Genomic DNA, 132500 nt, shown 5'->3' with positions numbered 1-132500 from the left:
CAGGCGGTGGTGGAGAACCTAGTCCAGTACATAGGAGCAGAGCTGGGGGAGGAGCAGCGCTATGAGGACGTCATCGAGGAAAACATAGTGGGCATCAGGTTTGTGACTATCCTTTGCAATTTTACATGTCATTACGTTTTAGTCAGAGTTACGCTATTATCTTACTGGCAGTGTATTGAAATAAGTTAGGTTAAAACAACCACATATCATAATCTGCTAAATGGGTACTTTGGAGTGTGATTCATTTAGATTCATTTAGATTCATCAGATGTGATTCATTTAGATTCATTTAGATTCATCAGATGTGGTTACTTTAGATTCATTTAGATTCATCAGATGTGGTTCATTTAGATTCATTTAGATTCATCAGATGTGATTCATTTAGATTCATTTAGATTCATCAGATGTGGTTCATTTAGATTCATTTAGATTCATCAGATGTGGTTCATTTAGATTCATTTAGATTCATCAGATGTGGTTCATTTAGATTCATTTAGATTCATCAGATGTGGTTCATTTAGATTCATTTAGATTCATCAGATGTGATTCATTTAGATTCATTTAGATTCATCAGATGTGGTTCATTTAGATTCATTTAGATTCATCAGATGTGGTTCATTTAGATTCATTTAGATTCATCAGATGTGGTTCATTTAGATTCATTTAGATTCATCAGATGTAGTTCATTTAGATTCATTTAGATTCATCAGATGTGATTCATTTAGATTCATTTAGATTCATCAGATGTGGTTCATTTAGATTCATTTAGATTCATCAGATGTGGTTCATTTAGATTCATTTAGATTCATCAGATGTGGTTTATTTAGATTCATTTAGATGTGGTCATCAGGGAAGAGCACCAGAGCTTTAACGGGGTATTATGTCATTATGTTGTGTATTATGTCATTATGTCATCAGGGAGGAGCACCAGAGCTGTAACAGGGTATTATGTCATTATGTTGTGTATTATGTCATCAGGGAGGAGCACCAGAGCTGTAACGGTGTATTATGTCATTATGTTGTGTATTATGTAATCAGGGAGGAGCACCAGAGCTGTAACGATGTATTATGTCATTATGTTGTGTATTATGTCATCAGGGAGGAGCACCAGAGCTGTAACGGTGTATTATGTCATTATGTTGTGTATTATGTCATCAGGGAGGAGCACCAGAGCGGTGACAGTGTATTATGTCATTATGTTGTGTATTATGTAATCAGGGAGGAGCACCAGAGCTGTAACGATGTATTATGTCATTATGTCATCAGGGAAGAGCACCAGAGCTTTAACGGGGTATTATGTCATTATGTTGTGTATTATGTCATTATGTCATCAGGGAGGAGCACCAGAGCTGTAACAGGGTATTATGTCATTATGTTGTGTATTATGTCATTATGTCATCAGGGAGGAGCACCAGAGCTGTAACGGTGTATTATGTCATTATGTTGTGTATTATGTAATCAGGGAGGAGCACCAGAGCTGTAACGATGTATTATGTCATTATGTTGTGTATTATGTCATCAGGGAGGAGCACCAGAGCTGTAACGATGTATTATGTCATTATGTCATCAGGGAAGAGCACCAGAGCTTTAACGGGGTATTATGTCATTATGTTGTGTATTATGTCATTATGTCATCAGGGAGGAGCACCAGAGCTGTAACAGGGTATTATGTCATTATGTTGTGTATTATGTCATTATGTCATCAGGGAGGATCAGCAGAGCTGTAACGGTGTATTATGTCATTATGTTGTGTATTATGTCATCAGGGAGGAGCAGCAGAGCTGTAACGGTGTATTATGTCATTATGTCGTGTATTATGTCATCAGGGAGGAGCAGCAGAGCTGTAACGGTGTATTATGTCATTATGTTGTGTATTATGTCATCAGGGAGGAGCAGCAGAGCTGTAACGGTGTATTATGTCATTATGTCGTGTATTATGTCATCAGGGAGGAGCAGCAGAGCTGTAACGGTGTATTATGTCATTATGTTGTGTATTATGTCATCCGGGAGGAGGAGCAGAGCTGTAACGGTGTATTATGTCATTATGTCGTGTATTATGTCATCAGGGAGGAGCAGCAGAGCTGTAACGGTGTATTATGTCATTATGTTGTGTATTATGTCATCAGGGAGGAGCAGCAGAGCTGTAACGATGTATTATGTCATTCTGTTGTGTATTATGTCATTATGTTGTGTATTATGTCATTATGTTGTGTATTATGTCATCAGGGAGGAGCAGCAGAGCTGTGACAGTATATTATGTCATTATGTCGTGTATTATGTCATTATGTTGTGTATTATGTCATTATGTTGTGTATTATGTCATCAGGGAGGAGCAGCAGAGCTGTGACGGTGTATTATGTCATTATGTCATCAGGGAGGAGCAGCAGAGCTGTAACGGTGTAGTCCAGAAGGTGATGGAGGATCTGGAGGGACAGCTGGAAGGAGATGTACTGGAGGCTCTGACTGGGATACGGAAGTAAGTACATGGATGAAACCAGTTAGTTATTCATCTCAATCTGTCATTCTATTATTATAATAAATCCATTAATGTAATGTTTGTATGAGACTTAAACACCCAAAAGAGCAAACATAGGGCAAGGAAAAACCTTGACACAGCCATCCTCCTCCGGCCTGCCACTGAGAGATCCATTCCATAGACTGGACAGGCAGCCAGAGAGGAACAGAGACATTCACATACTGTATTAGTGTGATCTAATCTGCTGAGAGACAGGAACTCCTCCCGGCTCATTGATTAGTTTATACAGAGCTCTATTAACAGTCACCTTGGCAACCACTGTTTTCCCCCAGTCCATTAACGAGCCCCTTATTGACTTAGACTCCCTGTTCTTCCCAGACATTCACAACCCTACTGTGTCCTCATCAGAACCAAGATGTGGCCTGGGTCTGAGTGACGTATTTACCTTGATTACCATCAAGGCCTCTCTGTGGTTTAATTACTGTAATAAATCCTGTGTCCTCATCAGAACCCGTTGTCCTACGTCAAACAACGTGCATTCATCTGTACTATGTACACCACCATTTCCCTCTTTACCATGTGTTTTACAAACTTTCTCTACGTTTCCTGACTCCTCTCCTTCTCACCCTCCTACTCTTCCCTCCCTCCTACTCTTCTTCCCTCCCTCCGACTCTTCTATCCTCCCTCTTGCACTTCTTCCCTCCCTCCTACTCTTCTATCCTCCCTCCTACTCTTCTTCCCTACTTCCTACTCTTCTTCCCTCCCTCTTACTCTTCTTCCCTGTCTCCTCTTCTTCCCTCCCTCCTACCCTTCTTCCCTCCCTCCAACTCTTCTTCCCTCCTCCCTACTCTTCTTCCCTCCCTCCAACTCTTCATCCCTCCCTCCTACCCTTCTTCCCTCCCTCCAACTCTTCTTCCCTCCTCCCTACTCTTCTTCTCTCCTTCCTACTCTTCTCTCCTCCCTACTGCTCTTCTTCTCTCCTTCCTACTCTTCTTCTCTCCCTCCTCCTCTTCTTCTCTCCCTCCTACTCTTCTTCTCTCCCTCCTATCCTTCTTCTCTCCCTCCTACTCTTCTTCTCTCCCTGCTACTCTTCTTCTCTCCTTCCTACTCTTCTTCTCTCCTTCCTACTCTTCTCTCCTCCCTACTGCTCTTCTTCTCTCCTTCCTACTCTTCTTCTCTCCCTCCTACTCTTCTTCTCTCCCTCCTACTCTTCTTCTCTCCCTCCTACTCTTCTTCTCTCCCTGATACTCTTCTTCTCTCCCTCCTACTCTTCTTCTCTCCCTCCTACTCTTCTTCTCTCCCTGCTACTCTTCTTCTCTCCTTCCTACTCTTCTTCTCTCCTTCCTACTCTTCTTACCTCCTTCCTACTCTTCTTCTCACCCTCCTACTCTTCTCCTACCCTTCTTCTCTCCCTCCTACTCTTCTTCACTCCCTCCTACTCTTCTTCTCTCCTCCCTACTGCTCTTCTTCTCTCCTTCCTACTCTTCTCTCCTCCCCCTACTCTTCTTCTCTCCTTCCTACCCTTCTTCTCTCCTTCCTACTCTTCTCTCCTCCCTCCTACTCTTCTCTCCTCCCCCTACTATTCTTACCTCCCTCCTACTCTTCTTCTCTCCTTCCTACCCTTCTTCTCTCCGTCCTACTCTTCTCTCCTCTCTCCTACTCTTCTCTCCTCCCCTTACTATTCTTACCTCCCTCCTACTCTTCTTCTCTCCCTCCTACTCTTCTCTCCTCCTACTCTTTTTCTCTCCTTCCTACTCTTCTCTCCTCCCTCCTACTCTTCTCTCCTCCCTCCTACTCTTCTCTCCTCCATCCTACTCTTCTCTCCTCCCTCCTACTCTTCTTCTCTCCCTCTTGTTGACACTGTGTTTGTCTTGTCTCCTTGCACGGCAGAATCAAAGAGGTGTCCCTGCCTAACCTCTCCTCCATTCATACCGCTTTCCCTCTTTTATCTCCCTCTCTCCATCCTCTGCCCTCTCTCTCCCTCCCTCCTTCACTCCCTCCCTCCATCCTCCCCTCTCTCCCTGCTAACCCTGTTTGTCTAGTCTCATTTCATGACAGAATCAAAGAGGTGTCCCTGCCTAACCTCTCCTCCATTCATACCGCTTTCCCTCTTTTATCTCCCTCTCTCCATCCTCTGCCCTCTCTCTCCCTCCCTCCTTCACTCCCTCCCTCCATCCTCCCCTCTCTCCCTGCTAACCCTGTTTGTCTAGTCTCATTTCATGACAGAATCAAAGAGGAGTCCCTGCCTAACCTCCTCTTCTCCATTCCTACCACCTTTTCTCTCTGTCTTTGAGCTGACACTCCTCTCCCCGCTGACACTGTCTATTTAACTTGTCTCCTTTCATGACAGAATCAAAGAGGAGTCCCTGGCGTTCGAGGGCCTCTTCCAGGCAGCAGCAGACATCGCCATGAGGCTGGATACCTTGTCTCAGACCCTCCACACCTCCTTCACCAAACAGCTCAAAGACTCTCTCAAAACGTTACGTCGCTAAGGAGATTGTCTGGTCTCAGAACTGTTTGTGCGGTCTCTCCAGTTCCTATGGTCTTTGCTGTGACTCTTTTGTAGCCTGGTCTCAGATATGTGTGTACAAGAGAGCACAAACAGCTATTGGACCAGGCAACTAAGGCCTAGATTAAATCAGATCAAGTGTAAAGCGGCAATAGCTGACACCCACATAGCTGATGCTTTGGCGGAGGTGTAACTGCTTAGGAGCTTGTCAAAAATTTGTTGAGCAGCAGCTCATGTGATCATTGTCATGAAGTTCAGAACAAGAAAGTATAGGTCATATAGAAATAATTACACTGAAACTAAAAAAAAATCATTCAATTAAGTAATGAAGATTTTATTAGCCTTATCGAGGTGTAGATTACATCTCAAACGCCAGTGTTCAAAATTTCTCTGAGTGCGACTCCTCTGCAGCCAATTGCAATGTCCACTTTAGGTATAAATCTGGGAGCCGCTTGTGGATTTGACAGTTCTAATGCATTCCACCTCTGCCGCTGCCAAAACAACCGCTATGCAGATGTCTGCTAGCGCAGATCTGATGGAATCTAGCCCTAAGGAGAACTCTCTACTCTTCATCTCTCCCTCCTACTTCTTCCTTCCTGCTCTTCTTCTCTCCCTCCTACTCTTCACTAGGCAAGTCAGTTAAGAACAAATTCTTATTTTCAATGACGGCCTAGGAAAAGTGGGTTAACTGCCTGTTTAGGGGCAGAACGACACATTTGTACCTTGTCAGCTCAGGGATTTGAACTTGCAACCTTCGGGTTATTATTCCAAAGCTCTAACCACTAGGCTACTCTGTCGCATTCCTACTCTTTTTCTCTCTCTCCTACTTCCTTCCTACTCTTCTTCCCTCCCTCCTACTCTTCTTCTCTCCCTCCTACTTCCTTCCTACTCTTCTTCCCTCCCTCCTACTCTTTTTCTCTCTCTCCTACTTCCTTCCTACTCTTCTTCCCTCCCCCCTACTCTTCTTCTCTCCCTCCTACTTCCTTCCTACTCTTCTTCCCTCCCTCCTACTCTTTTTCTCTCCCTCCTACTCTTCTTCCCTCCCTCCTACTCTTCTTCCCTCCCTCCTACGCTTCTCCTTCCCTCCTTCAGGCTACTAATACAACCTTCAGCATCTGTGTCTCTCATCAAAACCTAGAGGTGTGTAGTTTCTCTACTAAACAGATGCTCTGACAGGAATGTTCTTTCTGCTCAGTGTACTTTAAGTGAACCGTGAGTGTGCTGACAGCTATGGAATAAATGGTAGAGGATTTATGCTGAGATTTTGGACCTCAGATTTGTAATGAACAGTCACTGTACTGTACTGTAGCTGTTTAATACAGTAGCAATCATGTGTGACCAAACGCTGTCAAAGACAAAATGCCAAGTCAGTACTTTTTCTGTTTACAAATATTCCAAAAAACATTAAGTTGTTCATACTGAGCAGTTCAGCATATAATTATATCATAGTATGTCATGTATTTCAAAACAGATTTTCCATCCAGTAAATTGCTATTATTACTGCATTTAAAAAAACATAAACAAATATGTCAGTCGGAAGTTTTGAAACCAAATATATTTGGCTACGACCCAAACTGCATTTTATTCCCTGTTTGGTGCACTACTGTTGACCAAAGCCCTATTCAGAAGGGCACTATATCAGGAATAGGGTGGAATTTGTGACACAAACTCTATTTCTGTCATAGTAGTACCAGCAGCTCTGGTTAGCCTGAGTATTATGGGACATCTTTATTGGTCTGTCTAGGTACCAGGGTAGTATGGTCTGTCTGTATTGGTCTGTCTACGTACCAGGGTAGTATGGTCTGTCTGTATTGGTCTGTCTAGGTACCAGGGTAGTATGGTCTGTCTAGGTACCAGGGTAGTATGGTCTGTCTGTATTGGTCTGTCTAGGTACCAGGGTAGTATGGTCTATCTGTATTGGTCTGTCTATGTACCAGGGTAGTATGGTCTGTCTAGGTACCAGGGTAGTATGGTCTGTCTGTATTGGTCTGTCTAGGTACCAGGGTAGTATGGTCTGTCTGTATTGGTCTGTCTAGGTACCAGGGTAGTATGGTCTGTCTGTATTGGTCTGGGTAAGGGTGGAGACCAGAACAAGTTCAGGGCAGATGCTTGAAGGGAGGTTCCCCTCTCTTGTTCTATGAAAGTGGAACCCTGGAATACACACGGATCAACATTATGTTTCTCTGTTGTGTATCAGTGAAAATACACAAATGCAATTAGAGTGATATTCAGCTCAATTTCCAGGCTTGAAAACCAAAGGGTTTATTTGCAAATAAAGGGAATTGTATACAAGTACAATGAAGCTTGGTCTAGCTGGGTTATATTTGAGATGGGGTATGTTATGCTGTGAGGGAAATATGTTTTTCAGAGACATACTGTATGTATTGTATGCAGTGAGTTGGTGAGGAAAGGGGCAGCCAGGCCGGGGTGATTGTGACTTTGACCCCCATTCCTTGTCAGAGTTCAAACGACAACCCCATGCTGTCGAATGGGTTGGAAACATAGGGTACATCCTAAATGTCAGCCTAGTCTCTATATAGTGCACTACTTTGGACCTGGGCCCAAGTATAGAGTGCTATTTGGTATGGACCTATACACAGCCCTGATCTGAAGTATACAAAACAAATTAGGCGTTATATAGATGGGTTCCACTGGGGTAATGTTGTGTAAGGTTACAGGGGGTAATGCCGTGTAAGGTTACAGGGGGTAATGCTGTGTATGGTTACAGGGGGTTAATGCCGTGTAAGGTTACAGGGGGTAATGTTGTGTATGATTACAAGGAGTAATGTTGTGTATGGTTACAGGGGATAATGTTGTGTAAGGTTCTCGAGGGTACTGTTGTGTATGGTTAAAGGGGGTAATGATGTGTATGGTTACAGGGCATAATGTTGTGTATGGTTACAGCGGGTAATGTTGTGTATGATTGCAGGGGGTAATGCCGTGTAAGGTTACAGGGGATAATGTTGTGTAAGGTTATTGAGGGTACTGCTGTGTATGGTTACAGGGGGTAATGCTGTGTATGGTTAGAGGGGGTAATGCTGTGTATGGTTAGCGGGGGTCATGTTGTATGGTTACAGGGGGTAATGATGTGTATGGTTACAGGGGGTAATGTTGTATGGTTACAGGGGGTAATGCTGTGTATGGTTACAGGGGGTAATGTTGTATGGTTACAGGGGGTAATGATGCGTATGGTTACAGGGGGTAATGCTGTATGGTTACAGGGGGTAATGTTGTATGGTTACAGGGGGTAATGTTGTGTATGGTTACAGGGGGTAATGTTGTATGGTTACAGGGGGTAATGATGTGTATGGTTACAGGGTGTAATGTTGTATGGTTACAGGGGATAATGCTGTATGGTTACAGGGGGTAATGCTGTATGGTTACAGGGGGTAATGCTGTGTATGGTTACAGGGGGTAATGATGTGTATGGTTACAGGGGGTAATGTTGTATGGTTACAGGGGGTAATGTTGTAAAGGAAACATAGTACTACCACGAGATGGTGGGGAGGCCATGCTGGTTATTGCCTGAGTTACTTTGACCCCCGTCCCTTTAAAAGGTCAAACAACGACATGAGATAATTAATCTCCTAGTCCGGCTCAGTGGGAGTTTCAACTTTAGTGTATATCAGTTTCTGTTCTGTCCCTAGTTCTCTTTCTGTTGTAGAAAGATGTATGTACTTGTTGTTGCAGTCTTTTATGGGAGATGTTGTTGCAGTCTTTTATGGGAGATGTTGTTGCAGTCTTTTATGGGAGATGTTGTTGCAGTCTTTTATGGGAGATGTTGTTGCAGTCTTTTATGGGAGATGTTGTTGCAGTCTTTTATGGGAGATGTTGTTGCAGTCTTTTATGGGAGATGTTGTTGCAGTCTTTTATGGGAGATGTTGTTGCAGTCTTTTATGGGAGATGTTGTTGCAGTCTTTTATGGGAGATGTTGTTGCAGTCTTTTATGGGAGATGTTGTTGCAGTCTTTTATGGGAGATGTTGTTGCAGTCTTTTATGGGAGATGTTGTTGCAGTCTTTTATGGGAGATGTTGTTGCAGTCTTTTATGGGAGATGTTGTTGCAGTCTTTTATGGGAGATGTTGTTGCAGTCTTTTATGGGAGATGTTGTTGCAGTCTTTTATGGGAGATGTTGTTGCAGTCTTTTATGGGAGATGTTGTTGCAGTCTTTTATGGGAGATGTTGTTGCAGTCTTTTATGGGAGATGTTGTTGCAGTCTTTTATGGGAGATGTTGTTGCAGTCTTTTATGGGAGATGTTGTTGCAGTCTTTTATGGGAGATGTTGTTGCAGTCTTTTATGGGAGATGTTGTTGCAGTCTTTTATGGGAGATGTTGTTGCAGTCTTTTATGGGAGATGTTGTTGCAGTCTTTTATGGGAGATGTTGTTGCAGTCTTTTATGGGAGATGTTGTTGCAGTCTTTTATGGGAGATGTTGTTGCAGTCTTTTATGGGAGATGTTGTTGCAGTCTTTTATGGGAGATGTTGTTGCAGTCTTTTATGGGAGATGTTGTTGCAGTCTTTTATGGGAGATGTTGTTGCAGTCTTTTATGGGAGATGTTGTTGCAGTCTTTTATGGGAGATGTTGTTGCAGTCTTTTATGGGAGATGTTGTTGCAGTCTTTTATGGGAGATGTTGTTGCAGTCTTTTATGGGAGATGTTGTTGCAGTCTTTTATGGGAGATGTTGTTGCAGTCTTTTATGGGAGATGTTGTTGCAGTCTTTTATGGGAGATGTTGTTGCAGTCTTTTATGGGAGATGTTGTTGCAGTCTTTTATGGGAGATGTTGTTGCAGTCTTTTATGGGAGATGTTGTTGCAGTCTTTTATGGGAGATGTTGTTGCAGTCTTTTATGGGAGATGTTGTTGCAGTCTTTTATGGGAGATGTTGTTGCAGTCTTTTATGGGAGATGTTGTTGCAGTCTTTTATGGGAGATGTTGTTGCAGTCTTTTATGGGAGATGTTGTTGCAGTCTTTTATGGGAGATGTTGTTGCAGTCTTTTATGGGAGATGTTGTTGCAGTCTTTTATGGGAGATGTTGTTGCAGTCTTTTATGGGAGATGTTGTTGCAGTCTTTTATGGGAGATGTTGTTGCAGTCTTTTATGGGAGATGTTGTTGCAGTCTTTTATGGGAGATGTTGTTGCAGTCTTTTATGGGAGATGTTGTTGCAGTCTTTTATGGGAGATGTTGTTGCAGTCTTTTATGGGAGATGTTGTTGCAGTCTTTTATGGGAGATGTTGTTGCAGTCTTTTATGGGAGATGTTGTTGCAGTCTTTTATGGGAGATGTTGTTGCAGTCTTTTATGGGAGATGTTGTTGCAGTCTTTTATGGGAGATGTTGTTGCAGTCTTTTATGGGAGATGTTGTTGCAGTCTTTTATGGGAGATGTTGTTGCAGTCTTTTATGGGAGATGTTGTTGCAGTCTTTTATGGGAGATGTTGTTGCAGTCTTTTATGGGAGATGTTGTTGCAGTCTTTTATGGGAGATGTTGTTGCAGTCTTTTATGGGAGATGTTGTTGCAGTCTTTTATGGGAGATGTTGTTGCAGTCTTTTATGGGAGATGTTGTTGCAGTCTTTTATGGGAGATGTTGTTGCAGTCTTTTATGGGAGATGTTGTTGCAGTCTTTTATGGGAGATGTTGTTGCAGTCTTTTATGGGAGATGTTGTTGCAGTCTTTTATGGGAGATGTTGTTGCAGTCTTTTATGGGAGATGTTGTTGCAGTCTTTTATGGGAGATGCCATCACCCTTTCTTTTTTAAGATGTTTTTAACGTTGTAATCATGAAACGATAAAGATAAAACATGTTATGTCAAAATGCAGTAAAAATTTTAACTAAATGTAATCGAAAATGTAATCTACGTAATCCCCAAAAGTAATTATTTATCATGAGAGGGCCATAAATATTAACTAGTGATGCTGCATATTCGTAGAAAGGTTAAAATCTCACCTTTTTGGTAAAAATGGTTATAAATTGCTGAGTTGTAGTCACTTTTGAGGACACAAGCTCAAGTGTACAGTACAAATATGATAAATATTTTATACGACGTATTTCCTTTTCAACAAAACTATATGAATAAGTCTTGAAATGACTTATATGCTTTGCAAATATATTATAATCAAATTATGAAACAACTAAGTATAAGATTTCACCTTCCTTATAACTGTAAAATACAATTATTTTAGATGAACGGCTATAAATCAATCTCTGACGAAACCACTCTCTCCTGCTGTGCTACGATGTCAGGGTTTCCGGAATGTGTTAGGTCAGTTGTTTGTGACGTAGGGTTCAGCCGGGAGTGGATGGACAGTCGGAAGAGCGAATTAAAATGGTGGGAGGGACATCCCAGCGTCAAGTGGTTTCAGATTTCACATCCTACGTCACACAGGCTCAGACAATATACTACTGTGTCCGTTGGAACAAGGACTGTCGTTCACAGCAAGCCATTTCCAATTCAATTCAATTCAATTCAATTCAAGGGCTTTATTGGCATGGGAAACATGTGTTAACATTGCCAAAGCAAGTGAGGTAGATAATATAGAAAGTGAATACATAAAGTGAAATAAACGATAAAAATTACCAGTAAACATTACACATACAGAAGTTTCAAAACAATAAAGACATTACAAATGTCATATTGTATATATACAGTGTTTTAACAATGTACAAATGGTTAAAGGACACAAGATAAAATAAATAAGCATAAATATGGGTTGTATTTATCTTCACTGGTTGCCGTTTTCTTGTGGCAACAGGTCACAAATCTTGCTGCTGTGATGGCACACTGTGGAATTTCACCCAGTAGATATGGGAGTTCCATCTAAGTTGTCTACAGATCGATTTATAAGCAAAAATGTTGGTTGGAACCGGTCCCAGGACAATGCATTTCCCCCAAACAGGGGACTTTACATCAGTATAGGCCATATATTTATGTTACTGTTGTTTTATTTAATCCAGATGAAAATAAAGTTGTATCTAAAATACGTTTTTTTTTTGTTGTTGTGTAAAATGTTTTTCTCAATCCGCTCATTCACCTGTGCTGCCCTCTAGCTGTCTTTTACAATAACATCAACTAACTCATAGTCATAAGCACTTCTTCAGCTGTGTCCCAAACTCTTTTCCTATCAGTGGTCCATCCATCATCCAGTCATTAAGAAGTTAGTCTTTGGTTCTAGAGACTCTTGAATAGAGCATATCATACCTGCATAGCTCAGCACTACACATTCAAGTAACACTGCGCAAAATAAGTACAAAAACCTTATTATTTTTTGTATATTCACACAGAAAAAAAGCAAATTAACTTTTATTTAAATGAAAGTTATACCTAGTCTGCGATGACATTTTTAGTTGCCTACTGTTTCATTATTTTTTTTACTCGTTCTTTGAAAGTACACAACTGTTTAATGTTGACATGGCCATGTCGAGGCTTTAAGGAGACTCAATCTAGTTCTCCTGTGTCTCTTACCATATATGGGCAGCGGGGGAGAGAGTCCGGGAAGGAGGGAGAGTAGACTCGGTCAGTCAATGCCACGGTGTCTCACATTTCTTATTCCCAGAGGAGCTCGTGAGGTTTGTCGTGGTGAATCAGGAGGAGGAAAAAAATGCTCAAAATGGAAATTACAATAGAATTGCACTTCTGGATACCTTAACCCTTATGTAGACGTGAGAATGGAGACCAAATATTTGTATCTGCTTGGAAATGTGTTTAATAGCTGTTCCCTGGATAATTGTCTCCATCCGTGCATAAATGACATGAGCGTGCTTGTGAGAAAGTGTGTAATTACCAACCAAAAGTCCAAACTTCGGATACTGTTGTTAAAACATCTCGAGATATGGTAATATCATAAAACAGCGCAGGCGCTCATTTATTCACGGAGCGTTTTGGCGCGTCCCTATTTGTATTTCAGCGGCGGCACGGGATGGGGCAGCGCTCCGTTTTTACGCATTTGGATACATACAGCTGCTAAACGGAAACGTTGACGAGGACAGAGACGGAGAGTTGTGGAAACGACGGAGTTAAAAGTTATTCAATCAGTTTAATTAATTATCATCTCCAAAGAGCACACCACTAGAAGTGGCGTTAACGTCACTCTCGCCCGCCTATCAAGCGCCTAGTATGCGATATCTGAAGTGAGGCACGGCGTCCGCTTGTCCTGATATGCCTCATACGCGAAGATGACAGGACGAGAGCGCATCTCAAGAATTGACACGGAAGCCGACTTTCTCCCCCACGTCATCATTGTTTCAAGATAACCTTTCCGGAGAGAATATCATCATATAACAAAGTCCAAGGTTTTTGATTGAAGAGAGATTTAGATAGAAACTAGATGCTTTTCAGGGAAGTAGAAAGATAGAAAGTGACCGGGGGTGAAATATGGAGCGTGGATTATTCAACCACCTGTTCTCAGCTAGGACCACTGCGTTCTGTTGTTTCTTCTTATGTGAGTCAAGTAAGTTCGTTTTATTATTGATTTGGGCTTAGACTTATCTCCTGACATTTATTGCGTTTTTTTTCCCGTTTTTTTTCTGTACCGAGGTGTGTGAATGCCATTGCTATGCCATTCAATGATGCAGCCGTTTAAAGCTACCGTGTCAGTTCCTTCATTGACAATGTGCCTAAGTCGATTTCACCATAAATAAGAAATGACGTACCATGTTCTCTCGTTCTGTGGTTCCATCGTTCCAAAACTCTCAGAATTCTCAGAAAACTCTCAGAATTCTCCCGCCTTTTCAATAATTTCCTCTTGTTTAAATCGAGTGCTACAGCAGATGCGCTGTTGTCTGGGGTCTAAACCAACCTGCTCATCGCCTTCTCTTTACTTTCTAAATGAACCTGAGCACTGTACGCCACTCTTGATTTCTCATTAATTAAATTGCTTATTTCTCATTAAAGCTTCGGGCTAACACAACAGTTGAATACCCACACATAACTCTAAATGTGGCAGCCGCAGACACATTGACGGGAGTTGTGCAGTTGGCTACCGAGGCTTATGCACTTCGAAGTGGAATGGAGAGGATTTTCAGACAATTTCTCCCAAGAGCACGTTTGGCCCGAGAAGTTGCTGACTCGTTCAAAGGGAGCCACTCTAGGGTACACTCTGAAACAACACACACACACACACACACACACACACACACACACACACACACACACACACACACACACACACACACACACACACACACACACACACACACACAACACTCTCATGTGCTGCCCAAGGGGCTACACGCCCTGCCGAAACAATTTGATCAGTGTCCAAGATCCCAAAGATCCAAGCGCTAGGCATGGAACTGAGGTGTCATCTCTTCTTCTTCTTTTCTCACTCCGTTGACAGGCGGGGCTTTGATCTGCGGTGTTCGATGGCTTTCTGTCAAACCCGGAACATCTGGTCTCCGATAGTCTCTGCAGCGTGCTGGTCTTATTCCAGACGGAAGGACAGATGCGTAGTCACAGCGGAGCTTCAAGTACGCGCATAATTGAAGTATGGTGTGATGCAAAGAAGATGCCTTGCCAGAATTAGAACACGTGCATTTTCGTAAGACTGTGGTAGACCAAATATATATTTTTTTGCAACGTATCCTATCTACAGGTTACAAAAATAGTGTCATTGCAGTTTGTACACGTTCCTGATCTCCAACCTACCTCAGCTAGGTAATTGGTTCATAACGACATGAATCACTTTAATAGACTCTAATAGTATTACATTCAGCCCACAGGTCACGATTAGAGCTTTGAATTGCCACAACCTCCCTTCAATGTCATTTAGTCCTTTCCCATCTAAACTCTCCTGGTGCTTGCCTTCTTCCACAGACCTGGCTGACTGACTGACTGGTTGGCTGGCTGACTGAATGACTGGCTGACAATGACTGGCTGGTTGGCCAGCTGACTGAATGACTGGCTGGCTGAATGACTGGCTGGTTGGCTAGCTGACTAAATGACTGGCTGGTTGGCTGGCTGACTGAATGACTGGCTGGTTGGCTGACTGACTGAATGACTGGCTGGTTGGCTGACTGACTGAAAGACTGACTGGTTGGTTGGCTGGCTGGCTGACTGAATGACTGGCTGACTGAATGACTGGCTGGTTGGCTGGCTGACTGAATGACTGAATGACTGGCTGGTTGGCTAGCTGACTGAATGACTGGCTGGTTGGCTAGCTGGCTGGCTGACTGAATTACTGGCTGGTTGGCTAGCTGGCTGGCTGACTGAATGACTGGCTGGTTGGCTGTCTGACTGAATGACTGACTGACTGCTTGGTTGGCTGGCTGGCTGACTGAATGACTGGCTGGTTGGCTGGCTGACTGAATGACTGGCTGGTTGGCTGGCTGACTGAATGACTGGCTGGTTGGCTAGCTGACTGAATGACTGGCTGGTTGGCTAGCTGGCTGGCTGACTGAGTGACTGGCTGGTTGGCTGGCTGGCTGACTGACTGATTGGCTGGATTGACTGACTTGCTGGTTTGACTGACTGACTGGTTCTCTGTCTGACTGACTGATTTACTGTCTGACTGGCAGGCTGGCTGTTTTGCTGACTGACTGGCTGGCCGACTGGCTTGCTGGTTGGTTGGTTGACTTGCTGGCTTTGGCTGGCTGGTTGGCAGGCTGACTGACTGTTTGGCTGACTGGACCTGATTTGCTGCCTCGCAGGGTTGTTGGCCCTGGCCTTCCTCCACTGGCTGGCTGGCTGGTTGTCTGACTCGCTGACTGGCTCTCTGGCTGGCTGACTGATTAACTTGCAAACTGCCTGACTGGGTGGGTTGTTGTCTGGCTGGCTGCTTGGCTACTTTAGACAAGGCGATAATAATGACATGCTGTTGTGGTCCAGAGGAGGATGACTTACAGGTTGGTAATGGTGGTGGCACGCACGCACGCACGCACGCACGCACGCACGCACGCACGCACGCACGCACGCACGCACGCACGCACGCACGCACGCACGCACGCACGCACGCACGCACACACACACACACACACACACACACACACACACACACACACACACACACACACACACACAGGTGCAAGTGACAAAGTGACTTGTCCGGGTGTAATATGATGGACACTTTGTCAAAAATACATATCAACAACTTTCAAAATATTCATCATGCACCTACGAACATGAGAGCACAAAACGTATGGGCCAAAAAGGAGAAACTCTGTCAGGGGAAAGGGTTTGTACCAGTTATAAACTGGCAGAGAAACAGGAAAGGGTTTGTACCAGTTATAAACTGGCAGGTAAACAGGAAAGGGTTTGTACCAGTTATAAACTGGCAGGTAAACAGGAAAGGGTTTGTACCAGTTATAAACTGGCAGGTAAACAGGAAAGGGTTTGTACCAGTTATAAACTGGCAGGGAAACAGGAAAGGGTTTGTACCAGTTATAAACTGGCAGAGAAACAGGAAAGGGTTTGTACCAGTTATAAACTGGCAGGTAAACAGGAAAGGGTTTGTACCAGTTATAAACTGGCAGGGAAACAGGAAAGGGTTTGTACCAGTTAAAGTTGACTGCTGATATATGTTTCAGGCAGGTGTCACGCAGTAAACAGACAGGTGTCACGCAGTAAACAGACAGGTGTCACGCAGTAAACAGTCAGGTGTCACGCAGTAAACTGGCAGGTGCCACGTAGTAAACAGTCAGGTGTCACGCAGTAAACTGGCAGGTGCCACGCAGTAAACTGGCAGGTGTCACGCAGTAAACAGTCAGGTGTCACGCAGCAAACTGGCAGGTGTCACGCACTAAACTGGCAGGTCATGAGGATATTCGTTCACATATAATTCACATTGAATTGAATAGAGAACAGAAATTGTTTATTTTTTGGTGTCAGTGTCATCCTGAATGACAGCTTACTGGCAGCTCAACAATAGGTTGTGTTTGTATGAGGTTGACCCCACAACACCTTCTGACTGAGACGGATGGATTAGCTCCCAGCTCATCCCCGGTGTGTGTCCTAAATGGTAGCCTGTATTCCCCGTAGTGCACTACTGTTGATCAGAGCCCTATGGGAATGGCACTATAAAGGGAATAAGGTACCATTTGGTAAACATACCCTACACTGTTAGCTGCTGGAAGTAATGATGCGTGTAATTTACTGTGATTACGTTGATGAAGGGACCAGTGGGAATCCCTTAGAATGAGATGGGGGGGGGGGGGGGGGGGTGAGAAGGAGTTCTTCCTTGTGTTGTTTGTTTTATTTTTTTGCTCAACCCTTTGCGGCACCCAGACTGAACCGTCCCCCTTGTCCAGACTGAACCGTCCCCCCTGTCCAGACTGAACCGTCCCCCCTGTCCAGACTGAACCGTCCCTCCTGTCCAGACTGAACCGTCCCCCCTGTCCAGACTGAACCGTCCCTCCTGTCCAGAATGAACCGTCCACCCCTGCCCAGACTGAACCGTCCCCCTTGTCCATACTGAACTGTCCCCCCCTGCCCAGACTGAACCGTCCCCCCTGTCCAGACTGAACCGTCCCCCCTGTCCAGACTGAACCGTCCCCCTTGTCCAGACTGAACCGTCCCCTCCTGCCCAGACTGAACCGTCCCCCCTGCCCAGACTGAACCGCCCCGCTTGCCCAGACTGAACTGTCCCCCCTGCCCAGACTGAACCGTCCCCCCTGCCCAGACTGAACCGTCCCCCCTGTCCAGACTGAACCGTCCCTCCTGTCCAGACTGAACCGTCCCCCCTGTCCAGACTGAACCGTCCCTCCTGTCCAGAATGAACCGTCCACCCCTGCCCAGACTGAACCGTCCCCCTTGTCCATACTGAACTGTCCCCCCCTGCCCAGACTGAACCGTCCCCCCTGTCCAGACTGAACCGTCCCCCCTGTCCAGACTGAACCGTCCCCCTTGTCCAGACTGAACCGTCCCCTCCTGCCCAGACTGAACCGTCCCCCCTGCCCAGACTGAACCGCCCCGCTTGCCCAGACTGAACTGTCCCCCCTGCCCAGACTGAACCGTCCCCCCTGCCCAGACTGAACCGTCCCCCCTGTCCAGACTGAACTGTCCCTCCTGTCCAGACTGAACCGTCCCCCCTGTCCAGACTGAACCGTCCCTCCTGTCCAGAATGAACCGTCCACCCCTGCCCAGACTGAACCGTCCCCCTTGTCCATACTGAACTGTCCCCCCCCTGCCCAGACTGAACCGTCCCCCCTGTCCAGACTGAACCGTCCCCCCTGTCCAGACTGAACCGTCCCCCTTGTCCAGACTGAACCGTCCCCTCCTGCCCAGACTGAACCGTCCCCCCTGCCCAGACTGAACCGCCCCGCTTGCCCAGACTGAACTGTCCCCCCTGCCCAGACTGAACCGTCCCCCCTGCCCAGACTGAACCATCCCCCTTGCCCAGACTGAACCGTCCCCCCTGCCCAGACTGAACCATCCCCCTTGCCCAGACTGAACCATCCCCCCTGCCCAGACTGAACCGTCTCCCCTGCCCAGACTGAACCGTCCCCCTTACCCAGACTGAACCGCCTGCCCAGACTGAACTGTCCTCCTTGCCCAGACTGAACCGTTTCCCCTGCCCAAACTGAACCGCCTGCCCAGACTGAACTGTCCCCCTTGTCCAGACTGAACCGTCCCCCCTGCCCAGACTAAACCTTCCCCCTGCCCAAACTGAACCACCTGCCCAGACTGAACCGCCCCCCTTACCCAGACTGAACCACTTGCCCAGACTGAACTGTCCCCCTTGCCCAGACTGAACCGTCCCCTCCTGCCCAGACTGAACCGTCCCCCTTGCCCAGACTTAAACGCCCCGCTTGCCCAGACTGAACTGTCCCCCCTGCCCAGACTGAACCGTCCCCCCTGCCCAGACTGAACTGTCCCCCCTGCCCAGACTGAACCGTCCCCCCTGCCCAGACTGAACCATCCCCCTTGCCCAGACTGAACCGCCTGCCCAGACTGAACTGTCCTCCTTGCCCAGACTGAACCGTTCCCCCTGCCCAAACTGAACCGCCTGCCCAGACTGAACTGTCCCCCTTGTCCAGACTGAACCGTCCCCCCTGCCCAGACTAAACCGTCCCCCTGCCCAAACTGAACCACCTGCCCAGACTGAACCGTCCCCCTTACCCAGACTGAACCACTTGCCCAGACTGAACTGTCCCCCTTGCCCAGACTGAACCGTCCCCCTTGCCCAGACGAACCGCCTGCCCAAACTGAACTGCCCCCCTTGCCCAGACTGAACCGTTCCCCCTGCCCAAACTGAACCGCCTGCCCAGACTGAACTGTCCCCCTTGTCCAGACTGAACCGTCCCCCCTGCCCAGACTAAACCGTCCCCCTGCCCAAACTGAACCACCTGCCCAGACTGAACCGTCCCCCTTACCCAGACTGAACCACTTGCCCAGACTGAACTGTCCCCCTTGCCCAGACTGAACCGTCCCCCTTGCCCAGACGAACCGCCTGCCCAAACTGAACTGCCCCCCTTGCCTAGACTGAACCGTCCCCCCTGCCCAGACTGAACTGTCCCCCCTGCCCAGACCGAACCGCCTGCCCAGACTGAACCGTCCCCCCTGCCTAGAGTGAACTGTCCCCCTTGCCCAGACTGAACCGTCCCCCCTTGCCCAGACTGAACCATCCCCCTTGCCCAGACTGAACCGCCTGCCCAGACTGAACTGCCCCCATTGCCTAGACTGAACCGTCCCCCCTGCCCAGACTGAACCATCCCCCTTGCCCAGACTGAACCGCCTGCCCAGACTGAACTGCCCCCCTTGCCCAGACTGAACCGTCCCCCCTGCCCAGACTGAACCATCCCCCTTGCCCAGACTGAACCGCCTGCCCAGACTGAACTGCCCCCCTTGCCCAGACTGAACCGTCCCCCCTTGCCCAGACTGAACTGTCCCCCCTGCCCAGACTGAACCGTCCCCCTTGTCCAGACTGAACCGTCCCCCCCTGCCCAGACTGAACCGTCCCCCCTTTCCAGACTGAACCGTCCCCCCTGTCCAGACTGAACCGTCCCCCTTGCCCAGACTGAAACGCCCCGCTTGCCCAGACTGAACTGTCCCCCCTGCCCAGACTGAACCGTCCCCCCTGCCCAGACTGAACCATCCCCCTTGCCCAGACTGAACCGTCCCCCCTGCCCAGACTGAACCGTCCCCCCTGCCCAGACTGAACCGTCCCCCTTACCCAGACTGAACCTCCTGCCCAGACTGAACTGTCCCCCTTGCCCAGACTGAACCGTTCCCCCTGCCCAAACTGAAACGCCTGCCCAGACTGAACTGTCCCCCTTGTCCAGACTGAACCGTCCCCCCTGCCCAGACTAAACCGTCCCCCCTGCCCAAACTGAACCACCTGCCCAGACTGAACCGTCCCCCTTACCCAGACTGAACCGCCTGCCCAGACTGAACTGTCCCCCTTGCCCAGACTGAACCATCCCCCTTGCCCAGACGAACCGCCTGCCCAAACTGAACTGCCCCCCTTGCCTAGACTGAACCGTCCCCCCTGCCCAGACTGAACTGTCCCCCTTGCCTAGACTGAACCGTCCCCCCTGCCCAGACCGAACCGCCTGCCCAGACTGAACCGTCCCCCCTGCCTAGACTGAACTGTCCCCCTTGCCCAGACTGAACCGTCCCCCCTTGCCCAGACTGAACCATCCCCCTTGCCCAGACTGAACCGCCTGCCCAGACTGAACTGCCCCCCTTACCCAGACTGAACCGTCCCCCCAGCCCAGACTGAACCATCCCCTTTGCCCAGACTGAACCGCCTGCCCAGACTGAACTGATCCACAGATGATGCAATCTCTATTGCACTCCACACTGCCCTTTCCCACCTGGACAAAAGGAACACCTATGTGAGAATGCTATTCATTGACTACAGCTCAGCGTTCAACACCATAGTGCCCTCAAAGCTAATCATATCAAATCAAATCAAATGTATTTATATAGCCCTTCGTACATCAGCTGATATCTCAAAGTGCTGTACAGAAACCCAGCCTAAAACCCCAAACAGCAAGCAATGCAGGTGTAGAGGCACAGTGGCTAGGAAAAACTCCCTAGAAAGGCCAAAACCTGGGAAGAAACCTAGAGAGGAAAGAGGCTATGTGGGGTGGCCAGTCCTCTTCTGGCTGTGCCGGGTGGAGATTATAACAGAACATGGCCAAAATGTTAAAATGTTCATAAATGACCAGCATGGTCAAATAATAATAAGGCAGAACAGTTGAAACTGGAGCAGCAGCACGGTCAGGTGGACTGGGGACAGCAAGGAGTCATCATGTCAGGTAGTCCTGGGGCATGGTCCTAGAGCTCAGGTCAGTTGAAACTGGAGCAGTAGCACGGCCAGGTGGACTGGGGACAGCAAGGAGTCATCATGTCAGGTAGTCCTGGGGCATGGTCCTAGGGCTCAGGTCCTCCGAGAGAGAGAAAGAAAGAGAGAAGGAGAGAATTAGAGAACGCACACTTAGATTCACACAGGACACCGAATAGGACAGGAGAAGTACTCCAGATATAACAAACTGACCCTAGCCCCCCGACACATAAACTACTGCAGCATAAATACTGGAGGCTGAGACAGGAGGGGTCAGGAGACACTGTGGCCCCATCCGAGGACACCCCCGGACAGGGCCAAACAGGAAGGATATAACCCCACCCACTTTGCCAAAGCACAGCCCCCACACCACTAGAGGGATATCTTCAACCACCAACTTACCATCCTGAGACAAGGCTGAGTATAGCCCACAAAGATCTCCGCCATGGCACAACCCAAGGGGGGGCCTAATCACCTAATCTAATCACCTAATCACCTAATCACTAAGCTAAGGACCCTTGGACTAAACACCTCCCTCTGCAACTGGATCCTAGACTTCCTGACGGGCCGCCCCCAAGTGATAAAAGATGAAAAGATTTGGCATGGGTCCTCAGATCCTCAAAAGGTTTTACAGCTGCACCATTGAGAGCATTGCGGGTTGCATCACTGCCTGGTATGGCAACTGCTCGGCCTCCGAACGCAAGGCACTACAGAGGGTAGTGCGAACGGTCCAGTACATCACCGGGGCCAAGCTTCCTGCTACCCAGGACCTCTATGCCAGGCGATGTCAGAGGAAGGCCCTAAAAATGTCAAAGACTCCAGCGACCCAAGTCATAGACTGTTCTCTCTGCTGCTGCACGGCAAGCGGTACCGGAGCGCCAAGTCTAGATCCAATATGCTTCTAAACAGCTTCTATCCTCAAGCCATAAGGCTCCTGAACAGCTAATCAAATGGCGACCCAGACTATTTGCACCCTCTTCTACGCTGCTGCTACTCTCTGTTAACACAGCCACTTTAATAACTCTACCTACATGCACATATTACCTAAATGACCTCGACACCGTTGCCCCCACACATTGACTCTGTACCGGTACTCCCTGTATACAGCCTCCATATTGACTCTGTACCGGTACCCCCTGTATATAGCCTCCACATTGACTCTGTACCAGTACCCCCTGTTTCTAGCCTCCACATTGACTCTGTACCGGTGCCACCACACATTGACTCTGTACCGGTACCCTCTGTATATAGCCTCCACATTGACTCTGTACCGGTGCCTGCACACATTGACTCTGTACCCATACTCCCTGTGTATAGCCTCCACATTGACTCTGTACCCTAACACCCTGTGTATAGCCTCCACATTGACTCTGTACCGTAACACCCTGTATATAGCCTCCACATTGACTCTGTACCGTAATACCCTGTATATAGCTTCCACATTGACTCTGTACCGTAACACCCTGTATATAGCCTCCACATTGACTCTGTACCGTAACACCCTGTATAAAGCTTCCACATTGACTCTGTACCGTAACACCCTGTATATAGCCTCCACATTGACTCTGTACCGTAACACCCTGTATATAGTCTCCACATTGACTCTGTACAGGTACCCCCTGTATATAGCTTCCACATTGACTCTGTACCGGTACCCCCTGTATATAGCTTCCACATTGACTCTGTACCGGTACCCCCTGTATATAGCTTCCACATTGACTCTGTACCGGTACCCCCTGTATATAGCTTCCACATTGACTCTGTACCGGTACCCCCTGTATATAGCTTCCACATTGACTCTGTACCGGTACCCCCTGTATATAGCTTCCACATTGACTCTGTACCTGTTGTATTCAGCATTTCACTGTAAGGTCTACTACACCTGTTGTATTCAGCATTTCACTGTAAGGTCTACTACACCTGTTGTATTCAGCATTTCACTGTCAGGTCTACTACACCTGTAGTATTCAGCATTTCACTGTAAGGTCTACTACACCTGTTGTATTCAGCATTTCACTGTAAGGTCTACTACACCTGTAGTATTCAGCATTTCACTGTAAGGTCTACTACACCTGTTGTATTTGGCACATGTGACAAATACAATTTGATTTGATGTCTTGGATACAACAACAGGTTTGTTATAAAACTCTGAGCGCCGTGTCTCTTGTGGCCCCTGTAGTTTTCTGTCTTGAGAAAGCCCATTCACATGCGGAGGACGAGCTGTTCAAGAAGCTCTTCATCGGGTACAACAAGTGGTCCAGACCCGTACCCAACATCTCAGACGTGGTCATCGTCAAGTTCGGACTCTCCATAGCACAGCTTATCGATGTGGTAAGTTATATTATGATTATAATAATAATATAATGCTAATAATATAATAATAGTATAATAATAATAATAATATAGGCCCTTTGGCAGTCATTTTCATCCAAAGTGAATAAGGATGTATATACATTTTCGTATGGGTGGGCCCAGTGGGAACTGAACCCAAGCGTCATGCTCTACCAGTCCAAATGAACCTCACAGGATCGCAGCAGTGTTGACTGACAGCTTGTTGCAAAAAATATGAATTTATGTAAATTATATTCATTGAATATTCTCTCATTGTTCCCCAATGAGTTTATCGTTGGGAATAAGCAGTTAGTTAAGTGTAATTGGCAAGATCTGTTTATGAAATTGAAAAACAGGTGTTACTAAATGAACTCTCACAGCAAACTGAAACAAATCCTTCAATCTCCATCAGTCGCCTCACAGGGGCTTTGAAGCAGAGTAAAGGTGTGGAAAACAACGTAATCAAACAACCCTTCAGTCAATAACTACAGAGAAGTATTGCACACAAGCATGGCCGCAATTTAAATTGAGAGTGGCAGGGGTTTTGAATATACTGTACATTGTTACACAAACCTTCTCGCACACTCTCCGTCTCCCGTTCTCTCTGTCTCTCTTCCTCTCTAGTTCTCTCTGTCTCTCTTCCTCTCTAGTTCTCTCTATCTCTTTTCCTCTCTAGTTCTCTCTATCTCTCTTCCTCTGTCTAGTTCTCTCCATCTCTCTTCCTCTGTCTAGTTCTCTCTGTCTCTCTTTCTGTCTCTAGTTATCTCTGTCTCTCTTCCTCTCTCTAGTTCTCTCTGTCTAGTTCTCTCTGTCTCTCTTCCTCTGTCTAGTTCTCTCTGTCTCTCTTCCTCTCTCTGTCTCTCTTCCTCTCTAGTTCTCTCTGTCTCTCTTCCTCTCTAGTTCTCTCCATCTCTCTTCCTCTGTCTAGTTCTCTCTGTCTCTAATTCTCTCGTTCTCTCTTCCTCTCTCTAGTTCTCTCGTTCTCTCTTCCTCTGTCTCTAGTTCTCTCGTTCTCTCTTCCTCTGTCTCTAGTTCTCTCTATCTCTCTATCTCTCCGTCGCTCATTCTCTCTCTCTTCCTCTGTCTAGTTTTCTCCATGTCTCGTTCTCTAGATCTCTCCGTCTCTCGTTCTGTCTCTAGTTCTCTCCATCTCTCATTCTCTCTGTCTAGTTTCCTCTGTCTCTTGTTCTCTCCATCTCTCATTCTCTCTCTCTTCCTATGTCTCGTTCTCTAGATCTCTCCGTCTCTCGTTCTGTCTCTAGTTCTCTCCATGTCTCGTTCTCTCTGTCTCTTGTTCTCTCCATCTCTCATTCTCTCTCTCTTCCTCTGTCTAGTTCTCACCATGTCTCGTTCTCTAGATCTCTCCGTCTCTCGTTCTGTCTCTAGTTCTCTCCATGTCTCGTTCTCTGATCTCAGTCTCTCGTTCTGTCTCTAGTTTTCTCCATGTCTCGTTCTCTAGATCTCTCCCTCTCTCGTTCTATTTCTTGTTTTCTCCATGTCTTGTTTTCTCTATCTTCCTCTCTCTTGTTCTCTCCATCTCTCCATCTCATTCTCTCATCTCTTGTTTTTTCTCTCTCTTCCTCTGTCTTTAGTTCTCTCCATCTCTCATTCTCTCTCTGTCTTACTCGTTCTCTCTTCATGTCTCTAGTTCTCTCCTTCTCTCGTTCTCTGTCGCTCTTCCTCTCTCTTCCTCTGCCCCTAGTTCTCTCCATCATTCGTTCTGTCTCTAGTTCTCTCCATCGCCCGTTCTGTCTCTGTCTCTAGTTCTCTCCATCTGTTATTCTCTCTCTCTTCCTCTGTCTCTAGTTCTCTCCAACTCTCGTTCTCTCTTCCTCTGTCCCTATCTCTATCTCTGTCCCTAGTTCTCTCCATTGCCCGTTCTTTCTCTCCATCTCTCGTTCTCTGTCTCTCTTTCCTCTGTCTCTAGTTCTCTCCAACTCTCGTTCTCTCTTCCTCTGTCCCTATCTCTTCCTCTGTCCCTAGTTCTCTCCATTGCCCGTTCTGTCTCTGTCTCTAGTTCTCTCCATCGCCCGTTCTGTCTCTGTCTCTAGTTCTCTCCATCTCTCATTCTCTCTGTCTCTCTTTCCTCTGTCTCTAGTTCTCTATCTCTCTGTCTCTCTTCCTCTGTCCCTAGTTCTCTCCATTGCCCGTTCTGTCTCTGTCTCTAGTTCTCTCCATCGCCCATTCTGTCTCTGTCTCTAGTTCTCTCCATCTGTTATTCTCTCTGTCTCTCTTCCTCTGTCTCTAGTTCTCTCCAACTCTCGTTCTCTCTTCCCCTGTCCCTAGTTCTCTCCATCTGTCATTCTCTCTCTCTCTCTTCCTCTGTCCCTAGTTCTCTCCATCTCTCGTTCTCTCTTCCTCTGTCTCTAGTTCTCTCCATCTGTCATTCTCTCTCTTCCTCTGTCTAGATCTCTCCATCTCCAATTCTCTCTCTCTTTCTCTCTCTCTAGTTCTCTCATCTCTCGTTCCCTGTCTCTCTCTCTAGTTCTCTTAATTTCTCTGTCTCTGTCTCTAGTTCTCTCATCTCTCGTTCTCTCTCTCTCTGTGTCTAGTTCTCTCCATCTCTTGTTTTCTCTTTCTCTCTGTCTCTAGTTCTCTCCATCTCTCGCTCTCTCTCTCTCTCTCTCTCTTCCCCTCTCTAGTTCTCTCCATCTCTCATTTCTCTCTCTCTCTGTCTAGTTTTCTCCATATCCCATTCTATCTGTCTTTCTCTCTCGTTTTCTCCATCTCTCTTTCTCTCTGTCTCTAGTTCTCTCTGTCACTCTTCCTCTGTCTCTAATTATTGTCCTCGTGCTGTCTCTATTTGTACATTTATAAGGTGTAAGGTTTAACAACCTTTCCTATTGCATCATGGTTCCTCTGTGAATACTGCAGCCATCTTACATTTTAAGAAATATATTTAGTATTTTGAAAATAGACCTGCAAAAACAAACCTTGTTTAAACCAGATTTAGTTAACCTATGACCTAGAGATCTTCACATGTCTAAAATGTTGGACTTGTTCTGAAATGGACTTGGGGCTTTCCCACCAGGACCCGATATGCATAAATCATATTTGGGCTTTCCCACCCCTCTCTCCCTCCCTCTCTCTCTCTCTTTCTGCTTCTCTCTCTCTCTTTCTGCTTCTCTCTCTCTCTCTCTTTCTCCCCTCTCTCCCACCCTCTCTCTCTTTCTGCTGCTCTCTCTCTCTCTCTCTCTCTCTCTCTTTATCCCCTCTCTCCCACCCTCTCTCTCTCTTTCTGCTTCTCTCTCTATCTCTCTTTCTCCCCTCTCTCCCACCCTCTCGCTCTTTCTGCTTCTCTCTCTCTCTCTTTCTCCCCTCTCTCCCACCCTCTCTCTCTCTTTCTGCTTCTCTCTCTCTCTCTCTTTCTCCACTCTCTCCCACCCTATCTCTCTCTTTCTGCTTCTCTCTCTCTCTCTCTCTTTCTCCCCTCTCTCCCACCCCCTCTCTCTCTTTCTGCTGCTCTCTCTCTCTCTCTCTCTCTTTCTCCCCTCTCTCCCACCCTCTCTCTCTCTTTCTGCTTCTCTCTCTCTCTCTCTTTCTCCCCTCTCTCCCACCCTCTCTCTCTTTCTGATTCTCTCTCTCTCTCTCTCTCTCTTTCTCCCCTCTCCCCCACCCTCTCTCTCTCTTTCTGCTTCTCTCTCTCTCTCTCTTTCTCGACTCTCTCCCACCCTCTCTCTCTCTTTCTGCTTCTCTCTCTCTCTCTCTCTTTCTCCCCTCTCTCCCACCCCCTCTCTCTCTTTCTGCTTCTCTCTCTCTCTCTCTCTGTCCTTCTTCTTCTCTCTCTGTCTGAATTTTTATCTTGATGTCTCTCTATTTTTCATTCACCTATTTTTGTATTTTCCTTTCTGCAGGACGAGAAGAATCAGATGATGACCACCAACGTCTGGCTGAAACAGGTGATTCAGTACATTCAGAATATATAGCATGTGTGTTTCAGTACATTCGGTATATATAGCATGTGTTTTAGTACTTTCAGTATATATAGCATGTGTTTTTCAGTCCATTCAGTATATAAAGCATGTGTTTTAGTACTTTCAGTATATATAGCATGTGTGTGAGACTGAGGTGTTTCAATGTGAATTAATTACGATTATTAGTTTGTTATGGATTAATAGGCCTTTAATTAACTCTGTCTGATAAGACCTGTGGCGCTGAATGTCCTCTCGTCTCTCTGTGTGTGTGTGTGTGTGTGTGTGTGTGTGTTCTCCTCTTAGGAGTGGAATGACTACAAGCTACGCTGGAAGCCGTCTGACTACGACAACGTCACGTCCATCAGAGTCCCGTCTGAACTCATCTGGGTCCCAGACATCGTCCTCTACAACAAGTGAGTGACAGCGAAGTCGAGTTCAGGAGACTCCACATCTATTTAAATGGGTACGCGGCACTGTCTACTGGGTTCATGAATCATTCAGCTTCACATCGACAAGTGTTTCCCGAGGAAGATAATTCCCACAACAATGAGCTGACGACTGTGGTTCCTTTCTACATGTTCCGGAGCATGACAACACTGACGATTACCATAGATTACATTTTTATGTCCAACAGTGAGGCATGAATCTCTGTACCTGTTGTTGTTGGGGTTTGAATGATTAAAAAGCAGCTGTAGGTCTACTCTCCCTCCCCCAGTAACATGCTGCCATGTTATCCTGATCCTAGCCCTCCTCCAGTAATATACTGCCATGCTATCCTGATCCTAGCCCTCCCAGTAATATACTGCCGTGCTATCCTGATCCAACCCTCCCCCAGTAATATACTGCCTTGTTAACCTGATCCTAGCCCTCCCAGTAATATACTGTTGTGTTATCCTGATCCTAGCCCTCCCAGTAATATACTGCCGTGCTATCCTGATCCAACCCTCCCCCAGTAATATACTGCCTTGTTAACCTGATCCTAGCCCTCCCAGTAATATACTGTCGTGCTATTCTGATCCTATCCCTCCCCATTAATATACTGTTGTTTTAACCTGATTCTAGCCCTCCCCAGTAATATACTGTTGTGTTATCCTGATCCTAGCCCCCCCCCCAGTAATATACTGCCATGTTAACCTGATCCTAGCCCTCCCCAGTAATATTCTGCCATGTTAACCTGATCCTAGCCCTCCCAAGTAATATACTGCCTTGTTAACCTGATCCTAGCCCTCGCCCAGTAATATACTGCCGTGCTATCCTGATCCTAGCCCTCCAAAGTAATATACTAGCCCTCCGTATAGTTTCCTCCTCATCTAAATTAATTATAGTTTCACGGCCAAAAGTGTCAGATTAAAACTCAAGATTATTTAATGACCGTTCCACTTTCTCAAGCTCTCCTGTGAGATCGTGATCAGTTATTGAAATTAAAAAGGTGTGTGTGTGTGTGTGTGTGTGTGTGTGTGTGTGTGTGTGTGTGTGTGTGTGTGTGTGTGTGTGTGTGTGTGTGTGTGTGTGTGTGTGTGTGAATGGAGGAAGATGTAATGATAGACTTATTCACATTATGTCTCTAGCCACAGCTATTAGTGGCATGTATTAAAGCCGTGATCAGGGGATTTGTAGCGCTTGAGGGGAGGAGATCAATTAGACTGCCGTGTAAGAGATGGTTCCTGGAGGATCGTAAGTCTTTACCAAAAAAAATGGCTTCTAATATGTCTCCGGAGTCCTGTTGTGTGTAAATAAAAAATCTGTGAAGTGTTGATGAGGTTCCTGTCATATTTAAATGTAAAATGTGGTCTTAACACAGATAATATATAGTGTTTTGGAGGCAACGTGATTGTTTCTTGGGCTTCAGGAATGTGACTGATCAAAGTGCCTCAGGCCTTCAAAAATACATTATTGAACTGATTGAAAATAAAGGGATATCGGTGAACAAATGTTTTGGTCAAGGCTACGACGGCACCAGTGCAATGAGTAGAGTTTACTCAGATGCTTTTTTAAAAGCGCATGTCAGACCGAGAGCATAATGCTTCGTTCTTAGGTAGTTCTTTATGAGTTTTAGTTTTTTTTTATATCTCCCTCAGAAGCTACAGTTACAGGGATGGTTATTGAAAACAGCTTGGTTGTTGTAGCAACATCAGGGAACCTGGGAAGAAGGGAGTTGTGCTTCGAATTCAGCAGTTCAACACGTTATGGAAGGAGATGAACTGTATAGGAAGCTCTGGGGACAGGTCATCTGGATACTGGACAGACACGGTACAGGAAGAGATTAACTGTATAGGAAGCTCTGGGGACAGGTCGTCTGGATACTGGACAGACATGGTACAGGAAGAGATTAACTGTACAGGAAGCTCTGGGGACAGGTTGTCTGAATACTGGACAGACACGGTACAGGAAGAGATGAACTGTATAGGAAGCTCTGGGGACAGGTCGTCTGGATACTGGACAGACACGGTACAGGAAGCTCTGGGGACAGGTCGTCTGGATACTGGACAGACACGGTACAGGAAGAGATGAACTGTACAGGAAGCTCTGGGGACAGGTCGTCTGGATACTGGACAGACACGGTACAGGAAGAGATGAACTGTACAGGAAGCTCTGGGGACAGGTCGTCTGGATACTGGACAGACACGGTACAGGAAGAGATGAACTGTATAGGAAGCTCTGGGGACAGGTCGTCTGGATACTGGACAGACACGGTACAGGAAGAGATGAACTGTACAGGAAGCTCTGGGGACAGGTTGTCTGAATACTGGACAGACACGGTACAGGAAGCTCTGGGGACAGGTCGTCTGGATACTGGACAGACATGGTACAGGAAGAGATGAACTGTATAGGAAGCTCTGGGGACAGGTCGTCTGGATACTGGACAGACACGGTACAGGAAGAGATGAACTGTACAAGAAGCTCTGGGGACAGGTCGTCTGGATACTGGACAGACACGGTACAGGAAGAGATGAACTGTATAGGAAGCTCTGGGGACAGGTCGTCTGGATACTGGACAGACACGGTACAGGAAGAGATGAACTGTACAGGAAGCTCTGGGGACAGGTTGTCTGAATACTGGACAGACACGGTACAGGAAGAGATGAACTGTATAGGAAGCTCTGGGGACAGGTCGTCTGGATACTGGACAGACACGGTACAGGAAGAGATGAACTGTACAGGAAGCTCTGGGGACAGGTTGTCTGAATACTGGACAGACACGGTACAGGAAGAGATGAACTGTACAGGAAGCTCTGGGGACAGGTCGTCTGGATACTGGACAGACACGGTACAGGAAGAGATGAACTGTACAGGAAGCTCTGGGGACAGGTTGTCTGAATACTGGACAGACAATACATTGACGAATGCAAACAGATCATCATCTTTTGTGGACAACAGTTCTTGACTGTTAAAAAAAAAAGCAGTTTGCGATTTTCTACTTCTTCTTCTTCTTTCTTCATACTGGTGAACCAGTGTTTGGGTTGTCAACCAATGTCAAAGTATAACTTTAGATCGTCCCCTCGCCCATACCCGGGCGCGAACCAGGGACCCTCTGCACACATCAACAACAGTCACCCACGAAGCATCGTTACCCATCGCTCCACAAAAGCCACGGCCCTTGCAGAGCAAGGGGAACCACTACTTCAAGGTCTCAGAGCGAGTGACGTCACCGATTGAAACGCAATTTAGCGAGCACCACCGCTAACTAGCTAGCTATTTCACATCCGTTACACTCACCCCCCTTTTGACCTCCTCCTTTTCCGCAGCAACCAGTGATCCGGGTCAACAGCATCAATGTAACAGTATAACTTTAGACCGTCCCCTCGCCCATACCCGGGCGCGAACCAGGGACCCCAGGCACACATTAACAACAGTCACCCACGAAGCATCGTTACCAATCGCTCCACAAAAGACGCGGCAATATCAACTGTTCCTTATCTCTGGTGCATCTTTGCACGCATCATTCAAGACTTAATTTAAATTGTGTGCAATGGACACATAATTCATAATGTCTCAGAAGGACTTCAGCACACCAGGGGAGTCTCTCAAGCTGAATTTCAATTAATTTACCTTGATTTTACAGGCCATTTGTGCATGCTATTAGCCAGAAAACCTGATGAGTTCAACAATAAATAGTGGTTAAATGTATCCTCTAGCCGACTACTTTTCATTTCATTGTTAGGCTATGTGCAATTTTCATAAATTGCAGTTAAATATCAGCTAGATACGATATGTAGAGCTATAGATGGTTGGCTGCACTGCATGAAGAAACATTCCCTACTAAGCTAGTGTTTTGAGGGTGGACTGACTGTATAATTTGGAATTAATAGACTGGTTTTACGGACAACAATTTTCTTTCCAAGCTGTGAGAGAGCGCTAGAATGGATAATGTCATGCAGGTTCTGGTAGGCTATACAGTAGTATTTTTTTAATCAATTGGTTTCTATGCTGTTGTATCATGTCCACTGGGCCCGAGTGGGACCAGGAGGAGGAAGACGACCTGTGCCGGGAAACGAGCCATCGTCAGAGGAGGACCTCAGGCACCCCTTTATGGACGTGGAGACCCTAGATGGGCCATCCGACATGAAAATCCTCAAGGGCCAGTTTGAGACGGCCCAGTTAAAGACCCCAACCTCCAGAACGCGAGGGGCCAGGTGATTGTGGTGGACATGATTGCGCTGTTACCTGGGGTAAGTGAGTGGCGCTACCCACACTTCGCCATCAAGCATAATTTACTGTATAAGGTTGTAAACCGCAATTGGGAGACAAAATAATTGTTACTCCTACCCACCCAGTATGTTAGTACTGTCTTGCAGCTCGCCCACACGCACCTGCTCTGGGCATACCTAGAGATGGAGAAAACCAGGTTGGGGATTGGGAATCGGATCCTCTGGCCCGGAGTCAAGCGCGCCATGGAGGACTAGTGCTGTACCTGCCCGGAGTGCCAGATCACAGCCCCGAGGGCAGATTATAGAGACCCTTTGGTTCCCCTGCCATGATAGGGATGCCGTTTAAGCAGGTGGCGATGGATCTGGTGGGTCCGTTGGTGAAGACAGCGAGGGGACACCAAATACACCAATGTTACGCACGGCCGCAGCAAAAGGTATCGTGTAGAAGCGCTTCCATTTATTGAGCCGGGTGGGTATCCCACGGGAAATCCTGACGGACCAGGGCATCGCATTCATGTCTCGTGTAATGAAACATGTCTGCAATCAAACAGATGAGGATCAGCGTGTACCATCCACAAATGGACAGGCTAGTCGAACGCTTCAATAAGAACCTAAAGCAGATGCTGAAGAAGGTCATTGAGTGAGATGGGAGGAACTGGGATCAGCTGCTGCCTCACTTGATGTTCTCAGTGCGCGATGTACCCCAAGCGTTCACTGGGTTCTCCACCTTTGAGCTCCTGTATGGTCGTCAGTCCCCCGGACTACTGGACCTAGCCAAGGAGGTCTGGGAGGACCAACCGACCCCCTTTCTCGTCATGGTGAAACATGTGGAGGAGATGAGAGAGAGGATTGAAGGCGATTTGGCCAGCCCCGAGGGCACATTATAGAGACCCTTTGGTTCCCTTGCCCATGAAGGGGAGCACATGGCCCAAGCGCAACACGCTCAGGAGCGAGTATACACCCGGGGGGCCCAACCACGAGAGTTCCACCCAGGTGAGAAGGCCTTGGTGCTGATCCCCAAAACAGAGAGCAAATTCCTGGCTACGTGGCATGGGCCCTATGACATCGTCAAGAGGGTAGGCGACGTCAATTACAAGGTCTGCCAACCCCTCCAGCTTTACCATGTGAACATACTGAAGAGATGGCATGCACAAGAGGCGCTGTGTGCAACATGAACCCGGCCACAGTAGAACCCGATTATATCATCCAAATATGCAGCAGCAGTAGAACCTGCTGCTGCATTTTTGGATGATATAATCGTGCACAGTGACAGTTGGGAGTCGCATCTCTGTAGGCTACAGGCGGTGGTGGAAGCACCAAGCGATGCGGGGCTGACCTCGAAACCCCACAAGTGCAAGCTGGGCAATGTCGAGGTAGAGTACCTGGGCTATAGAATCGGGAAACGTGAAGCCCCAAGAAGAAGAACAAATTGCCGTCATCAGGGAATGGCCAGTCCCCCAAACCAAGAAGCAGGTGAAGTCGTTCCTGGGGTTATCAGGCTACTACAGTCAATTTGTACCTAACTTTGCCACAATAGTTTCTCCTCTCACAGACTTGACAAAGGCACGCCTACCCCAGACGGTACAATGGACGGAGGACACAGAGGTGGCGTTACAGGCCCTGATCGACGCGCTATGTTCACATCTGGTACTCATTACCCCGGACTTCTCAAATCACCTCCTGGAACAGACAGACGCGTCTGACACAGAGGTGGGGCAGTCTTGTCCCAAGAGCAGGAAGGTGAGGAACACCCAATCATGTATGTCAGCAGGAAGCTCCTCCCAAGGTAGAAGAAATACTTGATTGTCAAGAAGGAGTGCCTCGCCATGAAGTGGGCACTGCACACCCTCAAGTATTACCTCCTCTGGAAGAAGTAAACCCTGATCACTGACCATGCCCCCCTCGTGTGGATGGCAAGAGGTACGGACACAAATGACCACATCTCCTGCTGGTTCCTGATGCCCTCTCCAGGAGGGATGCAAACCTAGCCCTGAGTACGCTTCCCTCTCGGTCAGGGTGGTATCCCGGGAGGTCGACCCTGGTTGTTGGTGATAAAGGGGAGGGACGTGACACAACATTGTCTCCCTCGGGCTGGGCAACCTGACACTGATGGCACCAATTAGGGGAGAGTGCCAACCATCCGTGCAACCCACATAAATGGAGCACCGTGGCACACCGCGGGGGAGAAAAAGAGAGAGGCAAGGAGTAATTCTACAGAGGGGAACGAGCTACCGAAGGCACAGTGTCACGTCCTGACCTTAGTTCCTTTTTTATGTGTCTGTTTTAGTTTGGATAGGGCGTGAGTTGGGGTGGGCATTCTATGTTGTGTTTTCTAGGCTTTCTATTTCTATGTGTTTGGCCTGGTATGGTTCCCAATCAGAGGCAGCTGTCAATCAGGCTCTGATTGAGAACCATACTTAGGCAGCCTGTTTTTCCACTATGATTTGTGGGTAGTTGTTTTCTGTGTCTGTGTTGTACCATACAGAACTGTTTCGGTTTTCATTTATTTCTCTTGTTCTTTTGTTTTCAGTGTTCAGCTTAATAAATATATTATAGACACTTACCTGCGCATTGGTCTGATATTTCCTACTCCTCCTCAGAAGAGGAGGAAAACCGTTACACACAGAGCCGAATATGTGAAGGACCGAGCCAACCCTAACTTATTTTGTTTATTTTTTGTTGCCTTGTAAAGTCGTGTTTTCTGACTAGAACCTCCCTGTCTCTGTGTCCATCTCTGTGTGCTCAACCCAACAACCAACAGTTTACCACAACTGATTATTAAGACAGTTTGGGTCGAAGACTTGATGATGAAGTTCCTCTCTTGGATATTAACCACATATATGAATCTCTATCGCTCTCTGGAGCTAGGCCTTAGCTTCTCGTCCTTTATATGAATCTTTCTCTATCGCTCTCTGGAGCAAGGCCTTAGCTTCTCGTCCTTTATATGAATGTCTATCTCTCTCTGGGGCTAGGCCTTAGCTTCTCGTCCTTTATATGAATCTTTCTCTATCGCTCTCTGGAGCAAGGCCTTAGCTTCTCGTCCTTTATATGAATCTCTATCTCTCTCTGGGGCAAGGCCTTAGCTTCTCTTCCTTTATATGAATTTCTCTCTCTCTCTGGGGCTAGGCCTTAGCTTCTCATCCTTAATATGAATATTTCTCTATCTCTCTCTGGAGCAAGGCCTTAGCTTCTTGTCCTTTATATGAATGTCTATCTCTCTCTGGGGCAAGGCCTTAGCTTCTCGTCCTTTATACGAATGTCTATCTCTCTCTGGGGCAAGGCCTTAGCTTCTCGTCCTTTATATGAATGTCTATCTCCCTCTGGGGCTAGGCCTTAGCTTCTCGTCCTTTATATGAATCTTTCTCTATCTCTCTCTGGGGCCAGGCCTTAGCTTCTCATCCTTTATATGAATGTCTATCTCTCTCTGGGGCAAGGCCTTAGCTTCTCGTCCTTTATATGAATGTCTATCTCTCTCTGGGGCAAGGCCTTAGCTTCTCGTCCTTTATATGAATGTCTATCTCTCTCTGGGGCAAGGCCTTAGCTTCTCGTCCTTTATATGAATGTCTATCTCTCTCTGGGGCAAGGCCTTAGCTTCTCGTCCTTTATATGAATGTCTATCTCTCTCTGGGGCAAGGCCTTAGCTTCTCGTCCTTTATATGAATGTCTATCTCTCTCTGGGACAAGGCCTTAGCTTCTCGTCCTTTATATGAATGTCTATCTCTCTCTGGGGCTAGGCCTTAGCTTCTCGTCCTTTATATGAATATTTCTCTATCTCTCTCTGGGGCTAGGCCTTAGCTTCTCATCCTTTATATGAATGTCTATCTCTCTCTGGGGCAAGGCCTTAGCTTCTCATCCTTTATATGAATGTCTATCTCTCTCTGGGGCAAGGCCTTAGCTTCTCATCCTTTATATGAATGTCTATCTCTCTCTGGGGAAAGGCCTTAGCTTCTCGTCCTTTATATGAATGTCTATCTCTCTCTGGGGCAAGGCCTTAGTTTCTCATCCTTTATATGAATGTCTATCTCTCTCTGGGGCTAGGCCTTAGCTTCTCTTCCTTTATATGAATCTTTCTCTATCTCTCTCTGGGGCAAGGCCTTAGCTTCTCGTCCTTTATATGAATGTCTATCTCTCTCTGGGGCTAGGCCTTAGCTTCTCGTCCTTTATATGAATGTCTATCTCTCTCTGGGGCTAGGCCTTAGCTTCTCGTCCTTTATATGAATCTTTCTCTATCTCTCTCTGGGGCAAGGCCTTAGCTTCTCTTCCTTTATATGAATGTCTATCTCTCTCTGGGGCAAGGCCTTAGCTTCTCGTCCTTTATATGAATGTCTATCTCTCTCTGGGGCAAGGCCTTAGCTTCTCATCCTTTATATGAATCTCTATCTCTCTCTGGGGCAAGGCCTTAGCTTCTCATCCTTTATATGAATTTCTATCTCTCTCTGGGGCTAGGCCTTAGCTTCTCGTCCTTTATATGAATCTCTATCTCTCTCTGGGGCAAGGCCTTAGCTTCTCGTCCTTTATATGAATGTCTATCTCTCTCTGGGGCAAGGCCTTAGCTTCTCGTCCTTTATATGAATGTCTATCTCTCTCTGGGGCAAGGCCTTAGCTTCTCGTCCTTTATATGAATGTCTATCTTCCTCTGGGGCTAGGCCTTAGCTTCTCGTCCTTTATATGAATCTTTCTCTATCTCTCTCTGGGGCTAGGCCTTAGCTTCTCATCCTTTATATGAATGTCTATCTCTCTCTGGGGCAAGGCCTTAGCTTCTCGTCCTTTATATGAATGTCTATCTCTCTCTGGGGCAAGGCCTTAGCTTCTCTTCCTTTATATGAATGTCTATCTCTCTCTGGGGCTAGGCCTTAGCTTCTCGTCCTTTATATGAATACTTCTCTATCTCTCTCTGGAGCAAGGCCTTAGCTTCTCGTCCTTTATATGAATGTCTATCTCTCTCTGGGGCAAGGCCTTAGCTTCTCGTCCTTTATATGAATGTCTATCTCTCTCTGGGGCAAGGCCTTAGCTTCTCGTCCTTTATATGAATCTTTCTCTATCTCTCTCTGGGGCAAGGCCTTAGCTTCTCGTCCTTTATATGAATGTCTATCTCTCTCTGGGGCAAGGCCTTAGCTTCTCGTCCTTTATATGAATGTCTATCTCTCTCTGGGGCTAGGCCTTAGCTTCTCGTCCTTTATATGAATGTCTATCTCTCTCTGGGGCTAGGCCTTAGCTTCTCGTCCTTTATATGAATGTCTATCTCTCTCTGGGGCAAGGCCTTAGCTTCTCGTCCTTTATATGAATCTCTATCTCTCTCTGGGGCTAGGCCTTAGCTTCTCGTCCTTTATATGAATCTTTCTCTATCTCTCTCTGGGGCTAGGCCTTAGCTTCTCATCCTTTATATGAATTTCTATCTCTCTCTGGGGCAAGGCCTTAGCTTCTCGTCCTTTATATGAATGTCTATCTCTCTCTGGGGCAAGGCCTTAGCTTCTCGTCCTTTATATGAATGTCTATCTCTCTCTGGGGCAAGGCCTTAGCTTCTCGTCCTTTATATGAATCTTTCTCTATCTCTCTCTGGGGCAAGGCCTTAGCTTCTCGTCCTTTATATGAATGTCTATCTCTCTCTGGGGCAAGGCCTTAGCTTCTCGTCCTTTATATGAATGTCTATCTCTCTCTGGGGCTAGGCCTTAGCTTCTCGTCCTTTATATGAATGTCTATCTCTCTCTGGGGCAAGGCCTTAGCTTCTCTTCCTTTATATGAATCTCTATCTCTCTCTGGGGCAAGGCCTTAGCTTCTCATCCTTAATATGAATATTTCTCTATCTCTCTCTGGAGCAAGGCCTTAGCTTCTCGTCCTTTATATGAATGTCTATCTCTCTCTGGGGCTAGGCCTTAGCTTCTCTTCCTTTTTAGATTAATTTCATATTAATATCATACAGTGGACTCCTAAGTCTATAGGTCTATGCATGCAATGCCCTGATACATTTAGTGCTCAAATCTCTTGACAGCTGAACCGTGAGGTGGACAATTATTGTTTTCGTAACGGGAAAAAAAACAATAAAAACAATTAGATATAAAGTTGTGCATATGCTACACATCGAAACACGAGGAAAAGTGTTTTGTAATTTTTTTATAGGCTGTTTTTAAGGAGACGTAAATGTTGCTGATTTGGCCGACATCCCTGGTTGGCCGACATCCCCGCTCAGCCATGCCATAAGGCCTACTCTACACCACCAGGCGCTCAGCCATGTCAGAAGGCCTACTCTACACCACCAGGTGCTCAGCCATGTCATAAGGCCTACTCTACACCACCAGGCGCTCAGCCATGTCATAAGGCCTACTCTACACCACCAGGTGCTCAGCCATGTATTGAACACTGCTGTCTTTTTTTTGTTGCCAACAGTGATTGAGTGTTATATAATTAGCCTACATTATGACTATCCCATTAGGAATAGTAGATATCATACATGAGTCTGTAAATGGAATGACAGATGCATGGAATACTCTAATATAAAGGTGTATTTAGCTTCACCAAACCTGGAAACTCACATGTCGCCTATGGGAGAGGGACAGAGATTGGAGAGAGCCGACTCAACTCCAAACGAAACTGTCTATCGTACAGCAGAGCGTGTCCAACGACAAAACGGTCACAGCTGAATAGACAAGAGCCTATCGTGAACGTACCGCTTGCAAAACAGATGTGTTTTTTCTTCTCTCCCTTACCCCAATACCGTGATCATTTTGCCTGGCAACTATGCCAATGATATACGGGTATTCGGCTATTGACTCGTACGTACGACTGCAGCACAGCCGTGCTATAGGACGCCGACTCACGTGTACAATTACTTCAGTAACCTATTTTCTGTTGTGTTGTGTTCTGCTCTCCTCTCCTCCCTCCAGTGCGGACGGTGAGTTCGCCGTAACCCACATGACCAAGGCCCACCTGTTCCACAATGGGAAGGTGCGCTGGGTTCCCCCGGCCATCTATAAGTCCTCCTGCTCTATAGACGTTACCTTCTTCCCCTTCGACCAGCAGAACTGCAAGATGAAGTTTGGTTCCTGGACTTACGACAAGGCTAAGATTGACCTGGAACGAATCGAGGTATGGAGTTTTATTTTGTTATTATTATATTATATATATATTTTTAAAACCTTTATATAACCAGGAAGGGCTCATTGAGATCTGAAATCTCTTTTTCAAGAGCGTCCTGGCCAAGATAGGCAGCACCAAGTCATTACAAAAATTAGAGACAGACAACATGAAAAACTACAAGTAATCTAGTAAAAACCATTGAATTCACAGGAGTATAAAACAGCAAATTAAAAACAATGACAGGTCAGGGAATCAGCCTCAAAATCCTTCATCAGTGATTTAATAACACCAATCGGGACAAGTTCTTCCAGTTTAAAAGTATTTTGTAAGGCGTTCCAAGACGATGGCGCAGAGTACATAAAAGCCCTTTTACCAAATTCAGTTGGGACATTTGGAACAGTTAGCAGGATAAAGTCCAGCGAACGAAGAGACAACCCACCACATTTCTGAACAATAAAAATGCCCAAATAAAAAGGTAGTAAACCCAAAATGGCTTTGTAAATAAAAGTATACCAGTGACTGAGCCTACGGGTGACTAGAGAAGGCCAGCCAACCCTGGTATACAAAGTGCAGTGGTGCGTAAGGGTTTTGCAGTTTAAAATAAATCTCAAAGTGCCATGGTAAAGGGTGTCAATTGATCTCAAACACTGAGCGGAAGCATTCATATATAAAATATCCCCATAGTCTAGTAAAGGCATAAATGTAGCTGACATTAGCCTCCTTCTGGCTTCAAAAGAAAAACAGGCCGTATTCCTAAAATAAAATCCCAATTTCAGCTTCAATTTTTTTGTGCAATTTAAAACATAGGCCGTCATCAATTAAAATTCCAAGATATTTATATGAGGTTACAACCTCAATCTCCTTGCCCTGACAGGTAGTAATAGGTGAAAGGTTCAGAGGTCTATTTCTTGCTTTAGAAAACACCCTTAGTTTAGTTTTGTCAGTATTGAGGATAAGCTTCAATTGACACAAGGTACCATTGTATAAAAAGCAGTTTGCAAGTTCTGGGAAGCTTTTGTGAGAGATGAGGCACAACAGTAAATAACAGTATCATCAGCATAAAAGTGAAGTTTGTGCATATTGCACATTTTTGTCTAAATGATTTATTGTATCAGTCAGTCAGTCAGTCAGCCAGTCAGCCAGTCAGTCAGCCAGTCAGTCAGTCAGTCAGTCAGTCAGTCAGTCAGTCAGCCAGTCAGTCAGTCAGCCAGTCAGTCAGCCAGTCAGTCAGCCAGTCAGTCAGTCAGTCAGCCAGTCAGTCAGTCAGTCAGCCAGTCAGTCAGCCAGTCAGTCAGCCAGTCAGCCAGTCAGTCAGCCAGTCAGTCAGTCAGTCAGCCAGCCAGTCAGCCAGTCAGCCAGTCAGCCAGTCAGCCAGTCAGCCAGCCAGTCAGCCAGTCAGTCAGTCAATAGTGGTAATGTTATACAAGTGTTGTACAAGGTGTGTATGATATAGGTAACATATTGTCTATGTGTCTATGTGTTTATGTTTTTTACATTAGCACTAGCCTGGTCCCAGATCTGTTTGTGTTCTTGCTAACTCCATTGTTGTCATCGTCAAGCCCACTAGCCTGATCCCAGATCTGTTTGTGCTCTTGCTAACTCCATTGTTGTCATTGTCAAGCCACACTGAGAGCCAATCAGAGCCAGCAGTGTGTGACAATTTTCCTCTAAGGGACATTAAAGTGTATCTCTGTCCCCTAGAAAACAGTAGACCTGAACAACTATATCTACACAGTGCTTATGAAGTTTTATGTATGCCATATGAAGCCTTTATAGAGCGGGACGGTTGATCTTTATCCCCTAGAACACTGTGGATCTGAACAACTACTGGGAGAGTGGAGAGTGGGCCATCATCAACGCAGTGGGAACATACAACACCAAGAAGTACGACTGCTGTCATGAGATCTACCCTGATATCACCTACTTCTTCATCATCAGAAGGCTGCCTCTCTTCTACACCATAAACCTGATCATCCCCTGTCTGCTCATCTCCTGTCTCACCGTCCTGGTCTTCTATCTTCCCTCAGGTAGGTCCTAGTCTTCTATCTTCCCTCAGGTAGATTCCTAGTCTTCTATCTTCCCTCAGGTAGATTCCTAGTCTTCTATCTCCCCTCAGGTAGATTCCTAGTCTTCTATCTCCCCTCAGGTAGGTCCTAGTCTTCTATCTCTCCTCAGGTAAGTAGGCTAACAGAGGGAATCTCTGAATTTTTCTTAAAGTAACAGTGTGACACAGCTAGCTTGTTAAGGGGGACTCTAGTAGCATTTCAGTCAGTGACTTCACTCGCTCAGACCTTTTGAAGCAGTCGTTATTTCACTTGCTCTCCAAGATGCTTGGCTTTTGTGGACCGATAGGTAACGATGCTTCATGGGTGACTGTTGTCGATGTGTTCAGAGGGTCCCTGGTTCGAGCCTTGGTTGGGGCAAAGAGAGAGATGGGAGAAATACTTGAAGAATTCAGAATGTGGCCAACATCCCCATCTAGTGGAGGTTTTGGAACATTACAGGTTGTTACAACTAAGATTTTTGACGTACATATTGCCTACGTATTAGTTTATGTTAGTAACAGTTACAAAAATTCAGTAACAAATATTGAAAGAGCATTAAGCTTATTTTAAATCTGCTTCAGTAAAAAAGTATTTAATAAAAAAAAAAAAGGAATTTCTCTTATGCTGACTTGATTCACAAATTAAAAGCCAAACGTGTCTTTCATCAACCAAATATGGCTTAATAAATGCCTTTATCTATAATACATGCAAGAAGAAAAAGGGCATATGTAAAAAAAAAAGTGTTTTTTATTACATCTTACAAAACACTATGCACTGTTATAAGGTGCCTAACGAAAGTCTACACACCCCTTGCACAGTCTTCACATTTTGATGCCTTTAAATTACATCCAACAATCCATTAAATTGGATTTCTTTCCCTGGTGATCTACTCTACTCCACATTTTCAAAGTGAAAAGAAATGTCTAGAAAATGTTCCCTAATGAATTACAGATAAAAACCAAGATGTCTTGGTTGCGTATGTCCTCACACCTCCAGAGTTGTTTTGTGTTCTTATTCTTTCTCGCAAAAGTTTGGATCCTTTCTATTCTCATTGATTCTACAGATTGTAAATTAGAGATAACAATTTAGCTAAGAGTATTATTATATTATTAATCGATTCACTATGATTTTTTAAATCACCCAGCAGTGCTATCTGCAGAGTTAGCTCCAGGTAAATGTTGCAATTCTTCATCCATTCCTGAACTTCTGACCAAAAACAAGCTACATATGGACAATACCAAAATAAAATATCCTATCACAGCAAAATCTGCAAAGCCGGGAAGGTTGTATTCCCCATATATACATAACATTCTTTTGGTTGCAAGAATTCGGAATAATAATTTAAATTAAAAAAACTCAAAGTTTGGAATCCAGCATCGTTTTGTGTATTAGTTCATATAAACCATTAACCATCGAAAATCTCTTCCCAACTATTTTGCAATCTATATGGCACAGCTGTCAATGTTTTGGTCCTTAAATTAATCTGGTGTACCTTTTCAAACATCACAATTTTCTTTAACCAATTTTGGTCTTTAATTAATTAAGTTCCTTACTTTCTCGCCCATTCTACTTGCCTCTTCCATTTTTGCGGTAATGCTGCAATTAGTTGTTGGTTGTAATTTTGGGTAGAGCAGACATTTCCATATGTTTTTGTTAGCTGCATGTGACATAACCACCAGTCCTATTTATGATATCAGTTACAAATATTATACTTTTATTCCCCAAAATAGTTTTAAAAAATACATATATTTGTATATTTGAATTAAACCATAATATTTATTCTGTATTTTCTGGTAGATTAAATTGCAACCAACTTTCTATGGCTTGTTTTAAAGATAGGGAAATACTTATTTCCCTCATTAAAATGCTAATAAATTTATAACATTTTTGACAAGCATTTTTCTGGATTTGTGTTGTTGTTATTCTGTCTCTCACTGTTCAAATAAACCATTAAAATTATAGACGGATCATTTCTTTGTCAGTGGGCAAACGTACAAAATCAGCAGGGGATCAAATAGTTATTTCCCTCACTGTATCTGTAATGTTAGTTCCTCTATTTCCTTTTGTTAATATGAACTCTTTTAACTTAAATTACTTCTGTTTTAAAGATGAGTGTTGAATTCCATGGCCTCTAAAAAGGAACATTTAAAAGTGTCCCATACAATAAGGGGATCTGCTGTACCTCTGTTATGTCGGAACAATTCAGTTATAAATGATTCTGTCCTGGTTAAAGAACAAGTTGTCATCCAATAGGCTTTGATTAAATTTCCAATATCCTCGCCCACGTGGAAATTCTGTAAGAGTAATGTATGTGCCAAATTATTTGATGTTCCGACCGCATTCTGTCCCCTATCAACTCTTTTTTTTTGTTACGATGAGCGAAGGGGGGGTAACCCAAGAGCGGACTTAGAAGAGGAAGCCGGGATGAATGCACAAAATTTTTTATTTAACACAGAGAAATGGGGAGTGCAGAAACCGGGGTAGCTCAGATGACTTGCAAAAACCAGGAGTGTAGAGTGAGGTTGGAGCTTCTATCTCAAGGCCATCAGACTGTTAAACAGCCACCACTAACATTGAGTGGCTGCTGTCGACACACTGACTCAACTCCAGCCACTTTAATACGTAATGGGAATTGATGGAAATTGATGTAAAATATATCACTAGCCACTTTAAACAATGCTACTTAATATAATGTTTACATACCCTACATTACTCATCTCATATGTATATGTACAGTGGGGCAAAAAAGTATTTAGTCAGCCACCAATTGTGCAAGTTCTCCCACTTAAAAAGATGAGAGAGGCCTGTAATTTTCATCATAGCTACACTTAAACTATGACAGACAAAATGACGGGAAAAAAATCCAGAAAATCACATTGTAGGATTTTTTATGAATTTATTTGCAAATTATGGTGGAAAATAAGTATTTGGTCACCTACAAACAAGCAACATTTCTGGCTCTCACAGACCTGTAACTTCTTCTTTAAGAGGCTCCTCTGTCCTCCACTCGTTACCTGTATTAATGGCACCTGTTTGAACTTGTTATCAGTATAAAAGACACCTGTCCACAACCTCAAACAGTCACACTCCAAACTCCACTATGGCCAAGACCAAAGAGCTGTCAAAGGACACCAGAAACAATCACAGAGAGAGAGAGGGAGAGAGAGAACAGGGAAAGAACTGTAGGTCAAGGAGACACCGGATGACCACCAGAGGGCGTAGCAGGAGCAGATGTGACATTTTCTTTTTTTACTTTTGATGCCAGCGAGGATGACATAAGTTGTCAAGACGACTTGCTTGATTGAGCCTCCCCCATGTATTTCTCACTAGGTCAGGATATTTAAGCCTCCATATATATTTCCATATATCTCCACACCTCAGAGTTAATAATTGGGGGAAGCACCTTACAGCCGTGAATCATTTACGATGAAGATTCTGCCAACTTTGCACAACACTTAGGGCAACATATCCATTGTTTTTGTCAAAACTGCTCAAACTCAGTAAATGTGGTTGGGAATCATTGATGGACAGGCATATTAAACCATTGTCTCTGATTTTTTTTCAAGCCCATTTTAGTCAGGAATGAAGATTGACCACTCAGGAATAGTTAACACCTCTTGGCATTAATATTTGTGTAATTGTCTTGTTGAAAAATACAACTCTACCAAAGGGTTGGGTTTTCAGAAGACTGAGGCGGATTTTCATTTTTAAAAAAATAAAAAAAATTGTGGGCTTTGCTCCTTTTATGTTTATTTGGATCCTGACAAACTCACCAGTCCGATGACAAACATACCCATAACATGATGCTTCCAAAATACTTAAAAATGCAGAGGGTTTCACTCTGTGTTGCGTTGTATTGGAACTGCTTTGCCCTGTTGTCTTGCAGTATTACTTAACAGCCTTGTTGCAAACAGATTTTTTAATTAACACAGTTTTCCTTCTTTTCACTTTGTCATACAGTAATGTGGAGTGAATGCAATGTTGTCAATCCTTTCTGTATTTTTAAATATTGTGGTGGCAGCATCATGTTATGGGTATGCTTGTCACCAGCAGGGACTGGTCAATTCGTTAGGATCTAGATAATAAAATGAATCTAAAAGAAAATCTAACCCTGGCATAAAGTTGTAATTTTCTGCGGGACAATTACACAAATGTTAATTCCTAAGACACACTGTGAAAAACACACCCACAAATGTTAATTCCTAAGACACACTGTGAAAAACACACCCACAAATGTTAATTCCTAAGACACACTGTGAAGAACACACCCACAAATGTTAATTCCTAAGACACACTGTGAAAAACACACCCACACATGTTAATTCCTAAGACACACTGAGAAAAACACACCCACAGATGTTAATTCCTAAGACACACTGTGAAAAACACACCCACACATGTTAATTCCTAAGACACACTGAGAAAAACACACCCACAGATGTTAATTCCTAAGACACACTGTGAAAAACACACCCACAAATGTTAATTCCTAAGACACACTGTGAAAAACACACCCACAAATGTTAATTCCTAAGACACACTGTGAAAAACACACCCACAAATGTTAATTCCTAAGACACACTGTGAAAAACACACCCACAAATCTAGGGCCTAGATTCAATCAGATTCAAGCATTAAACGACGATAGCAGATCCCCCAGCATATAGCAGATGTTTTGGCGGTGTTGGAGGTGGAACCGTGTAGGACAGTGAGCAGCTGCTTATTGTGATCATGAAGCCACATCCGCCCGACTCACGTTAGAAGTTCAGAACAAGAACGTGTAGGCTACATATAATTTTTTTACACTCAAATTTAAAAATATCATTCAACAAAATAATAAGGCTTTCAGTCATCCTAATTGAGGTGTAGATTACATCTCAAATTCCACTGTTCTAATTTGTAAACAAGGCTGAATGGGATTATGTTAATGAGACTCCGTGCAGCCAATGGCAATGTCCGCTTTAGGTATAATGCAGGGAACCACTATGCGGATGTCAGCTAAAGCGGATCTGATTGAATAGAACCCATCATTTAGAATTTTTCTTTTCACTTTGAAAATGTAGACTAGGTTGTGTTGATCTGTAAGGGAAAAAGAAAATCGAACTTAACCCTTTTGTTTTTCAATATAATTTTAAAGCAGAGAAATGTAAAAATATATATATATATATATATATATATATATATGTGCAAAGGGGTGTGTTCACTAGCGACCGTAGATGAACATCAATTGTAAAAACATTTATATCCTCTTTTACTCGATCAATAAGAGAACAAAACTACAGCACACATAAGGGACCATGACAGAATGGTATTTTGCATCACAGAGGGACGTTGGTCACATTAGAAGATGGGTGAATACCAGCGGTGGCTGGTGGCACTTATAAATGGGAGGATGGGCTTATAGTAATGTCCGGAACGGAATCAATGGAATGGCATCAAACCCGTGGTATCCACGTTGACACCATTCCATTTCAGACGTTATTACGGGCCGACCTCCCCTCACCAGCCTCGTCTGGAACACAGACAACTAACAATTAGTCAAATAGTATCATTTTAGTGGATAAAGGGACAAACCGTGAAAATACTTATGTACTCTCACAGTTAAATGCTGATTCTCAATAATTGACTATCTATGATGAGTACAATGTTATTGTGGGACTAGCATGACTACCACCACTAGAGGGTGCTAACCTCTCTGAAATGAACAGTAATCCCATTACATGTCGGACACTGCATTGTTGTTGTGTAAAATAAAATAAAACTCCAACCACCAGGGGGACACCGAGGGACACTGATGGACTCAAAACTACAGTAAAAAGTACAAATTCAACATTTATAGTCACTTCCCATTTGGAAACAGTTTCTATTTCTACAGTGTGCTAGCGTGGCAGATTGATTACTTGTTGATGAAATGGGAAATAACTATGATAATGTCTACCTGAGAATGTTGTGTGGAAGTCAAGGAAGGTCTTCACTTCTCTCCTCTCAGTCTACTGACACCTCCACTTCCTGTTGTTGTCCTCCCTCTGGAGAGTCACAGTCAGAAAGCCCGTGGTTACACCTTGCATTAACATGTAGTTGTCGTCATCGGATCAACATGATCCGATCACTGTTTGATCAAGATTTTCTCAGTACACTGCGTCCGTATTGTGGCCAGATTCCCTAGACTGTGCAAAGCTGTCATCAAGGCAAAGGCTGGCTACTTTGAAGAATCTAAAAAATCTAAAATATATTTTGATTTGTTTAACACTTTTTTAGTTACTACATATGTGTTATTTCATAGTTTGGATGTCTTCACTATTATTCTACAATGTAGAAAAAAGTACAAATGAAGAAAAACCTTTGAATGAGCAGGTGTTCTAAAACTTTTGACTGGTACTGTACATGTGAAATTAGTTTTGATTTAGAATGGACCATTATCATGCACCTGTCTGGAAACAGGGTCAGCGTGAAAAAATACACGTCATCTATGCAGTTAAATAGTGAATGGTTGATTTTGGTTGATTTTCATTTGGGTTGATTTTCATGCCAGCCAGGTAGGCTATACTCCTGTTGTAAATATAAGCAATGTGCTTTATATTAGGAAAGTTGAGAAATAAATATAGTAGGCCTGGCCTATAGAAAGCTGATGGGATCCTCCTCTTTTTAATAGAGGCCATCACTCGTGCAATTGCTTAGCCTATAGAAATGTTGTGCAACATGAGCTCATGGGCTCGCATGAAATGTTTGATTAGATTTTCGATTACATTTGTATTAATATCAGAGTGATTCGAGGGACAATAGAGTGCTGAGTACCAGGCAGTTGGCAAGTTTGGTAGGCCACTAATGACCATCAGTAGCATCAGAGCTTGGAGAAGCCTAATTACCATGACTAAATGGTGACGAGGAATTTGACTGCCTTCATGCCTCGTGACCGTCGGTGTGGCGGTAATACAGTCACCGCAACAGCCCTAGTATAGACTATCTTTGCCATGGTAACAAAGCTGTATGTTGTTTAGTTACAAAAACAAAAAAAACGTGGGAAATTACTCTGTTCCTTTTGTTGAGATTCTGTGGTGAAACTGAAAGACAACTTACAACCATTTCCCTCTCTGCCATCGCCCCAGAAAAACAGAAGTGGTCTGAGCTGAAGGACCAGTGTTGCTGACATATGTGTGTGAATGTGTGTGTGAATGTGTGTGTGAATGTGTGTGTGAATGTGTGTGTGTGAATGTGTGTGCGTGTTGTTTCTGTAGGCCGGTAGTGACCTATTCCTCAATACCCAGAACCAGCTACTGTCCAGCTACTCAATTTGGTTCTGGAAACAGTTTAGTTTTGGTAGAACACTGGTGTGTAAATAGAATTTCTGACATTTTAGCTAATACCCCCATTGCTTACCAGCTAACGTCCCCAGCTCTGATGGGAAAACCTGGTGTAGAGTGAGGTGTCATCCTAAATACCCTCTCCTGCTATTGTGCCCTTGAGTAAGGCACCTAACAACTGTTCCAGGGATATTGCATTGTAGCTTACTCGTTGCTGCCAACCTCTTGGGGTGTGCGTGTGTGTGTGTGTGTGCGTGCGTGTGTGTGTGTGTGTGCGTGCGTGCATGCGTGTGTGTGTGTTTTGGGGGGTTGGGTTGTGTGTAAAAATACATTTCCGTTCTCTGCAAGATGGACCAAAAAGTATTTTTCCCATCCCCTTCCTCCTCTCCCTCCTGTTCCTCCTCCTCGTCTTCCCCCTCCTCCTCTTCTTCCTCTTCCCCCTCTCCTTACTCCTCCCCCTCCTGTTCCTCCTCTCCCTCCTGTTCCTCCTCCTCGTCTTCCCCCACATCCTCTCCTTCCTCCTCCCCCTCCTGTTCCTCCTCTCCCTCCTCCTCGTCTTCCCCCACATCCTCTTCTTCCTCTTTCCCCTCCTGTTCCTCCTCTTCCTCTTCCCCCTCCTCTCCGTCCTCATCTTCCTTCTCTCCCCCCTCCTCTTGAACCTCCTCCTCCCCCTCGTCCTCTTCCTACTCGTTCTTCTCCTCTCCTTCCTTGTCCTCCTCCTCCCCCTCTTCCTCCTTCTTGTTCCAGACTGTGGGGAGAAGATCACTCTGTGTATCTCCGTCCTCCTCTCCCTTACCGTCTTCCTGCTCCTCATCACGGAGATCATCCCTTCCACCTCCCTGGTCATCCCTCTGATTGGAGAGTATCTCCTCTTCACCATGATCTTCGTCACTCTCTCCATCGTCATCACCGTGTTTGTCCTCAACGTCCACCACCGCTCCCCGGGGACCCATAAGATGCCTCGCTGGGTCCACTCTGTCTTCCTGGACCTGATCCCCAGGTGGCTGTTCATGAGGCGGCCCGCGCCGGACGGACGGAGACGCAGGTTGTTGTTGCTCCAGCAGGGGGCAGCAGTGGCACGGCACCAGGGACGGACCACCACCACAAGACTACCAGGTGGTAATAACAGGACCATGAACAACACGTTGGTAGACTGTGATTTTTAGGTCCGGTTTCCAGGACAACAGGTAAAGCCTGGTTCCAGAACTATTAACCATTCTTTAATGGTGATTTTCTACTGAAAGTGCTTCTTAGTCCTAAACCAGGCACAAACATGTGTCCGGGAAACTGGCCCTCTATATATGTTTTGTTGTCCCATGACCGAGGCAACTTTATATGTAGTTTAAATGTATCAAATCCAATGATCAATTAATGAATGAATTCCTTCATTCAGGCCTAGTCCGTCCTCCCTGCCTCAGCACCTCAGCCAGCTGGCTTCGGGATGGAGGAGGTGGGACCACGGAGGATCCCCAGAGACGGACGCCCTGTTATGAGGACCTGGAGCTGGGGGCTTTGACCTCGTACTTCTCCTTCCGCCCTCCGTCACCCAGACCCCCGGGCTCCACTCCTCCACCCCAGCAGAACCACCCACCCCCAGGGGCAGGGCAGCCCCAGAACCGCCTGGACAGGGGAGGAGGAGGAAGAGGGGTGAATAGAAGGGTTAACTCCACCCAGCGACCGGATAAGATAGATAACTTGGTGTCAGAGTCTAGAGGGGTAGAGTTCCCTCTGTCTCCCAGCGTTATACGGGCTCTGGAGGGGCTGCACTACATCGCAGACCATCTGAGGGCAGAGGACGCTGACTTTAGTGTGAGTGGTTATGACAACTAAACAGTCAACACGAGTAACAGTCATATTGCAGATAGCTGCTATTTCCGTATGTTAGGTTAGGTTGTTTCACCTTCTTTAGTTGACTAAAAAGTTTTTAAAAAGTGTGTCTCTCCATTTAGGTGAAGGAAGACTGGAAGTACGTTGCCATGGTGATCGACCGTATCTTCCTGTGGATGTTTATCATCGTGTGTCTGCTGGGTACCATCGGTCTCTTCCTTCCTCCCTGGTTGGCCGGCATGATCTAGGACCTTGGGGTGTCTGTGATACCCGCCCACGGAGCGGAGTACCATGGGACTGGCATTACAATGACAGGCCGGTGGTAGGAGAGGAGACAGATGAAGGACTGTCACTAAGTTAGTAGGATGACTACCGATAAGGGAGCTGCATTAAGTCCCCCGGACGTGGCGTGGTGAGAGAGGAGCGCCGTCCCACAGTAACCTGCGCCGCTCAGTCATGTTGTCAACAAGGCAGCACGGTGCATCGTCCAGGAAACATATCTTTCACATAAAATATGTTTGAATTTTCAAACTAGTTTTCATTGGGAAGGCTGATGTAAAGCCTTTTTGTTATTAAAAGAAATCCCGTTTGCATGTGAAAACACAGACTCCTACAACACGTGCTGAACCCACGGAACTTCTGTTTTGTTTTGAGCCCGGGAGGCAGCCATGTTCCACATGGTTCCATCAACGCTAACCCGGCTCAACCCGGCTCAACCCGGGTCATTAATAGAATCCCCTAAATGCCCTGCTTCATATTGGAGAAGCAATGACTTGTGGGTAAATTCTATCCAATAAGATTTACTTGGCTGTTTTCAAGGAAGTAAGGGGCAGAAAGAAGACTAACTTCTGAGTGTGAACTCTGAATCAGTTTGTACTACTTCTCTCACACTCACTCACTCACTCACTCACTCACTCACTCACTCAGCCATAACATTATAAAGCATATTCTTTAACAATGTGTAGCTGTGTAGTAAAGACTGTATAAATAGAAACGGCTGTTTTGGGGGAATGAATAGGAATAAACATGGCTTTCATAAACGTTCCTACATCCTGTATAATTGCACAGAAAGCATATGCTTTCCTTTCCAAAGTACAACACTATATCACAGTTGAAATTAATCTACAATAAAACCGGTTATAAAAATTGTGATTTGAAAAAAAAAAGGTAATGAGAAGTAGTAGTACATCTATCAAGTCAAACGTCTAGAAACAAATTCACACATTCCATAAAATAAAAAATACACTAAATATAAAAAAGAATTGGTCACACTAAAACAATTTTCTTGATCTGGCCAGCATTACTGGGAAGAACCGCAGGAAGATAACCTGCAAGTCAATTCTCCGTTATACCTAAGCAGACAGAGAGAATGGGACTATTTAAAAAAAAAAAGGATTTTCTTAAAGAGATTGACCGATACGATCCTATACGTTTTAGCCAGTAGTTCTGAAGTAGCGCTTTACGAGCCTAAAGTGGTCCCTGTAAATTGCGTTCTCTCTCTCTCTCTCTTCTCTCTCTCTCAGCAGGCGTCTTGCTAGCTGTCAGTAAAATGCGAGGGACTAGCTCATTGGCTAGAACTGTTGCTAGGGGGCTGGCCCGCGTGTTGGGAAATGTAGGCAAAATGACAGCGGCACAGCTTCAAGGAAACAGTCGCTTTCAAACGAGGGATTTCGTGGCTAATTGACGTTAAACAGTAATTCATAGATGATGCATGTATGAACTACACATTGACACATCCAGCCCAAAGAGGGAGATTTAAAAAAAACACTTAGTCGTGGCCAAAGTTCCAGAGCATGTCTTTAATTTAAAGCACTGAGATGATAAACAAATATCACACAAGGAAGTCCTCTTTTCTGTCCATTTGAATCCTGACATTACATTTTTAGTCACACTGATGCCAGTCATATTGATGCCAGTCATATTGATGCCAGTCATATTGATGCCAGTCATATTGATGCCAGTCATATTGATGCCAGTTATCTCGACTATTGTACCTGCAAGTCACTGATGTCTATTCTGACCTGTCCTCCAATGAAGACAAAACAAAAAAACAACACACTTGTAAATCATCCATCCAGAGGGGGGGGGGGGGGGGGGGGGGGCTGTGGGTATTTACCCCACTATGGAGTCTCCCGGTTTGGGCTTGGCCAGGTTGCCCCTGACCCTGGCCTGGTCCACAGCATCCAGAAGGTTCTTCCCATCCATGGCCAGGTTGTGTGCTGCAGTCAGCATCTGTTTCTTACACTCTTCCTTCAGCGAGGTGATGGCGTTCTGCTGGGCCAGACGCATCTTACTGATCAACTCTGACATGTCGTTGTTCAACAGCTTCTGGGTGCCCTCGATCTGACCAGGGTGGGAGGAGAGAGAGAGTTAAGGTAATGGTAGTCTGTGTACTAGTCTGTTTTCTCTTTTAGTCATCTCCTTTCTCATGGTTTCTAAAGCCAACATCTCAGTAGAACAAGAGAATAGAGTGATTGAGAGACTGAGGATGTGCCGTTGAGGGCCTGGGGATATCGGCAGGGTAAGCCTAGTGGTCAGAGCGTTGGACTAGTAACCGAAAGGTTGCAAAATCGAATCCCCGAGCTGACAAGGTACAAATCTGTCGTTCTGCCCCTGAACAGGCAGTCATTGTAAATAATAATAATAATTTGTTCTTAGTTTTTGGAGAGAAGGTGTGAGATAAGAGGGTTGTTACTGTACCTCTGTCCTGATGGATTCATGCAGGGTAGGTAGAATATCATCCACACTGTGGATCAGACTCCGCAAGGTCAACCCTACAGACTAGGGAGAGAGAGAGTCATTAAATCAATAAAATATGTCCCGGCAAGTCAAGTCGAGCTGTTGCTACGGATACAAGCCCCGCCCCTCCGGAAACCTCTTTCTTAAAGCTAAGGATCCGGGTCACGTTCTGCCCATGTGTTATTTTACACACATTCATTAGCTGCCCCCGCCCTTCATGATGTAACCTATGTCTCTGCCTCATGTTTCTGAACAGATTAAATAAAAACCCTGCGGGATTTGAACCGACGTTCCAAAAAACAGCTATGACTTTTAACTCTCTGTCTGTCTGTCTCTGTCTGCCTGTCTCTGTCTGCCTGTCTGTCAGTCTCTGTCTGCCTGTCTCTGTCTGCCTGTCTGTCTGTCTCTGTCTGCCTGTCTGCCTATCTGTCTGTCTGTCTGTCTGTCTGTCTCTCTCTCTGTCTGTTTGTCTGTCTGTCTGTCTGTCTCTGTTGTAATGGATATAGTGCAGTTGCACAAGCAAGATGCCTGTTTGTGTCGTGCTTTATGTTTGCAATACTGACAACAATAGCAGGTACAATAACAACATGTCGATTATGATTTTGTGGAAAAATCAGCTCAATAGTTTGAACAGTTCTGTGTACAACATTGACGGCTACACCAGTGACAGGACAAAGGTGATCGAGGAGGGTACTCAGCACACCAGCTACGTAGGTAACGGACTGGGTACTCAGCACGGCAGCTACATAGGTAACGGACTGGGTACTCAGCACGGCAGCTACATAGGTAACGGACTGGGTACTCAGCACAGCAGCTACATAGGTAACGGACTGGGTACTCAGAACAGCAGCTACATAGGTAACGGACTGGGTACTCAGCACAGCAGCTACATAGGTAACGGACTGGGTACTCAGAACAGCAGCTACATAGGTAACGGACTGGGTACTCAGAACAGCAGCTACATAGGTAACGGACTGGGTACTCAGCACAGCAGCTACATAGGTAACGGACTGGGTACTCAGCACAGCAGCTACATAGGTAACGGACTGGGTACTCAGCACGGCAGCTACACAGGTAACGGACTGGGTACTCAGCACAGCAGCTACATAGGTAACGGACTGGGTACTCAGCACAGCAGCTACATAGGTAACGGACTGGGTACTCAGCACGGCAGCTACATAGGTAACGGACTGGGTACTCAGAACAGCAGCTACATAGGTAACGGACTGGGTACTCAGAACAGCAGCTACATAGGTAACGGACTGGGTACTCAGAACAGCAGCTACATAGGTAACGGACTGGGTACTCAGAACAGCAGCTACATAGGTAACGGACTGGGTACTCAGAACAGCAGCTACATAGGTAACGGACTGGGTACTCAGAACAGCAGCTACATAGGTAACGGACTGGGTACTCAGAACAGCAGCTACATAGGTAACGGACTGGGTACTCAGAACAGCAGCTACATAGGTAACGGACTGGGTACTCAGCACGGCAGCTACATAGGTAACGGACTGGGTACTCAGAACAGCAGCTACATAGGTAACGGACTGGGTACTCAGCACAGCAGCTACATAGGTAACGGACTGGGTACTCAGAACAGCAGCTACATAGGTAACGGACTGGGTACTCAGCACAGCAGCTACATAGGTAACGGACTGGGTACTCAGCACAGCAGCTACATAGGTAACGGACTGGGTACTCAGAACAGCAGCTACATAGGTAATGGACTGGGTACTCAGCACAGCAGCTACATAGGTAAAGGACTGGGTACTCAGCACGGCAGCTACATAGGTAACGGACTGGGTACACAGAACAGCAGCTACATAGGTAACGGACTGGGTACTCAGAACAGCAGCTACATAGGTAACGGACTGGGTACTCAGAACAGCAGCTACATAGGTAACGGACTGGGTACTCAGAACAGCAGCTACATAGGTAACGGACTGGTTACTCAGAACAGCAGCTACGTAGGTAACGGACTGGGTACTCAGAACAGCAGCTACATAGGTAACAGACTGGGTACTCAGAACAGCAGCTACATAGGTAACGGACTCGTAACTCCAAGCTGAAGTGTCTGATTCAGGTTCGTCCTACTGCTCGAGTACCTCCACCTTCCATGTCTTTACCTTCACTATGTTGATGTATTGTTCAGGCTGTAGTGTGTTGACATCGTTCTTCAACTGCACCACCACCTTGACCAGCTCCATGACCGCCTGGTACACCTGGTCACCTGACCGGTCCAGCTCTGCTGTGGGGGCGGCCTGGGCTGTGGGGGCGGCCTGGGCTGTGGGGGCCGTGAGACGTGGGGGCTTGTCTGGCGCGGCTGGGGTATTCAGAGAGGAGAATAGAAGGGGAGAAAGGAGGGGTGTATGAGAAGGACTGGAGGATGTTTATGATACTTTTGTTTCTCTTCATCAAATTCCATTTCATACGACTAGATATTGTGAAGGACCACTCACTCACCATGTCCAGTCTCAGCTTCAGGTGACTATAGACGGAGAGAAAAGCAGAATAACTATAGAAACCTGACAGACTAATCATCATACCTACTACAACTCCATATCGCACAGCAGGAAAGTCAGCTGGGGATTTGTTACCAATTCATTGTGATCTCATGTATAGACAGACGAGTAAATGAACAGACAGAATAGTAAACAAACAGACAGAAGAGTAAACGAACAGACAGAAGAGTAAACGAACAGACAGAAGAGTAAACGAACAGACAGACGAGTAAATGAACAGACAGAATAGTAAAAGAACAGACAGATGAGTAAATGAACAGACAGAATAGTAAACAAACAGACAGACGAGTAAACGAACAGACAGAATAGTAACGAACAGACAGAATAGTAAACGAACAGACAGAATAGTAAACGAACAGACAGAATAGTAAACGAACAGACAGAATAGTAAACAAACAGACAGAATAGTAAACAAACAGACAGAATAGTAAACAAACAGACAGAATAGTAAACGAACAGACAGAATAGTAAACGAACAGACAGACGAGTAAACGAACAGACAGAATAGTAAACAAACAGACAGAATAGTAAACGAACAGACAGAATAGTAAACGAACAGACAGAATAGTAAACGAACAGACAGAATAGTAAACGAACAGACAGAATAGTAAACAAACAGACAGACGAGTAAACAAACAGACAGAATAGTAAACAAACAGACAGAATAGTAAACGAACAGACAAAATAGTAAACGAACAGACAGAATAGTAAACGAACAGACAGAATAGTAAACAAACAGACAGAATAGTAAACGAACAGACAGAATAGTAAACAAACAGACAGAATAGTAAACGAACAGACAGAATAGTAAACGAACAGACAGAATAGTAAACGAACAGACAGAATAGTAAACAAACAGGCAGAATAGTAAATTACAGACCAGAAAAACACAGGCTGCGGTAACACTTTACCTGAAGCCTGCAGGTAGAAGTCTTTAGAACATGTTATATTCATGTATGAACTTTTACACAAACACATACCAGTGGGCTGGTGGCATCCTCCTGTCTCATAGGATCCTGTAAAGGAACAAGTAGGTTCAGGTTCATTTGACATTATATGGACGTGGACCCTCGATTGGCCACGGACCTTATAGTCCCCAGAGGAACAGTTATATTAAACACAGACCCACTGAGAGGGAGAGTTACGGGGCTGGTGTTTAGATGGAAAAGGGGGTTGGTTGACAGGGTAGACCGAAGGTAGTTATGGCGGACAGGGTCGTACAGAGCGCTAGATGTTAGGGCGGGTTTGCTAGGTCTATGGGGGTAAAGGTCGAAGCTATATTCCCCACCAGGAATCGTTACTCCTTGGTCAGCCACTTGTTGTTAGGGTGGTTGCTAGGGCGGGTTGCTAGGTCTAGAAGGGTAAAGGTCAAAGGTGTATTCCCCACCAGGAATCATTACTCCTTGGTCAGCCACTTGTTGTTAAGGTGGTTGCTAGGGTGGGTTGCTAGGTCTAAGGGGGGGGGGGGGTAAAGGTCAAAGGTATATTCCCCACCAGGAGTCTCTCCTTGGTCAGCCACTTGTTGCTAGGGTGGTCGCTAGGGCGTGTTGCTAGGTCTATGGGGGTAAAGGTCAAAGGTGTATTCCCCACCAGGAGTCTCTCCTTGGTCAGCCACTTGTTGCTAGGGTGGTCGCTAGGGCGTGTTGCTAGGTCTATGGGGGTAAAGGTCAAAGGTGTATTCCCCACCAGGAGTCTCTCCTTGGTCAGCCACTTGTTGCTAGGGTGGTCGCTAGGGCGTGTTGCTAGGTCTATGGGGGTAAAGGTCAAAGGTGTATTCCCCACCAGGAGTCTCTCCTTGGTCAGCCACTTGTTGCTAGGGTGGTCGCTAGGGCGTGTTGCTAGGTCTATGGGGGTAAAGGTCAAAGGTGTATTCCCCACCAGGAGTCTCTCCTTGGTCAGCCACTTGTTGGTAGGGTGGTCGCTAGGGCGTGTTGCTAGGTCTATGGGGGTAAAGGTCAAAGGTGTATTCCCCACCAGGAGTCTCTCCTCCTTGGTCAGCCACTTGTTGTCCTCCATCATCTGTTGTTTCTGTTGTCTCATCGTCTCCTGCATACGCTCTCTCTCCATCTGCCACAACCGCTGGGCGTCCTCCTTACTGGACGGCTCCACAATGAACTCACCCTCCTATTGGACATGAAGACACACATTCATATAGTAAAGAGCTAGTAATACAGTAGCCTTGCATGTTGACCTTATAGCAGTAACACAGGGATTTAACACAAGCACGGGACACATGACCTGGATCGTCATCGAGACCGAACGTAGAAGGAGTAAATGAAAGGGAAACTTGGTTGAAGATACTGTATCCCTGAAAACCAGATGCTTACGGTACCTTAAACCCAGCTGAGGGTGGAAATAGAGTAACCCGAGTCTAGAAGGAAGTGGACTAGAACTAGAGAATTAGAGTCTAGAAGGAAGTAGACTAGAACTAGAGAACTAGAGTCTAGAAGGATGTAGACTAGAACTAGAGAACTAGAGTCTAGAAGGAAGTAGACTAGAACTAGAGAACTAGAGTCTAGAAGGAAGTAGACTAGAACTAGAGAACTAGAGTCTAGAGGGAAATAGACTAGAACTAGAGAACTAGAGTCTAGAAGGAAGTGGACTAGAACTAGAGAATTAGAGTCTAGAAGGAAGTAGACTAGAACTAGAGAATTAGAGTCTAGAAGGAAGTAGACTAGAGCTAGAGAACTAGAGTCTAGAAGGATGTAGACTAGAACTAGAGAACTAGAGTCTAGAAGTAGGTAGACTAGAACTAGAGAACTAGAGTCTAGAAGGAAGTAGACTAGAACTAGAGAACTAGAGTCTAGAAGGAAGTAGACTAGAACTAGAGACCTAGAGTCTAGAAGGAAGTAGACTAGAACTAGAGACCTAGAGTCTAGAAGGAAGTAGACTAGAACTAGAGAACTAGAGTCTAGAAGGAAGTAGACTAGAACTAGAGAACTAGAGTCTAGAAGGAAGTAGACTAGAACTAGAGAACTAGAGTCTAGAAGGAAGTAGACTAGAACTAGAGACCTAGAGTCTAGAAGGAAGTAGACTAGAACTAGAGAACTAGAGTCTAGAAGGAAGTAGACTAGAACTAGAGACCTAGAGTCTAGAAGGAAGTAGACTAGAACTAGAGACCTAGAGTCTAGAAGGAAGTAGACTAGAACTAGAGACCTAGAGTCTAGAAGGAAGTAGACTAGAACTAGAGACCTAGAGTCTAGAAGGAAGTAGACTAGAACTAGAGAACTAGAGTCTCACCCCCATGCTGCATCGTCGTGGAGACATCGTGGGCACGACCACTATGTTGCTCCTTGAGTCTACAACAGTGGTGTATTCACAGGGACTGACCAGGTCTGGAGAGCTGGCACACAGGGCCTCATTCAGCTGAACGTGCAGGCCAATATTGTTACCAAAACGACCCCCAGGTTTCATCCTGGAGGGCTAGAAACACAGGGACAGAAACGTTGAGTAACTTATATGCTAATTCTAACAACGCCATGACAAAAAACAATGATGCTGAAGGTGTGTGTGTGTGTGTGTGTGTGTGTGTGTGTGTGTGTGTGTGTGTGTGTGTGTGTGTGTGGACGTGTTTAACAAACAAAAATTTGACCAACTGGGGATATTTTATTAGTCCCTAAGAGGTCAACTGCTATTTCTAGGGGGTTTAGGGTTACGGTTAGAATTAGTGTTATAATTAGAATTACATTAAGGGTTAGGATCTAGGGTTAGGAACTAGGGTTAGGGTTAGAATTACGTTAAGGGTTAGAGTTAGGATCTAGGGTTAGGAGCTAGGTTTAGTTTTAGGGTTAAGAGCTCAGGTTAGGATTAAGGTGAAGGTTAGGTTTTTGGTTAAGGTTAGGGGTTAGTGATTATAGGATTTTGAATGGGACTGAATTGTGTCCCCACAAGGCTAACTGTGTGTGTGTGTGTGTGTGTGTGTGTGTGTGTGTGTGTGTGTGTGTGTGTGTGTGTGTGTGTGTGTGTGTGTGTGTGTAGGATACTACCTTAGGAGGAGGCTCGTTGAATTTGAACTTGGTGTCAAAGAACATGATGGGGCGTTTTCTGTCCCTCTCTCGCTCTGCCTCCTGCTCCTTCTCCATCTGATGGACGTCACTGTGAAAAGAAAAAGTTCATATTGGCAAGTTGTTTGTGGTTTAATAACAACCACGACCATATTCAAATCAGATGTCAGAACATAGCCAAGCCAGGCCAATGGCAGTCAGTACCTGATCTTAACGACCAGCTCTGTGAAAGAGGGTCTCTCGCGGGGGTTGTAGGACCAGCAGCGTGTCATGAGGGAGTAGAGGGCAGGAGGGCAGTCGTCAGGTTTGGGTAGTCTGATGCCTTGCTCCAGCTGGATGATGACGTCACGGTTCTCCAACCAGAAGAAAGGCTGCTGCCCTCGACTCAGGATCTCCCACATACACACCGCTATGGAGAGGGAGGGAGAGAGAGAGTGAGAGTGAGAGTGAGAGTGAGAGTGAGAGTGTGAGAGAGAGAGAGAGAGAGAGAGAGAGAGAGAGAGAGAGAGAGAGAGAGAGAGAGGGAGAGACTGAGAGAGAGAGAGAGAGAGAGAGAGAGGGAGAGAGAGAGACACACAGAGAGAGAGAGAGAGACACACAGAGAGAGAGAGAGAGAGAGAGAGAGAGAGAGAGAGAGACAGAGAGAGAGAGAGAGACAGAGAGAGAGAGAGAGAGAGAGAGAGAGAGAGAGAGCAGCTGGTAAAAATTATGAGCTCCTAATATCTAGTATTTTCTATCATATTTCAAATGATTTAGAGGAAGACTCCATGGATGGAAACCAGTTCTGGGAGAAATGGAATGTTCTAGATGGAAAACAGAGGAAGGTCGAGAGCCATGTGTCAGAGTTGTGTGTATAGGTGGCAGGGAAGTCAGGCGCAGGAGAGTCAAACGGAGTGTAAATGGAGTCTTAATGAATGTCCACGTATCATGCTCCATAACACTAAATAAGAACAGATATAAACAAACATGGGTACGAGGACACCGTCGCACACCTATACAATAAACACAACACTGACAATAAACAATCTCTGACAAAGACATGAGGGGAAACAGAGGGTTAAATACACAACAGGTAATGAATGGGATTGAAAACAGGTGTGTGGGAAGACAAGACAAAACCAATGGAAAATGAAAAATGGATCAATGATGGCTAGAAGACCGGTGACGTCGACCTCCGAGCACCGCCCGAACAAGGAGAGGCAACGACTTCGGCAGAAGTCGTGACACCATGAGTCCTCCAAAACATGACCCGCACTGCTTCTAGACACAATGCCGCTTAACCCGGAAGCCAGCCACACCAATGTGTCAGAGGAAATACCGTACTATTCAACCGATCACTGCCCGCACCTGCTCGCCCGTCCAGCATCACTACTCTGGACGGCTCTGACTTAGAATACATGGACAACTACAAATACCTAGGTGTCTGGTTAGACTGTAAACTCTCCTTCCAGACTCACATTAAGCATCTCCAATCCAAAATTAAATCTAGAATCAGATTCCTATATCGCAACAAAGCATCCTTCACTCATGCTGCCAAACATACCCTCGTAAAACTGACCATCCTACCGATCCTCGACTTCGGCGATAGAATCTATAAAATAGCCTCCAACACTCTACTCAACAAACTGGATGCAGTCTATCACAGCGCCATCCGTTTTATCACCAAAGCCCCATACACTACCCACCATTGTGACCTGTACGCTCTCGTTAGCTGGCCCTCGCTTCATACTCGTCGCCAAACCCACTGGCTACAGGTTATCTACAAGTATCTGCTAGGTAAAGCCCCGCCTTATCTCAGCTCACTGGTCACCATAGCAGCACCCACTCGTAGCACACGCTCCAGCAGGCATATCTCACTGGTCAACCCCAAAGTCAATTCCTCCTTTGGTCGTCTTTCCTTCCAGTTCTCTGCTGCCAATGACTGGAACGAACTGCAAAAATCACTGAAGCTGGAGACTCATATCTCCCTCACTAGCTTTAAGCGCCAGCTGTCAGAGCAGCTCACAGATCACTGCACCTGTACATAGCCCATCTTTAAAATAACCAATCCAAACTACCTCATCCCCATGCTGTATTTATTTATTTATCTTGCTCCTTTGCACCCCAGTATCTCTACTTGCACATTCATATTCTGCACATCTACAATTCCAATGTGTAATTGCTATATTGTAATAACTTCGCCACCATGGCCTATTTATTTCCTTATCTTACCTCATTTGCACCCACTGTATATAGACTTTTTGTTTTCTTTTGTTCTACTGTATTATTGACTGTATGTTTTGTTTATTCCATTTGTAACTCTGTGTTGTTGTATGTGCCAAGCGGAACTCGGAAGATTCCCTTTAAATTCTAAATATTTGAAATTAAGCCCCAAAACATCCTTACAATTCAAAAGCACTGGAATCCCAAGAGCTGAACCCTGAAAAGAGTCCCCAATGTCAGCTGTTTACAACACTAAACAACTCTGATTTCCCTGTGTGTTTGGATAATAATCAAATTGTTACAGAAATGAAAACCTCCTACTTGACAAACTGGGAAAATGAAACCAACACAGAATAAACTAAATTGCTATTTGGCTTCAAAATATAATACTCTGTCTCTACTCTGTCAGAGATACAAAACAGAGATAGATCCTGACCCTAGGCTCAGCGATCACTAGTGAAAGAGAGAGAGAGAGAAATTGAGAGTAAGAGAAAGAGAGATCTAGAGAGTAAAAGAGAGAGAAAGAAAGAGATGGAGAGAGTAAAAAAGAGAGAGAGAGTAAGAGAGATGGAGGGGAAGAGAGAGAGAGAAAGAAAGAGATGGAGAGAGTAAAAGAGAGATTAAGAGATGGAGGGGGAAGAGAGAGAGGGAGAGAGATGGGGAGAGTAAGAGAGAGAGAGTAAGAGAGATGGAGGGGAAGAAAGAGAGGGAGAGAGATGGGGAGAGTAAAAGAGAGAGAGAGTAAGAGAGATGGAGGGGGAAGAGAGAGAGGGAGAGAGATGGGGAGAGTAAAAGAGAGAGAGTAAGAGAGATGGAGGGGGAAGAGAGAGAGGGAGAGAGATGGGGAGAGTAAAAGAGAGAGAGTAAGAGAGATGGAGGGGGAAGAGAGAGGGAGAGAGTAAAATAGAAAGAGAGAAAGAGAGATGGAGGGGGAAGAGAGAGAGGGAGAGAGATGGGGAGAGTAAAAGAGAGAGAGAGTAAGAGAGATGGAGGGGGAAGAGAGAGAGGGAGAGAGAGAGTAAGAGAGATGGAGGGGGAAGAGAGAGAGTAAGAGATGGGGAGAGTAAAAGAGAGCGAGAGAGTAAGAGAGAGATGGAGGGGGAAGAGAGAGAGGGAGAGAGTAAAAGAGAGATGGAGTGGGAAGAGAGAGGGAGAGAGTAAGATAGATGGAGGAGGAAGAGAGCGAGAGAGAGAGAGATACTGTTATTCACATGCACACACACAGAAATACTGCAAGAGCAAAGTATCCCCCAAAACATGTCAACAGACTTACCAAACATCCAGACATCACTAGCCGTTGTGAAGCGTCTGAAGTTAATGGATTCTGGAGCCATCCATTTTATAGGTAATCGGCTCACTGAGGCTGTGGAAGTGACGCAGAAAGACAGTGAAAATGTTTTGTATATACACGTATTTAGCCAGTGTGAGGCCAGTATTTAAGAGAACACAGACAGACCACAACATAGGAGAATCTCAATGTAATTTCCTTGATTCCTTGCATCCTCTCGCCTCCTTCTCAAAACCCAATTGGATGAGCAGGTCAGAAGTCCCTCCCATCCAATGGGTTTTAACAATGAGGTGTGGTGAGAGGACGTGAGGAATCAAGGAAAGGACATTGAGATTCTCCCCATACCCTTGTAATACTCTTCTTCCTCGATGTATCTGGACAGACCAAAGTCTCCCAGCCTAACACAGTCTGCTGTGGCCACCAGCACGTTCCTCACCGCTATGTCCCTGTTGGGACACAGTAAACAGGTTAGTTGAAACAGGGAGGTACTACCTGACGTTGTCCAATAAGAACACGGGTTTTTCGTCATCTGTTGTAAGATGTTTTGCTACGGTGTGCTCTAATGAACAAGACCCTGTTCTCCGGGTTAGAGGAATTATGGGTGTCAACGTGGCTGTCAAAACCTGTGCTTTGTCTCTGTGGGGACACAACATGTTGTGGGGTTACCATGTTGTTGTCATGCTGTGTTGCTAACATGTTGTGTTGTCATGCTGCGTTGCTACCATGTTGTGTTGTCATGCTGTGTTTCTACCATGCTGTGTTGTTGTGCTGTTGTCATGTTGTGTTGCTACCGTTGTGTTGCTACCATGTTGTGTTACTACCATGATGTTGTTGTCATGTTGTGTTGCTACCATGATGTTGTTGTCATGTTGTGTTGCTACCATGATGTTGTTGTCATGTTGTGTTGATACCATGATGTTGTTGTCATGTTGTGTTGATACCATGATGTTGTTGTCATGTTGTGTTGCTACCATGATGTGTTGTTGTCATGCTGTGTTGTCATGTTGTGTTGCTACCATGATGTGTTGTTGTCATGCTGTGCTGTCATGTTGTGTTGCTACCATGCTGTGTTTATCATGTGTTGCTGCCATGTTGTGTTGTAGTCTTAGGTCTCTCTTCATGTAGTGCTGTGGTATCTCTCTTGTCCTGATGTGTGTTTTGTCCCACACCTTCAATCCGAGCCCCCGTCCCCACAGGAAGGGCTTTTTGCCTCTTGGTAGGTCGTCATTGTAACTAAGAATTACGTTCTTAATTGACTTGCCTAGTTAAACAAAGGTTCACTAAATATAAACAACATGGGGCAGCAATACTACTTTACATCGTGGACATCGACACCGAGTAAACAAAACATTGACACCTGCTCTTTCCATGACACAGACTGACCAGGTGAATCCAGGTGAAACCTATGATCCCTTATTGACGTCACCTGTTAAATCCACTTCAAATCAGTGTAGATGAAAAGGGAGGAGACCTGGTTAAATGATTTTTAAGCCTCGGAGATAATTGAGACATGGATTGTGTATGTGTGCCATTCAGAGGGTGAAGGGGTAAGATATAGAGATATACAGTAAATGCCTGTGAAAGGGGTATGTTAGTAGGAGCCAGGCACATCCCACTCGTTTCCTGTGTGTATCAATAATGGTCCACCACCCAAAGGACATCCAGCCAACTGGACACAACTATGGGAAGCGTTGGAGTCAACATGGGGCCAGCATCCCTGTGGAAGGCTTTCCACACCTTGTAGGTTGGTGCAACTCAATATTAGAAAGGTGTTCTTAATGTTTTGTACACTCTGTGTATGTATTATTACATGTCTAAGAGTGTGATGAAGCGTTTTCTGAAGAGAAATACGGTGGCCGACATGGAATATGGGTGTCAAGATGGCCGCCAAATTGATGACGTATGAGAGTCAAGCTGAGATGATTCGGTTCAGTTCAGTCGTCAGTGATGAGCCCTTCCCAGCTAGCTTGTTTATGCTGACTAGCTGGCAACAACAGCATCATTGCGCTAGTTAATACTCACTAAAAGAAAGGGATGTTTATTTTGATGGGTGAGGGAGGGAGGGAGAAATGACTTGTAAGTATTGGTCACCTTCTGGGTGCCAATTAGCTAACGCAACGATAAGCCGGTGTGCATGACCAGTACAACAGCGTTGTGTCAACGTACTTCCCACTGGACTAACTAACGTAGCCAAATTGATACGTCCCACTTGATTATATTCTGAGTAGGATAGCAGCCTACACAATAAATAACTTTGTAATATTGGTAGTAACCATCTGGATGTCACTGATGCCTACTGATCAGTGGCGAGACTTTGTGCTGCAAACCAGTAACAGAACAACGTGGCACACAATGTGTCCTTTGTTGCTGCTTGCCGACTAATACTGAGCACTGCTGTCCTGCAGTAAGGACAGGGAAGTAGTTAGAAGGTGACGCTAATATCAGGCCAGTATGGAGAGGGAAGTAGTTAGAAGGTGACGCTAATATCAGGCCAGTATGGAGAGGGAAGTAGTTAGAAGGAGAAGCTAATATCAGGCCAGTATGGAGAGGGAAGTAGTTATAAGGTGAAGCTAATATCAGGCCAGTAAGGACAGGGAAGTAGTTAGAAGGTGACGCTAATATCAGGCCAGTAAGGACAGGGAAGTAGTTAGAAGGAGAAGCTAATATCAGGCCAGTATGGAGAGGGAAGTAGTTAGAAGGAGAAGCTAATATCAGGCCAGTATGGAGAGGGAAGTAGTTAGAAGGTGACGCTAATATCAGGCCAGTATGTAGAGGGAAGTAGTTAGAAGGTGACGCTAATATCAGGCCAGTATGGAGAGGGAAGTAGTTAGAAGGTGACGCTAATATCAGGCCAGTATGGAGAGGGAAGTAGTTAGAAGGTGACGCTAATATCAGGCCAGTATGGAGAGGGAAGTAGTTAGAAGGTGACGCTAATATCAGGCCAGTATGGAGAGGGAAGTAGTTAGAAGGTGACGCTAATATCAGGCCAGTAAGGACAGGGAAGTAGTTATAAGGTGAAGCTAATATCAGGCCAGTAAGGACAGGGAAGTAGTTAGAAGGTGACGCTAATATCAGGCCAGTATGGAGAGGGAAGTAGTTAGAAGGTGACGCTAATATCAGGCCAGTATGGAGAGGGAAGTAGTTAGAAGGTGACGCTAATATCAGGCCAGTATGGAGAGGGAAGTAGTTAGAAGGTGACGCTAATATCAGGCCAGTATGGAGAGGGAAGTAGTTAGAAGGTGACGCTAATATCAGGCCAGTATGGAGAGGGAAGTAGTTAGAAGGTGAAGCTAATATCAGGCCAGTATGGAGAGGGAAGTAGTTAGAAGGTGACGCTAATATCAGGCCAGTATGGACAGGGAAGTAGTTATAAGGTGTAGCTAATATCAGGCCAGTATGGAGAGGGAAGTAGTTAGAAGGTGTAGCTAATATCAGGCCAGTATGGAGAGGGAAGTAGTTAGAAGGTGACGATAATATCAGGCCAGTATGGAGAGGGAAGTAGTTAGAAGGAGAAGCTAATATCAGGCCAGTATGGAGAGGGAAGTAGTTAGAAGGAGAAGCTAATATCAGGCCAGTATGGACAGGGAAGTAGTTAGAAGGTGACGCTAATATCAGGCCAGTATGGAGAGGGAAGTAGCTTTAGAAGGTGACGCTAATATCAGGCCAGGGTGACAGCTAAAGCACATTTATTGTAGTAATTTTCACCGAAAATGTAAAACTACGGTATTAACATCTACATAAAAAAATGACTCCAGTGAAAAGGGAATGATTCTGTACATTCTCCCAACTTCGACAGACAACTTTCAAATTCTTGTTGAAGATTCTAGCCACAAGCATGAACTAGCTAGCTGGGATGACTGACTCGACTGAATCAGTTTATCCCCACTCTGCTCTCGCTGCGTGACACACGTCATCAATTTCGGGACCCCAGGCGTGTCCGTATAGCCTCCTCCTACCTGTGCACCATGTTGATTCCTTCCAGGTAGACCAGAGCTTTACAGATCTGCAGGCTGAAGAGGACCAGCGTTATGTTGGTCAGCTTGTGCTTGTTCTCTTCTAGGTATTTGCCCAGCTGGAAGACAGATGGAACAGAATGATAGGGCAGCTACCAGCTAGCAGGCAGGAGAATCTGGTAGAGAAGCGCCTGGAGAGTCACTGGTTTGAATCCCAGGTCTGACAGGAGAAATTGTGCTATAAGTCAAGTGTATCTGTGTTTCCAAGTTCATTTTGGCTACTGTTGTCTCACTTAGCCATAATGGTAAAGCTCCATGACGATTCACGCATCATGGCTAAAATCATAGCATTATGGCTAACAACATAGCATTATGGCTAACAACATAGCGTCATGGCTAAAAACATAGCGTCATGGCTAACAACATAACATCATGGCTAACAACATAACATCATGGCTAACAATATAACGTCATGGCTAACAACATAGCGCCATGGCTAACAACATAGCGTCATGGCTAACAACATAGCGTCATGGCTAACAACATAACGTCATGGCTAAAAACATAACATCATGGCTAACAACATAACGTCATGGCTAACAACATAACGTCATGACTAACAACATATCGTCATGGCTAACAACATAACATCATGGCTAACAACATAACATCATGGCTAACAACATAACATCATGGCTAACAACATAACATTATGGCTAACAACATAACATCATGGCTAACAACATAACATCATGGCTAACAACATAACATTATGGCTAACAACATAGCATCATGGCTAAAAACATAACGTCATGGCTAACAACATAACATCATGGCTAACAACATAGCGTCATGGCTAACAACATAGCGTCATGGCTAACAACATAGCGTCATGGCTAACAACATAGCGTCATGGCTAACAACATAGGATGCATTCGTTAATTCACACTGGAGTGCCAGAGAGCTTTTCGCTCTAGGAGCGTTCAGAGGGCACACTGGACGCTCTGGCCCGAGGAGTAGGGTTGATCTGAGCATTCTGACCTCACAATTGCAGTCAAGCACCCAAGCTAACAGGCTAAAGTTAGCTAGCTTGTTGGCTACTTCCAGACATAAATGAAAGAACACCTCACTCTGACCATTTTACTCGCCCTAGCAGAGCTGGTTAGGCTGTTTTCATGTTATCCAGAGCGTTGGTGACTGTAACTGTGCTGCTGGCAACAATTTAATTACACTTTTTTTGCCAACTTTTACTCACACCGGCCATACTCAACGGGTTTGAGCGTTTGTAAATTCATAACTTATTTCAGCAATCTGGCACACTCAGAAATCGGATTAGATAGCCAGAGCAAATTTACAAACGCACCCATGTGTCATGGCTAACAACATAGTATGGCTGTGGTTCTCACCTCTCCATACTGGTATAACTCCATGACAATCCACACTGGGTCTTCCTCTATGACACCGATCAGACTGACGATGTGGGGGTGTTTCAGGTTCTTCATGATCACTGGAGAATGGACAGGTTTAACCATACAACTTTTCCTTACATTTTGTATGGGGGGGGGGCTCCGCCTCGTCCCGGTGCATTGTCCATTATTTCCAAGGTAATGTACAGAATGGGGACAGGACACTAGTCTGTCTCCTGTTTCTGTAGAGAGACAGCTTGATGTACCAGGACACCCCCTGGACAGGACACTAGTCTATCGCAGGGCCACACCCCCAATCTCTCCTTAATGCTGAGTGCCAAGAAGTGGGTATACTCTAATTTTGCCAAAACAAATTCCCATATTGCTTGAAGTGGGTATACTCTAATTTTGCCAAAACAAACTCCCATATTGCTTAAAACAAATTCCCATATTGCCTAAAACAAATTCCCATATTGCCTAAAACAAATTCCCATATTGCCTAAAACAAATTCCCATATTGCCTAAAACAAATTCCCATATTGCTTGAAGTGGGTATATACTCTAATTTTGCCAAAACAAACTCCCATATTGCTTAAAACAAATTCACATATTGCCTAAAACAAATTCCCATATTGCTTAAAACAAACTCCCATATTGCTTAAAACAAATTCACATATTGCCTAAAACAAATTCCCATATTGCCTAAAACAAACTCCCATATTGCTTAAAACAAACTCCCATATTGCTTAAAACAAATTCACATATTGCCTAAAACAAATTCCCATATTGCCTAAAACAAATTCCCATATTACCTAAAACAAATTCCCATATTGCCTAAAAAATTTATAAAATATTGAATTGGGCCTTTACTACTACAGCCTATAAAATCTCATTGAATAACACATTCATTAATGACAATAAAAGACTGTCAAGGAATAAGGTTTTGAAGTCTCTGTCCTATATCTTGGACATGTAAGAAAGATCAGGAAATATTTAATGTTTTTTGGAAACATATTTAACCCCTTATTTTTGTTGGCACAAAACTACCTCCATATAATTCCATTTATTTGTATGAGTTACCGTGGTTACCGGTAACACTTGTGGGAGTCGTAGAGAAAAATGGAGAACACCATGGTGTTCGTGAGAATCTCATCTTTCCACATGAGTTTGTAGGCCAAACTGTTCGGATGCTACAGACGTGTTCGTGAGAATCTCCTCTTTCCACATCAGTTTGTAGGGCCAAACTGTTCGGATGCTACAGAAGATTTTTCAGGATGTCTCCTGGTCTGACAAACATCGTTGTAGCTCGGCCACCTTCCACCAGATGAGGAAGGACGACATAGGAGGATGCAGTGGATTGAGATGCTGACCATACGTTTATTTTATTTTTAATTCAGATATTGATTGGGATTTTTTAAATTATGTTACTTAGATTGACGCACAGGTACGTCAAACTATTTTTAAACCACATCAGGAGACCACTTTTGAGGTCTGCAAAAAATGTAATAAATTACACCACTGGTGCCAAGCAGGGTCCCATTTTTACAGTCTTTGGTATGACTTGGCCGGGGATCCCAACTTTTCAATCTCAGGGCGGACACTCGAACCACAAGGCTAGTGAGTTGGTGAAGTGTGATCAGTATTTGCTCTGTACCTGCTTCACTCATGAACTTCTCCATGATGTCAGGTGAACAGTCTTTACAGGTCTTCACCGCCACACTTAGCCTCTCGCCATTCTGGTTCACAAACACAGAGACCAGACACACACACCACACAAACAGTGAGATCAATATTGTGTTTAGTTAGACCCATTTGAGGTGTTAGAATTGACTGTGTGAGTAGGGTGTCAGGAGATAGACTTGCCGATTTCTTGTACATTCCTTCATAGACCTCCCCGAAAAAACCCTCGCCAAGGATCCGTCCCAAAACAATGTCATCTCTGTCGATTCCATACTTCACCACTGGAACCAAGCATACAACAACACCATGAGTAGCTGTCATGGAACTTACAACTTAGACTATACAGTAGATCATAGAACATACAGTAGATCATAGAACATACAGCAGATCATAGAACATACAGTAGAACATACAGTAGATCATATAACATACAGTAGATCATATAACATACAGTAGATCATAGAACATACAGTAGATCATAGATCATACAGTAGATCATAGAACATACAGTAGATCATAGAACATACAGGAGAACATGCAGTAGATCATAGAACATACAGTAGATCATAGAACATACAGTAGATCATAGAACATACAGGAGAACATACAGTAGATCATAGAACATACAGGAGAACATACAGTAGATCATAGAACATACAGTAGATCATAGAACATACAGGAGAACATACAGTAGATCATAGAACATACAGTAGATCATAGAACATACAGGAGAACATACAGTAGATCATAGAACATACAGTAGATCATAGAACATACAGTAGATCATAGAACATACAGGAGAACATACAGTAGATCATAGAACATACAGTAGAACATAAGGCAGATCATAGAACATACAGTAGATCATAGAACATACAGTAGACCATAGAACATACAGTAGACCATAGAAGGCAAATCTGAGGAAAACGCTAACAAAGTTCTATCAACACATTGCCTGTAGTCCTCGAGCATCAAAAATTCTCGACCATTGTTACTCTCCCTTCCGGGATGGCTACAAGGCCCTCCCCCGCCCTCCCTTCGGCAAATCAGATCACGACTCAATCCTGCTCCTCCCTTCCTATTGGCAGAAACTCAAACAGGAAGTACCCGTGCTAAGGTCTATTCAACACAGGTCTGAACAATCGGAATCCATGCTTCCAAAGACTGTAGCCGACGTGAGTAAATCCTTTAAGCGCGTTAACCCTCGCAAGGCTGCCGGCACAGACGGCATCCCAAGCCGCGTCCTCAAAGCATGCGCAGACCAGCTGGCTGAAGTGTTCACGGACACATTCTATCTCTCCCAATCTCAGTCTGCTTTCCTCACTTGCTTCAAGATGTCCACCATTGTTCCTGTACCCAAGAAAGCAAAGGTAAATTAACTAAATGAATATCATGAAGTGCTTTGAGAGGCTAGTTAATCACATCACCTCACCTTTTACCAGCCACACTAGACACACTTCAATTTGCATACCGCCCCAATAGATCCGCAGACGATGCAATCATCATCGCACTGCACACTGCCCTATCCCATCTGGACAAGAGGAATACCTATGTGAGAATGCTGTTCATTGACTACAGCTCAGCGTTCAACACCTTAGTACCCTCCCAGCTCCTTTTGAAGCTCGGGGCTCTGGATCTGAACCCCACCCTGTGCAACTGGGTCCAGGACTTCCTGACGACTGGGTCCTGGACTTCCTGACGGGCCCCCCACCCCCGGTGGTGAAGGTAGGAAACAACACCTCCACTACGCTGATCCTCAACACAGGGGGCCCCACAAGGGTGCATGCTAAGCCCCCTCCTGTACTCCCTGTTCACCCATGACTGCGAGGCCACGCACGCCTCCAACTCAATCATCAAGTTTGCAGACGACACAACAGTAGTGGGCTTGATTACCAACAATGACGAGACAGGCTACAGGGAGGAGGTGAGGGCACTGGCGGAGAGGTGACAGGAAAATAACCTCAACGTCAACAAAACGAAGGAGCTGATCATGGACTTCAGGAAACGTACTACTTACCAGACCTCGGTCGTTCATCAATCTCAGCGTAGATTTCAGATCCTGACCGATAGGATATTTGATGATGTCAGTTTGTGGTCAAAAACAGATGGGTCAACTTGAGACACATTGCCCCACCCCCCATAGCCACTGTACTGATTTGAACAAAGAGTAATGAATGATAATGAATCGTGATACTCGTCAAACAAAGATGAAAGCAGTCTTGGTAGATAATAACTCACCCATGCTATATCTGAAGCAACCTGTGTTTTCCATTTGACTACAGAGTGGGAGGAGAGACAGCCAGAGTAGAAGGAGAGACAGCCAGAGGAGGAGAGGAGAGACAGCCAGAGTAGAAGGAGAGACAGCAAGAGGAGGAGAGGAGAGACAGCCAGAGTAGAAGGAGAGACAGCAAGAGGAGGAGAGGAGAGACAGCCATAGGAGCCGAGGAGAGACAGCCAGAGGAGAAGGAGAGACAGCCAGAGGAGAGGAGAGACAGCCAGAGTAGAAGGAGAGACAGCCAGAGGAGGAGAGGAGAGACAGCCAGAGGAGGAGAGGAGAGACAGCCAGAGGAGAGGAGAGACAGCCAGAGTAGAAGGAGAGACAGCCAGAGGAGGAGAGGAGAGACAGCCAGAGGAGGAGAGGAGAGACAGACAGAGGAGGCGAGGAGAGACAGCCAGAGTAGAAGGAGAGACAGCCAGAGTAGAAGGAGAGACAGCAAGAGGAGAAGGAGAGACAGCCAGAGGAGGAGAGGAGAGACAGCCAGAGTAGAAGGAGAGACAGCCAGAGGAGGAGAGGAGAGACAGCCAGAGGAGGCGAGGAGAGACAGCCAGAGTAGAAGGAGAGACAGCCAGAGTAGAAGGAGAGACAGCCAGAGGAGGAGAGGAGAGACAGCCAGAGGAGGCGAGGAGAGACAGCCAGAGGAGGCGAGGAGAGACAGCCAGAGGAGGAGGAGAGGAGAGACAGCCAGAGGAGGAGGAGAGGAGAGACAGCCAGAGGAGGAGGAGAGGAGAGACAGCCAGAGGAGGTGAGGAGAGACAGCCAGAGGAGGCGAGGAGAGACAGCCAGAGGAGGCGAGGAGAGACAGCCAGAGGAGGAGAGGATCATCAATCCAGGGTTTATAGTTCCTCAATGCACCAGGCACACTGTTACAATAACACTTCCTGTCTCGTTGATAAAACACTCCGAAAGACTCACTTTTCACTTGAGCTTACATCCGATGTTCCAACAACTACTCTTCAATATGTACAGTTCAGTTTCAGCATAGTGATTTTTTACAGAAATGACACACAAAAAAGCCCCAAATATTAAGCTTTGTTCAATCCACTCACTTTGTGGGCAGATCTGGAAGGGAACATCGTAGATTGGCGTCTATGGGGTCACGACAAAAACATGGTGTTACTTCACATTGGTTCAATTGGACGAGAAAGGAGAAAACGAGGAAACCCAAGTTGTGATGCACTCTTTCAGTGTTTCCCCTAACCATTATATAGACGGGGTGAACTTCCTGATTCCCCCCTTTTACCTTTGTCAGGTCTGACGATGAACGACTCGTCAGTGGCGTGCTCCAAACGACAGTAACCGTCAATAAGATCCACCATGTTCTCTGCCATCGCAAACTTAGTCACGTTGATAGACAGAGGCTGACGAAGAAGATACAAACCATTCACATTACTGACCATTACAAATCACATTACAAAACACTAGAATGTCAAAGGGGTCATAGACCTATTGGCCTTTCAGGGCAGAATATTACTTAAGATGCAGGCATTTTACTCAACTATCACGTCAATAAAAATGTTGTGTGTTTTTTGTTGTTGTTGTTGTTGATACACACACAGATCTCAAGTTATGACTCAGGGCACTTATTCACAAAGTCTCTCAGAGTAGATGTAATGATCCTAGATCAGGTTTAAATAACTATGTATTATGATCTAAAGGCAATACTGATCCTAGATCAGGTTTATATAACTATGTATTATGATCTAAAGGCAATACTGATCCCAGATCAGGTTTAAATAACTATGTATTATGATCTAAAGGCAATACTGATCCTAGATCAGTACTCTGAGACCATTAATGAATAATGGGTCCAGGCCTCACTGTGTCCTGATTTAAGCAGTGCTAATAAAGTTTTTTTCTATATTTTTCAATGTGTACCTGTCTGGCTCCGTCTATGTCAAGATTGAGGAGGGCTTTGTTGTCACTCTGAGATAAACACTTGATGCTCTTGATCTGTTTGAAGTTCGCTAGACACACGGGCTTGGGGGTATAAGAGAGTAACAATTAGCTGATACACTGATACACCTGTAGACACTGACCTTGGGTCAGTTTAACATTTTCCCCACTAATGGTTAGGGTAAGTATTGGGAGAGTGGAAGCTGATCCTAGATCTGTCCCTAAGGGAAACTTCACCCTGGAGCCCACACAGGCTGGGGATGGGACAGATGGGGATGAGGAAGAGATAGGGATGTATTACCTCTCCAAAGAGAGATACCCTTACAGCGGGCAGCAAGAGGTTGCAAGTTCAAATCCCCGAGCTGACAAGATACAAATCTGTCGTTCTGCCCCTGAACAGGCAGTTAACCCACTGTTCCTAGACCAGTTAACCCACTGTTCCTAGACCAGTTAACCCACTGTTCCTAGGCCAGTTAACCCACTGTTCCTAGACCAGTTAACCCACTGTTCCTAGGCTGTCATTGAAAATAAGAATTTGTTCTAAACTGACTTACCTAGTTAAATAAAGGTTAAAAAGAATGAGGAATGTTTTTTTTGTAGAAGGATATAAATGTGTAGGCTGAAAATACCCTCACATATATACACAGTTGAAGTCGTTAGTTTACATACACCTTAGCCAAATACATTTAAACTCAGTTTTTCACAATTCCTGACATTTAATCCGAGTAACAATTCTCTGTTTTAGGTCAGTTAGGAACACCACTTTATTTTAAGAATGTGAAATGTCAGAATAATAGTATAGAGAATGATTTATTTCAGATGTAATTTCTTTCATCACATTCTCAGTGGGTCAGAGGTTTACATACACTCAATTAGTATTTGGTAGCATTGCCTTTAAAATGTTTAACTTGGATCAAATGTTTTGGGTAGCCTTCCACAACCTTCCCACAATAAGTTGGGTGAATTTTGGCCCATTCCTCCTGACAGAGCTGGTGGAACTGAGTCAGGTTTGTAGGCTTCCTTGCTCACACACGCTTTTTCAGTTCTGCCCACACATGTTCTATAGGATTGAAGTCAGGGCTTTGTGATGGCCACTCCAATACCTTGACTTTGTTGTCCTTAAGCCATTTTGACACAACTTTGGAAGTATGCCTGGGGTCATTGTCCATTTGGAAGACCCATTTGCGACCAAGCTTTAACTTCCTTACTGATGTCTTGTTGCTTCAATATATCCACACAATTCCCCTCCTCATGATGTCCTCTGTTTTGTGAAGTGCACCAGTCCCTCCTGCCGCAAAGCACCCCCACAACATGAAGCTGCCACCCCCACAACATGATGCTGCCACCCCCACAACATGAGGCTGCCACCCCCACAACATGATGCTGCCACCCCTGTGCTTCACAGTTGGGATGGTGTTCTTCGGCTTGCAAGCCTCTCCCTTTTTTCTCCAAACATAACGATGGTCATTATGGCCAAACAGTTCTATTTTTGTTTCATCAGACCAGAGGACATTTCTCCAAAAAGTACGATCTTTGTCCCTATGTGCAGTTGCAAACTGTAGTCTGGCTTTTTAATGGCGGTTTTGGAGCAGTGGCTTCTTCCTTGCTGAGCGGCCTTTAAGGTTATATCGATATAGGACTCGTTTTACTGTGGATATAGATACTTTTGTACCTGTTTACAGCATATTTTGGAAATTGCTCCCAAGGATGAACCAGACTTGTAGAGGTCTACAATTTTATTTCTGAGGTCTTGGCTGATTTCTTTAGATTTTCTCATGATGTCAAGCAAAGAGGCACTGAGTTTGAAGGTAGGCCATGAAATACATCCATAGGTACACCTCCAATTGACTCAAATTATGTCAATTAGCCTATCAGAAATTTCTAAAGCCATGAAATAATTTTCTGGAATTTTCCAAGCTGTGTAAAGGCAGTCAACTTAGTGTATGTAAACTTCTGACCCACTGGAATGGTGATATAGTGAATAATAAGTGAAATAATCTGTGAGTAAACCATTTTTGGAAAAATTACTTGTGTCATGCACAAAGTAGATGTCCTAACTGACTTGCCAAAACGATAGTTTGTTAACAAGAAATGTGTGGAGTGGTTGAAAAACGTGTTTTAATGACTCCAAACTTAGTGTATGTAAACTTCCAACTTGAACTGTAGTTATTTTTATTCAATTTGCATGTTTCCCACACAGCTCCTTCTGCTGCGATCTGATTGGGTCAATAATGACTGTGAATCTATTATGCCCACCTGTGTGAGGCCTGTACAGTTGTCGTAACATTCTCCCTATGCATGCTGAAGAAGGGCTCATACCCTAAACATTCGTGTGGCAAAAAAAAACATGTTCATTTCAGATCATTCACCAGAGTGCTGAGCTATTTTTGGATTACAGAGGAAGATTATATAGGAGGATTATAGAGGAGGATTATAGAGGAGGATTACAGAGGAGGATTACAGAGGAGTATTACAGAGGAGTATTATAGAGGATATAGAGGAGGATTATAGAGGAGGATTATAGAGGAGGATTATAGAGGCGGTTTATAGAGGAGGATTATAGAGGAGGATTATAGAGGAGGTTTATAGAGGAGGATTATAGAGGAGGATTACAGAGGAGGATTACAGAGGAGGATTATAGAGGAGGATTACAGAGGATTATAGAGGAGGATTATAGAGGAGGATTACAGAGGATTATAGAGGAGGATTATAGAGGAGGATTATAGAGGAGGATTACAGAGGAGGATTACAGAGGAGGATTATAGAGGAGGATTATAGAGGAGGATTACAGAGGAGGATTACAGAGGAGGATTACAGAGGATTATAGAGGAGGATTATAGAGGAGAGATTATAGAGGAGGATTACAGAGGAGGATTCAGCACCCAACCTGGGACAGGAACAACATGAGAATCTCGGTCAGAAAGCATTCATGATAATGCAATGAAAATGATGAAATGGCAACATATACAGTGCCTTCGGAAAGTAATCAGACCCCTTGAGTTTTTCCACATTTTGTTACATTACAGCCTTATTCTAAAATTGAATAAATATTCTTAAAAAATCAGCAATCTGCACTCCATAGTGACAAAGAAAAAACAGGTTTATAGAATTTTTTTCAAATGTGTGTATAAATATATATAAAATATAAACAAATATATATAAAAAATACCTTATTTACATAAGTATTCAAACCCTTTACCAAGAGAGAAATTGAGCTCAGGTGCATCCTGTTTCCATTGATCTTCCTTGAGATGTTTCTACAACTTGATTGGTGTTCACCCGTGGTGAATTAAATTGATTGGGCATGATTTGGAAAGGCACACACCTCTCTATATAAGGTCCAACACTTGACAGTGCATGTCAAAGCAAAAACCAAGTAATGAAGTCAAAGGAATTATCCTTAAAGCTACAAGACAGGATTGTGTCTAGGCACAGATCTGGGGAAGGGTACCAAAACATTTCTGCAGCATTGAAGGTCCCCAAGAACACATTGGCCTCCATAATTCTTCAAATGGAAGAAGTTTGGAACCATCAAGACTCTTCCTAGAGCTGGCAGCCCCGCCAAACTGACCAATCGGGGAAGGCACCTTGGTCAGGGAGGTGACCAAGAACCCGATGATCACTCTGACAGAGCTCTAGAGTTCCTCTGTGGAGATGAGAGAACTTTCCAGAACGACAGCACTCCACCAATCAGTTCTTTATGTTTATGAGTGGCCAGATGGAAGCCACTCCTCAGTAAAAGGCACATGACAGCCCGCTTGAAGTTTGTCAAAAGGCACCTAAAGACTCGCAGACCATGAGAAACAAGATTCTCTGGTCAGATAAAACCAAGATTGAACTCTTTGGCCCGAATGCCAAGCGTCACGCCAACACACTGACACTGACTCAACTCCAGCCACTTTAATAATGGGAATTGATGGGAAATGTAAATATATCACTAGCCACTTTAAACAATGCTACCTTATATAATGTTACTTACCCTACATTATTCATCTCATATGCATACGTATATACTGTAATCTATATCATCGACTGCATCCTTATGTAATACATGTATCACTAGCCACTTTAACTATGCCACTTTGTTTACATACTCACCTCATGTATATACTGTACTCGATACCATCTACTGTATCCTGCCTATGCTGCTCTGTACCATCACTCATTCATATATCCTTATGTACATATTCTTTATCCCCTTACACTGTGTATAAGACAGTAGTTTTGGAATTGTTAGATTACTTGTTGGTTATTACTGCATTGTCGGAACTAGAAGCACAAGCATTTCACTACACTCGCATTAACATCTGCTAACCATGTGTATGTGACAAATAAAATTTGATTTGATTTGATTTTAAAAAACAATTTAATCCATTTTAGAATAAGAGTGTAACATAACAAAATGTAGAAAATTCAAGGGGTCTGAATACTTTCCGAATGCCCTGTAAACAGTTAACACCACTGAATCTTTCTGGGTTAGTGTATACAGTTAACACCCTGCTTACCGCTGAGTCTTTATGTGTGCGTTGGCGAATGCCCCTGGCTCCTATCACCAGCTCTACTGACAGACTCCAGCCTTGCTGTGGACAAACAGTGGGGTTGCAAGTTAACTTTAATTTCCTGACAAACCTCAGACTGTAATTGTAGATTCTTGTAACCCCACTAAAAAACGTCAGCAGTTACAAACGAATTAGGAAAGTCCACACTTGCATTTGCAGTGCATTTGAGGTCAGGTATTTGCAGTGAGGTCAGGTATTTGCAGTGAGGTCAGGTATTTACAGTGAGGTCAGGTATTTACAGTGAGGTCAGGTATTTACAGTGAGGTCAGGTATTTACAGTGCATTTGAGGTCAGGTATTTGCAGTGAGGTCAGGTATTTACATTGAGGTCAGGTATTTGCAGTGAGGTCAGGTATTTACAGTGCATTTGAGGTCAGGTATTTACAGTGAGGTCAGGTATTTACAGTGAGGTCAGGTATTTACAGTGCATTTGAGGTCAGGTATTTACAGTGAGGTCAGGTATTTACAGTGCATTTGAGGTCAGGTATTTGCAGTGAGGTCAGGTATTTGCAGTGAGATCAGGTATTTGCACTGAGGTCAGGTATTTGCAGTGAGGTCAGGTATTTGCAGTGACATCAGGTATTTGCAGTGAGGTCAGGTATTTGCAGTGAGCTCAGGTATTTGCAGTGAGGTCAGGTATTTGCAGTGAGGTCAGGTATTTGCAGTGAGGTCAGGTATTTGCAGTGAGGTCAGGTATTTGCAGTGAGGTCAGGTATTTGCAGTGAGGTCAGGTATTTGCAGTGAGGTCAGGTATTTGCAGTGAGGTCAGGTAATTTGCAGTGAGGTCAGGTATTTGCAGTGAGGTCAGGTATTTACAGTGCATTTGAGATCAGTTATTTGCAGTGCATCCTTGTTGTCTGTAAAGCCAGCAGCAACACTCACCACCAGTTCACAAGGGTAGACCTCTTCGCCGATGGTGATGAAGTCGGTGAGTGTCTGGAAGAAGCTAACCATACACTCATCCTCCTTCAGAGTAGCGTACTGCTGGAACGTCTGCTGGATCATCTTACGAAGATGACGAGACTGGGACAGAACATCACAACATTATATTAATAAAACTAATTGTTTCTGTTAGTAATAGTGACCCTAACCCCCCCCCCCCCCCCCCACCCCTTCTTTCAGAGTAAGGTATTGCTGGAAAGTCTACTGTATCAGGTTACGAAGATGACGAGACTGGGACAGACCACAGCAACATTATATTAATAAAACTAATTGTTTCTGTTAGTAATAGTGACCCTAACCCCCTCCCACCCCTCTTTCTTTCAGAGTAAGGTACTGCTGGAAAGTCTACGGGATCAGGTTACGAAGATGACAAGACTGAGACAGACCACAGCAACATTAGATAACACTTTCATAACCCTACGTCACACGGTGGACAAATACATTTTTGAGGAGGGTAAACAACACTGCTTAGCGTAGAAAATGATCAGAAATGATCCCTGTTGACGTAAAAGTGAAGTAGGCTCATTTACAACCTAATTTATACTCGTAGAAACTTCCAATAATATTTTAAACGATCGTGCGGATATCCCCCCCAAAAATGTATAAATGTACCTTCATGCTGTCAATGAGCTCTTGTGGGAAGAACAGGTTCAGCCCCACGTCCTTCCTTCATTGGAGAGACCAGTTAGAATCAAACAATCAATCAATCAAATGTGTTTTTTTTTTTTTAAGTCATAGAAGTGAAGGTTAGTAAGGAGAAGAAGAAAAAGAAGCACGACAAACGTACATACTTACTCTAACACTTCGAAGTTGGACTTTTTCTCCAGGCCTTTAGCATTCATGTCTTTATAGAACCTCCTGAAGGCGAAGCAGAAGAGACAGCACAAACATGACGTGCCGAACGAAGCTCTATACGGACCAAGCCAACTGTCATGTGTTGACGCTGTCTAATACAATATCCAGAAGGGAATACCACAACCTCACCTGATCTCCAGACATCCCAGCTGCAGGGCCATTCCATCACTGACTTTACTGGCATGGTACTGCATGTAGTCACTACGCACCTGACACAGGCAAATACCGAGAGAACACATTCAATCTTAGCTGTATGTAATCACTACGCATCTACAGTATTCACACAAGCACCAGACATCAGCGAGTTGTCTTGGATGATGAAGATCTGAAAAGCATTAATGTGTTCTTTACAGAGAGAATACAATTTTTCTCCCCATAGAGTAGTAATGTGTTCTCTCCACGGAGAAGTAATGTGTTCTCTCCACGGAGTAGTAATGTGTTCTATCCACGGAGTAGTAATGTGTTCTATCCACGGAGTAGTAATGTGTTCTCTTCACGGAGTAGTAATGTGTTCTCTCCATAGAGTAGTAATGTGTTCTCTTCACGGAGTAGTAATGTGTTCTCTCCACGGAGTAGTAATGTGTTCTATCCACGGAGTAGTAATGTGTTCTATCCACGGAGTAGTAATGTGTTCTATCCATGAAGTAGTAATGTGTTCTCTTCACGGAGTAGTAATGTGTTCTATCCACGGAGTAGTAATGTGTTCTCTTCACGGAGTAGTAATGTGTTCTATCCACGGAGTAGTAATCCGTTCTATCCACGGAGTAGTAATGTGTTCTCTCCACGGAGTAGTAATGTGTTCTATCCACGGAGTAGTAATGTGTTCTCTCCACGGAGTATTAATGTGTTCTCTCCACGGAGTAGTAATGTGTTCTCTTCACGGAGTAGTAATGTGTTCTCTTCACGGAGTAGTAATGTGTTCTATCCACGGAGTAGTAATGTGTTCTATCCACGGAGTAGTAATGTGTTCTCTCCACGGAGTAGTAATGTGTTCTATCCACGGAGTAGTAATGTGTTCTCTCCACGGAGTAGTAATGTGTTCTATCCACGGAGTAGTAATGTGTTCTCCCCATATAGTAGTAATGTGTTCTCCCCATAGAGTAGTAATGTGTTCTCCCCATAGAGTAGTAATGTGTTCTCTCCATACAGTATTAATGTGTTCTCTACATAGTCAGAGTAGTAATGTGTTCTCTCCATAGAGTAGTAATGTGTTCTTTACAGAGAGAATGCTATTTTTCTTCCCATAGAGTAGTAATGTGTTCTCTCCATGAAGTATTAATGTGTTCTCCCCATAGAGTAGTAATGTGTTCTCTCCACGGAGTATTAATGTGTTCTCTCCATAGAGTAGTAATGTGTTCTTTACAGAGAGAATGCTATTTTTCTTCCCATAGAGTAGTAATGTGTTCTCTCCATAGAGTAGTAAAGTGTTCTCTTCACGGAGTAGTAATGTGTTCTCTTCACGGAGTAGTAATGTGTTCTCTCCATAGAGTAGTAATGTGTTCTCTTCACGGAGTAGTAATGTGTTCTCTCCACGGAGTAGTAATGTGTTCTATCCACGGAGTAGTAATGTGTTCTATCCATGGAGTAGTAATGTGTTCTATCCACGGAGTAGTAATGTGTTCTCTTCACGGAGTAGTAATGTGTTCTATCCACGGAGTAGTAATGTGTTCTCTTCACGGAGTAGTAATGTGTTCTATCCACGGAGTAGTAAAGTGTTCTCTCCACGGAGTAGTAATGTGTTCTCTCCACGGAGTAGTAATGTGTTCTCCCCATAGAGTAGTAATGTGTTCTCTCCACGGAGTAGTAAAGTGTTCTCTCCACGGAGTAGTAATGTGTTCTCTCCATAGAGTAGTAATGTGTTCTCTCCATAGAGTAGTAATGTGTTCTCTCCATAGAGTAGTAATGTGTTCTCTCCATAGAGTAGTAATGTGTTCTCTCCACGGAGTAGTAAAGTGTTCTCTCCACGGAGTAGTAATGTGTTCTATCCACGGAGTAGTAATGTGTTCTCTTCACGGAGTAGTAATGTGTTCTCTCCACGGAGTAGTAATGTGTTCTCTCCACGGAGTAGTAATGTGTTCTCTCCACGGAGTAGTAATGTGTTCTCTTCACGGAGTAGTAATGTGTTCTCTCCATAGAGTAGTAATGTGTTCTCTCCATAGAGTAGTAAAGTGTTCTCTCCACGGAGTAGTAATGTGTTCTCTCCATAGAGTAGTAATGTGTTCTCTCCATAGAGTAGTAACGTTTTCTCTCCATAGAGTAGTAATGTGTTCTCTCCACGGAGTAGTAATGTGTTCTCTCCACGGAGTAGTAATGTGTTCTCTCCACGGAGTAGTAATGTGTTCTATCCACGGAGTAGTAATGTGTTCTCTCCACGGAGTATTAATGTGTTCTCTCCACGGAGTAGTAATGTGTTCTCTCCACGGAGTAGTAATGTGTTCTCTCCACGGAGTAGTAAAGTGTTCTCTCCACGGAGTAGTAATGTGTTCTCTCCATAGAGTAGTAATGTGTTCTCTCCACGGAGTAGTAATGTGTTCTCTCCACGGAGTAGTAATGTGTTCTCTTCACGGAGTAGTAATGTGTTCTCTCCACGGAGTAGTAATGTGTTCTCTCCACGGAGTAGTAATGTGTTCTCTCCACGGAGTAGTAATGTGTTCTCTTCACGGAGTAGTAATGTGTTCTCTCCATAGAGTAGTAATGTGTTCTCTCCATAGAGTAGTAAAGTGATCTCTCCACGGAGTATTAATGTGTTCTCTCCACGGAGTAGTAATGTGTTCTATCCACAGAGTAGTAATGTGTTCTCCCCATATAGTAGTAATGTGTTCTCCCCATAGAGTAGTAATGTGTTCTCCCCATAGAGTAGTAATGTGTTCTCTCCATACAGTATTAATGTGTTCTCTACATAGTCAGAGTAGTAATGTGTTCTCTCCATAGAGTAGTAATGTGTTCTTTACAGAGAGAATGCTATTTTTCTTCCCATAGAGTAGTAATGTGTTCTCTCCACGGAGTATTAATGTGTTCTCCCCATAGAGTAGTAATGTGTTCTCTCCACGGAGTATTAATGTGTTCTCTCCACAGAGTAGTAATGTGTTCTTTACAGAGAGAATGCTATTTTTCTTCCCATAGAGTAGTAATGTGTTCTCTACATAGAGTAGTAATGTGTTCTCTCCATAGAGTAGTAAAGTGTTCTCTCCACGGAGTAGTAATGTGTTCTCTCCATAGAGTAGTAATGTGTTCTCTCCATAGAGTAGTAATGTGTTCTCTCCACGGAGTATTAATGTGTTCTCTCCACGGAGTAGTAATGTGTTCTCTCTACGGAGTAGTAATGTGTTCTCCCCATATAGTAGTAATGTGTTCTCCCCATAGAGTAGTAATGTGTTCTCCCCATAGAGTAGTAATGTGTTCTCTCCATACAGTATTAATGTGTTCTCTACATAGTCAGAGTAGTAATGTGTTCTCTACATAGTCAGAGTAGTAATGTGTTCTCTCCATAGAGTAGTAATGTGTTCTTTACAGAGAGAATGCTATTTTTCTTCCCATAGAGTAGTAATGTGTTCTCTCCACGGAGTATTAATGTGTTCTCCCCATAGAGTAGTAATGTGTTCTCTCCACGGAGTATTAATGTGTTCTCTCCACGGAGTAGTAATGTGTTCTCTCCACGGAGTAGTAATGTGTTCTCCCCACAGAGTAGTAAAGTGTTCTCTCCACGGAGTAGTAATGTGTTCTCTCCACGGAGTAGTAAAGTGTTCTCTCCACGGAGTAGTAATGTGTTCTCTCCACGGAGTAGTAATGTGTTCTCCCCATAGAGTAGTAATGTGTTCTCCCCATAGAGTAGTAATGTGTTCTCTCCATAGAGTAGTAATGTGTTCTCTCCATAGAGTAGTAATGTGTTCTCTCCATAGAGTAGTAAAGTGTTCTCTCCACGGAGTAGTAATGTGTTCTCTCCATAGAGTAGTAATGTATTCTCTCCATAGAGTAGTAATGTGTTCTCTCCATAGAGTAGTAATGTGTTCTCTCCACGGAGTATTAATGTGTTCTCTCCACGGAGTAGTAATGTGTTCTCTCCACGGAGTAGTAATGTGTTCTATCCACGGAGTAGTAATGTGTTCTCCCCATATAGTAGTAATGTGTTCTCCCCATAGAGTAGTAATGTGTTCTCCCCATAGAGTAGTAATGGGTTCTCTCCATACAGTATTAATGTGTTCTCTACATAGTCAGAGTAGTAATGTGTTCTCTCCATAGAGTAGTAATGTGTTCTTTACAGAGAGAATGCTATTTTTCTTCCCATAGAGTAGTAATGTGTTCTCTCCACGGAGTATTAATGTGTTCTCTCCATAGAGTAGTAATGTGTTCTTTACAGAGAGAATGCTATTTTTCTTCCCATAGAGTAGTAATGTGTTCTCTCCATAGAGTAGTAATGTGTTCTTTACAGAGAGAATGCTATTTTTCTTCCCATAGAGTAGTAATGTGTTCTCTCCATACAGTATTAATGTGTTCTCTACATAGTCAGAGTAGTAATGTGTTCTCTCCATAGAGTAGTAATGTGTTCTTTACAGAGAGAATGCTATTTTTCTTCCCATAGAGTAGTAATGTGTTCTCTCCATAGAGTAGTAATGTGTTCTCTCCACGGAGTATTAATGTGTTCTCCCCATAGAGTAGTAATGTGTTCTCTCCATAGAGAAGTAATGTGTTCTCTACATAGTCAGAGTAGTAATGTGTTCTCTCCATAGAGAAGTAATGTGTTCTCTACATAGTCAGAGTAGTAATGTGTTCTCTACATAGAGAAGTAATGTGTTCTCTACATAGTCAGAGTAGTAATGTGTTCTCTACATAGTCAGAGTAATAATGTGTTCTCTACATAGTCAGAGTAGTAATGTGTTCTCTACATAGTCAGAGTAGTAATGTGTTCTCTACATACAGTAGTAATGTGTTCTCTACATAGTCAGAGTAATAATGTGTTCTCTACATAGTCAGAGTAGTAATGTGTTCTCTACATAGTCAGAGTAGTAATGTGTTCTCTACATAGTCAGAGTAGTAATGTGTTCTCTACATAGTCAGAGTAGTAATGTGTTCTCTACATAGTCAGAGTAGTAATGTGTTCTCTACATAGTCAGAGTAGTAATGTGTTCTCTACATAGTCAGAGTAATAATGTGTTCTCTACATAGTCAGAGTAGTAATGTGTTCTCTACATAGTCAGAGTAGTAATGTGTTCTCTCCATACAGTATTAATGTGTTCTCTACATAGTCAGAGTAGTAATGTGTTCTCTACATAGTCAGAGTAGTAATGTGTTCTCTACATAGTCAGAGTAGTAATGTGTTCTCTACATAGTCAGAGTAGTGCTTACTGCCTACTGTACCTGTTGATAGAAATACAGAAATGTGGTTCTGTCTTCTTTAAACTTTTCCAGGAAGTTGACTGGAATGTAGCGGACTCTCAGGTCATACCTGGGGAGAGATGAACATCCTACTGCTTTAGAGCAGGAGGCTTCAACAGGACCCCAATTGTCAATACAATCATATTTTTCTGAACATTGCTCCTGACTAGTTGAATAAAGGTTAAATAAATAAAATTAACTACTTCCTCTTCCTCAACCTGGCCCACGACTCAAATGGCTCTGTATATTACCCATCATGCTTTCTCTCACCCCCACCTCCTCCTCCACCCTCCGCTCACCCCCACTTCCTACACCCTCACCTCCTCCTCTACCATCCTCTCTCCTCCTCCTCCACCTCACCCCTCTCTCTCCCCCACCTCCCCTCCCTCCTCTCCCCCCCCTCCTCTCACCTCCACTCTGCCTCCACGTGATGACTCTCATAGCGTTGCTCCACCTCCCCCACGGTCAGGTCTGGATGGAGCCAGTGGAGCTCGTCTGACTTGAGGTGCTTCAGCAGCAGACCATAGCAGCCTTTATACTGGATGTTAGGGCCCAGTCTACCACTGGTCAGGATAGACTGGACTACAGCCTGGAGGAGAGAGACCAGTATGGAGTCAGTCTGAGTTAAAAGGATACCACTGGTCAGGATAGACTGGACTATAGCCTGGAGGAGAGAGACCAGTATGGAGATAGTCACAGTTACTAAAATGATACCACTGGTCAGGATAGACTGGACTACAGCCTGGAGGAGAGAGACCAGTATGGAGACCGTCACAGTTAAAATGATACCACTGGTCAGGACAGACTGGACTACAGCCTGGAGGAGAGAGACCAGTGTGGAGACCGTCACAGTTATTAAAATGATACCACTGGTCAGGATAGACTGGACTACAGCCTGGAGGAGAGAGACCAGTATGGAGACCGTCACAGTTACTAAAATGATACCACTGGTCAGGACAGACTGGACTACAGCCTGGAGGAGAGAGACCAGTATGGAGACCGTCACAGTTAAAATGATACCACTGGTCAGGATAGACTGGACTATAGCCTGGAGGAGAGAGACCAGTATGGAGACCGTCACAGTTAAAATGATACGACTGGTCAGGACAGACTGGACTACAGCCTGGAGGAGAGAGACCAGTATGGAGACCGTCACAGTTAAAATGATACCACTGGTCAGGACAGACTGGACTACAGCCTGGAGGAGAGAGACCAGTACGGAGACCGTCACAGCTTGAATTTGGGTGCCTAGTCTGCGAAGCTATATAGTTGGTTTAAAGTAGTGTAATCTTACAATGTTACAACTAAATAAACTAACAGAATTCACAATAAATAAAATGATATGTCTTATTACAAATATAAATAAATACAAGAATAATATAATAAGATAAACATTCAGGATGCGTTCCAAATAGCACTCTATTCATTGTAGTGGAGAACTTCTCAAAAGGTCGTGTTCCTTTTGGAATGCAGTCTCAATATCTAGACAATCCCTCACCCTGATCTGCCAGGAGCTGTCACACTTGACCAGCTTGAAGTTCTTCCCCAGGGTGTTGTTGTTGGTGGAGAAACAAACTTTAAGGATCTTAGTAGGTCCTCCCTCCCCGCTGAAGGGGCTCTGTTGTGGGCCGTCGTTGTGGCCGGGGCTGGGTAGCCTCCAGGACAGGGTGGTAGTGTCTCCCTGCATCACCTCGTACATTATCAGGGCAGAGAGGAGGACAACGTCATACTGTCATCATACCTGCGGAGAGGGAGAGAAAAGGAGGGGGGGGAGAGAGAGAGAGGGGGAGAGAGACCGAGAGAGAGAGAGGGGAGAGAGGGAGAGAGAGAGAGAGAGGGGAGAGAGAGAGAGAGAGAGAGAGAGAGAGAGGGGGGGGGGAGAGAGAGAGAGAGAGAGAGAGGGGGAGAGAGAGAGAGAGAGAGGGGGGGGGGGGAAGAGAGAGAGGAGGAGAGAGAGAGAGGGGAGAGAGAGAGAGAGAGGGGGAGAGAGACCGAGAGAGAGAGAGAGGGGGAGAGAGACCAAGAGAGAGAGGGAGGAGAGAGACCGAGAGAGAGAGGGGGGGGAGAGAGACCGAGAGAGAGAGAGAGGCGGAGAGAGACCGAGAGAGAGAGAGGTGGAGAGAGTATGTGGGGACAGATGCACAGTTACCATGACAGTTTCTCTTTAAGAGATACATTTAGTCGAACCCTTGCAGCGGGTATGGCGTAGCGTTTGAACAAACACTCAGTTTATTAGGTATGGATCGCTCCTACAGACTGTGAGTCATGTGGTGTCTTGCTATATAAAGCAGGCTGGCAGACAGGCATCGAGGCATTCAGTTACTGTTGGACTGAACGTTAGACTGGACCTAAGCAACTTTGAGCGTGGTATGATCGTCGGTACCTTGCGCGCCAAGTTCTAGTATCTCAGAAACGGCCGGCCTCCTGAGATTTCCACCCACAACAGTATCTAAGGTTTACAAACAAACAAAAACATCCAGTCAGCTTCAGTCCTGTGGTTGAAAACTGCTCGTTGATGAGAGGTTGAAGGAGAAGGAGAAGTATTGTGCAAGCTAACAAGTTGGCCATAAACAGACAAATAACAGCGCAGTACAACAGTAGCGTACAGAACGGCATCTCGGAACGCACAACTCGTCGGTCCTTGTCAGGGATATTGCAGCAGACGACTACATTGGGTTCCACTTCTATCAGCTGGTGGCTCCAGTGGGAACGCGATCACCAACACTGGACAACTGAGGACTGGAAAAACACTGCCTGGTCCAACGAATCCCAGTTCCTGTTGCATCATGCTGTTGGCAGAGTCAGGATTTGGCGTAAGCAGTATGAGTCCATGGCCCCGTCCAGGCTGGTGTCATCGGTACAGGCTGGTGGTGTAATGGTGTGGGGAACGTTTTCCTGGCACAGATTAGGTCCCTTGATACTAATTGAGCATCGTTTCAACGCACCAAAAAGTTCAGGTTGTTTGGACACACCCATTCAAATGTTTTTCTTTATTTTTTAAATTTTCTACATTGTAGAATAATAATGAAGACATCAAAACTATGAAATAACACATATGGAATCATGTAGTAACCAAAAAAAGTGTTAAACAAATCTAAATACAGTGCCTTGCGAAAGTATTCGGCCCCCTTGAACTTTGCGACCTTTTGCCACATTTCAGGCTTCAAACATAAAGATATAAAACTGTATTTTTTTGTGAAGAATCAACAACAAGTGGGACACAATCATGAAGTGGAACAACATTTATTGGATATTTCAAACTTTTTTAACAAATCAAAAACTGAAAAATTGGGCGTGCAAAATTATTCAGCCCCCTTAAGTTAATACTTTGTAGCGCCACCTTTTGCTGCGTTTACAGCTGTAAGTCGCTTGGGGTATGTCTCTATCAGTTTTGCACATCGAGAGACTGACATTTTTTCCCATTCCTCCTTGCAAAACAGCTCGAGCTCAGTGAGGTTGGATGGAGAGCATTTGTGAACAGCAGTTTTCAGTTCTTTCCACAGATTCTCGATTGGATTCAGGTCTGGACTTTGACTTGGCCATTCTAACACCTGGATATGTTTATTTTTGAACCATTCCATTGTAGATTTTGCTTTATGTTTTGGATCATTGTCTTGTTGGAAGACAAATCTCCGTCCCAGTCTCAGGTCTTTTGCAGACTCCATCAGGGTTTCTTCCAGAATGGTCCTGTATTTGGCTCCATCCATCTTCCCATCAATTTGAACCATCTTCCCTGTCCCTGCTGAAGAAAAGCAGGCCCAAACCATGATGCTGCCACCACCATGTTTGACAGTGGGGATGGTGTGTTCAGCTGTGTTGCTTTTACGCCAAACATAACGTTTTGCATTGTTGCCAAAAAGTTCAATTTTGGTTTCATCTGACCAGAGCACCTTCTTCCACATGTTTGGTGTGTCTCCCAGGTGGCTTGTGGCAAACTTTAAACAACACTTTTTATGGATATCTTTAAGAAATGGCTTTCTTGCCACTCTTCCATAAAGGCCAGATTTGTGCAATATACGACTGATTGTTGTCCTATGGACAGAGTCTCCCACCTCAGCTGTAGATCTCTGCAGTTCATCCAGAGTGATCATGGGCCTCTTGGCTACATCTCTGATCAGTCTTCTCCTTGTATGAGCTGAAAGTTTAGAGGGACGGCCAGGTCTTGGTAGATTTGCAGTGGTCTGATACTCCTTCCATTTCAATATTATCGTTTGCACAGTGCTCCTTGGGATGTTTAAAGCTTGGGAAATATTTTTGTATCCAAATCCGGCTTTAAACTTCTTCACAACAGTATCTCGGACCTGCCTGGTGTGTTCCTTGTTCTTCATGATGCTCTCTGCGCTTTTAACGGACCTCTGAGACTATCACAGTGCAGGTGCATTTATACGGAGACTTGATTACACACAGGTGGATTGTATTTATCATCATTAGTCATTTAGGTCAACATTGGATCATTCAGAGATCCTCACTGAACTTCTGGAGAGAGTTTGCTGCACTGAAAGTAAAGGGGCTGAATAATTTTGCACGCCCAATCTTTCAGTTTTTGATTTGTTAAAAAAGTTTGAAATATCCAATAAATGTCGTTCCACTTCATGATTGTGTCCCACTTGTTGTTGATTCTTCACAAAAAAATACAGTTTTATATCTTTATGTTTGAAGCCTGAAATGTGACAAAAGGTCGCAAAGTTCAAGGGGGCCGAATACTTTCGCAAGGCACTGTATATTTTATATTTGAGATTCTTCAAAGCTGCCTTGATGACAGCTTTGCACACTCTTGGCATTCTCTCAACCAGATTCATGAGGTAGTCACCTGGAATGAACTTCAATTAACAGTGTGTCTTGTTAAAAGTTAATTTGTGGAATTTCTTTCCATAATGAGTTTGAGCCAATCAGTTGTGTTGTGACAAGGTAATGGTGGTATACAGAAGATAGCCCTATTTGGTAAAAGACCAAGTCCATATTATGGCAAGAACAGCTCAAAAAAGCAAAGAGAAATTTAAGTCAAACCGGAAAATGTCAAGAACTTTAAAAGTTTCTTCAAGTGCAGTCGCAAAAAACCATCAGGCACTATGATGAAACTGGCTCTCATGAGGACCGCCACAGGAAAGGAAGACCCAGAGTTACCTCTGCTGCAGAGGATAAGTTCCTTAGAGTTACCAGTATCAGAAATTGCAGCGTAAATAAATGCTTCACAGAGTTCAAGTAACAGACACATCTCAACATCAACTGTTCAGAGGAGACTGTGTGAATCAGTCCTTCATGGTCCAATTGCTGCAAAGAAACCACTACTAAAGGACACCAATGAAAATAACAGACTTTCTTGGGCCAAGAAACACGAGCAATGGACATTAGACCGATGAGAATCTGTCCTTTGGTCTACAATGTAGAAAATAGTAACAAATAAATAAAAACCCTTGAATGAGTAGATGTTCGACTGGTACTATATATTCCAATAACAAGTTCTTGTCATTATTGGGGTATTGTGTGTAGATTTTAGAATAAGGCGGAAATAACGGAAAATAATTTGGAATAAGTCAAGGGGTCTTGTAAAGGTTTTCTTGAGGTGAAGGAGAGGCGGACCAAAACGCAGCGTGGTTATTATTCATGGTTCTTTAATATAGAAACTATACATGAATAAACTAACAAAACAAGAAATGTGAAAAACCAAAACAGCCCTATCTGGTGCAAACACAGAGACAGGAACAATCACCCACAAACACACAGTGAAACCCAGGCTACCTAAGTATGATTCTCAATCAGAGACAACTAATGACACCTGCCTCTGATTGAGAACCATACTAGGCCGAAACATAGAAATACCCAAATCATAGAAAAACAAACATAGACTGCCCACCCAACTCACGCCCTGACCATACTAAATAAATGCAAAACAAAGGAAATAAAGGTCAGAACGTGACAGGTCTGAATAATTTCGAAATGCACTGTATCTAGTAACAACACTACGCTGTGTACTGTGTAACAACAGATACGGTTCTGACTCACTTTAAAGTTGATTCACAGATCTGATCTACTGATAGAGCGGCAGGTAGCCTAGTGGTTAGAAGAGGCAGGTAGTCTAGTGGTTAGAAGAGGCAGGTAGTCTAGTGGTTAGAAGAGGCAGGTAGTCTAGTGGTTAGAGGAGGCAGGTAGTCTAGTGGTTAGAGGAGGCAGGTAGTCTAGTGGTTAGAGGAGGCAGGTAGTCTAGTGGTTAGAGGAGGCAGGTAGCCTAGTGGTTAGAGGAGGCAGGTAGTCTAGTGGTTAGAAGAGGCAGGTAGTCTAGTGGTTAGAGGAGGCAGGTAGTCTAGTGGTTAGAGGAGGCAGGTAGCCAAGTGGTTAGAGGAGGCAGGTAGTCTAGTGGTTAGAGGAGGCAGGTAGCCTAGTGGTTAGAGCGGCAGGTAGCCTAGTGGTTAGAGCGGCAGGTAGCCTAGTGGTTAGAGCGGCAGGTAGCCTAGTGGTTAGAGGAGGCAGGTAGCCTAGTGGTTAGAGGAGGCAGGTAGCCTAGTGGTTAGAGCGGCAGGTAGCCTAGTGGTTAGAGGAGGCAGGTAGCCTAGTGGTTAGAGGAGGCAGGTAGCCTAGTGGTTAGAGGAGGCAGGTAGTCTAGTGGTTAGAGGAGGCAGGTAGCCTAGTGGTTAGAGGAGGCAGGTAGCCTAGTGGTTAGAGGAGGCAGGTAGCCTAGTGGTTAAAGGAGGCAGGTAGCCTAGTGGTTAGAGCGGCAGGTAAACTAGTGGTTAGAGGAGTAAGTCAAGGGGTCTAGTCTAGTGGTTAGAGGAGGCAGGGAGCCTAGTGGTTAGAGGAGGGAGGTAGTCTAGTGGTTAGAGGAGTCAGGGAGCCTAGTGGTTAGAGGAGGCAGGTAGTCTAGTGGTTAGAGGAGGCAGGTAGCCTAGTGGTTAGAGGAGGCAGGTAGCCTAGTGGTTAGAGGAGGCAGGTAGCCTAGTGGTTAGAGCGGCAGGTAAACTAGTGGTTAGAGGAGGCAGGTAGTCTAGTGGTTAGAGGAGGCAGGTAGCCTAGTGGTTAGAGGAGGCAGGTAGCCTAGTGGTTAGAGGAGGCAGGTAGCCTGGTGGTTAGAGGCAGGTAGCCTGGTGGTTAGAGGAGGAAGGTAGCCTGGTGGTTGGAGGAGGCAGGTAGCCTGGTGAGTTTATGTGTACAGTATCTGTTAGATATTGACCGTAACAAACAATAACACATATGAAACAGTACCAACTTTGTCAGGGAAAGACACCACCTTGAAACCATGCAACCTTTAACAAACATTAAGGACAGAACTAACATTACACTGGCAGTAAGGACAGAACTAACATTACACTGTTAGGCAGTAAGGACAAAACTAACATTACACTAGCAGTAAGGACAGAACTAACATTACACTGTTAGGCAGTAAGGACAGAACTAACATTACACTGTTAGGCAGTAAGGACAGAACTAACATTACACTGGCAGTAAGGACAGAACTAACATTACACTGGCAGTAAGGACAGAACTAACATTACACTGGCAGTAAGGACAGAACTAACATTACACTGTTAGGCAGTAAGGACAGAACTAACATTACACTGTTAGGCAGTAAGGACAGAACTAACATTACACTGTTAGGCAGTAAGGACAGAACTAACATTACAATGCTAGGCAGTAAGGACAGAACTAACATTACAATGCTAGGCAGTAAGGACAGAACTAACATTACACTGGCAGTAAGGACAGAACTAACATTACACTGGCAGTAAGGACAGAACTAACATTACACTGTTAGGCAGTAAGGACAGAACTAACATTACAATGCTAGGCAGTAAGGACAGAACTAACATTACACTGTTAGGCAGTAAGGACAGAACTAACATTACACTGGCAGTAAGGACAGAACTAACATTACACTGGCAGTAAGGACAGAACTAACATTACACTGTTAGGCAGTAAGGACAGAACTAACATTACACTGGCAGTAAGGACAGAACTAACATTACACTGGCAGTAAGGACATAACTAACATTACACTGTTGGTAAGGACAGAACTAACATTACACTGTTAGGCAGTAAGGACAGAACTAACATTACACTGGCAGTAAGGACAGAACTAACATTACACTGGCAGTAAAGACAGAACTAACATTACACTGGCAGTAAGGACAGAACTAACATTACACTGGCAGTAAGGACATAACTAACATTACACTGGCAGTAAGGACAGAACTAACATTACACTGGCAGTAAGGATAGAACTAACATTACACTGGCAGTAAGGACAGAACTAACATTACACTGGCAGTAAGGACAGAACTAACATTACACTGGCAGTAAGGACAGAACTAACATTACACTGGCAGTAAGGACAGAACTAACATTACACTGGCAGTAAGGACAGGACTAACATTACACTGGCAGTAAGGACATAACTAACATTACACTGGCAGTAAGGACAGAACTAACATTACACTGGCAGTAAGGATAGAACTAACATTACACTGGCAGTAAGGACATAACTAACATTACACTGGCAGTAAGGACAGAACTAACATTACACTGGCAGTAAGGACATAACTAACATTACACTGGCAGTAAGGACATAACTAACATTACACTGGCAGTAAGGACAGAACTAACATTACACTGGCAGTAAGGACAGAATTAACATTACACTGGCAGTAAGGACAGAACTAACATTACACTGGCAGTAAGGACAGAACTAACATTACAGTGGCAGTAAGGGCAGAACTAACATTACACTGGCAGTAAGGACAGAACTAACATTACACTGGCAGTAAGGACAGAACTAACATTACACTGTTAGGCAGTAAGGTGTTGGGGAATAATCAGAATTGGTTGGTAACATAGATGTTTTATATTCATCATATGTTTGTAAGTTACTTCTCATCAGAATGTTATTTTTGTATAATACTGTGGCGGGGTTTGCAGTATCTGGTCTCTGTCAAGACTAAGTTGCTTGGGCCGGAGAGAGGGGAGAGGTCAAGCGTGTATCTCTTGGCTCCACAATGTCTGTGTGCCAGTCAGTGTGTCTCTGTGATCTTGTCAAGATAGGATGGATTTGCTATATGCCTGTTGATATGGAGGATTGGTTTATGGTTCTGAGTTTGAGAAAAAAACATAGTTTAGGAGACAAAGCTGAACAATAAATTATGCCTATGCTGTCTGGATATGTGTGTCTTTGCTATAAAGGATCTCAGTAACAATGTGTGAGGGACTCTCAGAGAATTCATTGATAGACACTGAATTGATCTGAGAGTCACAGGGTTGTGATAGAGCTCATATAATTAAAGATGGACTTTGTGATAACCAACTCTGACTTGTGTGTGGTTTGCTCTCATGATTTGGTAAATAGAGGAAATTTCCACGACACTTGTCAAAACATCTAACAAGAAATGGGAGACTGGGGGGGGGCTAAATGGTGCTGTCTGAAGAGATGGTTATAAATATGCAAATGATGTGATGGATGTTTGAGGAGTTTCAGAAGAGTCCAGCTGAGCTGAAGGCACTGAAGACAAGGTCCCCAATGGCCAGGAGTCTTAGTAGTTATCTTAATCTTAGGTCTTAGTAGTTATAAGGACGCTGGAGTCAGATGAGTAGAGTGAGGGAATTTAGATGTGCAAACGTGTCAGAACGATAACAAAGAGCCAGGACATGGAGAGATGTGTTGCTGAGCAGTGGAGTCGGTGGAGAGGTGGACGTGATGGTTTCCCTGGTTTTACGTTTGGATTGTAGGGAAGTTTTCGGTTTCCAGTGAAATAAGAGATCCAAGGGTAGAACGAACAACGATGTTCTGTTAAAGGTTTAATATTATTCAGACAATGTGGACAATGAGAAGTAGCATACAGCCTGTACTGCATCGGTCCTCAGCCTTCCTTCATACCATAACATCAGATAAGGACCCAGAGGGGAGAGAACACTATTTCTTCCCTCCCCCCTGCCAGCCCATCAGAATGCCTGCAAACAGATTGAGCCATAAAGGTAAGATAAGACCAAAATGGTGTACCGTTCAGCGTGGGCACTGAAGCTACAGAATTCTGAACATATTGAAGAGGGTTGACAGAGAGGCTATAAAGATGAACATTGCAATTTTAACCAACTATTCAGAGAGTTGGGCTCTAATATTGTCCTTTATGGGTGTGCAATGTGTGTCCCTGACCTGTGAACAATACAAAGTTGGTTTTAAGGTGACTAGGTCATGTGATCAGGGACCTATTGGAATTCTAAGTCAAACATTTAACAAATAAATTCAAGTAAAAGAAAATGTAACAATATTTCAGAAAACCAAAGGATGTGCGATGTGCATCCCTAACCCTTCCAACGTTGGTTCGAGGAGTCTAGGTCACATGGTCAAGTAGAAAATGTAACAATATTTCAGAAAACCAAAGGATGTGCGATGTGCATCCCTACCCTTCCAACGTTGGTACGAGGAGTCTAGGTCACATGGTCAAGTAGAAAATGTAACAATATTTCAGAAAACCAAAGGATGTGCGATGTGCATCCCTACCCTTCCAACGTTGATACGAGGAGTCTAGGTCACATGGTCAAGTAGAAAATGTAACAATATTTCAGAAAACCAAAGGATGTGCGATGTGCATCCCTACCCTTCCAACGTTGGTTCGAGGAGTCTAGGTCACATGGTCAAGTAGAAAATGTAACAATATTTCAGAAAACCAAAGGATGTGCGATGTGCATCCCTACCCTTCCAACGTTGGTACGAGGAGTCTAGGTCACATGGTCAAGGAGAAATTTAGTTGTAAGTGCTTTTTTATCAATAAAATTATTTTTATTAAATTGAATCATTTGATGAGAAAACTAAAGCATGTGAAACATGCCTTTCTATATAAGGAATAACAAACAGTTGAAATCAGGTTTTTAAGTCACGCGGTTGAAGAGCTATTGAAATTTGACATTTTCTAATATTTATATAAAATTGTGTAAGCACTTTATAGGAAAACCATGTGCGACGTGTGTCCCTAACCTGTGAACAATACAATGTTGGTTTATGCTGCGTAGGTCACATGGCCAAGGAGTTATTGAAATAAGTATTTTTTTAAAATATTAATAAAATTATACCAACATTTTTAACATATATATATATGCACACCCTTTGGTTTTCTCCTAAATTTATACCAACATTTTTAACACATATACATACATACATATATATATATATATATATATATACATACACCAACATATATATGTTAAAAATGTTGGTATAATTTTAGGAGAAAACCAAAGGGTGTGCAACTTTCCTCTCTATGTAAGAAATAATGGACAGTTGAAATTAGGTTGCTAAGTCACTTGGTGTAACGCTATTGGATTTTGAATATTGTGATCATGCACTTTGTTGACGGTCCCTAACTAGTTGCATTGACTTTGAGCGGGCTGCCTACAAGGTTGCCTTGTGATTATGAAGCTCGGGTCGGACTCGGGAAAATAAAACCTGTGCAATGTTGTACACATGTTTTCCTTCATAAAGAGACTGAACTGAGGTATATAGATCAAATCGTTCCCGAGCAATAGAAGTTTGAAGTTCCTGAATGTCTGGCCAATATCGAATCTCAAACCAACTTTACCGCGGTAATCCACCTCACTTGTCAAAACTAGAACCAAAACACAGATAGATAGATACACCCTGTATACTTGCCTATTCTATAAGAGAGTCAGTATAGCAAGAACACTTGTTTTGGAGTAGGTGGGGTTGCATACTGCAGCGTCATTTACCCAGGCGCTGCAAGTACGTGTCAACAATTTCACCTGCAGAGACTTGCAGTGATAATTGAGATTCTTCCAACTGAACTCAGGTAGCCAAATGCAATGGAAAGAAATTCCACACATTGTGCATATGTTGTTCAAGTTCAAATGCTTGAATCCAAAGGTATCTCATATATCTATAGCGGTGAAGGACTCGTGCCATTAAGACGTGTTAATCAATCTATTACATGAAGCACATGTTGTCCTCAGTCTTCATGTTTTGAACATTTAATTTGGAGACACGACATGACATATTTGTAAACTGCTAGAAATAATATGACGTTCACTGTATAATTTTACTGACTTCAAACGACTCTTGAATAGTATCGTTTTGCGTGTCCCGTAAACAATAATTAATAACTCAGATCACTTGAAAGACCTTGACGCAGCTAACGTCCCGTTGAGTCTCTTACACCTGAAGGCAAAGCCTACGTTTGACAGTTGTGAAAACACTTCTTAACATTGAGTTTTACGAATTTGCCTCTTACCTAATTTGAGAACTTGTCACCCCACAAGCATCTGCACGGAAAAGTTGATGTTGTATTTCTGGTAGATGCGCTATAGGCCTAGTCCTTTGGGTATTACCAGGTATTCCCTCGAAGAAGAAGTGTATGTAGAGCAGGAAGGTGTTTGCTCAAGCCACTCCCTTGTCGGTAGGATACTTCCTTATTTCTGTGGTATTACAATTTATATTGTGTTTTGTGCAAGTAATAGCTATGTTATAAACTACATTTGTGAATATATATATTTTTATTTTTTTATTTTTTTTATTTGGGTTCAAAACGTTTATATTCTCTATAGGCCTACACACTATAGTGTCTTAAGAGTGGGCATGCATAAACTATTCAAAACGTATAGTATAGTGGAATAAAGTGTGTGTCCAATGTGTTTGCCAGAGAAATGGCTATGTATGGTGTTGAAATACTAGATACATTTACCACACGTTACCACGTCTTCTGTAGGCCTACTCAGGTTAGGTTGAATGTTTTAGGAGGCAGAGTTTTTGCAGGTGCAGTATTTCCACAGCGAGGAGTATTGCAATCCACCCTTGGGTCGCCTAATAACTAATAAAGAACACTAGAGGGCGCCATAGTTCTGTTTCTTAGACAGACAGCTGGGTCCTACACAGGGCCTGCTCTTGCCTTTCGGGGCCACTAAGACTTATTTACATTGTAGTCATTTAGCAGATGCTCTTATCCAGAGTGACTTACAGGAGTAATTAGGGTTAAGTGCCTTGCTCAAGGGCTTATTAAGAGATTTTTCACCTAGTCGGCTCAGGGTTTCTAACCAGCAACCTTTCAGTTAATGGCCCAACGCTAGGGTACCTGCCACTAGGCTACCCTGCCACTAGGCTACCTGCCCCTAGGCTACCTGCCCCTAGGCTACCCTGCCACTAGGCTACCTGCCCCTAGGCTACCTGCCCCTAGGCTACCCTGCCACTAGGCTACCTGCCCATAGGCTACCCTGCCACTAGAATACCTGCCACTAGGCTACCTGCCCCTAGGCTACCTGCCACTAGGCTACCCTGCCACTAGGCTACCTGCCACTAGGCTACCTGCCACTAGGCTACCCTGCCACTAGGCTACCTGCCAATAGGCTACCCTTCCACTAGGCTACCTGCCACTAGGCTACCTGCCACTAGGCTACCCTGCCACTAGGCTACCCTGCCGCCCCTAGGCTACCTGCCACTAGGCTACCTGCCACTAGGCTACCTGCCACACATATGTCCCGTTAATGATATCTGAGTAAGAACGACTAACAAAATCAAACAATTTTCACACATTTCATTGCAATTCTGCTAATTTTCCCAAAGGGCGGAGATATTTTTTTAAAATGAGTTATCCAGCTAATTTCCTTAAAGTTCTACCCATTTCACCATGACTTATGCCATGTAAATGTGTTCTGAGTGAGAGTGACTAACAACATTACTGGGGGGCCCCCTGGAGGGCATGTGCCCTGCATGACCGGTCGGTATTGGGCCATGATAGCTGACTCATTTACCAATCTAAAAATGGTTAGCGGACCTGGCTAATTGAGTGGCTGGTCAGTGATTGACATGACAAGAGAAACATGTTGCTGATACACAACCTCATGTTTTACTTTCACCTGTTGTATTCTACTATTCGAACTCCCGACTGGGGCCCGGCCCTGTTCCTACACCCTGTGGACTTAAAACATCCCTGGTTGGTTGGGGTGTTGCTCATTGTAGAGACTGTAGAAGAAACAGTATATACAGAGGGGGTACATGAGGTTTAGAAGGAACAGCATATACAGAGGTTGGGACATGAGGTTTAGAAGGAACAGCATATACAGAGAAGGGAAATGAGGTTTAGAAGGAACAGCATATACAGAGGGGGGACATGTGGTGTAGAAGGAACAGCATATACAGAGGGGGTACATGAGGTGTAGAAGGAACAGCATATACAGAGGGTGGACATGAGGTGTAGAAGGAACAGCATATACAGAGGGGGGACACGACCCTTAGAAGGAACAGCATATGCAGAGCGGGAACATGAGGTGTAGAAGGAATAACATATACAGAGGGGGTACATGAGGTGTTGAAGGAACAGCATATACAGAGGGGGGACATGAGGTGTAGACGGAACAGCATATACAGAGGGGGTACATGACGTTTAGAAGGAACAGCATATACAGTACAGAGGTGGGACATGACACTTAGAAGGAACAGCATATACAGAGGGGGATATTACGTTTAGAAGGAACAGCATATACAGAGGGGGAACATGAGGTGTAGATGGAATAGCATATACAGAGGGGGTACATGAGGTGTTGAAGGAACAGCATATACAGAGGGGGTACATGAGGTGTTGAAGGAACAGCATATACAGAGGGGGGACATGAGGTGTTGACGGAACAGCACATACAGAGGGGATACATGAAGTTTAGAAGGAACAGCATATTCAGAGGAGAGACATGAGGTGTAGAAGGAACAGCAATAACAGGGGGGACATGAGGTGTAGAAGGAACAGCATATACAGAAGGGGGACACAAGGTGTAGAAGGAACAGCATATACAGAGGGGGTACATGACATGTTGAAGGAACAGCATATACAGAGGGGGTACATGAGGTGTAGAAGGAACAGCATATACAGAGGGGGGACATAAGGTGTAGAAGGAACAGCATATACAGAGGGGGTACATGAGGTGTAGAAGGAACAGCATATACAGAAGGGGGACACGAGGTGTAGAAGGAACAGCATATACAGAGGGGGTACATGAGATGTTGAAGGAACAGCATATACAGAGGGGGTACATGAGGTGTAGAAGGAACAGCATATACAGAGGGGGAACATGAGGTGTAGAAGGAACAGCATATACAGAGGGGGTACATGAGATGTTGAAGGAACAGCATATACAGAGGGGGTACATGAGGTGTAGAAGGAACAGCATATACAGAGGGGGTACATGAGGTGTAGAAGGAACAGCATATACAGAGGGTAGACATGACGTTTACAAGGAACAGCATATACAGAGGGGGGACATGAGGTATGGAAGGAACAGCATATACAGAGGGGGTACATGAGGTGTTGAAGGAACAGCATATACAGAGGGGGTACATGAGGTGTAGAAGGAACAGCATATACAGAGGGTGGACGTGAGGTGTAGAAGGAACAGCATATACAGAGGGTGGACGTGAGGTGTAGAAGGAATAGCATATACAGAGGGTGGACGTGAGGTGTAGAAGGAACAGCATATACAGAGGGGAAAACATCTCAACGCAACATGCCGACCTGGTTCGGGCATCATTTTCAAGTTACTCCACCTCACTCAGCCATCCAAACTCTCCCATACCAGTCACTCCACTCCAGCCAGTATGTTAGGGAGTTCAGAATAGCTGTGAGTGTGTGAATTCTAGACTAGAGAGAGTGGGCTATGGGGTTGGCATATCTGTGGTTGTATACTAGCCATACCACTCCAGTCCAGCTAGTAGACTGCCAGGGATATGGCATAACTATCCTTGTGTCCCCCATGGCATAACTATGGTTGTGTACTAGACAGTGACAGCTGCTATGGGGGTTCACGTCTGGGGCAGGAGCGGGCATGAACAAGCCTCACCCTCCCACCACCACTGAGCCAACAACACTACACCAACACTCCCACGCACTGACTATATCAACAACACAGTACCACAGTGTCACAAGGCAGGCAGGCATCCACAACAGGTGCCACACCACACACACACACACGATAGTCTGACTGGGGCTGTGCCAATGGCAGTATATCTAGCTACTGTATCTGGGCACAGAGGTGGCATGATTCAACCAAGAGCTTACCGGACTCTTTTTCCCCACGTCTCTGGACTCCTACCGCAAGCTCTGAACCTCTTCACCTGGATCATCGCAGCTAGCTAGCTACTATCTGAGTAGCTATTCCTGGCTAACGTCTCTGTCCAGAAACAAGCACCAATTAGCCTGGAGGTAGCCTATGCTAGGCCCATCTCCCAGCTAGCTGAAAAGGTCCATCAGCCGGAGTGGCTGGGCTACAATACCTATTTTGCCAATTGGCCTGGACCCCTTTTACTGCCGATACGGAGCCCCGCCGATCCTTCATGACTGGTGTGCCAACGTAACCGCCCGAGGGAGCTACAACAGACTCTTCAGTCACGACATCCCACTAAGGCCCTTCTGCTAGCCCCGGCCCGCTAGCTGTCTGAATCGCCATGTTTATTTTATTTTATTTTACCTTTATTTAACTAGGCAAGTCAGTTAAGAACAAATTCTTATTTTCAATGACGGCCTAGGAACAGTGGGTTAACTGCCTGTTCAGGGGCAGAACGACAGATTTGTACCTTGTCAGCTCGGGGATTTGAACTTGCAACCTTTCGGTTATTAGTCCAACACTCTAACCACTAGGCTACCCTGCCGCCCCATGTCTCCAGCCCGCTTAGCTACTCACTGGACGCTATGATCATTCGGCTACGCATGCCTCTCCCTAAAGTAAATATGGCTTGTCCATTGCTGTTTTGGTTAGTGATTATTGTCTTATTTCACTGTAGAGCCTCCAGCCCTGCAAAATATGCCTTAGCTAACCCTTTTGTTCCACCTCCCACACATGCGGTGACCTCACCTGGTTTAAATGGTGTCTCTAGAGACAATACCTCTCTCATCGTCACACAATGCCTAGCTTTACCTCCACTGTATTCACATCCTACCATACCTTTGTCTGTACATTATGCCTTGAATATATTCTACCGTGCCCAGAAACCTGCTCCTTTTACTCTCTGTTCCGAACGCTCTAGACAACCAGTTCGTATAGCATTGTGCCGTACCCTTATCCTACTTCTCCTGTGTTCCTCTGGTGATGTAGAGGTTAATCCAGGCCCTGCAGTGTCTACCTCCACTCCCATCCCCCAGGCTCTCTCATTTGTTGACTTCTGCAACCGTAAAAGCATTGGTTTCATGCTTGTTAACATTAGAAGCCTCCTCCCTAAGTTTGTTTTATTCACTGCTTTAGCACACTCTGCCAACCGAATGTCCCATCCGTGTCTGAATCCTGGCTTAGCAAGGCCACCAAAAACCCTGAAATTTCCATCCCTAACTATAACATTTTCCGACTAGATAGAACTGGCAAAGGAGCGGAGATGCAATCTACTGCAGAGATAGCCTGCAGAGTTCTGTCTTACTATCCAGGTCTGTGCCCAAACAATTTGAGCTTCTACTTTTAAAAATTAACCTTTCCAGAAACCAGTCTCTCACCGTTGCCGCTTGCTATAGATCACCCTCTGCCCCAGCTGTGCCCTGGATATGTGTATTGATTGCGCCCCAACTATCGTCAGAGCTCATACTGTTAGGTGACCTAAACTGGGACATGCTTAACACCCCGTCCGTCCTACAATCTAAACTAGGTGAACCTCAATCTCACACAAATTATCAATGAACCTACCAGGTACAACCCCATATCCGTAAACACGGGAACCCTCATAGATATCATCCTAACCAACCTGCCCTCCAATTCCAAATACACCTCTGCTGTCTTTAACCATGATCTCAGCGATCACTGCCTCATTTTTATTTTATTTATTTATTTAAGGGATGGATCAGCTTAATATTGCAGAAAGATTGTTGCTTCCATCAATGTAATATTCTGCCTCATTTCCAATCCCCCATATATTTTTGGGGTAAATATATGTATCCATATACATACACATACCCATATACACATATATACATACACATACCTGTATAGACATACATATATACACATATATACATACACATACCTGTATAGACATACATATATACACATATATACATACACATACCTATATAGATATACAGATACACATACCCATGTACACATATATACATACACATACCTATATAGATATACATATACATACACATACCTATATAGATATACATACTATTTTAAGAATTTACATGTATTATTCCCTTCAAAACCTCTAATTGGAGTAAACTAATGAACACTCAGAACACTCACCTTCAGTTTATACATCTTATACACATTTTACAGACACAATCTATTTTACAATAGTTATATTGTGTTTGTTTTTAGTCCTTCCTCTATTTCTGATGTCCATCCAGTTTGATTTCTATTTGTAACTGTGCTATTTCACAACATTTCTGAACCTTTATACATTTTACAGACCCCGTATGATTTACATGGGTTATCTTGTTATTAGTCCCACCCTTCAGCTCCATTCAACCCCTCCCATCTATCTCTTAACACCATCCAGTCCCTTCAGCTCCTTTCAACCCCTCCCATCTATCTCTCAACACCATCCAGTCCCTTCAGCTCCATTCAACCCCTTCCATCTATCTCTCAACACCATCCAGTCCCTTCAGCTCCATTCAACCCCTTCCATCTATCTCTCAACACCATCCAGTCCCTTCAGCTACCCTCAACCCCTCCCATCTATCTCTTAACACCATCCATTTTGGATTTCTATTTGCCACATATTTTTCAACTGTGCTGTGATGCTTCACAAAAGTACTGAACCTTTCTGTTCTCATAGTTTCTACAGATTGTAAATTAAAAATTCTAATTTTTGCTGAAATAATTATTATATTATTGATTGATTGACTATGGCTTTTCAAATCACCCAGTATTGGTATCTGCAGTGTTAGTTCTAGGCAAATGTTGGACCTGTGACCAAAAACAAGCTACATATGGACAATAACAAAATAAATGATCTAACGACTCTGCCTCCTCACAGCATAATCTGCAGATTACCAACTATCCCTTTAAATGATCTGCCAACTCCCTTTAAATAATCTACCAACTATCCCTTTAAATGATCTACCTACTATCCCTTTAAATGATCTACCAACTATCCCTTTAAATGATCTACCAACTATCCCTTTAAATGATGTACCTACTATCCCTTTCAATTCTTTTAAAAGGACTCACAAGCCCAGAAGTAGCCAATAGCTGAGTAATTATGAGACTTGGAAACTGTGGCAAGGCAAGAATGGCACAAAGGAAAAGGATGATGATCTCTGAGGTCAGTGTTGCATTTTTTCCAGCAGGGGGCATGATAATACTAATACATCGGAGAGAAGGAACGCTACTGCGCTCACAGGGATCACAATAATTGCCTCATACTTTTTTCCAGAATAGGCTACACAAGAAAATGTATGTTTTTTTTTTTATTCTTACTGTTATTCAAGGTCAGTTGATATAGTCCTTCCTACCTCACTGGAAGATGTGGTAATGGTGTGCTACAAGGTCTCACGAGTGGCGCAGCGGTCTAAAGCATTGCATCTCAGTGCAAGTAGGAGTAACTACGGTACCTGGTTTGAATCCAGGCCGTGATTGGGAGTCAAATAGGGCGGCACACAATTGGCCTAGTGTCGTCCGGGATAGGCCATCATTTTAAATAAGAATTTGTTCTTAAACTGACTTGCCGACTTAAATCCAGATTCCGTAAGTAAATGGCCCCTTCATACACCTCTCTGTAAGGTAAGATAATGACAGTCGGTTGAATATATTAACACTGTTGCTAAACATTGGAATTTCTTCCTCTGTAGTTATTTTTAGCATCTCCTCTTTTACGAGTGATGACACCCTCTCCTTAATACCACAGACCCCACCTTCAGGGAAACTCCCAGAAGGCTTTGTGTGTAAAGGGGACAACGTGGAATGCTTTGATCTAACAGCTCCAATAGAAAGTCCCCTTTCCTTCTCAATTCACAGGGCTTTATTGACTTGATTTATTGGGAAACATTTTAAAAGCTAGTGAAAAAGATAATTAACAAAAGTTAAATAAACAATAAAAGATTAACAAGTAAACATTATACTCACAAAACGTTTCAAAAGAATAGAGACAATTACAATTATTATATTATGACTATATACAGTGTTACGACGATGTGATTTTACCCAATAGATATGTGAGATTATCTGAGGGAAATATGTGTCTCTAATATGGTCATACATTTGGCAGGAGGTTAGGAAGTGCAGCTCAGTTTCCACCTCATTTTGTGGGCAGTGAGCACATAGCCTGTCTTCTCTTGAGAGCTGCCTTCAGCGGTCTTTCTCTATAGCAAGGCTATGGTCACTGAATCTACACAGTCAAAACTTTCCTTAGTTTTGGGTCAGTTACAGTGGTCAAGTATTCTGCCACTGTGTAATCTCTGTGTAGGGCCAAATAGCATTCTAGTTCTCTGTTTTTTGGTTAATTCTTTCCAATGTCTCAAGCAATTATAATTTTATTTTTTCATGATTTTCATTGGTTGGGTCTAATTGTGTTGCTGTCCTGGGGCTCTGCGGGGTCTGTTTGTGTTTGTGAACAGAGCCCCAGGACCAGCTTGCTTAGGGGACTCTTCTCCAGGTTCATCTCTTTGTTATGGAAGGTTTGGGAGTTGCTTCCTTTTAGGGGGTTGTAGAATTTAATGGCTCTTTTCTGGATTTTGATAATTAGTGTGTGTCTGCCTAATTCTGCTCTGCATGCATTATTTGGTGTTTTAAGTTGTACAAAGAGGATATTTTTGCAGAAGTCTACATGCAGAGTCTCAATTTGGTGTTTGTCCCATTTTGTGAATTCTTGGTTGGTCAGCGGACCCCAGACCTCACAACCATGAAGGTCAATGGGTTCTATAACTGATTCAAGTATTTTTAGCCAGATCCTAATTGATATGTTTAATTTTATGTTCCATTTGATGGCGTAGAATGTCTCTCAGATTGTTCACAGCTTTGTGGAAGTTACCTGTGGTGCTGCTGTTTATGCCGAGGTAGGTATAGTGTTTAGTGTGCTCTAGATGGAATTTGTTTTCGTTGTCCTGGCAACTGGACCTTTTTTGGAACACTATTATTTTTGACACTACCCCTTCTAACCCGACCACTATCCCCCTCTCTCTCTCTACCCCTCATAACCCGACCACAGTCCCCCTCTCTCTACCCCTCCTAACCCGACCACAGTCTCTCTCTCTCTCTACCCCTCCTAACCCGACCACAGTCCCCCTCTCTCTCTCTACCCCTTCTAACCCGACCACTATCCCCCTCTCTCTACCCCTTCTAACCCGACCACTATCCCCCTCTCTCTCTCTACCCCTCCTAACCCGACCACAGTCCCTCTCTCTCTACCCCTCCTAACCCGACCACTATCCCCCTCTCTCTCTACCCCTCCTAACCCGACCACTATCCCCCTCTCTCTCTACCCCTTCTAACCCGACCACTATCCCCCTCTCTCTCTCTACCCCTTCTAACCCGACCACTATCCCCCTCTTTCTACCCCTCCTAACCCGACCACTATCCCCCTCTCTCTCTCTACCCCTCCTAACCCGACCACTATCCCCCTCTCTCTCTCTACCCCTCCTAACCTGACCACAGTCCCTCTCTCTCTACCCCTCCTAATCCGACCACTATCCCCCTCTCTCTCTACCCCTCCTAACCCGACCACAGTCCCCCTCTCTCTCTACCCCTTCTAACCCGACCACTATCCCCCTCTCTCTCTCTACCCCTCCTAACCCGACCACAGTCCCTCTCTCTCTACCCCTTCTAACCCGACCACAGTCCCCCTCTCTCTCTACCCCTCCTAACCCGACCACAGTCCCCCTCTCTCTACCCCTCCTAACCCGACCACAGTCCCCCTCTCTCTACCCCTCCTAACCCGACCACAGTCCCTCTCTCTCTACCCCTCCTAACCCGACCACAGTCCCCCTCTCTCTCTACCCCTCCTAACCCGACCACAGTCTCTCTCTCTCTCTACCCCTCCTAACCCGACCACTATCCCCCTCTCTCTCTCTACCCCTCCTAACCCGACCACTATCCCCCTCTCTCTCTCTACCCCTCCTAACCCGACCACTATCCCCCTCTCTCTACCCCTCCTAACCCGACCACTATCCCCCTCTCTCTCTCTACCCCTCCTAACCCGACCACAGTCCGTCTCTCTCTACCCCTCCTAACCCGACCACAGTCCCCCTCTCTCTACCCCTCCTAACCCGACCACAGTCCCTCTCTCTCTACCCCTCCTAACCCGACCACAGTCCCCCTCTCTCTTCCCCTCCTAACCCGACCACAGTCCCCCTCTCTCTCTACCCCTCCTAACCCGACCACAGTCCCCCTCTCTCTCTACCCCTCCTAACCCGACCACAGTCCCCCTCTCTCTCTACCCCTCTTAACTCTTAACCCGACCACAGTCCCCCTCTCTCTCTACCCCTCCTAACCCCACCACAGTCCCCCTCTCTCTCTACCCCTCCTAACCCGACCACAGTCCCCCCCTCTCTCTACTCCTCCTAACCTGACCACAGTCCCCCTCTCTCTCTACCCCTCCTAACCCGACCACAGTCCCCCTCTCTCTCTACCCCTCCTAACCCGACCACAGTCCCCCTCTCTCTCTACTCCTCCTAACCCGACCACAGTCCCCCTCTCTCTCTACCCCTCCTAACCCAACCACAGTCCCCCTCTCTCTCTACCCCTCCTAACCCAAACACTGTCCCCCATCTCTTCTTAATGATGGCTAAAATATTTGTCTTTCCCTTGTTGGTCACTGAGATGACAGAGAGAGAGTCCTTCAACATCAATGACCTCTTTATTCTCCGATGTTGAACATTATGACATCATTGGTCTGCTATTCCATAATGGTTGTAGTAGTTTGCTCACCACTGACCTCTGACCTGTGGCATAGATAGGACACCTGCAGTACTGAAGGAAAGGCAGTGAGACTGTGAGCAACCGGCTGCAAACGAGGAGACTGCTGACAGTGGGAACTCCCGTGGGTCCTATGATGTGGAGAGGAGGGCAGAGGTGTGTGTGTGTGTGTGTGTGTGTGTGTGTGTGTGTGTGTGTGTGTGTGTGTGTGTGTGTGTGTGTGTGTGTGTGTGTGTGTGTGTGTGTGTGTGTGTGTGTGACAGATTGTGTAAATGGTCAGAGTTAATCCCATTTTAACACACCACACACACAATAAGGTGTGAAGTGGCCAGCACGGTGAGTGGATTATAGACCTGTCTTGCATTACAATAGAGGTGAGAAGTGTGGGGGGGGGGGGGGGGTTAAAATGCACAAGAACCCCCCATACATTCACTAAGGGTCATTATGAAGGTCACATTGTTAGGATAATACACCATTAAGATTGTCAAAGAGAAGGTCCCACAGTAAATGCAGCTGGACGTCAAGTACAGGTTAGACCGGATAATGACACCTGGCAACGCATCCCAAATGGCACCCTGTTCTCTGTTTAGTGCACTGCTTTTTGACCAGGGTCCAGAGGGTCCACTATGTAGGGAATAGGGCGCCATTTGGGACCTGGTAATAAGAGGTGTCGGATTTGATTTGAGAAGGCTCTGATGATAAAGAGCTTTCTGAGTGTCACACTGACCCTCGAATGGTTCCTCGAATGGTTCCTCTAATGGTTCCTCGAATGGTTCCTCAAATGGTTCCTTGAATGGTTCCTCGAATGGTTCCTCATATGGTTCCTCGAATGGTTCCTCGAATGGTTCCTCGAATGGTTCCTTGAATGGTTCCTCGAATGGTTCCTCAAATGGTTCCTCGAATGGTTCCTTGAATGGTTCCTCGAATGGTTCCTCTAATGGTTCCTCGAATGGTTCCTCGAATGGTTCCTCGAACGGTTCCTCGAATGGTTCCTCTAATGGTTCCTCGAAGGGTTCCTCTAACGGTTCCTCTAATGGTTCCTCTAACGGTTCCTCGAATGGTTCCTCGAATGGTTCCTCGAATGGTTCCTCTAATGGTTCCTCGAATGGTTCCTCTAATGGTTCCTCGAATGGTTCCTCGAATGGTTCCTCGAATGGTTCCTCTAATGGTTCCTCGAATGGTTCCTCGAATGGTTCCTCGAATGGTGCCTCGAATGGTTCCTCTAATGGTTCCTCGAATGGTTCCTAATGGTTCCTCTAATGGTTCCTCGAATGGTTCCTCTAATGGTTCCTCGAATGGTTCCTCGAATGGTTCCTCGAATGGTTCCTCGAATGGTGTGGAAACAGTGATCAAAGAAGACATTTGGTCGGGGCTTTTATGGGCTTCTATTTTCTCATCAAATTAACAAGCGTTGCTTAACCAAGAGGACGGCGGTTCAAGTCCTGCGCACAGCTGCCCCCCCTTTTATGGATTTAGAGGGCATATACAGTCAGACCCTTAGAGAGTTCATGTGTCTGTCAGTCACAGGCTGGGTATGAGCCCCAAATCCCTATTCCCTATAGGTCCTGGGCAAAAGTAGTGCACTATATAGGGAATAGGGTTAATTATGGGCTCTGGTCTAAAGTAGTGCACTATATAGGGAATAGGGTTAATTATGGGCTCTGGTCTAAAGTAGTGCACTATATAGGGAATACGGTTAATTATGGGGTCTGGTCTAAAGTAGTGCACTATATAGGGAATAGGGTTAATTATGGGCTCTGGTCTAAAGTAGTGCACTATATAGGGAATAGGGCTCTGGTCTAAAGTAGTGCACTATATAGGGAATAGGGCTCTGGTCTAAAGTAGTGCACTATATAGGTAATAGGGCTCTGGTCTAAAGTAGTGCACTACATAGAGAATAGGGCTCTGGTCTAAAGTAGTGTTCTATATAGGTAATAGGGCTCTGGTCTAAAGTAGTGCACTACATAGGGAATAGGGCTCTGGTCTAAAGTAGTGTTCTATATAGGGAATAGGGCCCTGGTCTAAAGTAATGTTCTATATAGGGAATTAGGGCCCTGGTCTAAAGAAGTGCACTATATAGGGAATAGGGCTCTGGTCTAAAGTAGTGCACTATATAGGGAATAGGGCCCTGGTCTAATGTAGTGCACTATATAGGGAATAGGGTGTTATTTGGGACACGTCCTGACGTCTCTGCCTAAATGAAGCATTCCTGGGATACTATTCCAGGTCAGTCAGAATTCCTGGGATGACGTTCCGGGTTGGTATTCTTGGATGTCCTGGAACACAAAGGGCAACGTTGGCATGGCTGGCACGCTCGCTTGGACGGAGGGAAGGTTTATAGGGGCACCAGCTGTTATGGGGCATCAGCTGGTCGTAAGAACATCACTGAGGTCAAGCCTGGCAGTGGTCTGTCTGTATGTATGTGTGTGTGTGTGTGTGTGTGTGTGTGTGTGTGTGTGTGTGTGTGTGTGTGTGTGTGTGTTTGTGTGCAGATGGTGGCATACACATAACTTGGGAGGCCTAACCGTCAAGGGAATTTAACCAGGTGGGTGTGGATCAAATATCTCTCTGAGACACCGTGTTGATACACAATAGATTAGACCGAAGCCCTGTAGGAATGATGCTCTTATTCCACTCTGGTAAATGTATAGGAGAGAGTGTGGGAACGGTATGTTAGGGTAGTGTTAGGATGAAATAAATCAAATCACCAGCACCATATAATGTCTGCTGTATTTTCTGACCAAATCAAGGATTCGTAAACAAACAACAAAAACAACAACAATTTTTCTAATCTTAGATCAAATGGTTGGTCCCTATACAAGGCATACAAAAACAGCGTTATGATTACGTGAAGTACAGTTGATATTAAAATACAACATGAAACACAAACATCAAATAAATGCCCGCTACTTGTATGTGAGCGCTTTTTCTAAAAATCATCACATTGTCTCCAGGAAACACTTCATCACCTTCACCAACGGTGCTGTTTTAAAAAAACAATGTTTTGTCATTCTGAGGTAGTGACAAAGGCATCTGAATCAATATGTTCTGAATGGCCGACACTATCCTCTTAGAAATTCAGATGAAAGACACACACACACACACACACACACACACCAACAGAAGCAGTCCATCAGATGAAACCACAAGACGAAGAGGGAGGGGCAGAAAGAGGTAATGATGTCATCTTGTGGCTCAGACGGATAAGTATGTGTATGTGTGTGTGTGTGTGTGTGTGTGTGCAGATAAACTAAGCTGGGTTTGAGATAATTGGGACATTTTCAGAAAGGTGATGTCATTCTTCCACCACTAGCCTCCCCCTCTCCCTGCGTCCATCTTTCGCCCTCCCTCCATCCCTCTCCCTCCCTCTATCCCTCTCTCCCTCCCTATATCCCCATCTCCCTCCATCCATCCCTCCATCCATCTCCCCTATCCCTCCCTCCCTCCCTCCCTACCTCCCTCCCTCCCTCCCTCCATCCATCCCTCCATCCATCTCCCCTCCCTCCCTCCCTCCCTCCCTCCCTCCCTCCCTCCCTCCCTCCCTCCCTCCCTCCCTCCCTCCCTCCCTCCCTCTTTGAATCTCAATGTAGGCGGTGAATTCTCTTCTGAATAGACAGGGGTGTAAACTCCACCTCCCACTGAGCTACTGGCTGTGATGTAGGAGATGTTTAATACTGTGTGTTTGTGTGTGTGGACGGGAGGTAGCCGTATCTGCCCACCATCATCAGTCACCCACTGAGACCAATCACTTAAAAAGCTGCCAGGCTTCCAGGCTAGTAGGGGCTTGTGATGCTGAGGTTGGGAGAGAGGATCTGATGGGGTTGGGGATCTGGTGGGGCTGGGGATCTGATGGGGTTGGGGATCTGGCGAGGTTGGGGATCTGGTGAGGTTGGGGATCTGTTGAGGTTGGGGCTCTGTTGAGGTTGGGGCTCTGGTGAGGTTGGGGCTCTGATGAGGTTAGGGATCTGGTGAGGTTGGGGATCTGATGAGGTTGGGGATCAAATGAGATTAGGGCTCTGGTGAGGTTGGGGCTCTGGTGAGGTTGGGGCTCTGGTGAGGTTGGGGCTCTAGTGAGGTTGGGGATCTGGTGAGGTTGGGGGAGAGGAACTGATGGGGTTGGGGCTCTGGTGAGGTTGGGGCTCTGTTGAGGTTGGGGTTCTGGTGAGGTTGGGGCTCTGGTGAGGTTGGGGCTCTGTTGAGATTGGGGCTCTGGTGAGGTTGGGGATCTGGTGAGGTTGGGGCACTGGTGAGGTTGGGGCTCTGTTGAGGTTGGGGCTCTGTTGAAGATGGGGCTCTGTTGAGGTAGGGGCTCTGGTGGGGTTGGGGCTCTGTTGAGGTTGGGGCTCTGTTGAGGTTGGGGATCTGATGAGGTTGGGGATCAAATGAGATTAGGGCTCTGGTGAGGTTGGGGCTCTGGTGAGGTTGGGGCTCTGGTGAGGTTGGGGATCTGATGAGGTTGGGGATCAAATGAGATTAGGGCTCTGGTGAGGTTGGGGCTCTGGTGAGGTTGGGGCTCTGGTGAGGTTGGGGCTCTAGTGAGGTTGGGGATCTGGTGAGGTTGGGGGAGAGGAACTGATGGGGTTGGGGCTCTGGTGAGGTTGGGGCTCTGTTGAGGTTGGGGTTCTGGTGAGGTTGGGGCTCTGGTGAGGTTGGGGCTCTGTTGAGATTGGGGCTCTGGTGAGGTTGGGGATCTGGTGGGGTTGGGGCTCTGGTGAGGTTGGGGATCTGGTGAGGTTGGGGATCTGGTGAGGTTGGGGCTCTGTTGAGGTTGGGGCTCTGGTGAGGTTGGGGCTTTGGTGAGGTTGGGGCTCTGTTGAGGTTGGGGCTCTGGTGAGGTTGGGGCTCTGGTGAGGTTAGGGCTCTGGTGAGGTTGGGGCTCTGTTGAGGTTGGGGCTCTGTTGAGGTTGGGGCTCTGGTGAGGTTGGGGATCTGGTGAGGTTGGGGCTCTTGGTAGGTTGGGGATCTGGTGAGGTTGGGGCTCTGGTGAGGTTGGGGCTCTGTTGAGGTTGGGGCTCTGGTGAGGTTGGGGCTCTGGTGAGGTACGGGCTCTATTGAGGTTGGGGCTCTGATGAGGTTGGGGCTCTGGTGAGGTTGGGGCTCTGTTGAGGTTGGGGCTCTGGTGAGGTTGGGGCTCTGGTGAGGTTGGGGCTCTGTTGAGGTTGGGGCTCTGGTGAGTTTGGGGCTCTGGTGAAGTTGGGGATCTGTTGAGGTTGGGGTTCTGGTGAGGTTAGGGCTCTGGTGAGGTTGGGGCTCTGTTGAGGTTGGGGCTCTGTTGAGGTTGGGGCTCTGTTGAGGTTGGGGCTCTGGTGAGGTTGGGGCTCTGGTGAGGTTAGGGCTCTGGTGAGGTTGGGGCTCTGTTGAGGTTGGGGCTCTGTTGAGGTTGGGGATCTGGTGAGGTTGGGGATCTGGTGAGGTTGGGGCTCTTGGTAGGTTGGGGATCTGGTGAGGTTGGGGCTCTGGTGAGGTTGGGGCTCTGTTGAGGTTGGGGCTCTGGTGAGGTTGGGGCTCTGGTGAGGTACGGGCTCTATTGAGGTTGGGGCTCTGATGAGGTTGGGGCTCTGGTGAGGTTGGGGCTCTGTTGAGGTTGGGGCTCTGGTGAGGTTGGGGCTCTGGTGAGGTTGGGGCTCTGTTGAGGTTGGGGCTCTGGTGAGTTTGGGGCTCTGGTGAAGTTGGGGATCGGGTGAGGTTGGGGCCCTGGTGAGGTAGGGGCTCTGTTGAGGTTGGGGCTTTGGTGAGGTTGGGGCTCTGTTGAGGTTGGGTCTCTGTTGAGGTTGGGGCTCTGGTGAGGTTGGGGCTCTGGTGGGGTTGGGGCTCTGGTGAGGTTGGGGCTCTGGTGAGGTTGGGGCTCTGGTGGGGTTGGGGCTCTGGTGAGGTTGGGGCTCTGGTGGGGTTGGGGCTCTGGTGTTTTTGGGGCTCTGGTGAGGTTGGGGCTCTGGTGAGGTTGGGGCTCTGTTGAGGTTGGGGCTCTGGTGAGGTTGGGGCTCTGGTGAGGTTGGGGATCTGGTGAGGTTGGGGCTCTGGTGAGGTTGGGGCTCTGTTGAGGTTGGGGCTCTGGTGAGGTTGGGGCTCTGTTGAGGTTGGGGCTCTGTTGAGGTTGGGGCTCTGGTGAGGTTGGGGCTCTGGTGGGGTTCGGGCTCTGGTGAGGTTGGGGCTCTGGTGAGGTTGGGGCTCTGGTGGGGTTGGGGATCTGGTGGGGTTGGGGATCTGGTGAGGTTCGGGCTCTGGTGGGGTTGGGGGTCTTGTGAGGTTGGGGCTCTGGTGAGGTTGGGGTTCTGGTGAGGTTTGGGGTCTTGTGAGGTTGGGGCTCTGGTGAGGTTGGGGTTCTGGTGAGGTTTGGGCTCTGTTGAGGTTGGGGCTCTGGTGAGGTTGGGGCTCTGTTGAGGTTGGGGCTCTGGTGAGGTTGGGGCTCTGGTGAGGTTGGGGCTCTGGTGAGGTTGGGGCTCTGTTGAGGTTGGGGCTCTGTTGAGGTTGGGGCTCTGGTGAGTTTGGGGATCTGGTGAGGTTGGGGCTCTTGGTAGGTTGGGGATCTGGTGAGGTTGGGGCTCTGGTGAGGTTGGGGCTCTGTTGAGGTTGGGGCTCTGTTGAGGTTGGGGCTCTGGTGAGGTTGGGGCTCTGGTGAGGTACGGGCTCTATTGAGGTTGGGGCTCTGATGAGGTTGGGGCTCTGGTGAGGTTGGGGCTCTGTTGAGGTTGGGGCTCTGGTGAGTTCAGGGCTCTGGTGAGGTTGGGGCTCTGGTGAGTTTGGGGCTCTGGTCAGGTTGGGGATCTGGTGAGGTTGGGGCTCTGGTGAGTATGGGGCTCTGTTGAGGTTGGGGCTCTGGTGAGGTTGGGGATCTGGTGAGGTTGGGGCTCTTGGTAGGTTGGGGATCTGGTGAGGTTGGGGCTCTGGTGAGGTTGGGGCTCTGTTGAGGTTGGGGCTCTGTTGAGGTTGGGGCTCTGGTGAGGATGGGGCTCTGGTGAGGTACGGGCTCTATTGAGGTTGGGGCTCTGATGAGGTTGGGGCTCTGGTGAGGTTGGGGCTCTGGTGAGGTTGGGGATGTGGTGAGGTTGTGGCTCTGTTGAGGTTGGGGCTCTGGTGAGTTCAGGGCTCTGGTGAGGTTGGGGCTCTGGTGAGTTTGGGGCTCTGGTCAGGTTGGGGATCTGGTGAGGTTGGGGCTCTGTTGAGGTTGGGGCTCTGTTGAGGTTGGGGCCCTGGTGAGGTAGGGTCTCTGGTGAGGTTGGGGCTCTGGTGAGGTTGGGGCTCTGTTGAGGTTGGGGCTCTGGTGAGGTTGGGGATCTGGTGAGGTTGGGGCTCTGGTGAGTTTGGGGCTCAGGTGAGGTTGGGGATCTGTTGAGGTTGGGGCTGTGTTGAGGTTGGGGCTCTGGTGAGGTTGGGGCTCTGTTGAGGTTGGGGCTCTGGTGAGTTTGGGGCTCTGGTGACGTTGGGGATCTGGTGACGTTGGGGCCCTGGTGAGGTAGGGGCTCTGTTGAGGTTGGGGCTCTGGTGAGGTTGGGGCTCTGTTGAGGTTGGGTCTCTGTTGAGGTTGGGGCTCTGGTGAGGTTGGGGCTCTGGTGGGGTTGGGGCTCTGGTGAGGTTGGGGCTCTGGTGAGGTTGGGGCTCTGGTGGGGTTGGGGCTCTGGTGAGGTTGGGGCTCTGGTGGGGTTGGGGCTCTGGTGAGGTTGGGGCTCTGGTGAGGTTGGGGCTCTGGTGAGGTTGGGGCTCTGTTGAGGTTGGGGCTCTGGTGAGGTTGGGGATGTGGTGAGGTTGGGGCTCTGGTGAGGTTGGGGCTCTGTTGAGGTTGGGGCTCTGGTGAGGTTGGGGCTCTGTTGAGGTTGGGGCTCTGTTGAGGTTGGGGCTCTGGTGAGGTTGGGGCTCTGGTGGGGTTGGGGCTCTGGTGAGGTTGGGGCTCTGGTGAGGTTGGGGCTCTGATGGGGTTGGGGATCTGGTGGGGTTGGGGATCTGGTGAGGTTGGGGCTCTGGTGGGTTTGGGGGTCTGGTGAGGTTGGGGTTCTGGTGAGGTTTGGACTCTGGTGAGGTTGGGGATCTGGTGAGGTTGGGGCTCTGGTGAGGTTGGGGCTCTGGTGACGTTGGGGATCTGGTGAGGTTGGGGCTCTGGTGAGGTAGGGGCTCTGTTGAGGTTGGGGCTCTGGTGAGGTTGGGGCTCTGTTGAGGTTGGGTCTCTGTTGAGGTTGGGGCTCTGGTGATGTTGGGGCTCTGGTGGGGTTGGGGCTATGGTGAGGTTGGGGCTCTGGTGAGGTTGGGGCTCTGGTGAGGTTGGGGCTCTGGTGGGGTTGGGGCTCTGGTGAGGTTGGGGCTCTGGTGGGGTTGGGGATCTGTTGGGGTTGGGGATCTGGTGAGGTTGGGGCTCTGGTGAGGTTGGGGCTCTGGTGGGGTTGGGGATCTGTTGGGGTTGGGGATCTGGTGAGGTTGGGGCTCTGGTTGGGTTGGGGCTCTGGTGAGGTTGGGGCTCTGGTGATGTTTCGGCTCTGGTGAGGTCGGGGCTCTGTTGAGGTTGGGGCTCTGATGAGGTTGGGGCTCTGGTGAGGTTGGGGCTCTGTTGAGGTTGGGGCTCTGGTGAGTTCTGGGCTCTGGTGAGGTTGGGGCTCTGGTGAGTTTGGGGCTCTGGTCAGGTTGGGGATCTGGTGAGGTTGGGGCTCTGTTGAGGTTGGAGCTCTCTTGAGGTTGGGGCTCTGGTGAGGTTGGTTCTCTGGTGAGGTTGGGGCTCTGGTGAGGTTGGGGCTCTGTTGAGGTTGGGGATCTGGTGAGGTTGGGGCTCTGGTGAGGTTGGGGCTCTGGTGAGGTTGGGGCTCTGGTGAGGTTGGGGCTCTGTTGAGGTCGGGGCTCTGGTGAGTTCAGGGCTCTGGTGAGGTTGGGGCTCTGGTGAGTTTGGGGCTCTGGTCAGGTTGGGGATCTGGTGAGGTTGGGGCTCTGGTGAGGTTGGGGCTCTGGTGAGGTTGGGGCTCTGTTGAGGTTGGGGCTCTGGTGAGGTTGGGGCTCTGGTGACGTTGGGGATCTGGTGAGGTTGGGGCTCTGGTGAGGTAGGGGCTCTGTTGAGGTTGGGGCTCTGGTGAGGTTGGGGCTCTGTTGAGGTTGGGTCTCTGTTGAGGTTGGGGCTCTGGTGATGTTGGGGCTCTGGTGGGGTTGGGGCTATGGTGGGGTTGGGGCTCTGGTGAGGTTGGGGCTCTGGTGGGGTTGGGGATCTGTTGGGGTTGGGGATCTGGTGAGGTTGGGGCTCTGGTTGGGTTGGGGCTCTGGTGAGGTTGGGGCTCTGGTGATGTTGGGGCTCTGGTGAGGTAGGGGCTCTGTTGAGGTTGGGGCTCTGATGAGGTTGGGGCTCTGGTGAGGTTGGGGCTCTGTTGAGGTTGGGGCTCTGGTGAGTTCAGGGCTCTGGTGAGGTTGGGGCTCTGGTGAGTTTGGGGCTCTGGTCAGGTTGGGGATCTGGTGAGGTTGGGGCTCTGTTGAGGTTGGAGCTCTCTTGAGGTTGGGGCTCTGGTGAGGTTGGTTCTCTGGTGAGGTTGGGGCTCTGGTGAGGTTGGGGCTCTGGTGAGGTTGGGGATCTGATGAGGTTGGGGATCAAATGAGATTAGGGCTCTGGTGAGGTTGGGGCTCTGGTGAGGTTGGGGCTCTGGTGAGGTTGGGGCTCTAGTGAGGTTGGGGATCTGGTGAGGTTGGGGGAGAGGAACTGATGGGGTTGGGGCTCTGGTGAGGTTGGGGCTCTGTTGAGGTTGGGGTTCTGGTGAGGTTGGGGCTCTGGTGAGGTTGGGGCTCTGTTGAGATTGGGGCTCTGGTGTGGTTGGGGATCTGGTGGGGTTGGGGCTCTGGTGAGGTTGGGGATCTGGTGAGGTTGGGGATCTGGTGAGGTTGGGGCTCTGTTGAGGTTGGGGCTCTGGTGAGGTTGGGGCTATGGTGAGGTTGGGGCTCTGTTGAGGTTGGGGCTCTGGTGAGGTTGGGGCTCTGGTGAGGTTAGGGCTCTGGTGAGGTTGGGGCTCTGTTGAGGTTGGGGCTCTGTTGAGGTTGGGGCTCTGGTGAGGTTGGGGATCTGGTGAGGTTGGGGCTCTTGGTAGGTTGGGGATCTGGTGAGGTTGGGGCTCTGGTGAGGTTGGGGCTCTGTTGAGGTTGGGGCTCTGGTGAGGTTGGGGCTCTGGTGAGGTACGGGCTCTATTGAGGTTGGGGCTCTGATGAGGTTGGGGCTCTGGTGAGGTTGGGGCTCTGTTGAGGTTGGGGCTCTGGTGAGGTTGGGGCTCTGGTGAGGTTGGGGCTCTGTTGAGGTTGGGGCTCTGGTGAGTTTGGGGCTCTGGTGAAGTTGGGGATCGGGTGAGGTTGGGGCCCTGGTGAGGTAGGGGCTCTGTTGAGGTTGGGGCTTTGGTGAGGTTGGGGCTCTGTTGAGGTTGGGTCTCTGTTGAGGTTGGGGCTCTGGTGAGGTTGGGGCTCTGGTGGGGTTGGGGCTCTGGTGAGGTTGGGGCTCTGGTGAGGTTGGGGCTCTGGTGGGGTTGGGGCTCTGGTGAGGTTGGGGCTCTGGTGGGGTTGGGGCTCTGGTGTTTTTGGGGCTCTGGTGAGGTTGGGGCTCTGGTGAGGTTGGGGCTCTGTTGAGGTTGGGGCTCTGGTGAGGTTGGGGCTCTGGTGAGGTTGGGGATCTGGTGAGGTTGGGGCTCTGGTGAGGTTGGGGCTCTGTTGAGGTTGGGGCTCTGGTGAGGTTGGGGCTCTGTTGAGGTTGGGGCTCTGTTGAAGTTGGGGCTCTGGTGAGGTTGGGGCTCTGGTGGGGTTCGGGCTCTGGTGAGGTTGGGGCTCTGGTGAGGTTGGGGCTCTGGTGGGGTTTGGGATCTGGTGGGGTTGGGGATCTGGTGAGGTTCGGGCTCTGGTGGGGTTGGGGGTCTTGTGAGGTTGGGGCTCTGGTGAGGTTGGGGATCTGGTGAGGTTTGGGGTCTTGTGAGGTTGGGGCTCTGGTGAGGTTGGGGTTCTGGTGAGGTTTGGGCTCTGTTGAGGTTGGGGCTCTGGTGAGGTTGGGGCTCTGTTGAGGTTGGGGCTCTGGTGAGGTTGGGGATCTGGTGAGGTTGGGGCTCTGGTGAGGTTGGGGCTCTGTTGAGGTTGGGGCTCTGTTGAGGTTGGGGCTCTGGTGAGTTTGGGGATCTGGTGAGGTTGGGGCTCTTGGTAGGTTGGGGATCTGGTGAGGTTGGGGCTCTGGTGAGGTTGGGGCTCTGTTGAGGTTGGGGCTCTGTTGAGGTTGGGGCTCTGGTGAGGTTGGGGCTCTGGTGAGGTACGTGCTCTATTGAGGTTGGGGCTCTGATGAGGTTGGGGCTCTGGTGAGGTTGGGGCTCTGTTGAGGTTGGGGCTCTGGTGAGTTCAGGGCTCTGGTGAGGTTGGGGCTCTGGTGAGTTTGGGGCTCTGGTCAGGTTGGGGATCTGGTGAGGTTGGGGCTCTGGTGAGTATGGGGCTCTGTTGAGGTTGGGGCTCTGGTGAGGTTGGGGATCTGGTGAGGTTGGGGCTCTTGGTAGGTTGGGGATCTGGTGAGGTTGGGGCTCTGGTGAGGTTGGGGCTCTGTTGAGGTTGGGGCTCTGTTGAGGTTGGGGCTCTGGTGAGGATGGGGCTCTGGTGAGGTACGGGCTCTATTGAGGTTGGGGCTCTGATGAAGTTGGGGCTCTGGTGAGGTTGGGGCTCTGTTGAGGTTGGGGCTCTGGTGAGTTCAGGGCTCTGGTGAGGTTGGGGCTCTGGTGAGTTTGGGGCTCTGGTCAGGTTGGGGATCTGGTGAGGTTGGGGCTCTGTTGAGGTTGGGGCCCTGGTGAGGTTGGGTCTCTGGTGAGGTTGGGGCTCTGGTGAGGTTGGGGCTCTGGTGAGGTTGGGGCTCTGTTGAGGTTGGGGCTCTGGTGAGGTTGGGGATCTGGTTGGGGCTCTGGTGAGGTTGGGGATCTGGTGAGGTTGGGGCTCTGGTGAGTTTGGGGCTCAGGTGAGGTTGGGGATCTGTTGAGGTTGGGGCTGTGTTGAGGTTGGGGCTCTGGTGAGGTTGGGGCTCTGGTGAGGTTGGGGCTCTGGTGAGGTTGGGGCTCTGTTGAGGTTGGGGCTCTGGTGAGTTTGGGGCTCTGGTGACGTTGGGGATCTGGTGAGGTTGGGGCCCTGGTGAGGTAGGGGCTCTTTTGAGGTTGGGGCTCTGGTGAGGTTGGGGCTCTGTTGAGGTTGGGTCTCTGTTGAGGTTGGGGCTCTGGTGAGGTTGGGGCTCTGGTGGGGTTGGGGCTCTGGTGAGGTTGGGGCTCTGGTGAGGTTGGGGCTCTGGTGGGGTTGGGGCTCTGGTGAGGTTGGGGCTCTGGTGGGGTTGGGGCTCTGGTGAGGTTGGGGCTCTGGTGAGGTTGGGGCTCTGGTGAGGTTGGGGCTCTGTTGAGGTTGGGGCTCTGGTGAGGTTGGGGATGTGGTGAGGTTGGGGCTCTGGTGAGGTTGGGGCTCTGTTGAGGTTGGGGCTCTGGTGAGGTTGGGGCTCTGTTGAGGTTGGGGCTCTGTTGAGGTTGGGGCTCTGGTGAGGTTGGGGCTCTGGTGGGGTTCGGGCTCTGGTGAGGTTGGGGCTCTGGTGAGGTTGGGGCTCTGATGGGGTTGGGGATCTGGTGGGGTTGGGGATCTGGTGAGGTTGGGGCTCTGGTGGCTTTGGGGGTCTGGTGAGGTTGGGGTTCTGGTGAGGTTTGGACTCTGGTGAGGTTGGGGATCTGGTGAGGTTGGGGCTCTGGTGAGGTTGGGGCTCTGGTGACGTTGGGGATCTGGTGAGGTTGGGGCTCTGGTGAGGTAGGGGCTCTGTTGAGGTTGGGGCTCTGGTGAGGTTGGGGCTCTGTTGAGGTTGGGTCTCTGTTGAGGTTGGGGCTCTGGTGATGTTGGGGCTCTGGTGGGGTTGGGGCTATGGTGAGGTTGGGGCTCTGGTGAGGTTGGGGCTCTGGTGGGGTTGGGGCTCTGGTGAGGTTGGGGCTCTGGTGGGGTTGGGGATCTGTTGGGGTTGGGGATCTGGTGAGGTTGGGGCTCTGGTTGGGTTGGGGCTCTGGTGAGGTTGGGGCTCTGGTGATGTTTCGGCTCTGGTGAGGTAGGGGCTCTGTTGAGGTTGGGGCTCTGATGAGGTTGGGGCTCTGGTGAGGTTGGGGCTCTGTTGAGGTTGGGGCTCTGGTGAGTTCAGGGCTCTGGTGAGGTTGGGGCTCTGGTGAGTTTGGGGCTCTGGTCAGGTTGGGGATCTGGTGAGGTTGGGGCTCTGTTGAGGTTGGAGCTCTCTTGAGGTTGGGGCTCTGGTGAGGTTGGTTCTCTGGTGAGGTTGGGGCTCTGGTGAGGTTGGGGCTCTGTTGAGGTTGGGGATCTGGTGAGGTTGGGGCTCTGGTGAGGTTGGGGCTCTGGTGAGGTTGGGGCTCTGGTGAGGTTGGGGCTCTGTTGAGGTCGGGGCTCTGGTGAGTTCAGGGCTCTGGTGAGGTTGGGGCTCTGGTGAGTTTGGGGCTCTGGTCAGGTTGGGGATCTGGTGAGGTTGGGGCTCTGGTGAGGTTGGGGCTCTGGTGAGGTTGGGGCTCTGTTGAGGTTGGGGCTCTGTTGAGGTTGGGGCTCTGGTGAGGTTGGGGCTCTGGTGACGTTGGGGATCTGGTGAGGTTGGGGCTCTGGTGAGGTAGGGGCTCTGTTGAGGTTGGGGCTCTGGTGAGGTTGGGGCTCTGTTGAGGTTGGGTCTCTGTTGAGGTTGGGGCTCTGGTGATGTTGGGGCTCTGGTGGGGTTGGGGCTATGGTGAGGTTGGGGCTCTGGTGAGGTTGGGGCTCTGGTGGGGTTGGGGCTCTGGTGAGGTTGGGGCTCTGGTGGGGTTGGGGATCTGTTGGGGTTGGGGATCTGGTGAGGTTGGGGCTCTGGTTGGGTTGGGGCTCTGGTGAGGTTGGGGCTCTGTTGAGGTTGGGGCTCTGTTGAGGTTGGGGCTCTGGTGAGGTTGGGGCTCTGGTGGGGTTGGGGCTCTGGTGGGGTTGGGGATCTGTTGGGGTTGGGGATCTGGTGAGGTTGGGGCTCTGGTTGGGTTGGGGCTCTGGTGAGGTTGGGGCTCTGGTGATGTTGGGGCTCTGGTGAGGTAGGGGCTCTGTTGAGGTTGGGGCTCTGATGAGGTTGGGGCTCTGGTGAGGTTGGGGCTCTGTTGAGGTTGGGGCTCTGGTGAGTTCAGGGCTCTGGTGAGGTTGGGGCTCTGGTGAGTTTGGGGCTCTGGTCAGGTTGGGGATCTGGTGAGGTTGGGGCTCTGTTGAGGTTGGAGCTCTCTTGAGGTTGGGGCTCTGGTGAGTTCAGGGCTCTGGTGAGGTTGGGGCTCTGGTGAGTTTGGGGCTCTGGTCAGGTTGGGGATCTGGTGAGGTTGGGGCTCTGTTGAGGTTGGAGCTCTCTTGAGGTTGGGGCTCTGGTGAGGTTGGTTCTCTGGTGAGGTTGGGGCTCTGGTGAGGTTGGGGCTCTGTTGAGGTTGGGGATCTGGTGAGGTTGGGGCTCTGGTGAGGTTGGGGCTCTGGTGAGGTTGGGGCTCTGGTGAGTTTGGGGCTCTGGTCAGGTTGGGGATCTGGTGAGGTTGGGGCTCTGGTGAGGTTGGGGCTCTGGTGAGGTTGGGGCTCTGTTGAGGTTGGGGCTCTGTTGAGGTTGGGGCTCTGGTGAGGTTGGGGATCTGGTGAGGTTGGGGCTCTTGGTAGGTTGGGGATCTGGTGAGGTTGGGGCTCTGGTGAGGTTGGGGCTCTGTTGAGGTTGGGGCTCTGTTGAGGTTGGGGCTCTGGTGAGGTTGGGGCTCTGGTGAGGTACGGGCTCTATTGAGGTTGGGGCTCTGATGAGGTTGGGGCTCTGGTGAGGTTGGGGCTCTGTTGAGGTTGGGGCTCTGGTGAGTTCAGTGCTCTGGTGAGGTTGGGGCTCTGGTGAGTTTGGGGCTCTGGTCAGGTTGGGGATCTGGTGAGGTTGGGGCTCTGTTGAGGTTGGGGCCCTGGTGAGGTTGGGTCTCTGGTGAGGTTGGGTCTCTGGTGAGGTTGGGGCTCTTGGTAGGTTGGGGATCTGGTGAGGTTGGGGCTCTGGTGAGGTTGGGGCTCTGTTGAGGTTGGGGCTCTGTTGAGGTTGGGGCTCTGGTGAGGTTGGGGCTCTGGTGAGGTACGGGCTCTATTGAGGTTGGGGCTCTGATGAGGTTGGGGCTCTGGTGAGGTTGGGGCTCTGTTGAGGTTGGGGCTCTGGTGAGTTCAGTGCTCTGGTGAGGTTGGGGCTCTGGTGAGTTTGGGGCTCTGGTCAGGTTGGGGATCTGGTGAGGTTGGGGCTCTGTTGAGGTTGGGGCCCTGGTGAGGTTGGGTCTCTGGTGAGGTTGGGTCTCTGGTGAGGTTGGGGCTCTGGTGAGGTTGGGGATCTGGTGAGGTTGGGGCTCTGGTGAGTTTGGGGCTCAGGTGAGGTTGGGGCTCTGGTGAGTTTGGGGCTCTGTTGAGATTGGGGCTCTGTTGAGGTTGGGGCTCTGGTGAGGTTGGGGCTCTGGTGAGGTACGGGCTCTATTGAGGTTGGGGCTCTGATGAGGTTGTGGCTCTGGTGAGGTTGGGGCTCTGGTGAGGTTGGGGATCTGGTGAGGTTGGGGCTCTGGTGAGTTTGGGGCTCAGGTGAGGTTGGGGATCTGTTGAGGTTGGGGCTGTGTTGAGGTTGGGGCTCTGGTGAGGTTGGGGCTCTGGTGATGTTGGGGCTCTGGTGAGTTTGGGGCTCTGTTGAGGTTGGGGCTCTGGTGAGTTTGGGGCTCTGGTGACTTTGGGGATCTGGTGAGGTTGGGGCCCTGGTGAGGTAGGGGCTCTGTTGAGGTTGGGGCTCTGGTGAGGTTGGGGCTCTGGTGGGGTTGGGGCTCTGGTGAGGTTGGGGCTCTGGTGTGGTTGGGGCTCTGGTGGGGTTTGGGCTCTGGTGAGGTTGTGGCTCTGGTGGGGTTGGGGCTCTGGTGAGGTTGGGGCTCTGGTGAGGTTGGGGCTCTGGTGAGGTTGGGGCTCTGTTGAGGTTGGGGCTCTGGTGAGGTTGGGGATCTGGTGAGGTTGGGGCTCTGGTGAGGTTGGGGCTCTGTTGAGGTTGGGGCTCTGGTTAGGTTGGGGCTCTGTTGAGGTTGGGGCTCTGGTGAGGTTGGGGCTCTGGTGGGGTTCGGGCTCTGGTGAGGTTGGGGCTCTGGTGAGGTTGGGGCTCTGGTGGGGTTGGGGATCTGGTGGGGTTGGGGATCTGGTGAGGTTGGGGCTCTGGTGGCTTTGGGGGTCTGGTGAGGTTGGGGCTCTGGTGAGGTTGGGGTTCTGGTGAGGTTTGGGCTCTGGTGAGGTTGGGGATCTGGTGAGGTTGGGGCTCTGGTGAGGTTGGGGCTCTGTTGAGGTTGGGTCTCTGGTGAGTTTGGGGCTCTGGTGACGTTGGGGATCTGGTGAGGTTGGGGCTCTGGTGAGGTAGGGGCTCTGGTGAGGTTGGGGCTCTGTTGAGATTGGGGCTCTGTTGAGGTTGGGGCTCTGGTGAGGTTGGGGTTCTGGTGAGGTACGGGCTCTATTGAGGTTGGGGCTCTGATGAGGTTGTGGCTCTGGTGAGGTTGGGGCTCTGGTGAGGTTGGGGATCTGGTGAGGTTGGGGCTCTGGTGAGTTTGGGGCTCAGGTGAGGTTGGGGATCTGTTGAGATTGGGGCTGTGTTGAGGTTGGGGCTCTGGTGAGGTTGGGGCTCTGGTGAGGTTGGGGCTCTGGTGAGTTTGGGGCTCTGTTGAGGTTGGGGCTCTGGTGAGTTTGGGGCTCTGGTGACTTTGGGGATCTGGTGAGGTTGGGGCCCTGGTGGGGTAGGGGCTCTGTTGAGGTTGGGGCTCTGGTGAGGTTGGGGCTCTGGTGGGGTTGGGGCTCTGGTGAGGTTGGGGCTCTGGTGTGGTTGGGGCTCTGGTGGGGTTTGGGCTCTGGTGAGGTTGTGGCTCTGGTGGGGTTGGGGCTCTGGTGAGGTTGGGGCTCTGGTGAGGTTGGGGCTCTGGTGAGGTTGGGGCTCTGTTGAGGTTGGGGCTCTGGTGAGGTTGGGGATCTGGTGAGGTTGGGGCTCTGGTGAGGTTGGGGCTCTGTTGAGGTTGGGGCTCTGGTGAGGTTGGGGCTCTGTTGAGGTTGGGGCTCTGGTGAGGTTGGGGATCTGGTGAGGTTGGGGCTCTGGTGAGGTTGGGGCTCTGTTGAGGTTGGGGCTCTGGTTAGGTTGGGGCTCTGTTGAGGTTGGGGCTCTGGTGAGGTTGGGGCTCTGGTGGGGTTCGGGCTCTGGTGAGGTTGGGGCTCTGGTGAGGTTGGGGCTCTGGTGGGGTTGGGGATCTGGTGGGGTTGGGGATCTGGTGAGGTTGGGGCTCTGGTGGCTTTGGGGGTCTGGTGAGGTTGGGGCTCTGGTGAGGTTGGGGTTCTGGTGAGGTTTGGGCTCTGGTGAGGTTGGGGATCTGGTGAGGTTGGGGCTCTGGTGAGGTTGGGGCTCTGTTGAGGTTGGGTCTCTGGTGAGTTTGGGGCTCTGGTGACGTTGGGGATCTGGTGAGGTTGGGGCTCTGGTGAGGTAGGGGCTCTGTTGAGGTTTGGGCTCTGGTGAGGTTGGGGCTCTGTTGAGGTTGGGTCTCTGTTGAGGTTGGGGCTCTGGTGATGTTGGGGCTCTGGTGGGGTTGGGGCTCTGGTGAGGTTGGGGCTCTGGTGAGGTTGGGGCTCTGGTGGGGTTGGGCCTCTGGTGAGGTTGGGGCTCTGGTGAGGTTGGGGCTCTGGTGAGGTTGGGTCTCTGGTGAGGTTGGGGCTCTGGTGAGGTTGGGTCTCTGTTGAGGTTGGGGCTCTGGTGAGGTTGGGGCTCTGGTGAGGTTGGGGATCTGGTGAGGTTGGGGCTCTGGTGAGGTTGGGGCTCTGTTGAGGTTGGGGCTCTGGTGAGGTTGGGGCTCTGTTGAGGTTGGGGCTCTGGTGAGGTTGGGGCTCTGGTGGGGTTGGGGCTCTGGTGGGGTTGGGGATCTGTTGGGGTTGGGGATCTGGTGAGGTTGGGGCTCTGGTTGGGTTGGGGCTCTGGTGAGGTTGGGGCTCTGGTGATGTTGGGGCTCTGGTGAGGTAGGGGCTCTGTTGAGGTTGGGGCTCTGATGAGGTTGGGGCTCTGGTGAGGTTGGGACTCTGTTGAGGTTGGGGCTCTGGTGAGTTCAGGGCTCTGGTGAGGTTGGGGCTCTGGTGAGTTTGGGGCTCTGGTCAGGTTGGGGATCTGGTGAGGTTGGGGCTCTGTTGAGGTTGGAGCTCTGTTGAGGTTGGGTCTCTGTTGAGGTTGGGGCTCTGGTGATGTTGGGGCTCTGGTGGGGTTGGGGCTCTGGTGAGGTTGGGGCTCTGGTGAGGTTGGGGCTCTGGTGGGGTTGGGCCTCTGGTGAGGTTGGGGCTCTGGTGAGGTTGGGGCTCTGGTGAGGTTGGGTCTCTGGTGAGGTTGGGGCTCTGGTGAGGTTGGGTCTCTGTTGAGGTTGGGGCTCTGGTGAGGTTGGGGCTCTGGTGAGGTTGGGGATCTGGTGAGGTTGGGGCTCTGGTGAGGTTGGGGCTCTGTTGAGGTTGGGGCTCTGGTGAGGTTGGGGCTCTGTTGAGGTTGGGGCTCTGTTGAGGTTGGGGCTCTGGTGAGGTTGGGGCTCTGGTGGGGTTGGGGCTCTGGTGGGGTTGGGGATCTGTTGGGGTTGGGGATCTGGTGAGGTTGGGGCTCTGGTTGGGTTGGGGCTCTGGTGAGGTTGGGGCTCTGGTGATGTTGGGGCTCTGGTGAGGTAGGGGCTCTGTTGAGGTTGGGGCTCTGATGAGGTTGGGGCTCTGGTGAGGTTGGGACTCTGTTGAGGTTGGGGCTCTGGTGAGTTCAGGGCTCTGGTGAGGTTGGGGCTCTGGTGAGTTTGGGGCTCTGGTCAGGTTGGGGATCTGGTGAGGTTGGGGCTCTGTTGAGGTTGGAGCTCTGTTGAGGTTGGGGCTCTGGTGAGGTTGGTTCTCTGGTGAGGTTGGGGCTCTGGTGAGGTTGGGTCTCTGTTGAGGTTGGGGCTCTGGTGAGGTTGGGGCTCTGGTAGGGTTGGGGCTCTGGTGAGGTTGGGGCTCTGGTGAGATTGGGGCTCTGGTGAGATTGGGGCTCTGGTGAGGTTGGGGGTCTGGTATGGCTCTTTAGTGCACTACTTTACATAGGGCTCTGGTCATAAGTAGTGCACTAAACAGGGAATAGTGTGCCAGTTAGGACTCAACCCACACTGTTGTCCTCAGCCTTGGCTTCTACTCATTTACATGTTCAAGTTTCTGGGACTTCACAGTTCCTTTATGGGCCTTCACAGCCATTCATAGTTCCTTTATGGGACTTGACAGCCATTCACAGTTCCTTTATGGGGCTTCACAGCCCTTCAGAGTTCCTCTATGGGACTTGACAGCCCTTCACAGTTCCTTTATGGGGCTTCACAGCTCTTCACAGTTCCTTTATGGGACTTCACAGCCCTTCAGAGTTCCTTTATGGGACTTCACAGCCCTTCAGAGTTCTCCTCTAAAAATGTTTCTGGTACTTCACAGCTCTTCAGAGTTTCTCTCTCAAAATGTTTTCATCCAAGCAGCTGCTGTTTCAGGCTTGAATACTTTTTCTCCCCTAAAATATGTATGTATCTTTTTTTACAGTTACATTTTCGTTGCAGCTCTGAAAGCTGCGGTTTCTTCTTAGCAGTTATATCTAGCGCCAGATAGCCAGGTACAAAGGCATAGACTTCCAGACAAACAGGCACAAAGATATTATCAAGGCACAAGGCGAGAATCAAATGTAGACACAGGACGCAGATGGTTGGAGTCTTGCAATGTTTATTAATCCAAAGGGAATAGGCAAGAGAATGGTCGTGGACAGGCAAAAAGGTCAACACCAGATCAGAGTCCAGGAGGTACAGAGTGGCAGACAGGCTCGTGGTCAAGGCAGGCAGAATGGTCAGGCAGGCGGGTACAGAGTCCAGAAACAGGCAAGGGTCAAAACCGGGAGGACTAGAAAAAGGAGAATGCAAAAAGCAGAAGAACGGGGAAAACGTGCTGGTTGACTTGGAAACATACAACACAAACTGGCACAGAGAGACAGGAAACACAGGGATAAATACACTGGCACAGAGAGACAGGAAACACAGGGATAAATACACTGGCACAGAGAGACAGGAAACACAGGGATAAATACACTGGCACAGAGAGACAGGAAACACAGGGATAAATACACTGGTACAGAGAGACAGGAAACACAGGGATAAATACACTGGCACAGAGAGACAGGAAACACAGGGATAAATACGCAGGTACAGAGAGACAGGAAACACAAATAAATACACTGGTACAGAGAGACAGGAAACACAGGGATAAATACACTGGCACAGAGAGACAGGAAACACAGGGATAAATACACTGGTACAGAGAGACAGGAAACACAGGGATAAATACACTGGCACAGAGAGACAGGAAACACAGGGATAAATACACTGGTACAGAGAGACAGGAAACACGAATAAATACACTGGTACAGAGAGACAGGAAACACAGGGATAAATACACTGGCACAGAGAGACAGGAAACACAGGGATAAATACACTGGTACAGAGAGACAGGAAACACAGGGATAAATACACTGGCACAGAGAGACAGGAAACACAGGGATAAATACACTGGCACAGAGAGACAGGAAACACAGGGATAAATACACTGGCACAGAGAGACAGGAAACACAGGGATAAATACACTGGTACCGAGAGACAGGAAACACGAATAAATACACTGGTACAGAGAGACAGGAAACACAGGGATAAATACACTGGCACAGAGAGACAGGAAACACAGGGATAAATACACTGGCACAGAGAGACAGGAAACACAGGGATAAATACACTGGCACAGAGAGACAGGAAACACAGAGATAAATACACTGGTACAGAGAGACAGGAAACACAGGGATAAATACACTGGTACAGAGAGACAGGAAACACAGGGATAAATACACTGGTACAGAGAGACAGGAAACACAGGGATAAATACACTGGCACAGAGAGACAGGAAACACAGGAATAAATACACTGGCACAGAGAGACAGGAAACACAGGGATAAATACACTGGGGAAAATAAGCGACACCTGGAGGGGGTGGAGACAATCACAAGGACAGGTGAAATAGATCAGGGCGTGACAGATATAGACTTCCAGACAAACACACAGACAGACAGACACAAAGATATAGCCTTCCATTACATGTTGACATTAGACCACGGATGGTCTATCAAATTACATGTTATCATTAGACCACGGATGGTCTTTCACATTACATGTTATCATTAGACCACGGATGGTCTTTCACATTACATGTTATCATTAGACCAACCACGGGACCATCTTTTTCACTTTGTCCAAGAGGTGCTGCTATGACATTGAGTAATGTACAACATATATTTAATTTTACACTATTTCCTACACTATCCAACCTCCCTTTTCACTTTGACAATTAGACAAAACAAGCTGCTCTCGTGTATGAAGTGACTGACTGGACTTTCACTCTGCACTCCCCTGCACTTGCCTGTCAACCTAAGAACTCAAGGCAGCGTGTGTGAGCTGTAAACAAGCTACCTTCCCTCCTTCCCCGCACACACACACTCGCACACACTCGCACACACTCGCACACACACACGCACGCACGCACACACACACACTCGCACACACTCGCACACACACTCGCACACACACGCACGCACACACACACACACACACACACACACACACTCGCACACACAAGCACGCACACACACACACACACACACACACAAACACACACACACACACACACACACACACACACACACACACACACACACACGCAGCTCAAGCTGTATCTAGGCAAAATAACCCTCAGAAACCACAAGCATGTGTGCGATCTTGTGATTGCATTTGATACACAGCGCCTTCGGAAAGTATTCAGACACCTTGACTTTTTTTCATATTTTGTTACGTTACAGCCTTTTATTTTAAAATAATTGATTAAATGTTTTTTTCCCCTCATCAATTGACACACAAAACCCAATAATGACAAAGCAACAAAAAAAACTGATCTAAAAAAAAAAGAAACTGAAATAGTACATTTACATAAGTATTCAGACCCTTTTGCTGAAGCACCTGACAGCCTCGAGTTTTCTTGGGAATGATGCTACAAGCTTGGCACACCTGTGCTTGGGGAGTTTCTTCCATTCTTCTCTGCAGATCCTCTCAAGCTCTGTCAGGTTGGATGGGGAGTGTCGCTGCACAGCTATTTTCAAGTCTTTCCAGAGATGTTCGATCGGGTTCAAGTGCGGGCTCTGGCTGGGCCACTCAAGAACATTCAGAGACTTGTCCCGAAGCCACTCCTGCGTTGTCTTGGCTGTGTGCTTAGGGTTGATGTCCTGTTGGAAGGTGAACCTTCGCCCTAGTCTGAGGTCCTGAGTCCTCTGGAGCAGGTTTTCATCAAGGATCTCTCTGTAGTTTGCACCGTTCATCTTTCCCTCAATCCTGACTAGTCTCCCAGTCCCTGCCGCTGAAAAAACATCCGCCACAACATGATGCTGCCACCACCATGCTTCACCGTAGGGATGGTGACAGGTTTCCTCCAGACGTGACGCTTGGCAACCAGGCCAAAGAGCTCAATCTTGGTTTCATCAGACCAGGGAATCTTGTTTCTCATGGTCTGAGAGTCTTTAGGTTCCTTTTGGCTGTCATGTGCCTTTTACTGAGGAGTGGCTTCTGTCTGGCCACTCTACCATAAAGGCCTGATTGGTGGAGTGCTGTGGAGATGGTTGTCCTTCTGGAAGGTTCTCTCATCTCCACAGAGGAACTCTGGAGCTCAGTCAGAGTAACCATTGGGTTCTTGGTCACCTCCCTGACCAAGGCCCTTCTCCCCCGATTGGTCAGTTTGGTCGGGCAGCCAGTTCTAAGAAGAGTCTTGGTGGTTCCAAACTTCTTCCATTTTAGAATGATGGAGGCCAATGTGTTATTGGGGACCTTAAATGCTGCAAAAATGTTCTGGTACCCTTCACCAGATCTGTGCCTTGACACAATCCTGTCTCCAAGGGTCTGAATACTTATGTTAATAAAGTATTTCTGTTTTTTTATTTTTAATACTAAAAAACAATATATATAAAGTAAAATAAAAAATGTCTCGCTTTGTCATTATGGGGTATTGTGATGTCATTATGGGGTATTGTGATGTCATTATGGGGTATTGTGATGTCACTATGGGGTATTGTGATGTCATTATGGGGTATTGTGATGTCATTATGGGGTATTGTGATGTCACTATGGGGTATTGTGATGTCATTATGGGGTATTGTGATGTCACTATGGGGTATTGTGATGTCATTATGGGGTATTGTGATGTCATTATGGGGTATTGTGATGTCACTATGGGGTATTGTGATGTCATTATGGGGTATTGTTGTGTCATTATGGGGTATTGTGATGTCACTATGGGGTATTGTGATGTCATTATGGGGTATTGTGATGTCATTATGGGGTATTGTGATGTCACTATGGGGTATTGTGATGTCATTATGGGGTATTGTTGTGTCATTATGGGGTATTGTGATGTCATTATGGGGTATTGTTGTGTAGATTGATCAGGAAAACAAATCATTTTAGAACAAGACTGTAAGGTAACAACATTTGAAAAAAGGTCAAGGGGTCTGAATACTTTCCAAATTCACTGTGTGTCACCTTTCCTCCCATTTCCCCACACACACACACA

The 132500-nt window shown here is 46.6% G+C and overlaps 3 protein-coding genes across 3 annotated transcripts in view; 2 read left to right on the top strand and 1 right to left on the bottom strand.

Moving 5' to 3' along the window:
• LOC139407901 (uncharacterized) overlaps window positions 1–7658 on the top strand; it is a 32257-nt gene extending 24599 nt beyond the window's left edge. Inside the window, exons 3-5 of the mRNA XM_071151777.1 lie at window positions 1–98; window positions 2375–2476; window positions 4827–7658. The exon at window positions 1–98 is cut by the window's left edge and continues 79 nt beyond it. Coding sequence (XP_071007878.1) covers window positions 1–98; window positions 2375–2476; window positions 4827–4968 — 342 coding nt within the window. The 3' untranslated portion in view covers window positions 4969–7658. The remainder of the gene's footprint in view (window positions 99–2374; window positions 2477–4826) is intronic.
• Window positions 7659–23384: 15726 nt separating this feature from the next.
• Window positions 23385–51380, top strand: LOC139407900 (neuronal acetylcholine receptor subunit alpha-2-like). The gene is made up of 8 exons (XM_071151776.1): window positions 23385–23530; window positions 27385–27429; window positions 27748–27857; window positions 38975–39176; window positions 40972–41194; window positions 49261–49629; window positions 49907–50322; window positions 50463–51380. The coding sequence occupies exons 2-8, from the start codon at window positions 27400–27402 to the stop codon at window positions 50586–50588; spliced, it is 1476 nt and encodes a 491-aa protein (XP_071007877.1). The 5' UTR covers window positions 23385–23530; window positions 27385–27399; the 3' UTR covers window positions 50589–51380.
• Window positions 51381–52119: 739 nt separating this feature from the next.
• On the bottom strand, window positions 52120–98384 carry LOC139407430 (protein tyrosine kinase 2 beta, b). The gene is made up of 29 exons (XM_071151215.1): window positions 98264–98384; window positions 87538–87780; window positions 86450–86628; window positions 86022–86109; window positions 80796–80875; window positions 80607–80669; window positions 80424–80478; window positions 79752–79892; window positions 78817–78891; window positions 74294–74395; window positions 73659–73776; window positions 73465–73504; window positions 72376–72413; window positions 72155–72196; window positions 70321–70418; window positions 70112–70193; window positions 68458–68558; window positions 67055–67170; window positions 63444–63544; window positions 63084–63173; window positions 59813–60017; window positions 59591–59699; window positions 58845–59027; window positions 57579–57728; window positions 56585–56620; window positions 55546–55570; window positions 55209–55405; window positions 53041–53121; window positions 52120–52683 (listed from the first exon to the last, which is right to left on the bottom strand). Exons 2-29 carry the CDS (start codon window positions 87736–87738, stop codon window positions 52453–52455), a joined length of 3027 nt encoding a protein of 1008 aa, XP_071007316.1. The 5' UTR covers window positions 87739–87780; window positions 98264–98384; the 3' UTR covers window positions 52120–52452.
• Between the last annotated feature and the right edge of the window lie 34116 nt (window positions 98385–132500).

Source organism: Oncorhynchus clarkii, chromosome 4 (assembly GCF_045791955.1).
Source record: "Oncorhynchus clarkii lewisi isolate Uvic-CL-2024 chromosome 4, UVic_Ocla_1.0, whole genome shotgun sequence".
In the NCBI taxonomy this organism is placed as follows: domain Eukaryota; kingdom Metazoa; phylum Chordata; class Actinopteri; order Salmoniformes; family Salmonidae; genus Oncorhynchus; species Oncorhynchus clarkii.
Note: the sequence above shows the minus strand (reverse complement) of the source record. Positions and strands in the feature narration are given on the sequence as shown.

Excerpts from the sequence above, each read along its gene's own strand:
- LOC139407430 (XM_071151215.1), bottom strand. The coding sequence starts at position 87,738 with ATGTACGAGGTGATGCAGGGAGACACTACCACCCTGTCCTGGAGGCTA. Across the intron at positions 80,670-80,795 it reads CTGGGATGTCTGGAGATCAG|GAGGTTCTATAAAGACATGA; the intron begins GTGAGGTTGTGG and ends CTTCGCCTTCAG. Across the intron at positions 78,892-79,751 it reads TCTACCCTTGTGAACTGGTG|CAAGGCTGGAGTCTGTCAGT; the intron begins GTGAGTGTTGCT and ends GTTTGTCCACAG.
- LOC139407900 (XM_071151776.1), top strand. The coding sequence starts at position 27,400 with ATGATGACCACCAACGTCTGGCTGAAACAG. Across the intron at positions 39,177-40,971 it reads TTGACCTGGAACGAATCGAG|AACACTGTGGATCTGAACAA; the intron begins GTATGGAGTTTT and ends TTTATCCCCTAG. Across the intron at positions 50,323-50,462 it reads CAGAGGACGCTGACTTTAGT|GTGAAGGAAGACTGGAAGTA; the intron begins GTGAGTGGTTAT and ends CTCTCCATTTAG.